The 144,179-nt window shown below is 37.7% G+C and overlaps 44 non-coding genes and 7 pseudogenes across 44 annotated transcripts; 45 read left to right on the forward strand and 6 right to left on the reverse strand.

Moving 5' to 3' along the window:
• Positions 1-950: 950 nt before the first annotated feature.
• LOC134912557 (5S ribosomal RNA) lies at positions 951-1,070 on the forward strand (annotated as a pseudogene).
• Positions 1,071-7,524: 6,454 nt separating this feature from the next.
• TRNAR-UCU (transfer RNA arginine (anticodon UCU)) lies at positions 7,525-7,610 on the forward strand. The gene is given in 2 exon segments: positions 7,525-7,561; positions 7,575-7,610. It is a non-coding gene; the product is annotated as a tRNA-Arg (tRNA).
• Positions 7,611-8,384: 774 nt separating this feature from the next.
• Positions 8,385-8,470, forward strand: TRNAR-UCU (transfer RNA arginine (anticodon UCU)). The gene is given in 2 exon segments: positions 8,385-8,421; positions 8,435-8,470. It is a non-coding gene; the product is annotated as a tRNA-Arg (tRNA).
• Positions 8,471-20,584: 12,114 nt separating this feature from the next.
• Positions 20,585-20,670, forward strand: TRNAR-UCU (transfer RNA arginine (anticodon UCU)). The gene is given in 2 exon segments: positions 20,585-20,621; positions 20,635-20,670. It is a non-coding gene; the product is annotated as a tRNA-Arg (tRNA).
• A 17,472-nt stretch (positions 20,671-38,142) lies between these two features.
• Positions 38,143-38,228, forward strand: TRNAR-UCU (transfer RNA arginine (anticodon UCU)). The gene is given in 2 exon segments: positions 38,143-38,179; positions 38,193-38,228. It is a non-coding gene; the product is annotated as a tRNA-Arg (tRNA).
• Positions 38,229-38,475: 247 nt separating this feature from the next.
• TRNAR-UCU (transfer RNA arginine (anticodon UCU)) lies at positions 38,476-38,561 on the forward strand. Its single transcript is given in 2 exon segments — positions 38,476-38,512; positions 38,526-38,561. It is a non-coding gene; the product is annotated as a tRNA-Arg (tRNA).
• A 795-nt stretch (positions 38,562-39,356) lies between these two features.
• Positions 39,357-39,442, forward strand: TRNAR-UCU (transfer RNA arginine (anticodon UCU)). Its single transcript is given in 2 exon segments — positions 39,357-39,393; positions 39,407-39,442. It is a non-coding gene; the product is annotated as a tRNA-Arg (tRNA).
• Positions 39,443-39,689: 247 nt separating this feature from the next.
• Positions 39,690-39,775, forward strand: TRNAR-UCU (transfer RNA arginine (anticodon UCU)). Its single transcript is given in 2 exon segments — positions 39,690-39,726; positions 39,740-39,775. It is a non-coding gene; the product is annotated as a tRNA-Arg (tRNA).
• A 1,629-nt stretch (positions 39,776-41,404) lies between these two features.
• TRNAR-UCU (transfer RNA arginine (anticodon UCU)) lies at positions 41,405-41,490 on the forward strand. Its single transcript is given in 2 exon segments — positions 41,405-41,441; positions 41,455-41,490. It is a non-coding gene; the product is annotated as a tRNA-Arg (tRNA).
• A 6,290-nt stretch (positions 41,491-47,780) lies between these two features.
• Positions 47,781-47,866, forward strand: TRNAR-UCU (transfer RNA arginine (anticodon UCU)). The gene is given in 2 exon segments: positions 47,781-47,817; positions 47,831-47,866. It is a non-coding gene; the product is annotated as a tRNA-Arg (tRNA).
• Positions 47,867-48,616: 750 nt separating this feature from the next.
• On the forward strand, positions 48,617-48,702 carry TRNAR-UCU (transfer RNA arginine (anticodon UCU)). The gene is given in 2 exon segments: positions 48,617-48,653; positions 48,667-48,702. It is a non-coding gene; the product is annotated as a tRNA-Arg (tRNA).
• Positions 48,703-49,474: 772 nt separating this feature from the next.
• Positions 49,475-49,560, forward strand: TRNAR-UCU (transfer RNA arginine (anticodon UCU)). Its single transcript is given in 2 exon segments — positions 49,475-49,511; positions 49,525-49,560. It is a non-coding gene; the product is annotated as a tRNA-Arg (tRNA).
• Positions 49,561-55,884: 6,324 nt separating this feature from the next.
• Positions 55,885-55,970, forward strand: TRNAR-UCU (transfer RNA arginine (anticodon UCU)). The gene is given in 2 exon segments: positions 55,885-55,921; positions 55,935-55,970. It is a non-coding gene; the product is annotated as a tRNA-Arg (tRNA).
• A 1,680-nt stretch (positions 55,971-57,650) lies between these two features.
• On the forward strand, positions 57,651-57,736 carry TRNAR-UCU (transfer RNA arginine (anticodon UCU)). Its single transcript is given in 2 exon segments — positions 57,651-57,687; positions 57,701-57,736. It is a non-coding gene; the product is annotated as a tRNA-Arg (tRNA).
• A 7,293-nt stretch (positions 57,737-65,029) lies between these two features.
• LOC134912094 (5S ribosomal RNA) lies at positions 65,030-65,149 on the reverse strand (annotated as a pseudogene).
• A 2,180-nt stretch (positions 65,150-67,329) lies between these two features.
• TRNAR-UCU (transfer RNA arginine (anticodon UCU)) lies at positions 67,330-67,415 on the forward strand. Its single transcript is given in 2 exon segments — positions 67,330-67,366; positions 67,380-67,415. It is a non-coding gene; the product is annotated as a tRNA-Arg (tRNA).
• A 795-nt stretch (positions 67,416-68,210) lies between these two features.
• TRNAR-UCU (transfer RNA arginine (anticodon UCU)) lies at positions 68,211-68,296 on the forward strand. Its single transcript is given in 2 exon segments — positions 68,211-68,247; positions 68,261-68,296. It is a non-coding gene; the product is annotated as a tRNA-Arg (tRNA).
• Positions 68,297-69,067: 771 nt separating this feature from the next.
• Positions 69,068-69,153, forward strand: TRNAR-UCU (transfer RNA arginine (anticodon UCU)). The gene is given in 2 exon segments: positions 69,068-69,104; positions 69,118-69,153. It is a non-coding gene; the product is annotated as a tRNA-Arg (tRNA).
• Positions 69,154-69,957: 804 nt separating this feature from the next.
• TRNAR-UCU (transfer RNA arginine (anticodon UCU)) lies at positions 69,958-70,043 on the forward strand. The gene is given in 2 exon segments: positions 69,958-69,994; positions 70,008-70,043. It is a non-coding gene; the product is annotated as a tRNA-Arg (tRNA).
• Positions 70,044-71,265: 1,222 nt separating this feature from the next.
• Positions 71,266-71,385, reverse strand: LOC134912095 (5S ribosomal RNA; annotated as a pseudogene).
• Positions 71,386-73,565: 2,180 nt separating this feature from the next.
• On the forward strand, positions 73,566-73,651 carry TRNAR-UCU (transfer RNA arginine (anticodon UCU)). The gene is given in 2 exon segments: positions 73,566-73,602; positions 73,616-73,651. It is a non-coding gene; the product is annotated as a tRNA-Arg (tRNA).
• Positions 73,652-74,446: 795 nt separating this feature from the next.
• TRNAR-UCU (transfer RNA arginine (anticodon UCU)) lies at positions 74,447-74,532 on the forward strand. Its single transcript is given in 2 exon segments — positions 74,447-74,483; positions 74,497-74,532. It is a non-coding gene; the product is annotated as a tRNA-Arg (tRNA).
• A 771-nt stretch (positions 74,533-75,303) lies between these two features.
• Positions 75,304-75,389, forward strand: TRNAR-UCU (transfer RNA arginine (anticodon UCU)). The gene is given in 2 exon segments: positions 75,304-75,340; positions 75,354-75,389. It is a non-coding gene; the product is annotated as a tRNA-Arg (tRNA).
• Positions 75,390-76,191: 802 nt separating this feature from the next.
• TRNAR-UCU (transfer RNA arginine (anticodon UCU)) lies at positions 76,192-76,277 on the forward strand. The gene is given in 2 exon segments: positions 76,192-76,228; positions 76,242-76,277. It is a non-coding gene; the product is annotated as a tRNA-Arg (tRNA).
• Positions 76,278-77,497: 1,220 nt separating this feature from the next.
• On the reverse strand, positions 77,498-77,617 carry LOC134912096 (5S ribosomal RNA; annotated as a pseudogene).
• Positions 77,618-79,791: 2,174 nt separating this feature from the next.
• Positions 79,792-79,877, forward strand: TRNAR-UCU (transfer RNA arginine (anticodon UCU)). The gene is given in 2 exon segments: positions 79,792-79,828; positions 79,842-79,877. It is a non-coding gene; the product is annotated as a tRNA-Arg (tRNA).
• Positions 79,878-80,672: 795 nt separating this feature from the next.
• On the forward strand, positions 80,673-80,758 carry TRNAR-UCU (transfer RNA arginine (anticodon UCU)). Its single transcript is given in 2 exon segments — positions 80,673-80,709; positions 80,723-80,758. It is a non-coding gene; the product is annotated as a tRNA-Arg (tRNA).
• A 771-nt stretch (positions 80,759-81,529) lies between these two features.
• Positions 81,530-81,615, forward strand: TRNAR-UCU (transfer RNA arginine (anticodon UCU)). Its single transcript is given in 2 exon segments — positions 81,530-81,566; positions 81,580-81,615. It is a non-coding gene; the product is annotated as a tRNA-Arg (tRNA).
• Positions 81,616-82,419: 804 nt separating this feature from the next.
• Positions 82,420-82,505, forward strand: TRNAR-UCU (transfer RNA arginine (anticodon UCU)). Its single transcript is given in 2 exon segments — positions 82,420-82,456; positions 82,470-82,505. It is a non-coding gene; the product is annotated as a tRNA-Arg (tRNA).
• Positions 82,506-83,727: 1,222 nt separating this feature from the next.
• Positions 83,728-83,847, reverse strand: LOC134912098 (5S ribosomal RNA; annotated as a pseudogene).
• A 2,180-nt stretch (positions 83,848-86,027) lies between these two features.
• On the forward strand, positions 86,028-86,113 carry TRNAR-UCU (transfer RNA arginine (anticodon UCU)). Its single transcript is given in 2 exon segments — positions 86,028-86,064; positions 86,078-86,113. It is a non-coding gene; the product is annotated as a tRNA-Arg (tRNA).
• Positions 86,114-86,908: 795 nt separating this feature from the next.
• Positions 86,909-86,994, forward strand: TRNAR-UCU (transfer RNA arginine (anticodon UCU)). Its single transcript is given in 2 exon segments — positions 86,909-86,945; positions 86,959-86,994. It is a non-coding gene; the product is annotated as a tRNA-Arg (tRNA).
• A 771-nt stretch (positions 86,995-87,765) lies between these two features.
• TRNAR-UCU (transfer RNA arginine (anticodon UCU)) lies at positions 87,766-87,851 on the forward strand. Its single transcript is given in 2 exon segments — positions 87,766-87,802; positions 87,816-87,851. It is a non-coding gene; the product is annotated as a tRNA-Arg (tRNA).
• Positions 87,852-88,655: 804 nt separating this feature from the next.
• On the forward strand, positions 88,656-88,741 carry TRNAR-UCU (transfer RNA arginine (anticodon UCU)). Its single transcript is given in 2 exon segments — positions 88,656-88,692; positions 88,706-88,741. It is a non-coding gene; the product is annotated as a tRNA-Arg (tRNA).
• A 1,220-nt stretch (positions 88,742-89,961) lies between these two features.
• LOC134912099 (5S ribosomal RNA) lies at positions 89,962-90,081 on the reverse strand (annotated as a pseudogene).
• A 2,180-nt stretch (positions 90,082-92,261) lies between these two features.
• On the forward strand, positions 92,262-92,347 carry TRNAR-UCU (transfer RNA arginine (anticodon UCU)). The gene is given in 2 exon segments: positions 92,262-92,298; positions 92,312-92,347. It is a non-coding gene; the product is annotated as a tRNA-Arg (tRNA).
• A 795-nt stretch (positions 92,348-93,142) lies between these two features.
• Positions 93,143-93,228, forward strand: TRNAR-UCU (transfer RNA arginine (anticodon UCU)). Its single transcript is given in 2 exon segments — positions 93,143-93,179; positions 93,193-93,228. It is a non-coding gene; the product is annotated as a tRNA-Arg (tRNA).
• A 771-nt stretch (positions 93,229-93,999) lies between these two features.
• On the forward strand, positions 94,000-94,085 carry TRNAR-UCU (transfer RNA arginine (anticodon UCU)). The gene is given in 2 exon segments: positions 94,000-94,036; positions 94,050-94,085. It is a non-coding gene; the product is annotated as a tRNA-Arg (tRNA).
• An 800-nt stretch (positions 94,086-94,885) lies between these two features.
• TRNAR-UCU (transfer RNA arginine (anticodon UCU)) lies at positions 94,886-94,971 on the forward strand. Its single transcript is given in 2 exon segments — positions 94,886-94,922; positions 94,936-94,971. It is a non-coding gene; the product is annotated as a tRNA-Arg (tRNA).
• Positions 94,972-96,210: 1,239 nt separating this feature from the next.
• Positions 96,211-96,330, reverse strand: LOC134912101 (5S ribosomal RNA; annotated as a pseudogene).
• A 5,663-nt stretch (positions 96,331-101,993) lies between these two features.
• On the forward strand, positions 101,994-102,079 carry TRNAR-UCU (transfer RNA arginine (anticodon UCU)). The gene is given in 2 exon segments: positions 101,994-102,030; positions 102,044-102,079. It is a non-coding gene; the product is annotated as a tRNA-Arg (tRNA).
• A 2,532-nt stretch (positions 102,080-104,611) lies between these two features.
• Positions 104,612-104,697, forward strand: TRNAR-UCU (transfer RNA arginine (anticodon UCU)). Its single transcript is given in 2 exon segments — positions 104,612-104,648; positions 104,662-104,697. It is a non-coding gene; the product is annotated as a tRNA-Arg (tRNA).
• A 2,512-nt stretch (positions 104,698-107,209) lies between these two features.
• Positions 107,210-107,295, forward strand: TRNAR-UCU (transfer RNA arginine (anticodon UCU)). The gene is given in 2 exon segments: positions 107,210-107,246; positions 107,260-107,295. It is a non-coding gene; the product is annotated as a tRNA-Arg (tRNA).
• Positions 107,296-112,434: 5,139 nt separating this feature from the next.
• On the forward strand, positions 112,435-112,520 carry TRNAR-UCU (transfer RNA arginine (anticodon UCU)). Its single transcript is given in 2 exon segments — positions 112,435-112,471; positions 112,485-112,520. It is a non-coding gene; the product is annotated as a tRNA-Arg (tRNA).
• Positions 112,521-115,032: 2,512 nt separating this feature from the next.
• Positions 115,033-115,118, forward strand: TRNAR-UCU (transfer RNA arginine (anticodon UCU)). The gene is given in 2 exon segments: positions 115,033-115,069; positions 115,083-115,118. It is a non-coding gene; the product is annotated as a tRNA-Arg (tRNA).
• A 5,133-nt stretch (positions 115,119-120,251) lies between these two features.
• Positions 120,252-120,337, forward strand: TRNAR-UCU (transfer RNA arginine (anticodon UCU)). Its single transcript is given in 2 exon segments — positions 120,252-120,288; positions 120,302-120,337. It is a non-coding gene; the product is annotated as a tRNA-Arg (tRNA).
• Positions 120,338-122,849: 2,512 nt separating this feature from the next.
• On the forward strand, positions 122,850-122,935 carry TRNAR-UCU (transfer RNA arginine (anticodon UCU)). Its single transcript is given in 2 exon segments — positions 122,850-122,886; positions 122,900-122,935. It is a non-coding gene; the product is annotated as a tRNA-Arg (tRNA).
• Positions 122,936-129,824: 6,889 nt separating this feature from the next.
• On the forward strand, positions 129,825-129,910 carry TRNAR-UCU (transfer RNA arginine (anticodon UCU)). The gene is given in 2 exon segments: positions 129,825-129,861; positions 129,875-129,910. It is a non-coding gene; the product is annotated as a tRNA-Arg (tRNA).
• A 6,874-nt stretch (positions 129,911-136,784) lies between these two features.
• TRNAR-UCU (transfer RNA arginine (anticodon UCU)) lies at positions 136,785-136,870 on the forward strand. Its single transcript is given in 2 exon segments — positions 136,785-136,821; positions 136,835-136,870. It is a non-coding gene; the product is annotated as a tRNA-Arg (tRNA).
• A 3,400-nt stretch (positions 136,871-140,270) lies between these two features.
• Positions 140,271-140,356, forward strand: TRNAR-UCU (transfer RNA arginine (anticodon UCU)). The gene is given in 2 exon segments: positions 140,271-140,307; positions 140,321-140,356. It is a non-coding gene; the product is annotated as a tRNA-Arg (tRNA).
• A 1,656-nt stretch (positions 140,357-142,012) lies between these two features.
• On the forward strand, positions 142,013-142,098 carry TRNAR-UCU (transfer RNA arginine (anticodon UCU)). The gene is given in 2 exon segments: positions 142,013-142,049; positions 142,063-142,098. It is a non-coding gene; the product is annotated as a tRNA-Arg (tRNA).
• Positions 142,099-144,179: the final 2,081 nt, after the last annotated feature.

Below are 144,179 nucleotides of genomic sequence, written 5' to 3' on the forward strand. Positions count from 1 at the left end.
TAAGCTGGAATCTTTAGACTTTGTAAATCCCAACATTAGTGAACTTGTACCTTTAAGGTATCTTAAAATTCTTTTAACTGCACTTCCGGAAGTGATCAAGCCCATGAGCGGGCGAAACCGGTCTTCTGTTCTGCTATCCTGCCTAAACTGCAGCTGGCTCCCAGACTCGCGGCCTCCTTATCTCCCACCGGACAGGTTCGGTACCAACAGTGCCAATAGACACTGGTCCCATTACCTTTCAGGTTCTTTTTGATCATGTACTATTTTGCACTTAGCATTTAATACCTTACAACCGGGGAGATACTGTGGGACCACCAGCAGCCCATTAAATGGAGCTATTGCATTTGTATCCAGTATTGAAACAATGTTTGGCTCGTGCAGTCTATTTATCATCTATGTTATCTAAAGACAGTTATGTGATTTTTTTAATACATATTTTCCACATATGAGAATAGGCATTTCTCCATATCCCTATATATGAGTGGTTTTTAGCCTTAGCCATTGTGCTGCTAGCAAATGTTGGTGCTAGCTATTTCTCATATAGGGACTTTATTAATAAAAACCGAATGTGTTTTATTTTCACAGAATAATACACTGCTTAACATTGCTACTTTCTTGAGGGCCTGAATTTCTGTATATATTTAACCTTCGATCATATGGGTCAGAAATCACTTTGTAATTATATTTGTCTTATACATTTTTGTATTTGCACATACATGTGTACAATTTACTCTACTCTATTGGTATCTAAACCAGCTCCTTTTTCTTCATTCATGGACTCTCACCAATGATACAGAATATTATTACGGGCGATCATAACACTCCAGTCTCATCTCCGCCTAACGTTGGCCGCAGATCCACCTTTATCCTATTTCTCACTTTATCTTGTACAATTAATTTCCTCATAGTGATCTCTCATCAGTGATCCAGGGAGTTGATGCATCCGCCCAACCTACTATCATACCACACTGAAAGACGCCCAATACCTTCCTATCTTGGCAGCTAAACAGTGTTGGGCTTGGTCAGTACTTGGATGGGGGACCACCAGGGAATACAGAGTTTAGTAGAATTCTTTATTTAGCCCCTTACTCCTTGCCTAATACCAACAGCAGAATCACTGCTCTTATCTTTCTTCAATCTACTTATTTTTCCACATTGTGATCTGTCTGGCACAAAAAGTTAATACTTGTGAATCATGGGAATGAGCTAACTGGCAAAATTCCAGTGCCTCTATTCTCGATACCAGTTTGCGGAATTGGCAGCTTTGGGTCTCATAATTCAATTTAGGAGTATATTTTGGTCATTATACCTCTGATCACAATCTGAGACCAAAGATTTTTATAATTCATGTTATTTGTGTTTGTCATTTTTGGATACCAGATTTTAATTATTTTCATTAAAAGTCATGTTTTAATATACTTATTATATGTTGATCATTGTTAATCAGCTTAAGAGTGCACCCGCAAAAGAGTCTTACTTCTACTCTACTCACTTTCTACAGTATTATTGTTGACTCAGGGTGCGCCACCATAGAGACTTTATCTGGGAATATCTTCCCCGATTGTCTTAATTTGGTTCTTCATAAAAATATTAACTGGTGCGGAATCATCCCTCTTAAATGTTTCATATCCTAGATGACCCAAACGTTTGTGCCACAGCTCCATTGATTGGTTTGCATCAGTAGCCATCATTGCAGAACACTCCTCGGTGTCCAGGACATATAGTTGGTTGTACCGGGTTGCTGAAGCAATTAAAGTCCTTCTTTTATTTTGCACCATACACTTGCCCTTCACATACTGGACTATGTAACCCTTTTTCTCTAGGATGCTGAAAGCAATGAGATTACTTCCCAAATCTGGCATGAATAATACATCTTGGATATCTGTTGCAACTGTTTCTCCTCCAATTCTTAAATGCACTGTGATTGTCCCAACTTGTGATGCAGTAAGGATTTTATTTCCAATCCCTTTTACTGTAGTGAGTTCACACGGTTTTAAAGACCTGAACCAATGCTGATTGCAACTGAAATGACTAGTAGCACCCTAGTCCATGTACCAGAAATCCTTCTTATGACTATCTGCTACATTCAGTGCAGACTCGTTTGGTTTGTCACGCTGTTTCTGTGCACCACTGAAATTTCTCATCCTACAATCTGAAGCCTTATGCCCCAACTTGTGACACACAAAACACTTGAACTTGAGCTTTTTGGACTTTGTCCCTTTTGTGAGTAAGGCAGAACCCTCAGTTATGGTCTCGACAGGAATACGTTCTTGGAACTGTAGTAGCTTGGCCCTTACAATTTCTGTTGTCAGCTTGGTATCATTAGACTCCAAAGCAACCACCAAAAAACAATCAAATTTTGGCGTCAGATTTTGTAACTTCGCCATTGCCACTTCCTCCTTGTCCACCTGTGCCACCACAGATGCCAACTGCTGAGCTATTGACAATATCTTGTCAATGTCCTTGCAGGCACACAATTTTGTCCCATATAGCATGCATATCAAACTTATCGTTCTTATCAGACCTCTGACCTCATACGCCTTTTGTAGGGCTGTCCACATGTCCTTAGCTGACACTTTCCCACTGATTATAGAATAAACATGCTGCTCCACAGCTAAACCTATCAGATGGCCCTGTCTACATAATCTGGGATAGGACCTGTTCCTGTGTCTATTGTGACCGTCCACAATTTTTCCCGCTTAAGCTGCATCTCCATGGCAAACATTTTGCAAAGTTCATGCTCTTCCCTGTGCTATGCATCTTCTCAGCATTTTAATAAAATGTTTCTTTAAATTAATCTGTTGTACTTTTGTTCTGTGTACTTCTGTTCTGGGATTTCACTCAAACATGGGGGGCTGGGCCCATAACATGCTGACAGAGTGTTGCGGTGTTTGATAGTGATGTTAATCCACACAATTGATAGTTAACCAGAATGCTGGTTTATTAATATACAAAGACAACACTTGTAAATGCGGAACTCACTCAGCAGCTTCTCACTCATATATATAACAGGCTGGTACAGTGAAAGCACAGTACTTATCGCTATATGTCATGCAGCTGTGGCAAGGTAGTGACTCTGACAGTATGGGATGGAAGGCTGCACATCCATGCAGACTGACTCCCGTTGGAAGGAACACCCCGCCAACTGCTCTCCGTCCTGCTCAGGCAGTGCGCACATGCTACAGGAGGAACCATCTCTCTCTCTCCACTGCAGGAGGAACTGTGTCATCAGTCTCCACCAGGGCCGTAACTAGGTGTGGGCGGATGGTGCTTTGCACACAGCGCACTTGTGCTGTGGGCGCACCATCCGCATACACCCCGATTGGCTGCCGGCCGCCAGCACCGTATCGCTTCCCCGGCTCCCTATCTGACAGACGCTTGCTGGCAGCAGTTTCAGTCTCCCCCATGTGCTCCGCCCAGAGCCCCTCTCCCCACCTGCACCTACACTCACCATTCAGACAGGAGGTGCTGTGGCAGAGCTGCGCTGGATGGGTTGTGGAGCTGGAGTGATCTGAGACGGCAGGTGAGCGGCTGCGGGCGGGAGGTGACCTGGCCCGTCTGGGGAGCACAGCTGAGCTGAGGTGCAGGCTCGGGGAGGGGGAGCGGTATCAGAGCGGCCGGCGTGCTAGCTCAGGTGAGGGAGGGTGACGGCGTCAGCTGTCTCGTAGGCCGTGAGCGGGCTGCATGGTGACCTGTCCTAGCCGGAATGTGGCCGGTCACAGCGCCCCCCTGCCTGTGTATTCAGAGTCCAGGCTGCGCGATGACTGACTTGTCCCAGCCTGAACATGCTAGTACATTGCCGGTCACAGTGCCCCCTGCCCGTGTAGCCACCTGATCCTTTCTTGTTCCCTCTCTTGCTCCAGCCCCCCACCCGCGGCAACCCCCAGCCCCCCTTCCCCGCACAGGCCCCCCTCTCATTTTCTCACTGTGCCAGCATCCCCCTCACCCCCATTTGCAGCACCCCCTGGCCCCCCTCCCCCGCACAGGCTCCTCTCTCGTTCCCTCACTGCTCCAGCATCCCCCTCACCCCCATTTGCGGCCCCCCCTCCCCCACACAGGCTCCTCTCTAGTTTCCTCACTGCTCCAGTCCAGAATACCCCTCACCCCCATTTGCGGCCCCCCTACCCTGCACAGGCTCCTCTCTCGTTCCCTCACCTCACCAGCATCCCCCTCACCCCCATTTGCGGCCCCCCTCCCCCACACAGGCTTCTCTCTCGTTTCCTCACTGCTCCAGAATACCCCTCACCCCCATTTGCGGCCCCCCTACCCCGCACAGGCTCCTCTCTCGTTTCCTCACTGCTGCAGCATCCCCCTCACCCCCATTTGCAACCCCCCCCTACCCCGCACAGGCTCCTCTCTCGTTCCCTTACTGCTCTAGCATCCCCCTCACCCCCATTCGCGGCCCCCTTTCCCCTGCACAGGCTCCTCTCTTGTTTCCTTACTGCTCCAGCATCCCCCTAACCCCACACCCCTATTCACGGCAACTCCGCCCCCCCCCCCTCCCCCGCACAGGCTCCTCTCACTTTTCCTCACTGCTCCAGCATCCCCCTCACCCCCATTCATGGCAACCCCTGACCTCCCTCCCCCACACAGACTCCTCTCTCATTTCCTCACTGCTCCAGCATCCACTCACCCCCATCCGTGGCCCTCCTCCCCTGCACAGGTTCCTCTCTTGTTCCCTCACTGCTCCAGCATCCACCTCACCCCCATCAGCAGCAATCCACAGCCCACCCTACCAGGCGCAGGCTCCTCTCTTGTACCCGTACTGCTCCAGCCACCCCCATGCATGCTCCCCCCCCCCTTCCCTGCATCAGCTACTCTCTCGCCTGTTATTCCCTCACTGCTCCAGCCCCCCCACCCCTGCAGTCCTCTCTGTGCCCTCACTGATATTACACCCCCCACCCCATCCGCGGGGGGGCACCAGACAGAATTTTGCCTAGGCCCCTAGGGCATCAAAATAGTCAGGGTCGGCTCTGGCTTTGCCCCACTCCACCTCTCTGCTCCTCCATTCGTGCAGCAGCCCAGTGTCATTCCAACATATGGGCTGGTCCGGGGATGTAAGGAGCTGTCCAGGGGATTCCGGGAGGACGAGTTTGAACAGGGACATCCCCCACCGCAGACACCGCCATGGCCGCCCACAGGAAAAGGAACCTCCGCCACTACCACGTGAGTGCACTTCCTGCTACCATTACATAGGTACCTGTGGCTTTCCCCGATGCGCTCAGGCTAGGCTCTGGGTACTGGAGCCTAGCTGTTGCTTCCTCCTGACGCTCATCTCTGTCCCTCTCCCACCTCTCTCCCCCTTCCACCCCTCTCTGTCTCCTTCCCACCACACTCTCTCTCGCTCTCTACCTGCCACCTTTCTTTCTCATTGTCTCCCTCCCTCTCTTTCTCGTTCTCCTCCTGCCATACTGTGTAAAAGGGAACTACGTGCCGAAATGTTTAAAAGGGGGCTCTACACTGTAATGTGTAAAATTGGGCTCTACCTGGAGTAATGTGTGATAGGGGCTCTACCTGGAGTAATATGTGACGGGCTCTACCTGGCGTAATATGTGACAGGGGCTCCACCTGGCATAATATGTGACAGGGGCTCTACCTAGCGTAATATGTGACAGGGGCTCCACCTGGCGTAATATGTGACAGGGGCTCCACCTGGCGTAATATGTGACAGGGCAGGGGCTCCACCTGGCGTAATATGTGACAGGGGCTCCACCTGGCGTAATATGTGACAGGGGCTCCACCTGGCGTAATATGTGACAGGGCAGGGGCTCCACCTGGCGTAATATGTGACAGGGGCTCTACCTGGCGTAATATGTGACAGGGGCTCTACCTGGTGTATTATGTGACAGGGGCTCTACCTGGCGTAATATGTGACAGGGGCTCTACGTGGCGTAATATGTGACAGGGGCTCTACCTGGTGTAATATGTGTGCGGTGTAATTTGAATAATAGAGATTACTGTGCAGTGTAATATGAATTGGTATTAATTTGTGGCCCCACCCCTTCCCCATGAAGCCACATCCGTATATTTTTGCTGCGCGCCTGCGGCGCGCACTGGCCCTCTTTACAATATTGGGGGGGGGGGGGGGGCGCTGATACTGTTTCTTGCACACAGCACTAAAATGTCTAGTTACGGCACTGGTCTCCACCTCCCTGATGCTCCAGCACTAGAGGGTAAACACTAAAGGATGCACACCCAGTGAAATGTATACCCAGGAGACAATGTACTGAGGGGGTGATTCCGACTTGATCATAGCTGTGCTAAATTGAGCACAGCTGTGATCAGGAACACAGACATGCGGGGGGGATGCCCAGCACAGGGCTAGCCCGCCCCGCATGTCAGTCCCTACCCCATTGCAGAAATGCAAAAGCATTGCACAGCGGCGATGCTTTCGCACTTCGGGAGTAGCTCTGGGCCAGCGCAGCTTTTGCGTGCTGGCCGGGAGCTACTCATCGCTGCCCGGGACGCAGCGGCTGTGTGTGATGTCACGCAGCCGCTGCAGCCCACCCCCTGCACGGTCCAGCCACGTCTGCATTGGCCGCACCACACCCACTAAACGGCGGCCAAATGCCACTGTGCCGCCCCCTCCCACCCAGCAACCGCATCTGCCTGTCAATCAGGCAGAGGCGTTCGCTAGGCAACGACAGACATCAGCTGTCAGCCATTGGTCAGCGCACTGTGAAGCTGGCACATGCACAGTTCTGACCTGATCGCTGCGCTGCAAAGAACTGCAGCGAGCGATCAGGTAAGAATGGCCCCGTGTGCACTATATTCCAATAGTATGTAAAAATGTCAGGCATATACAAGGCTAGTGATGACCGAAAGCCATTAGGTGCCACAGTAGGGCATGCATGCTTTAGTTTACAGATGTTGGCACCATTCCACAATCTAACTAACCTGCTCTGTGGAGGATTTCCACCCCTGTGTTTGTAGTTATATTTTACCAGCAACCAAATTCAATGTTGAGTCTGCTCAGCTAGCTATGCAGACCTTGAAGGGTATCTACACTCAAAAAACATGAAATCCTTTTTACCTGTAATCCTTACATGGTTATCACATATTAGCTAAATAATTACTTAAACCTGATATAGGACTTGCACTCGAAATCAGCAGCCGGAAAACTCAGACAGGGATGTTGCATTCAAGAGGAATGTTGGAAATATCTGACACAGGTTAGCAACATTATCATTATAGTATGAAATAATATGAATATCTACACTGTTAAGCACTCTAAACATTAAATACATTTTAGAAAATATTTTGGTCTTTAGTTTGTATTGCAATAAACAGTTACTATTTCACACAGGGTGCAATTGTCCCCACATTCTTTTGCACCTCACACAATGAGGATGCTATTTCTGAAATCAGTATAAAATTTTGACTCTCACTCTAAAATAATCTGTATATACATCCTGCTAAAAAAATTGAAATCATAAGAGATTTGTTTCATCACAGATTGTAGCTTTTAAAACATGAAAGTATTCTACAAGTTGTACTGTCGATACAAACACTTGCTACTTCAGTGGCTCTGTGGCGCAATGGATAGCGCATTGGACTTCTAGTAGGTTGTAGTTATTCAAAGGTTGTGGGTTCGAGTCCCACCAGAGTCATTCTTTAGTTTCATATGCAAACATTTAAAGTTTACTTAAAATGATACATAGCATAGACATTGTATATGGGAGACTCATATACTATATATACAAAGTAATGATAGGCTGTTGACATAAAAATCATTTAAATGTAAGACCAGTTACAAATCAATTTTAGATACTTTAAATCAATAACTGGTAATAAAAATGTGGATGGTTATTTTTTAACCAGCAATGAAAATATTATGTAGAGTCTGCTCACGTAGGAGTACAAAGCTTAAAGTGTATCTACAGTACACTCAAAAATCATAAAAAATCCTTAGATGGGTATTACAAATAACCTACACAATTGCTAAAACCTGATATAGGACTTGCACTTGAAAACAGCAAGAGGAAGACTCAGACATAGCTGTTGCATTTGGGAGAAATGTTATAAATATCTGACACTTGATAGCCATGTAAGTATTATAATATAAATTAATATAAATATCTATACTGGTAAACAATACAAAATCTATATAAATATTACCAAAATGTTTCTGTCTTCAGTTTCTTTGCAATAAACACTCAATCAGACATGGTGCAATTGTCCCCATATTGATTTGCACCTCACACAAAGTGGGAGCTATTTCTGAAATCATTACAAAAATTTGACTCTCACTCTACGATACTCTCTTTACAGCCTACTTAAAAAATAGAAAAATAAAAAGATTAGTTTCATCACAGATTGTGTCATTAAAAACATAAGAGTATCCAACACATTGTACTGTTGATACAAAATTGTGATGCGTTAGTGGCTCTGTGGCGCAATGGATAGCGCATTGGACTTCTAGTAGGTTGTAGTTATTCAAAGGTTGTGGGTTCGAGTCCCACCAGAGTCGTTCTTCAGTTTCAAATGCAAACATTTAAAGTTTACTTAAAATGATACATAGCATAGACATTGTATATGGGAGACTCATATACTATATATACAAAGTAATGATAGACTGCTGACATCAAAATCATTTAAATGTAAGACCAGTTACAAATCAATTTTAGATACTTTAAATCAATAACTGGTAATAAAAATGTGGATGGTTATTTTTAACCAGCAATTAAAATATTATGTTGAGTCTGCTCACGTAGGCACACAAAGCTTGAAGTGTATCTACAATACACTCAAAAATCATAAAAACAACTTTTTACCCATAATCCTTAGATGGGTATTACAAATAACCTACACAGTTGCTAAAACCTGATATAGGACTTGCACTTGAAAACAGCAAGAGGAAGACTCAGACATAGCTGTTGTATTTGGGAGAAATGTTATAAGGCGCCAATAATTTTATTGCGATTGACATAAACACTTACTTTAAGATAGCTTACCACTAAAATAATGACACAGACACAGATAGCTGTAGTTAAAGGTCAGACAGTACTAATTGATAGCTGACCTGTTTGTTAAACTATAATTGTAATTGAATGATTTTATGTTGGAGGATGTCAAAGGAAAAGTCGCTACCAGACTCCAGCTCCATTCACTTAGATTGAAACACAAAAACTGAGGAGGGGACTAAACAACAACACCGCCTCTTACCTGCATAACCCGCATTGTGCAGGACTCACCACTCTTATCTCTGGCAAATACTCTGTTCCCGCAGGGGAACGTCTAATTGCCCACCAGCAAGGTAAGGACACACTTGCAGTCTTTCTAAAGAGGGTGCACCACAATGACCACTTATGCCTATCTGACTGCTGGCTGGTAGCGACTTCCTGCCAATCTGGCTGTCAATAGCCAACCGAATAACGAACCAAAGAAAAAAAGGCAGGGAGGACGGGAGGGCATTCCAAAATGTCAAGAGGAAGTCTGAGGCACATGACTGGGATTATATACTGGCCTAAACCCACACCCCCTAAAACCTTGACTGACAGGCCACCAATCCTATAGAAAAATTTACCAGACCCTTACAAAACTACCTAGCAACTGCTTAGTCATGCTCAACCAATCACAAAAAATGGGTCTCTTCTATGGCCTCAGGCTTATGCAGCCTTCAGCTAATCTAAGGCGCCCATAATTTTATTGCGATAAACATAAACACTTGCTTTAAGCTAGTTTACCACTAAAATAACTACACAGACACCGACAGCTGTAGTTAAAGGTCAGACAGTATTTATTGATAGCTGACCTGTTTGTTAAACTATAATTTTAAATTGAATGATTTTATGTTGGAGGATGGCAAAGGAAAAGTTGCTACCAGACGCCAGCTCCAGTCACTTAGATTGAAACACAAAAACTGAGGAGGGGACTAAACAACAACACTGCCTCCTACCTGCATAACCCGCATTGTGCAGGACTCACCACTCTTATCTCTGGCAAATACTCTGTTACCGCAGGGGAACATCTAATTGTCCACCCGCAAGGAAAGGACACACTTGCCGTCTTTCTAAAGAGGGTGACCCACAATGACCACTTATGCCTATCTGACTGCTGACTGGTAGCGACTTCCCACCACAAAAGTTTTAACTAAACCGCCACCGCCATCCAAATCCAAAGAAACCAAAGGAAAACAAAAACCCCACTAATGAAAAGGACCAAAAACGCCATCCAAGAAAACCTGAACACCAGCCGGAGAAAGATGGACCCCATCATCCTTGTAGAACTGTCTATTATGCAACAACAGCAAAGGATGCTTCAGAACCTCGCCACCTAAAGCCGTAACAAACAACAAAACAGCCGAGTTAACCTTCTTGTGGGCGTTCTCAATGGCCGAGAAACGCACCACACCTCTCCAATGAAAACGTGGGACAATATCTGACCAAACAATCTGGACCCCCGGCCAATGACAACATAAAGCCACCAAATCTGCTTTAACAGACAAAATGAGGTTGATGCCTTTAATGCGACCCATATCGTTGCCGCCCAAATACTGAACAATACAGTCAGGGTGACCCCAACTGCGCTCACGGTGAAAAAGGAGCTGTAACAAATCGCCCCACCGTAAACCGCGGACACCCAACCAATGGACTACCTTGTTACCAAACACATCAGCCGACCTACATGCCATGGGATGCCTCGCTGGCCAAAAAATATAAGAATGGCCAACTAGCCAGACTTGTTCCACAAAATCATCGATGGCTGCAAAAGAAAATCCCTAACATCGGAACACTGAAATAGATACATAGTGGAAACAGAAAAAACAGAAATAACCCAAGTGAAGGAGAAAACTCAAAAAAACCTCCCGTGGACCTTTAAAGTACCAATTGTAATTAGGCCCCCTCGGAGGAAAATTTAAAAATTCACTTCACACCCTCAATTTCTGAATGCTACTCGTTCAAAAACCGACAGGTAAACAAAGTTTTTGGGTTAGCGCAACAGGCGCAACTAAACCTTATCCAAACATATGTAGGACTTATAAGAAGCAGACCTCCAATGGCCCAGCTCCTGAATAGCTGCCATGGAGGAGCCTGTGGCTGCCGCATGGGTAGCCGCCCCAATCCGAAAGGAATTGGTACCGAAATCTGCACACCGCAAGCCCAAAGAGGACTAGCGAGCGCATGCATCAGCAACTGGTCACCCCCCAGAGTCCGCAACTGTATATACTCTTGCGCCAGGCGCAATGGGCAGACACCCACATCCTCCTGGGCCTCCAAGGACACGCAGCGACCCCGACTTGCTTGATCTGTCTTGGATCGCACAATCCTGCAGAGCAAAAGAACATTCTGCAAACGCACGTTACAGAAAAGGAGGCCAGAATCCTGAGATGACTTGCTGCTCACCACCAACTTGCTGACTCTAAAAGCCCCAAAGAAAGCTAAAGCAAAGGCCAATCTAAAGAGGGCCACCTCAAACTCTGACTCGGTGACATGAGGCAGCACACCCAGCAATTCTGAAAATAACTGCAACGTAACAGGCCTATGGGAATCCGCAGGCGTGGGGCTCACCCTAGCCCAACCATTAAGCATTTTGGAATGAACAAAACACCCGGTGGGATCCGCCAGCACGCGTAGCCGAGAATGGAAGGAAATGCCCACAAGGGCAGAAGACATGGCTGCCTTGGACCTACTTCTCTGATAATGTTCCCACACAAAAGCCATCAAACAATCTATGGGGGACTTACCTGCTGCATCGTACCTACTGAAAAATGCCATCCAATCACGCCAGGCCGCATCATACGCCATAAGCGTGGAAGGAGCTAAAGCATACCTGGCCAAAGCAGCTAACCCGTCTTGACAATCTGGCAGACATAAAGCGGGCATGGTAAACCCTCGGTCGCTGCCCCCGGAACCAACTCACAGAACTTATCAAACTGAAAATGAGATATAGCATCCGCTATCCCATTGTTGATGCTGGAAACGTGATGGGCCCTGAATTTATATTGCGCCTCAAGCAGACTAGCACCAGATGTCTCAAAAGGTGTAAAGCTTGTGTGGATGAAGAACGATGATTGTTGATAGCGTGAACCACTCCCAGGTTGTCGCATCAGAACGAAATGTCCCGATCCGAAAACCGGCAGGCCCGCAATTCCAAGGCTACCATGATAGGAAACAATTCCAACAACAGGAGGTTCCTAGTGAAACCCCGGGAGACCCAAGAGGGCAGCCAAGGAGCAGCACACCAGCCACCGTCAAAAAAGGCACCAAAACCAAAACGGCCTGAGGCATCCGTGACTAGCTGGAGGCACCGGTTGCAATAACGAGGAGGAGTCCACAAAACCTCCCTGTTGAAAGAAACCAAGAATGAAGACCAAACACGCAAATCATCTCTGATCTCGTGGGAGAGGTAAACGGTGTGAAGCTGCCTGACCGTCCCCGCAGTGGCCCGTTCAAGTTTACGGCAAAACACCCTACCCATGGGGATGATCCTGCATGCAAAATTGAAGGAGCCAAGCAAAGACTGAACCTGTTTAAGCCGAACCTTGCGCTTGCTCTTGCATTCGTTAATCAAACCCAAAAGCTACTGTACCTTGTCAGCGGGGAGGCGACAGCAACCTGCCACAGTGTCTATGTCAATCCCCAGAAAACTAAGGCAACTGGTAGGGCCCTCACATTTTTCCGGTGCAACGGGAACTCCCAGGACCTCAAACAATGACTTGGCAGCAGACAAGATGTCGCCGCAAACCGAACTGTCCCCCGGTCCCATGAAGAGAAAATCCTCCAGGTAGTGAGCAACACCAGGATGCCTGGATGCGGACTGGATGCACCAATGCAAGAAAGTGCTGAAATTCTCAAAATAGGCACAGGAGACAGAACAGCCCTTAGGGAGGCACCTATCGACTTAAAAATCCGAACCCAATCTGAAACACAAAAACCGTAGGGAATCTGGGTGCAGGGGAAGAAGACGAAAAGCCAACTCAACGTCTAATTTGGCCAATATGGCACCCGGACCGCATTCAAGAACCAAACGCAGAGCCTCATCAAAAGACTGATAACGCACTCTGCACATGGCCTCAGGAATGGAATAATTAACAGAACCCCCATGAGGATGAGACAAATGCTGTATAAGGCGGAACTTGCCCATAGTCTTTTTGGGCACCACCCCAATGGGGGAGATGCACAAGGTGGGAAGAGGGGGAACAGCATAGCGCCCACACATGCGCCCCAAAGCCGATCTCCGCATACACCTTCCCGTCTGACCTCATGCGGGAAATCACGGGCCGATTTCAAATTCCGGCGTGCAACCACATGCATGGAATCCGAAATGGGCAGGTGGAAACCGTGACTGAAACCATCTAACAGGAACTGTGCGGACGACCTGTTGGGGTATACACTAAGCCACCGCCGCAGCTTGGGAACCCGAATCGGGGAATGGGCCTTACTTGCTACTTCCAGAGGCCTCAGCCGGAGCAGAGGGTTTCTCGCTCATGGCTGAGGTGCAGTCCTTGGACGGGTGACACCTTGCAGGAGTGGCGAAAATGGCAGTTAACACCCCTGGAGCACTTGCCCTCATTATACACGAAACACTTGCCTTTCACCAAGGAGCGCGGGCCAGAAGTGCCAGCTGCGAGCGGCTTCTTGTCCAGGGCCTCCCCGGGGGGTCTGACCTGCTGGGTGACCTCCAACCACACCTCCACATCTTTGAAACCCAAAGGTAAAATCACATTGCTATCTTGATTACGACGGAACTTCCCGTCATAATCCCTCCAAGCGTAACCCTTAGATTTCAAATACATTTCATGAACGAAAAACAAATATTTCACCATGTTGGGATATTCAGCAGGCCGCAACTCCATGTAACAGGCCATAAAGATCAAAAACCCCCGTAACCACTGATGGAAATTACGGAAAGCATTCTCCCCAATGCCTCCCATTTTCTTGGCTGCATCAAAACCCTGACGCATGTCATCTGTAAGGGTGAACATGTCCACGTACTTTCCCTTTCTAATCTTTTCCTTCATCCTTTTGTGAATGCCCCGGGTAACGGCGGTATTCGCGCAATGCACCATTTCTGTGAAAAGCGGGGGGTCAGAGGGAACCGAAGCCTCCGGCGCCTTATCCTTCCTAGATTCTTTCGCCATGCGATGCGCAATGAGCCTAGCCAACTTACGCGGGCGCCTAGGAGAACCGAAGAAACACTACTAGAAGAGTTAGAAGAAGTGCTGGTAGAACAAGGAGAAAGAACAGCATGCTCACTGGTGCCTGAAGGACCTGGAACACAATCAGTCGCCTCCACCACCACCGATCCCGGTGGTGCATCTTCTGCTGTCGCCGCAGTCGCAGCCCTCCTCGACCTCTGATTCCTCTGCGACAAAGCCACTGACTCTCCTGGACTCACCGACACCTAAGCAGATGAAACAGAGGGAACAACAAGTGCAGGCAGCACCTGCGCATCAACAACAGAAACAGGAGGCACCAGCGGGAGAGGGGGCAAAACAACCATGGGGGCAGTGGGCAGTGGCAGGGGAGGACACCCGAAAGGGAGGGAAGGCCCAGTGGCAGGAGGGGCAACCCTGACCAACGGGACGTCCCCAATAATGTAGGCCAGGAGCCATGAGGGGGTGAACATATCCCGCAGATCAGGGAAACATAGGAGGAACAGGGGGTACTGAGCGAGAGTGGGTGATGACTGCAAAAACTGGGCATGTAGGGCCATAGTCGTGGGAGAAGACCCGAGATATGAGCCCATAAAAGCCGGGGGGATGGCGACCCGAGGCCTGCCAACTGACCACGTGGACTGAACCCCAGGAGCCAAAACCGGGAAATAGGGTGAAAATTGCAGGGCAGAGGCAACAGAAAGACCTGGATAGAGCGCCATGGAGGATGCGGGAAATGACTGTGCTACTGGAAAAGGATGCGTTCCAGGGAAAAACGGCGGAAACTGCCCCCGGCAAACCCAGCCGGCGCCGAAAGCAAGGAAGGAGGGCCAGGTAGGGGAAATGATGCAGCCATGGACGACTGCACCGCCACCATCTACACCACCCCAGACTGTCCAGACAGAGGCACCTGCGAGCCGAGGAATGGAACAGCACCAAAGGAGCAGGGAGGTCATGCAGGAGAGACCCCACCGTGAGCACTGTGGCAGGGGACCCCAGTAGAGAAGCCACCCGCATAGCCCACCTGCGAATACCGGTCCCCAAACCCAGGGGTGTCCGGGCCACCACCCCCACTTATGGCCAGTGAGTACCCCAAGGTCGTCCCCCCGCAAGGGGGAGCTCAGAACTGGCACCCAGCGCAGAAATATCAGGGAACGCAGGGACCTGCTGCTGCCCCCGCGTCACTCTGGCCTCCACGACCCGCTGCCCGTCACCCCTCGCAGACCGCCCCGGGCCATCAGGCACCACGTGGGCGCTGGAGCTGCCAGCTGGGACCGCAAACGGGGAGGAGGAGGGGGACGCGCCAGGTTAAGCCGGGCTGGAGGAGAGGGCAGCCAGCAGCATCACAGCCACCGGGGATGACACCCGCATCCGCGGCCGAACACCAGCCACGACCACTGTGGCAGGGTTACTGTGCCAGCCACCTGACTGGGCAGCCAAAGGAGAGGCACGGTCCGCAGTGGTGCGACTCCATCGCAACCTACAGGCAGGTGCGGGGATGGAGGCAGGGGAGGCCACGCTCCAGGAACGGGAGTGCTGAAAAGCCGCGGCCTCTGTCAACCAACGGGGGAGGAGCGGACTTGCGGGGACACGCCATGGCAGCGGGGACATCAGAGGCCACTAATATAATAGTGAAGCAATGAGCAGGGGAAAACAGGGAAAATACAGTTCAATAAAACCAGGCCACAGGAATTACAGAAAACAGTATAAAATACAATGTATGTACTCAGCCTTCCAGAATTCCAAAATGGCAAGAGGAAGTCTGAGGCACATGGCTGGGATTATATAATGCTTTAGAAAACACTATCTGTGTCTGGTGCTATACGGACAACTTCAATATAAATATTGATTTATACACCTTAATAAGAACCCATATGTTCTAAAAATCCCATAAAGCAGCAAAGGTAAATTGGCTTGTGGATATAGCCAAAAGATTACACCTGGTGCAAACCAGATGTATAACTACAAAAAAATGTTGTATCCCCTCGTGCTAATAAAATCCAATTAAGGCAACAGGACATGAATGTACTCAATACAATAGTTACTTTATGATATTTTTAATATCTATAAAATGAATCATATAAAAAATAATAACATCAAAAATTCATATGCGCATATGAAATCCCCAATAATATAAAAATAAAAATAATAATAATTAAGCATAAGAGGTGGATCATATATCTATATTTCTATAATTGACCACAGTGGACTAATCTGATAATTGTAGAAATGTTAATGTCCTTATTTACAATCTAAGATGGCGCCGCAGATGGCTGCCTCGGAGCTACGCAGCTCAGCCAAAATACCTGTTTCCCCTTGTTTTCCCTTGCCCTTGTCTACCCCACCGGTGACCAAATACAGCAGGGAAGCCCTCCTTAGTTGGAGCGCTCCCGAGGTGCTTACCACACGTTCGGGCCCGTCGGCGGGCAGATCAGCGGCCCTTGCAGCCCTCGCTGCCCTTGCTGCCCTGTGTGGCAAGGATGCAGACGTTGTGGACACCGAAGTGGATGACCGAGCGGCCGCGCCCCCCCGCAGCCCAGGTGGTGACTGGCGGATGGATCACCGGCCCCGGAAAGAGAATGACGGAGGCCCTCATGTCGGCCCTAGTAGAAGGACCTGGACTCAGAGGAGAGGCTGTCGCGCAGGCGCCCTAGTGAGGTGGCGGCGGCGAGGGCACCGGTCTGCACTACCCGCGATCCTGCTTTCGAATGTGCGCTCACTGGCAAACAAGTTCGACTAATTGTCCCTCCTTCTGGGCAGCGCAGGGTCAGGCATTACAGGGTCATCTATCCTCTGCTTTACGGAGACGTGGCTGGACGACCATATTGCGGACAACCCGATGTCTCTGCCGGGCTTCAGTCTCTTCAGGGCCGATCGCTCCAAGGTTCTCTCAGGAAAAACGAAGGGTGGTGGCATCTGCTTCTACATCAACGACGGATGGTGCACCAATGTCACGATCATAGACAAATCATGCAGCCCCCACCTGGAGATGCTGAGTATCAACTGCAACCCCTTCTACTCCCCCCGGGAATTTGCCTCAATTGTCCTTGTGGGAGTGTACATCCCCCCCCCCCTCGCCTGCGCGAACGAAGCCCTGCACCACCTGGCCATATGTATATCCGACATAGAACAAAAACACCCAGACTCTCTGCTTATAGTACTGGGTGACTTCAACAGAACTAACCTGAGCAAGGAGCTACCTAAGTACAAACAACAAGTCACGTGTCCCACTAGGGAAGGGCGCACCCTTGATCACTGCTACACTACTCTCAAGTCTGCCTTCCGGTCTATCCCGCGTGCTGCACTCGGCCTATCTGACCACTGCCTCGTCCACCTACTCCCTACCTATACACAGAAGCTGAGAGCAGTTAAGCCTGTCGTTAAGACTGTCAAGAAATGGACCAATGAGGCCAAGATGAAGCTCCAGGCCTGCTTTGACTGCACGGAATGGGGGGTCTTTGAAGCCTCGGCAACCGACCTGAATGACTTGACAGACACTGTCACATCCTACATCAGCTACTGTGAGGACATGTGTGTACCTACCAAGACTTACCGCATTTACAACAACAACAAGCCCTGGTTCAATGCCCAGCTCAGGCAACTTCGTCGAGCCAAAGAGGAGGCCTATAGCAGCGGTGACAGAGCACTATACAACCGTACTAGGAACTCTCTGACTAAAGGAATTAGGCTAGCAAAAAAGCGGTTCTCGGACAAGCTGACAAACGATCTCTCCACCAATGACCCCGTATCTGTATGGAAAGGAATGCAATCCATAACCAACTATAGGAAAACATCAAAGTCCACCGCCATGCACCAAGACCTTGCAGATGAACTGAACCACTTTTATTGCAGGTTCGCAAAAGAAGTCCCCTGCAACCCAAACAATCACCTCTACGATGCCCGAACACCGACGGCCAACCCCAGGCACTGCAAGTCACCCAAGTAGAGGTGGAGGCATTGTTCAAAAGGACCAAAACCAGGAAAGCTCCGGGTCCTGACGGAGTGTCACCATCTGCCCTAAGAGCATGTGCGGGTCAGCTCGCCCCCATATTCACCAAGATCTTCAATAAATCGCTGGAGCTACAGAAAGTCCCTTCCTGCCTCAAAAGGTCTACTATAGTCCCGGTCCCCAAGAAACCCACTATCACGAACCTGAACGACTACAGGCCGATAGCACTGACGTCTGTGGTCATGAAAATGTTCGAGCGTCTGGTTTTGAATCACCTGAAAACTGTGACTGGCCCCCAACTGGACCCCCTGCAGTTCGCCTATCGCTCGAATCGGTGTGTCGAGGATGCAGTCAACCTGGGCCTGCACTACATTCTACAGCACCTAGACATTCCCGGTACCTACGCGAGGGTCCTGTTTGTCGATTTCAGCTCGGCCTTCAATACAATCGTCCCCAGCATCCTCCACCCCAAATTACTTCGCCTAGGGGTCCCAGAAGCTACCTGTTCCTGGATAATAGACTTTCTGACAGATAGGACACAGGTGGTGAAAGCGGGGGAATTCACCTCTCAAGCGCGGTCCATCAGTACAGGGGCCCCTCAGGGCTGTGTCCTCTCACCCCTGCTCTTCTCCCTGTACACAAATGACTGTACCTCAGAGGCGCAATCAGTAAGGATCATCAAATTCGCCGATGACACCACCGTCATCGGCCTCATCAAGGATGGGGACGAATCGGCCTATAGACAGGAAGTAGACCGGCTGGCCCAGTGGTGCATCCACAACAACCTTGACCTCAACCCCCTCAAAACTGTCGAGATGATAGTGGACTTCAGGAAGAAGTCATCTAGTGCACCTCCGCTAACGATTGCTGACAGTGTGGTATCGCTAGTGGACTCCTTCAAGTTTCTAGGGACCACAATCTCCAGGGACCTTAAATGGGGGTCCAACACTGACGCCACTGTTGGGAAAGCGCAGCAGAGGTTGTTCTTCCTCAGGCAACTAAGGAAGTTCAACATCCCACAGAAGCTCCTGCTCCTCTTCTACTCCGCGATTGTGGAGTCGGTACTGTGCTCCTCGATACTCGTATGGTACAGCTCCGCCAGCGCGAGGGACATATGCAGGCTCCAAAAGGTGGTCAGAACCGCAGAGAAGATCATCGGGTCCGACCTTCCCTCAGTCCAGGACCTGCACTTGTCCAGAGCTAAAAAGCGGGCAATGAAGATAGTAAAAGACCAGCTACACCCCGGCCACAGCATGTTTAACTTGCTTCCTTCAGGCAGGCGTTACAGGGCTGTCCCCGCCAGATCCACCAGAAGCCTCAAAAGTTTCTTTCCCCAAGCTGTCCGCCTGCTGAACTCCTGAACATTGACTGACTAGACGTACATGTAACTCACTTGTGTCCCTACGGTATACCTATCTGTGTAACTTTACTTGCCCCCCACACACACACACACACCTGCTTACCTGTTACCTACTTGGCTGTTGTATAGCAAACCGAAGACAAATTCCTAGTATACGTAAGTATACCTGGCCAATAAAGCTGATTCTGATTCTGATTCTGATTATTCCTAAAGAGGTCAGTCCCATATGGTATGCTATATGTTGTCCCCTGAATTGGATATCATACAATAAAGCATGGATGGAGATTTTTAACAATGCAGGGAATTATCCGTGTGCTCAAATTAGGTTAGGTTCTCACTAGGGGAGAATTGTCCTTCAAGTCCTGGAGGATGAAGTCGGGCACCCGGGGAATGGCGCACCGCAAGCGCCTAGTTGCTGATATGGCTCCTGTTTTCCAGCCACCGCAAGTGGCGTCCTCCGTCTCCCGCTTGTCAGCCTCACAGAAGCGGTGCACACACCTTCTGGCTTTGGAGGATAGAGTCCGGTACCCGGAGCTCGGCGTACCGCAGGCACCTGTTAGCTGATTGAGCTCCCGTCTTCCAGCCGCCTCATATAGTGTCCTCCCTTCTCCTACTTGTCAGCCTCAGACAGCAGCGATGCACACGTACTCACACCAATAGGGAACAGCAATTGATGTCAACTGGGTCACAAATAGGGCACTTTCACTGACGCGTTTTGCTCCCAATTGGAGCTTCCTGCTTAGTCATGAACAACCAATACAAAAAATGGGGCTCTTATATGGCCTCAGGCTTTTGCAGCCTTCAGCGAATCTAAATATCTGACACTCGATAGCCATGTAATTATTATAATATAAATTAATATAAATATCTATACTGGTAAACAATACAAAACCTATATAAATGTTACCAAAATATTTCTGTCTTCAGTTTCTTTGCAACAAACACTCAATCAGACATGGTGCAATTGTCCCCATATTGATTTGCACCTCACACAAAGTGGGAGCTATTTCTAATAATCATTATAAAAATTTGACTCTCACTCTACGATACTCTCTTTACAGCATACTTAAAAAATAGAAAATTAAAAAGATTAGTTTCATCACAGATTGTGTCATTTAAAACATAAGTGTATTCAACACATGGTACTGTTGATTAAAAAAAACTGAGATTCATCAGTGGCTCTGTGGCGCAATGGATAGCGCATTGGACTTCTAGTAAGTTGCAGTTATTCAAAGGTTGTGGGTTCGAGTCCCACCAGAGTCTCTCTTTAGTTTCAAATGCAAACATTTAAAGTAGGGATGGGGAACCTTTGGTCCTCCAGCTGTTGTTGAACTACGCATGCCTTGCTACTGTTTTGCTATTTGGCCATGCTAAAAGTGTTGCAGGGCATGCTGGGATGTGTAGTTCAACAACAGCTGGAGTGCCGAAGGTTCCCCATTCCTGATTTAAAGTTTACTTACAATAATACATAACGTCATTGTATATAGGAGACTTATTTTATATATATAAATATATATATATATATATATACACAAAGTAAAGATAGGCTGGTGACATAAAAATCTTCTCAATGTAAGATCACCAATTACAAATCAATTTTAGATACTTTAAATCAATAACTGCTGATCAAAAATGCTTATTGTTATATTTAACCAGCAACCAAATTCAATGTTGAGTCTGCTCAGCTAGCTATGCAGAGCTTGAGGGGTATCTACACTCAAAAAACATTAAATCCTTTTTACCTGTAATCCTTATATGTTTATCACATATTAGCTAAATAATTGCTTAAACCTGATATAGGACTTGCACTCGAAATCAACAGCCGGAAAACTCAGACATGGATAATGCATTCAAGAGGAATGTTGGAAAAATCTGACACAGGTTAGCAACATTATCATTATAGTATGAAATAAGATGAATATCTACACTGTTAAGCACTCTAAACATTAAATACATTTTAGAAAATATTTCGGTCTTTAGTTTGTATTACAATAAACAGTTACTCTTTCACACAGGGTGCAATTGTCCCCACATTCTTTTGCACCTCACACAATGAGCATGCTATTTCCGAAATCAGTATAAAATTTTGACTCTTACTCTATAATACTCTGTATATACATCCTACTAAAGAAATTGAAAGACATAAGAGATTTGTTTCATCACAGATTGTATCTTTTAAAACATGAAAGTATTCTACAAGTTGTACTGTCAATACAAACACTTGCTGTTAGTGGCTCTGTGTCGCAATGGATAGCACATTGGGCTTCTAGTAGGTTGTAGTTATTTAAAGGTTGTGGATTCGAGTCTAACTAGAGTCGTTATTTAGTTTCAAATGCAAACATTTAAAGTTTACTTAAAATGATACATAACATAGACATTGTATATGGGAGACTCATATACTATATATACAAATTAATGATAGGCTGTTGACATAAAAAATCATTTAAATGTAAGACTAGTTACAAATCAATTTTAGATACTTTAAATCAATAACTGGTAATAAAAATATGGATGGTTATTTTTAACCAGCAATCAAAATATTATGTTGAGTCTACTCACGTAGGCATACAAAGCTTGAAGTGTATCTACAGTACACTCAAAAATCATAAAAAAAACTTTTTACCTATAACCCTTAGCTGGGTATTACAAATAAAATAACCTACACAATTGCTAAAACCTGATATAGGACTTGCACTTGAAAACAGCAAGAGGAAGACTCAGACATAGCTGTTGCATTTGGGAGAAATATCTGACACTCGATAGCCATGTAATTATAAATTAATATAAAAATCTATACTGGTAAAAATACAAAACCTATATAAATATTACCAAAATGTTTCTGTCTTTGGTTTCTTTGCAACAAACACTCAATCAGACATGGTACAATTGTCCCCATATTGATTTGCACCTCACACAAAGTGAGAGCTATTTCTGAAATCATTACAAAAATTTGACTCTCACTCTACGATACTCTCTTTACTGCCTACTTAAAAAATAGAAAAATAAAAAGATTAGTTTCATCACAGATTGTGTCATTTAAAACATAAGAGTATTCAACACTTTGTACTCTTGATATAAAACTGCAATGCATCAGTACCTCTGTGGCGCAATGGATAGCGTATTGGACGTTTAGTAGGTTGTAGTTGTTCAAAGGTTGTGGGTTTGACTCCCACCAGAGTCGTTCTTTAGTTTCAAATGCAAACATTTATACTTTACTTACAATAATACATAACGTAGACATTGTATATAGGAGACTTTTTTTTACTATATATATATATATATATATATATATATATATATATATAATGAAGTAAATAAGAGCACCTAATAGTGTCAGTGTGGAAATCTATATATTAAAAGATAACTTAGCTCATAAAACTTTCAGCCTGATGATTCTCAGAAGTAGAACATGTAAAAGAGAGATTAAAGCAACATAGTGTGTACTGTTTTCAGACGTTTTTCAAAGATACAAGCATTAGGAACTTTGCCGGTTCCAATAATTTGATGACATAAAAACAGTAAAAACAGTAACAATTTATTAAACAACAATCCTGCCACAAATGCAGGTGGCAGGTATAGACAATCGATAATCTAAAAAACAGCTTGTCTGGTCATAAATGTAGGTAGCGCACGTACAGGATTAAAAATTATAAACAGCTTATCTGCATACGGAAAAACCATAGATTAAAAGAATATTCAGGCAGACTCTCTATCTGTAATAGCAGGTATCAAACGTACAGGATTGAAATTAAAAAACAGTTTATCTGTCCGCAAGTGGGAAGTCCAAGGGGTAAGCATCAAGTCCCTGTTCCAATGCGTTTCGTCCTAGCATGAGGACTTCATCAAGGGACAGGGACTTGATGCTTACCCCTTGGACTTCCCACTTGTGGACAGATAAGCTGTTTATAATTTTTAATCCTGTACGTGCGCTACCTACATTTATGACCAGACGAGCTGTTTTTTTAGATTATCGATTGTCTATACCTGCCACCTGCATTTGTGGCAGGATTGTTGTTTAATAAATTGTTACTGTTTTTACTGTTTTTATTTCTGCAAATTATTGGAACCGGCAAAGTTCCTAATGCTTGTATCTTTGAAAAACGTCTGAAAACAGTACACATTATGTTGCTTTTATCTCTCTTTTACATGTTCTACTTCTGAGAATCATCAGGCTGAAAGTTTTATGAGCTAAGTTATCTTTTAATATATAGATTTCCACACTGACACTATTAGGCGCTCTTATTTACTTCATTTTTTAATCTTTATTTTTATACTGTTTGAGAGCTGCCACTCACTCACATATGAGGTGTGTCGTGTCCTGCTAAAAAGGACAATTAGTAACTTAGATCATTTTACCTATTTAAGTGTCCTACTGGGTGTACTTAGGCGCTATCCTCTATTGTTCCACAAAATAAATATATATATATATATATATATATATATATACACAAAGTAATGATAGGCTGGTGACATAAAAATATTTTCAATGTAAGATCACTGTCAGGAATCAGCGTACAGCAGCATCTCACTTACCAGCGCGATGGTGCACAGGCCTCCAGAGGTCACGGCCCCAGTTGCGGCTGCATGAATGCACTGTCCACGAGCGTAGTGGCTAATGTCGCTGAGTACCTCTGAACCCCATCTCTTGGTTCCCGTGTCTGCTGGTCCATCTCCTGCAGCCCACAGCTCACTGTGCTCCACCTAACCAGTACTATCTTTTGGTAAACTATTGGTTTCAGCCAGCAGCCTGGAGTGCACAGTGCTTCTAGTTAACAGCATTAACTCCCAGTGCACTACTGTGCCCAGCCAGCAACTAGCAGTGCATTGCATTAACTGTCTACAGAATTTCTCTCCTGGTGAATCATTAGCTCCAGCTAATTCTCAGCTGATCTGGACACCCAATCCAGCAGGGTGTGTTCTCACAGAGTTCAAACATCCAATCATCACAGAGCAAGGGGTATAAACTCCAGTTCCTGGCTCAGTCTCATTGCCTCAGACAATGAGTCACATTTGATGTGTCAAGTTCTCCTGGTTCCTCGTGTTCCTGTCTCCAGTGGTTCCCCGTGTTCCTGTCTCCAGTGGTTCCCCGTGTTCCTGTCTCCAGTGGTTCTCCGTGGTTCCTCTCATCATTTCATTCATTATTCTGTATTTCTCCTGTTTGCTACAGACTCCAGCCACAGCCAGCCGCAGCTCATCAGCATTAAGAGACTCTCCTCAGGTGTTTGTTCTATTGCTTTACCTGTGCACCTCGTTAGCTTTATACCAACTTATACAAAGCTTGTTGTATTGGGACTATCTCCTGCTTGGGCCCTGTGTGGTAATAAGAACTGAACTATACAGAGACTGTGTGCTTTGCAAGTATCACGGGAGTTCTGTTTTCCAAACCATTTGCATTAATTTATCAAGTTATTCCATGTTACCGGAGTTCTGCTTTGTTTCAGTTATTATTTACAAATCCGTTTACATCCAGTTACCAAGTTATTTCCCATTTGTGTTACCAGTGACTTTATTTTGCTTAAAACCATTTGCATCCGGTTACCAAGTTGTTTCACGTTTTGTCAGACTTTATTTGCTTTAAACCTTCTGCATTCAGCCATCAACTTGTCACCAATATATATTTGCGTTACCAGAGACTTTTATTTATTATCTTGGATTCAGTTACCATTCATCATTTCATTTCTGCTACTACCAATGCTACGTACCATCTATTGTTATATTATTGTTCTGTGACCTTTTTTTTAAACATCAGCGCATATGCGCAGGACTTTTATCCAGCCTCCACGTTTCATACGTCATTCCAACACTGACCCACTAGTGCTCCCTCTGGGAACAGACAAAATCAGAACACTGACAGTTTGTCCGAGGCCCATGGACCTGGACGGTGGTCAGAGTATGTGGTCAGGGTCACTCCAGAGTTTGGTGTCACGACTCAATGGCTATGAGGCTGCACAACAGCAAGTGATCCTGTTTCTACAGGGAATGTCTACCCGCTTGGATACCTTGCAGCAATCCCTTCCAAGTTCTGTTTTTCCTCCGGTTCCTGTTCAAGTCACTCCTGCTCCAGTCATTCCAACTTCCCCTGCACAATCTGTTCCTGTGGATGGACCTTGCTCAAGTCAGTCCTATGGTACGCCTTTCACAACTAATTCTCCTGAGAGGGCAACTTCCTCCTTTGAAAGTTCCAGAACTCCTCTGTCTTCTGCTGTAAAACCTGAATCAATAAGCACTCTCTCACCTATTGGAACAACTTCAAAATCTTCTATTAAGACTCATTCCAATAATACCAGAAATCGTAGGTGGTGCTTTAAATGCAGAGAAGAGTACTGCTCAATGTATTGAGACTAGTGCGACCTCCGTGTCAAGCTTCCTTAAAACTAAAGTCTCTCCTCCTATGCAGAGAGAGGGTAGATTCCAGAGCTACCCGCGCTCCAAACTCACGGAAGCTGAATGCCAGTATTGCAAGCAGCTTCACCTCTGCTTTTACTGTGGGAGTTCTAGTCATCTCATTAAGGACTGTTCTTTCCGCAGCTCAAAAGTTGGTGACAGGTCCCAACATCACAGAGTTTTCACCTGCATACCTTCCAGCGTATCATCTACAGTTTCAATTTTCTCTACCCCAAACAGGAGTGTTCAAAGAGTTCACGATGGGGGCTTGTGACAAATAGACCCAATCCCAAGTTCAGGGTTCAAAAGAGACTGTCTATGTTACCTATAACTAAAGTAGTTTCTGTTTCTACAGCCCCAGGTGGGGCATCTGATGTTGTGACCCCAGAAGGAATATCTGATGTTCAGATTCCAGAAGTGGCATCCGGGCATGCAACTCAAAGAAGTGTGTCTGATCTATTAACCCCAGGAGGGGTCTTTAGAGTTTCAGCCTCAAGAGAGGTATCCAGGGCCAAGATCCCAGGAGGAATTCTTGAAGACACAGATACAGACACAAACTTTTGTTTGTCAACTTCAGAGAGTGCTACCAGCTCTGTACCACTCTAAGATGGATCGTCTGAACATCCGGATTCTGTCTATAAAGAGTCAAGTATCAATGTACCTAACCCGGTTCCAGCCATCGGTCCAAAGACTTCACTGGTTCCAGCCAGCCTGAGTAGCTCCATTTCCAACGATGAGCTACCTCCTTCAGTTCCAGCCAATTCCAGTATCTTCAGGTCTAATCCGGTCCTATCCATCAATATGAAGACTCCTCCGGTCCCAGCCGGTTCAATCTTTTCCAGACCCAATCCGGTCCCATCCGTCTGTCCGGATCAGCCTCCTTCGATTTCAGCGCCTTCGGACCAAATACGGTCCTATCCGTGAATCCGAAAACTCCTCCGATTCCAGCCAGCCTGAGTGGCTCAAATGATGGGCTACCTCCTTTGGTTCCAGCCAATTCCAGTAAAACTCCACTGGTTCCAGCCAGCCCGAGTGGCTCTATTTCCAATGATGAGCTACCTCCTTTGGTTCCAGACGATTCCAGTATCTTTGGGTCTAATCCGTTCCTAACCGTCAGTCTAAAGACTCCTCTGGTTCCAGCTGGTTCAAGCTTTTCCAGACCCAATCCGGTCTCACCCATCTGTCTGGATCAGCCTCCTTCAGTTCAAGTCAATTCAATTAGTCCTGGACAAAGAATTAATAGTCACCAGCGCTTGAATTATATTAATAATAAAAATAATAATTAATTAATAATAATAATAATATTCTAATTAAAAGTGTATGGATAAATGAATATAAATTCAGGACGGTAGGTTGAAGTTTAAAAATATATATAATAAATTTAATAAAAAAATAACAAATAACATAAAATCACAGGTGCTTAAAGAGCATGATTAAGAATTAAAATGATCATATTAAAGAACACATCCACATATTTCCTCAACAAAGTCTACTTCATACCCCGGCTAGGACTTCCTCTGGAATGATATCCATAAATTTGTTTGTTGGAGAATAATTATAGCAATGGAGTATAGAATAGTCCCTTTTTAAGCATACCAATGCAGGCGTTTCAGGCGGATAGGGAAACCTCCAATTTTCTCCACAGATGAGGATGTCCAGGGAAATGCAGTCCAATTTGTGCCATATGGGTGGTGATAATGATGAAGTCCAGTGATGTTTGAGGATAGTTTTCACTCCTGAAGAAGCTGGGTGTCAACACCAGCGAAACGCGTTGAGTTAGAGACCGTAGGACACGTAGGACACATCCTAAAACTATCCTCCAACAAACAAATTTATGGATATCATTCCAGAGGAAGTCCTAGCCGGGGTATGAAAGTTAGTGCATTCAAAGTCATCTGGGCATTCTGGCCAATTTGTCAACAATCTGCCTACTGCTAAATCCTCTCCAACATCTGTCTGTGCAAAATCAGGCTACATTAAACCAAGCTATCAAAGATTTTCAAGCTGCGAAGGAAGGAAACCTCGCAAAGTCAAAACAGGGATCTCAGACTTTGGATTTGAAAGTTGCATATACTTCCGTGTCTCCATTTTATGAAAGTATTGACTCCCCGGATTCAGCATCTGCTGTCTTCTGACCAGTCTTCCAGTTCTCAGTTTTTTGACCCAACTCTTTCCAAGCATAATCAGGTTTTGTTGAAACAATACACCAGAGATTTCAAGAACTACAAGAATTGGAGAGCTTCAAAACCAGTTCAAAGTCTACCAACTGTTGACGTAAGTGTTGGCTATGCTGCCGTTAACTCTAATCCTGGTGTCTCATATAGTTTCAAATTCACTGGACCGCAGGTTGACTCAGATATTTTTGTTCCTAAACAAAAGACTCCCATGACCACACTAGTCCTGGACTCCGACTCTGAAAGTGAGTTTGTTGATGACGACTCAAGTTACATTATGGGAGGTTCTATCCTTCCTAGCTATGTCTTCTCCCAGGAAGTAAATCCTGTCTCAAATGATCGTGAATGGTCTACTTGTTCTGATGAGAAAAGTCTTTCTTCTAAAGATGAAAGTTGGGAAGACTTTTGAGGACCTCTGCTTTTGTGTATTCCTCACTCCACGATTCATTGGTGCATTTCCAGTAGAGCGTGTCATCAATCCAGTGTCTTATAAATTTAAATTACCTTCCTGTTTGAAAGTTCCCAACTCATTTCATATTTCTCTCCGTAGACCATTGACTCTTACTCGTTTCCAGAAAATTCTTCCAGCGGCTCCAAAGGTCCAGACACATCGGGAGTGTGGAATATGAGGCAGAGAAGATCCTGGACTCTCGGTATCTTTATGATCGTCTATGATACCTGATTGACTGCTCTGGATATGGTCCTGAGGAGAGGAGCTGGATATACACCACTGATGTTCATGCTTCACGGTTAGTCCAAGCTTTCCATGGACTGTTTCTATTCAAGCCTCGGGGGTGTTCGGTGATCACCCATAAAGGAGGGGGTACTGTCAGGAATTAGCGTTCAGCAGAATCTCACTTACCAGCAGGCTGGTGCGCAGGCCTCTGGAGGTCACGGCCCCAGTTGCGGCTGCATGAATGCACTGTCCACGAGAATAGTGGCTAATGTCGCTGAGTACCTCTGAACCCTATCTCTTGGTTCCCGTTTCTGCTGGTCCATCTCCTGCAGCCCACAGCTCACTGTGCTTCTCCTAACCAGTACTATCTTTTGGTAAACTACTGGTTTCAGCCAGCAGCCTGGAGTGCACAGTGCTTCTAGTTCACAACATTAACTCCTGATGCACTACTGAGCCTAGCCATTAACCAGCAGTGCATTGCATTAACTGTCTACAGAATTTCTCTCCTGGTGAATCATTAGCTCCAGCTAACTCTCAGCTGATCTGGACACCCAATCCAGCAGGGTGTGTTCTCACAGAGTTCAAACATCCAATCATCACAGAGCAAGGGGTATAAACTCCAGTTCCTGGCTCAGTCTCATTGCCTTGGACAACGAGTCACATTTGGTGTGTCAAGTTCCCCGTGTTCCTGTCTCCAGTGGTTCCTCTCATAATTCTGCATTTCTCCTGTTTGCTACAGACTCCAGCCACAGCCAGCCGCAGCTCATCAGCAGTAAGAGACTCTCCTCAGGTGTTTGTTCCATTGCTTTACCTGTGCACCACATTAGCTTTATACCAACTTATACAAAGCTTGTTGTATTGGGACTATCTCCTGCTTGGGCCCTGTGTGGTAATAAGAACTGAACTATACAGAGACTGTGTGCTTTGCAAGTATCACCGGAGTTCTGTTTTCCAAACCATTTGCATTCATTTATCAAGTTATTCCACGTTACCGGAGTTCTGCTTTGTTTCAGTTATTATTTACAAATCCGTTTACATCCAGTTACCAAGTTATTTCACATTTGTGTTACCAGTGACTTTATTTTGCTTTAAACCATTTGCATCCAGTTACCAAGTTGTTTCACATTTTGTCAGAAACTTTATTTGCTTTAAACCTTCTGCATTCAGCCATCAACTTGTCACCAATATATATTAGTGGTACCAGAGACTTTTATTTATTACCTTGGATTCAGTTACATTTCATCATTTCATTTCTGCTACTACCAATGCTATGTACCATCAACTGTTATATCATGGTGGGTAATTCCAAGTTTATCGCAGCAGGAAATTTTTTAGCAGTTGGGCAAAACCATGTGCACTGCAGGGGAGGTAGATTTAACATGTGCAGAGAGAGTTAGATTTGGGTGTGGTGAGTTCAATCTGCAATCTATATTGCAGTATAAAAATAAAGCAACCAGTATTAACCCTGCACAGAAACAAAATAACCCACCCAAATCTAACTCTCTCTGCAAATGTTATATCTGCCCCCCCCCTGCAGTGCACATGGTTTTGCCCAATTGCTAAAAAATTTCCTGCTGCGATCAACTTGGAATTACCCCCATTGTTCTGTGACCTTTGTGTTTATTAAACATCAGCGCATAGGCACAGGACTTTTATTCAGCCTCCACGTTTCATACGTCATTCCAACACTGACCTACTAGTGCCACCTCTGGGAACAGACAAAATCAGAACCCTGACAATCACCAATTACAAATCAATTTTCGATACTTTAAATCAATAACTGCTGATCAAAAATGCTTATTGTTTTATTTAACCAGCAACCAAATTCAATGTTGAGTCTGCTCAGCTAGCTATGCAGACCTTGAAGGGTATCTACACTCAAAAAACATGAAATCCTTTTTACCTGTAATCCTTACATGGTTATCACATATTAGCTAAATAATTGCTTAAACCTGATATAGGACTTGCACTCAAAATCAGCAGCCGGAAAACTCAGACAGGGATGTTGCATTCAAGAGGAATGTTGGAAATATCTGACACAGGTTAGCAACATTATCATTATAGTATGAAATAAGATGAATATCTACACTGTTAAGCACTCTAAACATGAAATACATTTTAGAAAATATTTTGGTCTTCAGTTTGTATTGCAATAAACAGTTACTATTTCACACAGGGTGCAATTGTCCCCACATTCTTTTGCACCTCACACAATGAGGATGATATTTCTGAAATCAGTATAAAATTGTGGCTCTTACTCTACAATACTCTGTATATACATCCTACAAAAAAATTGAAAGACATAAGAGATTTGTTTCATCACATATTGTAGCTTTTAAAACATGAAAGTATTCTACAAGTTGTACTGTCGATACAAACGCTTGCTCCTTCAGTGGCTCTGTGGCGCAATGGATAGCGCATTGGACTTCAAGTAGGTTGTAGTTATTCAAAGGTTGTGAGCTCGAGTCCACCAGAGTCATTCTTTAGTTTCAAATGCAAACATTTAAAATTTACTTAAAATTATACATAACATAGACATTGTATATGGGAGACCTATATAATATATATACAAAGTAATTATAGGCTGTTGACATAAAAATCATTTAAATGTAAGACCAGTTACAAATCAATTTTAGATACTTTAAATCAATAACTGGTAATAAAAATGTGGATGGTTATTTTTAACCAGCAATCAAAATATTATGTTGAGTCTGCTCACGTAGGCATACAAAGCTTGAAGTGTATCTACAATACACTCAAAAATCATTAAAAAAAAACTTTTTACCCATAATCCTTAGATGGGTATTACAAATAACCTACACAATTGCTAAAACCTGATATAGGACTTGCACTTGAAAACAGCAAGAGGAAGACTCAGACATAGCTGTTGCATTTGGGAGAAATGTTATAAATATCTGACACTCGATAGACATGTAATTATTATAATATAAATTAATATAAATATCTATACTGGTAAAAATACAAAACCTATATAAATTAGAGATGTGCACCGGAAATTTTTCGGGTTTTGTGTTTTGGTTTTGGGTTCGGTTCCGTGGCCGTGTTTTGGGTTCGAACGCGTTTTGGCAAAACCTCACCGAATTTTTTTTGTCGGATTCGGGTGTGTTTTGGATTCGGGTGTTTTTTTTTTTTTAAAAACCCTAAAAAACAGCTTAAATCATAGAATTTGGGGGTCATTTTGATCCCAAAGTATTATTAACCTCAATAACCATAATTTCCACTCATTTTCAGTCTATTCTGAACACCTCACACCTCACAATATTATTTTTAGTCCTAAAATTTGCACCGAGGTCGCTGGATGACTAAGCTCAGCGACCCAAGTGGCCGACACAAACACCTGGCCCATCTAGGAGTGGCACTGCAGTGTCACGCAGGATGGCCCTTCCAAAAAACACTCCCCAAACAGCACATGACGCAAAGAAAAATGAAAGAAAAAAGAGGTGCAAGATGGAATTGTCCTTGGGCCCTCCCACCCACCCTTATGTTGTATAAACAGGACATGCACACTTTAACCAACCCATCATTTCAGTGACAGGGTCTGCCACACGACTGTGACTGAAATGACGGGTTGGTTTGGACCCCCACCAAAAAAGAAGCAATTAATCTCTCATTGCACAAACTGGCTCTGCAGAGGCAAGATGTCCACCTCATTATCATCCTCCAATTCATCACCGTGTACATCCCCCTCCTCACAGATTATTAATTCGTCCCCACTGGAATCCACCATCACAGCTCCCTGTGTACTTTGTGGAGGCAATTGCTGCTGGTGAATGTCTCCACGGAGGAATTGATTATAATTCATTTTAATGAACATCATCTACTCCACATTTTCTGGAAGTAACCTCGTACGCCGATTGCTGACAAGGTGAGCGGCGGCACTAAACACTCTTTCGGAGTACACACTTGTGGGAGGGCAACTTAGGTAGAATAAAGCCAGTTTGTGCAAGGGCCTCCAAATTGCCTCTTTTTCCTGCCAGTATACGTACGGACTGTCTGACGTGCCTGCTTGGATGCGGTCACTCTTATAATCCTCCACCATTCTTTCAATGGAGAGAGAATCATATGCAGTGCCAGTAGACGACATGTCCGTAATCATTGGCAGGTCCTTCAGTCCGGACCAGATGTCAGCATCAGCAGTCGCTCCAGACTGCCCTGCATCACCGCCAGCGGGTGGGCTCGGAATTCTGAGCCTTTTCCTCGCACCCCGAGTTGCGGGAGAATGTGAAGGAGGAGATGTTGACAGGTCGCATTCCGCTTGACTTGACAATTTTCTCACCAGCAGTTCTTTGAACCCCTGCAGACTTGTGTCTGCCGGAAAGAGAGATCCAAGGTAGGTTTTAAATCTAGGATCGAGCACGGTGGCCAAAATGTAGTGCTCTGATTTCAACAGATTGACCACCCGTGAATCCTTGTTAAGCGAATTAAGGGCTCCATCCACAAGTCCCACATGCCTAGCGGAATCACTCAGTGTTAGCTCCTCCTTCAATGTCTCCAGCTTCTTCTGCAAAAGCCTGATGAGGGGAATGACCTGACTCAGGCTGGCAGTGTCTGAACTGACTTCACGTGTGGCAAGTTCAAAAGGTTGCAGAACCTTGCACAACGTTGAAATCATTCTCCACTGCGCTTGAGATTGGTGCATTCCACCTCCTATATCGTGGTCAGTTGTATAGGCTTGAATGGCCTTTTGCTGCTCCTCCAACCTCTAAAGCATGTAGAGGGTTGAATTCCACCTCGTTACCACTTCTTACTTCAGATGATGGCAGGGCAGGTTCAGGCGTTTTTGGTGTTGCTCCAGTCTTCTGTACATGGTGCCTGTACGCCGAAAGTGTCCCGCAATTCTTCTGGCCACCGACAGCATCTCTTGCACGCCCCTGTCGTTTTTTAAATAATTCTGCACCACCAAATTCAAGGTATGTGCAAAACATGGGACGTGCTGGAATTTGCCCAGATTTAATGCACACACAATATTGCTGGCGTTGTCCGATGCCACAAATCCACAGGAGAGTCCAATTGGGGTAAGCCATTCTGCGATGATCTTCCTCAGTTGCCGTAAGAGGTTTTCAGCTGTGTGCGTATTCTGGAAAGTGGTGATACAAAGCGTAGCCTGCCTAGGAAAGAGTTGGCGTTTGCGAGATGCTGCTACTGGTGCCGCCGCTGCTGTTCTTGCGGCGGGAGTCAATACATCTACCCAGTGGGCTGTCACAGTCATATAGTCCTGAGTCTGCCCTGCTCCACTTGTCCACATGTCCGTGGTTAAGTGGACATTGGGTACAACTGCATTTTTTAGGACACTGGTGAGTCTTTTTCTGAGGTCTGTGTACATTTTTGGTATCGCCTGCCTAGAGAAATGGAACCTAGATGGTATTTGGTACCGGGGACACAGTACCTCAAACAAGTCTATAGTTGGCTCTGCAGTAATGATGGATACCGGAACCACGTTTCTCACCGCCCAGGATGCCAAGGCCTCAGTTATCCGCTTTGCAGCAGGATGACTGCTGTGATATTTCATCTTCCTCGCAAAGGACTGTTGGACAGTCAATTGCTTGGTGGAAGTAGTAAAAGTCATCTTACGACTTCCCCTCTGGGATGACCATCGACTCCCAGCAGCAACAACAGCAGCGCCAGCAGCAGTAGGTGTTACACGCAAGGATGCATCGGAGGAATCCCAGGCAGGAGAGGACTCGTCAGAATTGCCAGTGACATGGCCTGCAGGACTATTGGCATTCCTGGGGAAGGAGGAAATTGACACTGAGGGAGTTGGTGGGGTGGTTTGCGTGAGCTTGGTTACAAGAGGAAGGGATTTACTGGTCAGTGGACTGCCTCCGCTGTCGCCCAAAGTTTTTGAACTTGTCACTGACTTATGATGAATGCGCTGCAGGTGACGTATAAGGGAGGATGTTCCGAGGTGGTTAACGTCCTTACCCCTACTTATTACAGCTTGACAAAGGCAACACACGGCTTGACACCTGTTGTCCGCATTTCTGTTGAAATACTTCCACACCGAAGAGCTGATTTTTTTGGTATTTTCACCAGGCATGTCAATGGCAATATTCCTCCCACGGACAACAGGTGTCTCCCCGGGTGCCTGACTTAAACAAACCACCTCACCATCAGAATCCTCCTTGTCAATTTCCTCCCCAGCGCCAGCAACACCCATATCCTCCTCATCCTGGTGTACTTCAACACTGACATCTTCAATCTGACTATCAGGAACTGGACTGCGGGTGCTCCTTCCAGCACTTGCAGGGGGCGTGCAAATGGTGGAAGGCGCATGCTCTTCACGTCCAGTGTTGGGAAGGTCAGGCATCGCAACCGACACAATTGGACTCTCCTTGTGGATTTGTGATTTCGAAGAACGCACAGTTCTTTGCTGTGCTTTTGCCAGCTTAAGTCTTTTCATTTTTCTAGCGAGAGGCTGAGTGCTTCCATCCTCATGTGAAGCTGAACCACTAGCCATGAACATAGGCCAGGGCCTCAGCCGTTCCTTGCCACTCCGTGTGGTAAATGGCATATTGGCAAGTTTACGCTTCTCCTCCGACGATTTTATTTTAGATTTTTGAGTCCTTTTTTTACTGATATTTTGTGTTTTGGATTTTACATGCTCTGTACTATGACATTGGGCATCGGCCTTGGCAGACGACGTTGATGGAATTTCATCGTCTCGGCCATGACTAGTGGCAGCAGCTTCAGCACGAGGTGGAAGTGGATCTTGATCTTTCCCTATTTTTGGAACCTCAACATTTTTGTTCTCCATATTTTAATAGGCACAACTAAAAGGCACCTCAGGTAAACAATGGAGATGGATGGATACTAGTATACTTATGGATGACGAGTGACTGACGACACAGAGGTAGCTACAGCCGTGGACTACCGTACTGCATCTGCTAGTATAGAGATGATAATGATATAAAAAATATATATATATCACTACTGCAGGTATATATAATATAATGACGGACCTGCTGGACACTGTCAGCAGACTCCTAAACTACTAGTATGAAGAAGATAGAAAAATAAACCCCACCACAGGTAGGTATACAATTATGGACGAGCACTGACGACACAGAGGTAGCTACAGCCGTGGACTACCGTACTGCGTCTGCTAGTATAGAGATGATAATGATATAAAAAAAATATATATATCACTACTGCAGGTATATATAATATAATGACGGACCTGCTGGACACTGTCAGCAGACTCCTAAACTACTAGTATGAAGAAGATAGAAAAATAAACCCCACCACAGGTAGGTATACAATTATGGATGAGCACTGACGACACAGAGGTAGCTACAGCCGTGGACTACCGTACTGCGTCTGCTAGTATAGAGATGATAATGATATAAAAAATATATATATATCACTACTGCAGGTATATATAATATAATGACGGACCTGCTGGACACTGTCAGCAGACTCCTAAACTACTAGTATGAAGAAGATAGAAAAATAAACCCCACCACAGGTAGGTATACAATTATGGACGAGCACTGACGACACAGAGGTAGCTACAGCCGTGGACTACCGTACTGCGTCTGCTAGTATAGAGATGATAATGATATAAAAAATATATATATATCACTACTGCAGGTATATATAATATAATGACGGACCTGCTGGACACTGTCAGCAGACTCCTAAACTACTAGTATGAAGAAGATAGAAAAATAAACCCCACCACAGGTAGGTATACAATTATGGATGAGCACTGACGACACAGAGGTAGCTACAGCCGTGGACTACCGTACTGCGTCTGCTAGTATAGAGATGATAATGATATAAAAAATATATATATATCACTACTGCAGGTATATATAATATAATGACGGACCTGCTGGACACTGTCAGCAGACTCCTAAACTACTAGTATGAAGAAGATAGAAAAATAAACCCCACCACAGGTAGGTATACAATTATGGACGAGCACTGACGACACAGAGGTAGCTACAGCCGTGGACTACCGTACTGCGTCTGCTAGTATAGAGATGATAATGATATAAAAAATATATATATATCACTACTGCAGGTATATATAATATAATGACGGACCTGCTGGACACTGTCAGCAGACTCCTAAACTACTAGTATGAAGAAGATAGAAAAATAAACCCCACCACAGGTAGGTATACAATTATGGACGAGCACTGATGACACAGAGGTAGCTACAGCCGTGGACTACCGTACTGCGTCTGCTAGTATAGAGATGATAATGATATAAAAAATATATATATATCACTACTGCAGGTATATATAATATAATGACGGACCTGCTGGACACTGTCAGCAGACTCCTAAACTTCTAGTATGAAGAAGATAGAAAAATAAACCCCACCACAGGTAGGTATACAATTATGGACGAGCACTGACGACACAGAGGTAGCCACAGCCGTGGACTACCGTACTGCGTCTGCTAATATAGAGATGATAAAGATTATAGAGATAAACAAAAAAAATATAACACTACTGCAGGTAAATATTTATATAATATAATGAATGACGGACCTGCTGGACACTGTCAGCAGAATGCGTTTATAGAATAAAAAAAAAAAACACCACAGGAGTGTTTAACTTTTTCAGGCAGACAATATACTGGTGGTCACTGGTCAGTCACACTGGCAGCAAAAGTGTGCACTGTACTCCTGCTATAACTGCACCCCAGTCTCCCCCACAATTCAGCTGTGTGAGCAGTGAGCACTCAGCACAGTCAGATATACATAGATGATATTATCATGCAGCACACTGAGGCTGAGCACAGATATGGTATGTGACTGTGTATCATTTTTTTTCAGGCAGAGAACGGATTATATTAAATAATAAATAAAACTGGTGGTGGTCACTAGTAACTATCAGCAAAACTCTGCACTCTCTGAGTACTCCTAATGCTCCCCAAAATTACTAAGTAAGTAGTAAATCAACTCAAGTGTCTCTATCTATTCTAACGGAGAGGACGCCAGCCACGTCCTCTCCCTATCAATCTCAATGCACGTGTGAAAATGGCGGCGACGCGCGGCTCCTTATATAGAATCCGAGTCTCGCGATAGAATACGAGCCTCGCGAGAATCCGACAGCGGGATGATGACGTTCGGGCGCGCTCGGGTTAACCGAGCAAGGCGGGAAGATCTGAGTCTGCCTCGGACCCGTGTAAAAAGGCTGAAGTTCGGGGGGGTTCGGATTCCGAGGAACCGAACCCGCTCATCTCTAATATAAATGTTACCAAAATGTTTCTGTCTTCAGTTTCTTTGCAACAAACACTCAATCAGACATGGTGTAATTGCCCCCATATTGATTTGCACCTCACACAAAGTGGGAGCTATTTCTGAAATCATTACAAAAATTTGACTCTCACTCTACGATACTCTCTTTACAACCTACTTAAAAAATAGAAAAATAAAAAGATTAGTTTCATCACAGATTGTGTCATTTAAAACATAAGAGTATTCAACACATTGTACTGTTGATACAAAATTGCGATACATCAGTGGTTCTGTGGCGCAATGGATAGTGCATTGGATTTCTAGTAGGTTGTAGTTATTCAAAGGTTGTGGGTTCGAGTCCCACCAGAGTCATTCTTTAGTTTCAAATGCAAACATTTAAAATTTACTTAAAATTATACATACCATAGACATTGTATATGGGAGACCTATATACTATATATACAAAGTAATTATAGGCTGTTGACATAAATATCATTTAAATGTAAGACCAGTTACAAATCAATTTTAGATACTTTAAATCAAATACTGGTAATAAAAATGTGGATGGTTATTTTTAACCAGCAATCAAAATATTATGTTGAGTCTACTCAACATCAATGGTTCTGTGGCGCAATGGATAGCGCATTGGACTTCTAGTAGGTTATAGTTATACAAAGGTTGTGGGTTCGAGTCCCACCAGAGTCTTCTTTAGTTTCAAATGCAAACATTTAAACTTTACTTACAATAATACATAATGTAGACATTGTATATAGGAGACTTATTTACTATATATATATACAAAGTAATGATAGGCTGGTGACATAAAAATCTTTTCAATGTAAGATCACCAATTACAAATCAATTTTAGATACATTAAATCAATAACTGCTGATCAAAAATGCTTATTGTTATATTTAACCAGCAACCAAATTCAATGTTGAGTCTGCTCAGCTAGCTATGCAGACCTTGAAGGGTATCTACACTCAAAAAACATGAAATCCTTTTTACCTGTAATCCTTACATGGTTATCACATATTAGCTAAATAATTGCTTAAACCTGATATAGGACTTGCACTCGAAATCAGCAGCCGGAAAACTCAGACATGGATGTTGCATTCATGAGGAATGTTGGAAATATCTGACATAGGTTAGCAACATTATCATTATAGTATGAAATAAGATGAATATCTACACTGTTAAGCACTCTAAACATTAAATACATTTTAGAAAATATTTTGGTCTTCAGTTTGTATTGCAATAAACAGTTACTATTTCACACAGGGTGCAATTGTCCCCACATTCTTTTGCACCTCACACAATGAGAATGCTATTTCTGAAATCAGTATAAAATTGTGGCTCTTACTCTACAATACTCTGTATATACATCCTACTAAAAAAATTGAAAGACATAAGAGATTTGTTTCCTCACATATTGTAGCTTTTAAAACATGAAAGTATTCTACAAGTTGTACTGTCGATACAAACAGTTGCTGCTTCAGTGGCTCTGTGGCGCAATGGATAGCGCATTGGACTTCTAGTAGGTTGTAGTTATTCAAAGGTTGTGGGTTCGAGTCCCACCAGAGTCATTCTTTAGTTTCAAATGCAAACATTTAAAATTTACTTAAAATTATACATAACATAGACATTGTATATGGGAGACCTATATACTATATATACATAGTAATTATAGGCTGTTGACATAAAAATCATTTAAATGTAAGACCAGTTACAAATCAATTTTAGATTCTTGAAATCAAATACTGGTAATAAAAATGTGGATGGTTATTTTTAATCAGCAATCAAAATATTATGTCGAGTCCACTCAACATCAATGGTTCTGTGGCGCAATGGATAGCGCATTGGACTTCTAGTAGGTTGTAGTTATACAAAGGTTGTGGGTTTGAGTCCCACCAGAGTCATTCTTTAGTTTCAAATGCAAACATTTAAACTTTACTTACAATAATACATAATGTAGACATTGTATATAGGAGACTTATTTACTATATATATATACAAAGTAATTATAGGCTGTTGACATAAAAATCATTTAAATGTAAGACCAGTTACAAATCAATTTTAGATACTTTAAATCAATAACTGGTAATAACAATGTGGATGGTTATTTTTAACCAGCAATCAAAATATTATGTTGAGTCTGCTCACGTAGGCATACAAAGCTTGAAGTGTATCTACAGTACACTCAAAAATCATAAAAAAAAACTTTTTACCCATAATCCTTAGATGGGTATTACAAATAACCTACACAATTGCTAAAACCTGATATAGGACTTGCACTTGAAAACAGCAAGAGGAAGACTCAGACATAGCTGTTGCATTTTGGAGAAATGTTATAAATATCTGACACTCGATAGCCATGTAATTATTATAATGTAAATTAATATAAATATCTATACTGGTAAAAATACAAAACCTATATAAATGTTACCAAAATGTTTCTATCTTCAGTTTCTTTGCAACAAACACTCAATCAGACATGGTGCAATTGTCCCCATATTGATTTGCACCTCACACAAAGTGGGAGCTATTTCTGAAATCATTACAAAAGTTTGACTCTCACTCTACGATACTCTCTTTACAGCCTACTTAAAAAATAGAAAAATAAAAAGATTAGTTTCATCACAGATTGTGTCATTTAAAACATAAGAGTATTCAACACATTGTACTGTTGATACAAAAATGTGATACATCAGTGGTTCTGTGGTGCAATGGATAGTGCATTGAACTTCAAGTAGAATGTAGTTATTCAAAGGTTGTGGGTTCGAGTCCCACCACAGTCATTCTTTAGTTTCAAATGCAAACATTTAAACTTTACTTACAATAATACATAACGTAGACATTGTATATAGGAGACTTATTTACTATATATATATATATATATATACAAAGTAATGATAGGCTGGTGACATAAAAATCTTTTCAATGTAAGATCACCAATTACAAATCAATTTTCGATACTTTAAATCAATAACTGCTGATCAAAAATGCTTATTGTTATATTTAACCAGCAACCAAATTCAATGATGAGTCTGCTCAGCTAGCGATGCAGACCTTGAAGGGTATCTACACTCAAAAAAACATTAAATCCTTTTTACCTGTAATCCTTACATGGTTATCACATATTAGCTAAATAATTGCTTAAACCTGATATAGGACTTGCACTCGAAATCAGCAGCCGGAAAACTCAGACAGGGATGTTGCATTCAAGAGGAATGTTGGAAATATCTGACACAGGTTAGCAACATTATCATTATAGTATGAAATAAGATGAATATCTACACTGTTAAGCACTCTAAACATTAAATACATTTTAGAAAATATTTTGGTCTTTAGTTTGTATTGCAATAAACAGTTACTATTTCACACAGGGTGCAATTGTCCCCACATTTTTTTGCACCTCACACAATGAGGATGCTATTTCTGAAATCAGTATAAAATTTTGTCTCTTACTCTACAATACTCTGTATATACATCCTACTAAAAAAAGAAAGACATAATAGATTTGTTTCATCATAGATTGTAGCTTCACTGGCTCTGTGGCGCAATGGATAGCGCATTGGACTTCTAGTAGGTTGTAGTTATTCAAAGGTTGTGGGTTCGAGTCCCACCAGAGTTATTCTTTAGCTTCAAATGCAAACATTTAAAATTTACTTAAAATGACACATAACATAGACATTGTATATGGGAGATCTATATACTATATATACAAAGTAATTATAGGCTGTTGACATAAAAATCATTTAAATGTAAGACCAGTTACAAATCAATTTTAGATACTTTAAATCAATAACTGGTAATAAAAATGTGGATGGTTATTTTTAACCAGCAATGAAAATATTATGTTGAGTCTGCTCACGTAGGAATACAGAGCTTAAAGTGTATCTACAGTACACTCAAAAATCATAAAAAATCCTTAGATGGGTATTACAAATAACCTACACAATTGCTAAAACCTGATATAGGACTTGCACTTGAAAACAGCAAGAGGAAGACTCAGACATAGCTGTTGCATTTGGGAGAAATGTTATAAATATCTGACACTCGATAGCCATGTAATTATTATAATATAAATTAATATAAATATCTATACTGGTAAAAATACAAAACCTATATAAATGTTACCAAAATGTTTCTGTCTTCAGTTTCTTTGCAACAAACACTCAATCAGACATGGTGCAATTGTCCCCATATTGATTTGCACCTCACACAAAGTGGGAGCTATTTCTGAAATTATTACAAAAATTTTACTCTCACTCTACGATACTCTCTTTACAGCCTACTTAAAAAATAGAAAAATAAAAAGATTAGTTTCATCACAGATTGTGTCATTTAAAACATAAGAGTATTCAACACATTGTACTGTTGATACAAAAATATGATACATCAGTGGCTCTGTGGCGCAATGGATAGCGCATTGGACTTCTTTTAGGTTGTAGTTATTCAAAGGTTGTGGGTTTGAGTTCCACCAGAGTCGTTCTTTAGTTTCAAATGCAAAGATTTAAAGTTTACTTACAATAATACATAACTTAGACATTGTATACAGGAGACTTATTTACTATATATATATATATATATATATATATATACAAAGTAATGATAGGCTGGTGACATAGAAATCTTTTCAATATAAGATCACCAATTACAAATCAATTTTCGATACTTTAAGTCAATAACTGCTGATCAAAAATGCTTATTGTTATATTTAACCAGCAACCAAATTCAATGTTGAGTCTGCTTAGCTAGCTATGCAGACCTCGAAGGGTATCTACACTCAAAAAACATTAAATCCTTTTTACCTGTAATCCTTACATGGTTATCACATATTAGCTAAATAATTGCTTAAACCTGATATAGGACTTGCACTCGAAATCAGCAGCCGGAAAACTCAGACAGGGATGTTGCATTCAAGAGGAATGTTGGAAATATCTGACACAGGTTAGCAACATTATCATGATAGTATGAAATAAGATGAATATCTACACTGTTAAGCACTCTAAACATTAAATACATTTTAGAAAATATTTTGGTCTTTAGTTTGTATTGCAATAGAAGCAAATTATACTTACCGATAATTTCATTTCTTCGAGATACTTCATGGCAGCCATAACTACTGGGATTGTATCCCTATTCCTAACTTTAGACAGGGAGTTTTCCTAAACCACTAGGGCCCACCCACTATGGGTATATAACCGCACTCCACCCCTTCCTCCCTAGTCTTTTGAGTGTCTCCTACGACAAGTCTCTCTGAGAAACCCAATAAGGGAGGGATTTTGTAGGCTGCCATGAAGTATCTCGAAGAAATAAAATTACCGGTAAGTATAATTTGCTTCTTTCTTCTACGCTACTTCATGACAGCCATAACTACTGGGATATACCAACGCTCGTTATAGGGAGGGCAATGTAATACACAGGAAGCCTTGTTTTGATGCTGAAAATAATACTTATTTATTGCAAAGCCCCTTGAAGGACCTGCTTCCCAAAGTGGGTGTCAACAATATCTAATGCATAATGAGTAGAGAATGTATGCATTGAAGACCAGGTGGCTGCCGCGCAAATGTCTTTCGCCGACACGTGACCCTTCTTAGCCCAAGAAGTTGCCATGGCCCTAGTAGAGTGTGCCTTTAAACCTTCTGGAACTCTGCGACCACTTCTTTCATATACAAATGTCAAAAGCTCTGTAATCCACCTGGAAATTGTCTGCTTTGTAGGCCTTTCACCTTTCTTCACACCAGAGTGTAGCACGAACAGATGTTTTGTGTTACGGAACTGTTTAACTCTTTCCATATAGATTGAAACTGCCCTTATCAGATCTAAATTATGCATTGCTTCTTCCTCCTCATTCTGCGGATCCGGATAGAAAGATGGTAACACGATGTTCTGACTGAGGTGAAACTCCGACACAACTTTTGGCAGAAAATCTGGATTAGTTCTCAGAACAATTTTATCTGGGAAAAAGTTAAGATAAGGTTCTTCCTACCACAGAGCCTGTAATTCGCTAACTCTTCTGGCCGTTGTGATGGCTACCAGAAACACTACTTTCCAAGTTAAGAACTTCAACGAAATATCCTGCAGAGGCTTAAACGGAGGCAGCATCAAAGAATTGAGAACTAAATTTAAGTCCCAAGGAGCAAGAGTTGACCTAACTCGAGTTCTTATTCTTTTAATTGCCTGACAAAACTTTTTGACCAAGTCCTCCTCAGACAATCTCCGTTCCAACAGAATACTCAGAGCCGATATCTGAACCTTGATAGTGGACACTGCCAATCCTTTCTCAAAGCCTTCAAACAGGAATTGTAAAACTTGAGATGTTTCTGCTTTTAATGGATTAAATCTTGATCCAGACAATGAGATGAACTTTTTCCAGACCCTATAGTAAACACTAGAGGATACTTTTTTCCTTGCCTGTATAAGCAAATCGAGGACCTGCTCGGACAGACCTCTATTTCTTAATAACTGCCGCTCAATTTCCACGCCGTCAAATGAAGCTGTTGTAGATTCGGATGCAACAATGGCCCCTGATGCAGCAAATCCTTCTTCAATGGCAACCGCCAAGGACCCTGCACTGCCATCCTGAGCACTGAAGGAAACCAAACCCTCTTCGGCCAGTAGGGAAGAATTATGATTACTTGTGCCTTGTCCTCCCAGATCTTCCTGAGAGTCCTTGGAATCATAGGAAACGGGGACGCATCCCCTGACGAATCGCCACACTGTTGCATCCCTTTATGAGGGTAGCCAGATCTTGAAGCTTTAGACACCTCTCCTCTGAAAGACTTATCATACAATCGAGGGTATCTACCTGTACCCCCAGAAACTGTATTATTTGCTTTGGCGTTAGTCTGCTTTTTTCCCAGTTTATGAGCCAGCCATGTTCTTGCAGAATTTGTAGCGCCACACTTAATGCTTTGTCCACTTTCTCTATTGACTCTCCGCACACCAGCAAGTCGTCCAGGTATGACCATATTGCTACTTTTTGACCTCTGATCACAGCAATGAGCGATGTCAGAACTTTGGTGAACACCCTTGGAGATGACTTTAGGCCGAACGGAAGGCAAGTGAACTAAAAGTGTTTGCCGAGGACACAAAGCCTTAGATATTTCCTGTGCTGCTTGCAAATTGGAACGTGGAAGTAAGCATCCTTTAGATCTACAGAAGCCAAAAAGTCTCTCTCTCTCACCCCTAACAGGATAGACTTTAGGGTCTCCATACGGAACTTTATTGTTTCTATATACTCGTTGAGCTGTCTGAGATCTAAGATGGTTCTGAACTCGCCGGAAGGTTTTCTCACCAGAAACAGTCTTGAATAGAAACCTCTGTTTCTTTCCAAAAACGGGACAGTCTCTACAGCTTTTGCTTCGATCAGTTTCCTTAAACTGTCCTCCATAGCTTTTAACTCTAGATTTGTAGTTGGTGTCTCTGAAATTAGAAATTTGTCCCACACGGGAAGTTTTGAGAATTCTATCCGGTATCCCTGGGATACGACATCTATTACCCACGTATCCTGAATAGACTCTACCCAACGGCCGGCAAACGTCTGAAGTCTGCCACCCACTGGGAAAGATACCAGAACCCTGTGACAGTCATGCCCTTCGACCACCTCTCCTGTAGGCCTGCCGAAAGGACTGCCTATTGGTACCTGAGGAGTACCTTCCTGAATAAAAGCGACCTGGTCGATATCCTCTTGCCTCCTTAAACTGCTGTTTAGAGGACGGTATTGGAAATCTATTCCTCCTGTCCTGAGGAAGTTTTGCCGATTTCCCTCCTGACATTTTCTGTATAATGGGCTCTAATTTATTTCCAAACAACAGAGACCCTTCATATGGCAGGGACACCAACCTATTCTTGGAGTGCATATCTGCCGACCAAGAACGCAGCCACAAAGCTCTCCTTGCCATCACACCTGCTGCCATAGACTTTGCAGCAAAAACCAGAGCATCTAAAGAGGCCTCACAGAGATACTCGATCCCTTTGGACATTATGGTCAGACTTCTTTGCAGATACTGCCTCGAAATACCTTCTTCTATATCAGACGACAATACTGACCCCCACACTCTCAACGCTCTAGAAACAGATGCTACCGCCACACCGGATTTTAGTGATATTGCTGAAGACATATGCAATTTCTTTAACGCACTCTCCATGCGTTTATCCATCCCATCTTTTAAGACTGCTCCATCTTCTAACAAAATGGTGGTTTTTGATACCATCTCTGCGACTGCAGCATCAACTTTAGGGATTGCACACCAATAAGTAAACTGCTCATCTTCCACTGGGAACATATGATCAAGCCTTTTAGTATTACCCAGCCTTTTATCAATGCTTTTCCACTCCTTACTCACAACATCTTTTAATGCCTTATGGACTGGAAAAACCCTGTTCTTTTTGGTTTTATCACAGAACAGAATATCCTCATCATTACATTCCTCTTCAGGCACTTTATAATTCATAGTCTTAAAGATATCTTTCAGAAGACTATCCACCAGCTCCAAGTTAAACTTTCTCTCCTCTTCTTGCCCGTCTACCGACTCAGCACTAGAAGCAGCCTGATAATCATCATAAGCAAAATCCTGAGAACCTGACTCATCCACTGAATCAATTCTATCCAGAGACCTAGCCCTTTTATTCCCTTGGAATTCCGAGAGCTGCTCTTTGGTAACAAAAGACTCCTTCATCCATCTCATTAAATCTCTTATTTGTTTGGACTGCACAGACTCCTGAGAATCACTCTGCATACACTCCTCACAGAATTTAACATTTTCAGCAGCTGAAAAGATTTTGTCACAAGCTGCACACTGCATGTCCTTATGCCTTTTCTTACACAACCTCTTCTTAGGTGGAGACACACTAAAACAGCAAAATAAAACACCTTACAACCTAAACTACCACACAGCAACAAAATAAACAACAAATAAACAATAAATAAAAAGTAAATAAACAACCTGCCCTCTATGAGGACTTACCTCTTTAGGGCACTGACCGGCTTTTGGGGAGAAGGCTTTCTTTCCATTCTGCTGGTAAGCTTAGAAAACCAGCCCAGCAATCATAGGAGCTTCCTAACTCCTTTTAGTATTACCCAGCCATTTATCAATGCTTTTCCACTCCTTACTCACAACATCTTTTATGAGCCAGCCATGTTCTTGCAGAATTTGTAGCGCCACACTTAAAATGTACTAAAAATGATACATAACATAGACATTGTATATGGGAGACCTATATACTATATACACTAAGTAATTATAGGCTGTTGACATAAAAATCATTTAAATGTAAGACCAGTTACAAATCAATTTTAGATACTTTAAATCAATAACTGGTAATAAAAATGTGGATGGTTATTTTTAACCAGCAATCAAAATATTATGTTGAGTCTGCTCACGTAGGAATACAAAGCTTGAAGTGTATCTACAGTACACTCAAAGATCATAAAAAAATCCTTAGATGGGTATTACAAATAACCTACACAATTGCTAAAACCTGATATAGGACTTGCACTTGAAAACAGCAAGAGGAAGACTCAGACATAGCTGTTGCATTTGGGAGAAATGTTATAAATATCTGACACTCAATAGCCATGTAATTATTATAATATAAATTAATATAAATATCTATACTGGTAAAAATACAAAACCTATATAAATGTTACCAAAATGTTTCTGTCTTCAGTTTCTTTGCAACAAACACTCAATCAGACATGGTGCAATTGTCCCCATATTGATTTGCACCTCACACAAAGTGGGAGCTATTTCTGAAATCATTACAAAAATTTTACTCTCACTCTACGATACTTTCTAAACAACATACTTAAAAAATAGAAAAATAAAAAGATTAGTTTCATCACAGATTGTGTCATTTAAAACATAAGAGTATTTAACACATTGTACTGTTGATACAAAAATATGATACATCAGTGGCTCTGTGGCGCAATGGATAGTGCATTGGACTTCTAGTAGGTTGTAGTTATTCAAAGGTTGTGGGTTTGAGTCCCACCAGAGTCGTTCTTTAGTTTCAAATGCAAAGATTTAAAGTTTACTTACAATAATACATAACATAGACATTGTATACAGGAGACTTATTTACTATATATATAGTAAGATCACCAATTACAAATCAATTTTCGATACTTTAAATCAATAACTGCTGATCAAAAATGCTTATTGTTATATTTAACCAGCAACCAAATTCAATGTTGAGTCTGCTCAGCTAGCTATGCAGACCTTGAAGGGTATCTCCACTCAAAAAACATTAAATCCTTTTTACCTGTAATCCTTACATGGTTATCACATAATAGCTAAATAATTGCTTAAACCTGATATAGGACTTGCACTCGAAATCAGCAGCCGGAAAACTCAGACAGGGATGTTGCATTCAAGAGGAATGTTGGAAATATCTGACACAGGTTAGCAACATTATCATTATAGTATGAAATAAGATGAATATCTACACTGTTAAGCACTCTAAACATTAAATACATTTTAGAAAATATTTTGGTCTTTAGTTTGTTTTGCAATTAACATTACTATTTCACACAGGGTGCAATTGTCCCCACATTTTTTGCACCTCACACAATGAGGATGCTATTTCTGAAATCAGTATAAAATTTTGGCTCTTACTCTACAATACTCTGTATATATATCCTACTAAAAAAAGAAAGACATAATAGATTTGTTTCTTCACAGATTGTAGCTTTTAAAACATGAAATTATTCTACAAGTTGTACTGTCGATACAAACGCTTGCTGCTTCAATGGCTCTGTGGCGCAATGGATAGCGCATTGGACTTCTAGTAGGTTGTAGTTATTCAAAGGTTGTGGGTTCGAGTCCCACCAGAGTCATTCTTTAGCTTCAAATGCAAACATTTAAAATTTACGTAAAATGATACGTAACATAGACATTGTATATGGGTGACCTATATACTATATATACAAAGTAATTATAGGCTGTTGACATAAAAATCATTTAAATGTAAGACCAGTTACAAATCAATTTTAGATACTTTAAATCAATAACTGGTAATAAAAATGTGGATGGTTATTTTTAACCAGCAATGAAAATATAATGTTGAGTCTGCTCACGTAGGAATACAAAGCTTAACGTGTATCTACAGTACACTCAAAAATCATAAAAAATCCTTAGATGGGTATTACAAATAACCTACACAATTGCTAAAACCTGATATAGGACTTGCACTTGAAAACAGCAAGAGGAAGACTCAGACATAGCTGTTGCATTTGGGAGAAATGTTATAAATATCTGACACTCGATAGCCATGTAATTATTATAATATAAATTAATATAAATATCTATACTGGTAAAAATACAAAACCTATATAAATGTTACCAAAATGTTTCTGTCTTCAGTTTCTTTACAACAAACACTCAATCAGACATGGTGCAATTGTCCCCATATTGATTTGCACCTCACACAAAGTGGGAGCTATTTCTGAAATCATTACAAAAATTTTACTCTCACTCTACAATACTCTCTTTACAGCATACTTAAAAAATAGAAAAATAAAAAGATTAGTTTCATCACAGATTGTGTCATTTAAAACATAAGAGTATTCAACACATTGTACTGTTGATACAAAAATATGATACATCAGTGGCTCTGTGGCGCAATGGATAGCGCATTGGACTTCTAGTAGGTTGTAGTTATTCAAAGGTTGTGGGTTTGAGTTCCACCAGAGTCGTTCTTTAGTTTCAAATGCAAAGATTTAAAGTTTACTTACAATAATACATAACTTAGACATTGTATACAGGAGACTTATTTACTATATATATATATATACAAAGTAATGATAGGCTGGTGACATAGAAATCTTTTCAATGTAAGATCACCAATTACAAATCAATTTTCGATACTTTAAGTCAATAACTGCTGATCAAAAATGCTTATTGTTATATTTAACCAGCAACCAAATTCAATGTTGAGTCTGCTCAGCTAGCTATGCAGACCTCGAAGGGTATCTACACTCAAAAAACATTAAATCCTTTTTACCTGTAATCCTTACATGGTTATCACATATTAGCTAAATAATTGCTTAAACCTGATATAGGACTTGCACTCGAAATCAGCAGCCGGAAAACTCAGACAGGGATGTTGCATTCAAGAGGAATGTTGGAAATATCTGACACAGGTTAGCAACATTATCATGATAGTATGAAATAAGATGAATATCTACACTGTTAAGCACTCTAAACATTAAATACATTTTAGAAAATATTTTGGTCTTTAGTTTGTATTGCAATAGAAGCAAATTATACTTACCGATAATTTCATTTCTTCGAGATACTTTATGGCAGCCATAACTACTGGGATTGTATCCCTATTCCTAACTTTAGACAGGGAGTTTTCCTAAACCACTAGGGCCCACCCACTATGGGTATATAACCGCACTCCACCCCTTCCTCCCTAGTCTTTTGAGTGTCTCCTACGACAAGTCTCTCTGAGAAACCCAATAAGGGAGGGATTTTGTAGGCTGCCATGAAGTATCTCGAAGAAATAAAATTACCGGTAAGTATAATTTGCTTCTTTCTTCTACGCTACTTCATGACAGCCATAACTACTGGGATATACCAACGCTCGTTATAGGGAGGGCAATGTAATACACAGGAAGCCTTGTTTTGATGCTGAAAATAATACTTATTTGTTGCAAAGCCCCTTGAAGGACCTGCTTCCCAAAGTGGGTGTCAACAATATCTAATGCATAATGAGTAGAGAATGTATGCATTGAAGACCAGGTGGCTGCCGCGCAAATGTCTTTCGCCGACACGTGACCCTTCTTAGCCCAAGAAGTTGCCATGGCCCTAGTAGAGTGTGCCTTTAAACCTTCTGGAACTCTGCGACCACTTCTTTCATATACAAATGTCAAAAGCTCTGTAATCCACCTGGAAATTGTCTGCTTTGTAGGCCTTTCACCTTTCTTCACACCAGAGTGTAGCACGAACAGATGTTTTGTGTTACGGAACTGTTTAACTCTTTCCATATAGATTGAAACTGCCCTTATCAGATCTAAATTATGCATTGCTTCTTCCTCCTCATTCTGCGGATCCGGATAGAAAGATGGTAACACGATGTTCTGACTGAGGTGAAACTCCGACACAACTTTTGGCAGAAAATCTGGATTAGTTCTCAGAACAATTTTATCTGGGAAAAAGTTAAGATAAGGTTCTTCCGACCACAGAGCCTGTAATTCGCTAACTCTTCTGGCCGTTGTGATGGCTACCAGAAACACTACTTTCCAAGTTAAGAACTTCAACGAAATATCCTGCAGAGGCTTAAACGGAGGCAGCATCAAAGAATTGAGAACTAAATTTAAGTCCCAAGGAGCAAGAGTTGACCTAACTCGAGTTCTTATTCTTTTAATTGCCTGACAAAACTGTTTGACCAAGTCCTCCTCAGACAATCTCCGTTCCAACAGAATACTCAGAGCCGATATCTGAACCTTGATAGTGGACACTGCCAATCCTTTCTCAAAGCCTTCAAACAGGAATTGTAAAACTTGAGATGTTTCTGCTTTTAATGGATTAAATCTTGATCCAGACAATGAGATGAACTTTTTCCAGACCCTATAGTAAACACTAGAGGATACTTTTTTCCTTGCCTGTATATGCAAATCGAGGACCTGCTCGGACAGACCTCTATTTCTTAATAACTGCCGCTCAATTTCCACGCCGTCAAATGAAGCTGTTGTAGATTCGGATGCAACAATGGCCCCTGATGCAGCAAATCCTTCTTCAATGGCAACCGCCAAGGACCCTGCACTGCCATCCTGAGCACTGAAGGAAACCAAACCCTCTTCGGCCAGTAGGGAAGAATTATGATTACTTGTGCCTTGTCCTCCCAGATCTTCCTGAGAGTCCTTGGAATCATAGGAAACGGGGGAAACACATACGCCAGTCTGAACGTCCAAGGAAGGGAGAAAGCATCCACTCCCCCTGTTCCTGGGAGATGACATCGGGAGAAAAAGAGTGGAACTTTTGCATTGACGTGTGTGGCCATCAAATCTACCTGAGGCCTTCCGAACTGTTGTATGATCTGCTGAAAAACTACGTCATCTAGCTCCCACTCTCCTGGTAATACCTCCTGTCGACTGAGGAAGTCTGCCACCACATTGTTCACTCCTGGAACATGTAGAGCTGCTAGAGTTTTGAGATGGCATTCCGCCCATTTCAATATCTTTGACACTTCCTCCATCAGCACTCGACTCCTGGTGCCTCCTTGGCGATTGAGATACGCCACTACGGAAACATTGTCTGAAAAAACCTTGAGATGCTTTCCTTGAAGTTGTTTTTGAAACTGCTGTATGGCATTCCACACCGCTCTCATCTCCCTGTGATTCGAAGACAAACGTGCTTCCTCTTCGCTCCATGTGCCCTGACAATTTCTGTGCAACAGATGAGCACCCCAACCTGTTGTACTCGCATCCGTTGTCAGAACCAGAGCATGATGGTCACAGAGACGTCCTTCTGCTGACCAGCCGTTCGTCCGTCCACCAGGTCAAAGATTCTTTCGCTTTCCGGCCTAGTTTTATACGATAATTCAGAGAATATCCTTTCCGAATATAATTCAGGATGTCCAACTGAAGATCTCTCATCCTCCACCTCGCCCAAGGGACTACATCTATGGAGGACGCCATCATCCCCAAGAGACGCATCCCCTGACGAATCGTCACACTGTTGCATCCCTTTATGAGGGTAGCCAGATCTTGAAGCTTTAGACACCTCTCCTCTGAAAGACTTATCATACAATCGAGGGTATCTACCTGTACCCCCAGAAACTGTATTATTTGCTTTGGCGTTAGTCTGCTTTTTTCCCAGTTTATGAGCCAGCCATGTTCTTGCAGAATTTGTAGCGCCACACTTAATGCTTTGTCCACTTTCTCTATTGACTCTCCGCACACCAGCAAGTCGTCCAGGTATGACCATATTGCTACTTTTTGACCTCTGATCACAGCAATGAGCGATGTCAGAACTTTGGTGAACACCCTTGGAGATGACTTTAGGCCGAACGGAAGGCAAGTGAACTGAAAGTGTTTGCCGAGGACACAAAGCCTTAGATATTTCCTGTGCTGCTTGCAAATTGGAACGTGGAAGTAAGCATCCTTTAGATCTACAGAAGCCAAAAAGTCTCTCTCTCTCACCCCTAACAGGATATACTTTAGGGTCTCCATACGGAACTTTATTGTTTCTATATACTCGTTGAGCTGTCTGAGATCTAAGATGGTTCTGAACTCGCCGGAAGGTTTTCTCACCAGAAACAGTCTTGAATAGAAACCTCTGTTTCTTTCCAAAAACGGGACAGTCTCTACAGCTTTTGCTTCGATCAGTTTCCTTAAACTGTCCTCCATAGCTTTTAACTCTAGATTTGTAGTTGGTGTCTCTGAAATTAGAAATTTGTCCCACACGGGAAGTTTTGAGAATTCTATCCGGTATCCCTGGGATACGACATCTATTACCCACGTATCCTGAATAGACTCTACCCAACGGCCGGCAAACGTCTGAAGTCTGCCACCCACTGGGAAAGATACCAGAACCCTGTGACAGTCATGCCCTTCGACCACCTCTCCTGTAGGCCTGCCGAAAGGACTGCCTATTGGTACCTGAGGAGTACCTTCCTGAATAAAAGCGACCTGGTCGATATCCTCTTGCCTCCTTAAACTGCTGTTTAGAGGACGGTATTGGAAATCTATTCCTCCTGTCCTGAGGAAGTTTTGCCGATTTCCCTCCTGACATTTTCTGTATAATGGGCTCTAATTTATTTCCAAACAACAGAGACCCTTCATATGGCAGGGACACCAACCTATTCTTGGAGTGCATATCTGCCGACCAAGAACGCAGCCACAAAGCTCTCCTTGCCATCACACCTGCTGCCATAGACTTTGCAGCAAAAACCAGAGCATCTAAAGAGGCCTCACAGAGATACTCGATCCCTTTGGACATTATGGTCAGACTTCTTTGCAGATACTGCCTCGAAATACCTTCTTCTATATCAGACGACAATACTGACCCCCACACTCTCAACGCTCTAGAAACAGATGCTACCGCCACACCGGATTTTAGTGATATTGCTGAAGACATATGCAATTTCTTTAACGCACTCTCCATGCGTTTATCCATCCCATCTTTTAAGACTGCTCCATCTTCTAACAAAATGGTGGTTTTTGATACCATCTCTGCGACTGCAGCATCAACTTTAGGGATTGCACACCAATAAGTAAACTGCTCATCTTCCACTGGGAACATATGATCAAGCCTTTTAGTATTACCCAGCCTTTTATCAATGCTTTTCCACTCCTTACTCACAACATCTTTTAATGCCTTATGGACTGGAAAAACCCTGTTCTTTTTGGTTTTATCACAGAACAGAATATCCTCATCATTACATTCCTCTTCAGGCACTTTATAATTCATAGTCTTAAAGATATCTTTCAGAAGACTATCCACCAGCTCCAAGTTAAACTTTCTCTCCTCTTCTTGCCCGTCTACCGACTCAGCACTAGAAGCAGCCTGATAATCATCATAAGCAAAATCCTGAGAACCTGACTCATCCACTGAATCAATTCTATCCAGAGACCTAGCCCTTTTATTCCCTTGGAATTCCGAGAGCTGCTCTTTGGTAACAAAAGACTCCTTCATCCATCTCATTAAATCTCTTATTTGTTTGGACTGCACAGACTCCTGAGAATCACTCTGCATACACTCCTCACAGAATTTAACATTTTCAGCAGCTGAAAAGATTTTGTCACAAGCTGCACACTGCATGTCCTTATGCCTTTTCTTACACAACCTCTTCTTAGGTGGAGACACACTAAAACAGCAAAATAAAACACCTTACAACCTAAACTACCACACAGCAACAAAATAAACAACAAATAAACAATAAATAAAAAGTAAATAAACAACCTGCCCTCTATGAGGACTTACCTCTTTAGGGCACTGACCGGCTTTGGGGAGAAGGCTTTCTTTCCATTCTGCTGGTAAGCTTAGAAAACCAGCCCAGCAATCATAGGAGCTTCCTAACTCCTTGTGTGCAGCGCCATTAATTCAAAATTTTCATGCCTTATAAAAGGCTGCGGCGTCAGTGCAGCCCGCCCCCCACAATCAGCTGGGACGGGTGCTAAACAGCACTTCCGCCAGCCAGCCTCCACTGCGTCCCCCCAGCACTTCCGCCCACCGCCGCACTTCCCCTTCAGTGCCAGGACCTTCCGGCGGAAGTCGCGTACGTCCCCTTCCTAAAGAGGACGGCCGCACATATCCACTTCAACAGATGGACCTCCGGCCGGAAACCGCACACATGCCCTTCTGAAGAGGGACTTCCTCTGTAGCAGCACATATTCTCCTCACTGAAAGGCCCCATAGCACACAGCAGAGCGGCGGCCACGGCAGCGGGAAACGGCAAAAGGGGGACCCGCAGCAAAGGGCTGACAGGAGGACACCTTAAGCTGAACATATGGGGACTTACTTGACTGCCCCTAGCACACTTAGCCAAACACCCAGGGAGCCACCCTCTTCTAGCACGGCTGCCAGGAGACGTATCAGCTAGGAACAACATGAGGTAAGCCCTGAAAAAATAATTTAAACAAAAAAATAAATGATACAGGAACTCCTACTGCCAAGCTAGGAGACAGGAAAAAGACTAGGGAGGAAGGGGTGGAGTGCGGTTATATACCCATAGTGGGTGGGCCCTAGTGGTTTAGGAAAACTCCCTGTCTAAAGTTAGGAATAGGGATACAATCCCAGTAGTTATGGCTGCCATGAAGTAGCGTAGAAGAAAAACAGTTACTATTTCACACAGGGTGCAATTGTCCCCACATTTTTTTGCACGTCACACAATGAGGATGCTATTTCTGAAATCAGTATAAAATTTTGGCTCTTACTCTACAATACTCTGTATATACATCCTACTAAAAAAAGAAAGACATAATAGATTTGTTTCATCACAGATTGTAGCTTTTAAAACATGAAAGTATTCTACAAGTTGTACTGTCGATACAAACGCTTGTTGCTTCAGTGGCTCTGTGGCGTAATGGATAGCGCATTGGACTTCTAGTAGGTTGTAGTTATTCAAAGGTTGTGGGTTCGAGTCCCACCAGAGTCATTCTTTAGCTTCAAATGCAAACATTTAAAATTTTCTTAAAATGGTACATAACATAGACATTGTATATGGGAGACCTATATACTATATATACAAAGTAATTATAGGCTGTTGACATAAAAATCATTTAAATGTAAGACCAGTTACAAATCAATTTTAGATACTTTAAATCAATAACTGGTAATAAAAATGTGGATGGTTATTTTTAACCAGCAATGAAAATATTATGTTGAGTCTGCTCACGTAGGAATACAAAGCTTAAAGTGTATCTACAGTACACTCAAAAATCATAAAAAATCCTTAGATGTGTATTACAGATAACCTACACAATTGCTAAAACCTGATATAGGACTTGCACTTGAAAACAGCAAGAGGAAGACTCAGACATAGCTGTTGCATTTGGGAGAAATGTTATAAATATCTGACACTCGATAGCCATGTAATTATTATAATATAAATTAATATAAATATATATACTGGTAAAAATACAAAACCTATATAAATGTTACCAAAATGTTTCTGTCTTCAGTTTCTTTGGAACAAACACTCAATCAGACATGGTGCAATTGTCCCCATATTGATTTGCACCTCACACAAAGTGGGAGCTATTTCTGAAATCATTACAAAAATTTTACTCTCACTCTACGATACTCTCTTTACAGCATACTTAAAAAATAGAAAAATAAAAAGATTAGTTTCATCACAGATTGTGTCATTTAAAACATAAGAGTATTCAACACATTGTACTGTTGATACAAAAATGTGGTACATCAGTGGCTCTGTGGTGCAATGGACAGCGCATTGGACTCCTAGTAGGTTGTAGTTATTCAAAGGTCTTGTGTTCGAGTCCCACCAGAGACGTTCTTTAGTTTCAAATGCAAACATTTAAACTTTACTTACAATAATACATAACGTAGACATTGTATATAGGAGACTTATTTACTATATATATATATATATATATATATATATATATATATACAAAGTAATGATAGGCTGGTGACATAAAAATATTTTCAATGTAAGAGCACCAATTACAAATCAATTTTCGATACTTTAAATCAATAACTGCTGATCAAAAATGCTTATTGTTATATTTAACCAGCAACCAAATTCAATGTTGAGTCTGCTCAGCTAGCTATGCAGACCTTGAAGGGTATCTACACTCAAAAAAAACATTCAATCCTTTTTACCTGTAATCCTTACATGGTTATCACATATTAGCTAAATAATTGCTTAAACCTGATATAGGACTTGCACTCGAAATCAGCAGCCGGAAAACTCAGACAGGGATGTTGCATTCAAGAGGAATGTTGGAAATATCTGACACAGGTTAGCAACATTATCATTATAGTATGAAATAAGATGAATATCTACACTGTTAAGCACTCTAAACATTAAATACATTTTAGAAAATATTTTGGTCTTTAGTTTGTATTGCAATAAACAGTTACTATTTCACACAGGGTGCAATTGTCCCCACATTTTTTTGCACCTCACACAATGAGGATGCTATTTCTGAAATCAGTATAAAATTTTGGCTCTTACTCTACAATACTCTGTATATACATCCTACTAAAAAAAGAAAGACATAATAGATTTGTTTCATCACAGATTGTAGCTTTTAAAACATGAAAGTATTCTACAAGTTGTACTGTCGATACAAACTCTTGCTGCTTCAGTGGCTCTGTGGCGCAATGGATAGCGCATTGGACTTCTAATAGGTCGTAGTTATTCAAAGGTTGTGGGTTCGAGTCCCTCCAGAGTCATTCTTTAGTTTCAAATGCAAAGATTTAAAGTTTACTTACAATAATACATAACGTAGACATTGTATACAGGAGACTTATTTACTATATATATATATATATATAAAAAGGGGGGAGGGGGGAATATAGCGACCAACGGTGTCTTTTAAAAACTCACAATGAAGGTAAAAAATATAAATACAATTTATTCACATAAAATAAAGTTTTCACATAAGGTTTTACACATAAAAATATCTTAATAACAGGTCTCTTTAAAAAATGGGATAAAAACAATTTATACAATTCTAAGTATATTACCCGTTAAAAATAGATAAGAAGATTATAACTTAACTGGGTATAAGGTCACTGCCAGGTTGCCCAACGCGTTTCGTCATACAGACTTCATCAAGGGGGTTAGCAGAGTGGGACCAAGCTTCTATTTATACCAGTAGTGATCTAGTGGTAATTATGACATCACTTCCTGTGGTTTGCACATGGTGTTGCCAAACAGACTGTAATCTACTAGTTTGTGATCTTATATAATATGATCGGATGCTATATAACAGTACAGTGTATAATATATACTTTAAAAATAACTTTGGAGCAAGAGAGGTCTAGAAAAAGTCATTTTAAGAAGCGCTGGCGGCTTTTCCGCCACACTTCCGGTATTCTGACGTCGCGTCACTTCCGCCCCACTTCCGGAGACGCGACCGCGCATGCGCCCGTAGTTTTAGCAGATTCAGTTCTTCCTAGAGGCCAGGAGTATTCACATAAAGAGCTCCATCGGCGGCCATCTTTGTGTGGTTTTTCATATAGGTATTTCATGCTGCGGCCATGTTAATGGAGGTCAAAATCAGGGATATTATCATATTGATCCTCCGTGAACCATGTAAACAGAAAAAAAAAAGAAGTTTAATTAATAGGTGATTAGAAGCAATTTAGTCACCATAATAACAGTTCCTAGATAGGTTTATCATATATATAAATAAGATGCTTCATCAAATAAAGTGCGCTGACGTGCAGATATATAAAATATATATAAATATAGATAATATTATTAAAACAGATAATAATAATAGAACTAAATGTAAATAGGGTTACTTGTAGTGCTTAATGTAATTAGTGATAAGGTGCAGACAGTATGATCAAGTTTAGAAGTGCAGAAATAAAAAAGGGCTAGTGATAGGTTCATATATTGTTAGGGTCTCCTGCCCTGTGCTGCCACGTCGTCATGGCAACCGGGAGACAAGTGCTAGTGGAGTAACCTGAGCGCAGCTGATACTCCGGTTCGGGTCTTTTGCTGTGCAGTGGTTATAGGCTCTGTGCACGGCAGGGGATCCGGTGCTGGTTTTTGTGCTCACAGTCTGTGAGGTCTGAGTGGGGCGTGGACAGCACCTGCTTTATAAGGCCTCTTTTCAGGGTAAGCAGATGCTGCTGAATCTTTGTTGGTTAGTCAGTTCATGTAAGTTAGCCAGTACTGTGTAGCTTTGTATTTGTTTGTTGCTTACTGCAAATAGGCCTGGGGATTTGGTATTACACTCTGCCAATCCAGACCTAGCAGTAAGACTGGAGTCAGTCGTTTAGCTTGCTGGGGTTCTGTTACCACTCTGTGAACTTAGCAAGTTTGCGGCTGTATTCTAAGACTTGCCTGTCTAATCCTGTCTCACTGTGCTAGGTGTCAGGGGTCAGTTTAGTGGCAGTAAGCTAAAACCTGTGCACTGCAAGTGAGAAATAGGATTGTGGAGACTCTCCTTGTGTCTATCATTCCATCTCTGACCAAGGAGTTTACTGCCACACCCGTTGGTAACCCTTTAGGGTTTTGCTGTTGCCCTTAGCAACAGCATTTCGGTTTCTCTATGTATTAAAACACAACATCTTGCTTTTTCCATCTGTGCAGTTCTAATACAAAGGAGATACCCAGTTCCTTAGCCTCTGGGCTTCTCTGTTCACTTTGTGTGTATTTTGTTACCCTATTACCTTCTGTGCACGTTATGTCATATTCCCCAGTTTGTCTGTGAGTCCATTTGTTTTGCATAACAGTTCAAACACCAGTACATTCCTGCAGACACTGGAGTGCATAACAGTTCTGACACCAGTACTTTCCTGCAGGCACTGGTGTGCATAACATATTCAGCAGCCTAATACTCCTGTTGAAATTTTGTGGGAATATGGAGCATACCCCTCAAAATACGTTGCAACAGGTGGTCGATCAGGTGCAGGTCCTGACTCGACAATTTAATGATTTGTCCATTAAAATGCACACCTCCCAGGCTGCTGGTGGAGCTCCCGCAGCAGCAGCACCTGCAGGGGTTAAGGAGCCGAAAGTAAATCTCCCGGATCGTTTTTCTGGAGATCGCTCGCAGTTCTTTTGTTTCAAGGAGAGCTGCAAGCTATACTTCCGGCTTAGGCCTCAGTCTTCTGGGTCAGAGATTCAGCGGGTGGGCATAGTGATTTCCTTGCTACAAGGAGACCCACAGGTCTGGGCATATCGGTTGCAGCCTGACTGTCCGTCGCTTAAAAGTGTTGATGCTTTTTTTACGGCACTGGGCATGTTGTATGATGACCCTGACAAGACGGCCTCAGCCGAGGCTCAGATTTCGATCCTTAAGCAAGGGCGAAGGCCAGTTGAGGTTTACTGTACGGAGTTTCGGAGGTTGGCCCATGATACCCAGTGGAATGACCCAGCCCTGAGACACCAGTACCGAAGAGGTCTTTCTAACCAGATAAAGGACCAACTGGTACAATATCCCTTGCCTGATAGCTTGGATCAGCTCATGCAGTTATCCATCCGGGTGGATAGACGGCTGAGAGAGCGTAGGCTTGAAAGGGAGACTGAGATTTCCTTCCTTCCCAAGGGAACCTCAGACTCTGAGGAATTTTCTGAGGAGCCTATGCAGATTGGGGCTACCCGCCTCTCCTCGCGTGAGAAGACGCGGAGGAGACAGCAGGGGTTGTGTTTGTACTGTGGGAATAAAGGTCATGTGGTAGTATCATGCCCAGAAAAGCCGGAAAACTTCAGGGCCTGAGGGTGATGGGAAATATCCTGTCAGGCCAGAAGTCAGAATTTCCCAAGAAGACTTTTATCATTCCGGTGACCTTGAAGATCCTCGGTCAAACTGTCAAGACTGAGGCCTTTGTGGACAGTGGGGCCGACGGGGTTTTTATGGACCGCCAATTCGCCCTGAAACACTCTGTTCCCTTAGTACCCTTGGCATCGGAAATTGAGATTTGTGGGTTAAACGGGGAACCATTATCCCAAGGTAAAATTACCTCTTGCACTAGCCAGATTTCTTTGTTTATTGGAGCCACACACTCTGAAAAATTGTCCTTTTATGTGACTGTCTGTACTTTTGCCCCATTGGTGTTGGGGTTACCCTGGTTAAGGGCCCACAATCCTCAATTTGACTGGGTCTCTAGGGAGATTCTTAGTTGGGGTACTGATTGTTTCAGGAGATGCTTGAGCCTTCCAGTCAGGCTCTCGCAGCTAAGTTTGCCAGGATTGCCAGGGTGTTATGCAGATTTTGCGGACGTGTTCTCCAAAAAAGTTGCAGAGGTACTACCTCCCCATCGCCCCTATGACTGTGCCATTGATTTGTTGCCAAATGCTAAGCTTCCCAAGAGCAGGTTGTACTCCCTGTCACGTCCTGAGACTCAGGCTATGGCAGAGTACATTCAGGAGAACTTGGCTAAGGGATTTATCAGACCTTCACAGTCTCCAGTTGGGTCGGGGTTCTTCTTCGTGGGTAAAAAGGACGGTTCGTTGCGACCCTGCATCGACTTCAGGGAATTGAACCGTATCACGATTAAAAACTCATACCCACTGCCTCTCATTTCGGTCTTGTTTGACCAGCTTCGTACTGCCACCATTTTTTCTAAGATTGACCTACGCGGTGCGTACAATCTAATCCGAATAAGAGAGGGGGATGAATGGAAGACTGCCTTTAATACCCACTCAGGGCATTATGAATATTTGGTGATGCCTTTTGGGCTCTGTAATGCCCCGGCAGTCTTCCAGGATTTCATGAATGATGTGCTCAGGGAATATTTGGATAGATTCTTAGTTGTATACTTAGATGACATCCTAATCTTCTCCCATTCCCTGGAGGAACATCGGAAGCATGTACGCTTAGTCCTCCAGAAACTCAGAGACCACCGGCTTGGGGCGAAGCTGGAGAAGTGCGAATTTGAAGTTCAGCAAATCGCATTTCTAGGATATATTATCTCCCCAGAAGGTTTCCAAATGGAGGGTTCCAAGGTACAGGCAGTCCTGGATTGGGTGCAGCCCACTAGTTTGAAGGCGCTTCAGCGTTTCCTGGGCTTTGCGAATTTTTATAGACGATTTATCGCTGGATTTTCGTCTATAGTGGCGCCCTTGGTGGCACTCACTAAGAAAGGGGCGGATGTTGCTCACTGGTCTTGTGAGGCTAAAGCGGCTTTTGCCCGTCTCAAAAGGGCATTTGTTTCGGCCAAGGTGCTGCGACACCCAGATCCAGAGCGTCCTTTTGTGGTGGAGGTGGATGCCTCTGAGATGGGTATTGGGGCAGTGCTTTCTCAGATGGGAGTGTCTGATAATCGCCTTCATCCCTGTGCTTACTTTTCCCGTAAATTTTCGCCTGCCGAGATGAATTATGACGTGGGTAACCGGGAATTGTTGGCTATTAAGGATGCACTCGAGGAGTGGAGACACTGGCTTGAGGGGGCTAAGTTTGTGGTCTCAATTCTCACTGACCATAAGAATCTGGCATATTTAGAGTCAGCGAAGCGTCTCAATGCCAGGCAGGCACGATGGGCTTTGTTTTTTGCTCGCTTTAATTTTTTGATAACATATCGCCCTGGGTCAAAAAACATCAAGGCTGATGCGCTCTCGCGGAGTTTTGCTCCAATCCAGGAGACCACCGAGGAGCCGTTGCCCATTGTTTCCCCATCATGTATTAAAGTGGGCATTACCCAGGACCTCTTATCATTAGTCCTTAGAGCACAGGAGCAGGCTCCTCCAGACCTTCCGGTAGGTCTTTTGTTTGTGCCTCCTAGGTTAAGACAGCGAGTGTTCCTGGAATTCCATGCCAAGAAGTCGGCAGGTCACCCGGGTATTGCCAGAACTCGGGAGTTGCTATCTAGGGCGGTGTGGTGGCCCTCGGTGGCTAAGGATGTGGATCAGTGGGTTCGGGCATGTGACATCTGTGCCCGAAATAAGACTCCTAGAGGGGTTCCTGTTGGCCCATTACATCCACTCTCTATCCCATCTAAGCCATGGACCCACATTTCAATGGATTTTGTGGTGGACTTGCCCAAATCCTCGGGGATGACAGCCATCTGGGTTGTCGTTGACAGGTTTTCGAAGATGGCGCACTTCGTTCCACTGGTTGGGCTGCCATCAGCCAGACGCCTGTCTGAATTATTTATGCTGTATGTTGTGCGTCTCCACGGGTTGCCACTTGATGTGGTCTCTGACCGCGGATCCCAGTTTGTGGCCAAATTCTGGAGGGCATTTTGTTCCGATCTCCAGATTTCTGTCAGCTTGTCGTCAGGCTACCATCCGCAGTCTAATGGGCAGACTGAAAGGGTGAACCAGTCCTTGGAGCAGTTCCTTAGGTGTTATGTCTCCAAGTGTCAGACTGACTGGGTTGCTCATCTGTCCATGGTGGAGTTTGCCTATAACAACGCGGCTCACTCTGCTACAGGGATCTCTCCCTTCCTTTGTGTGTATGGGCATCATCCTAAGGCCAATTCTTTTGACCCCCTGGACTCCACGCCTGGTGGTTCCTCTGTGGTTTCGGTCCTTAGAGGTATTTGGCGGAAAGTGAAGAAAGCCCTTGTGTCTGTGTCATTAGTGACCAAAAGGGTTTTTGATAAGCGGAAAAGACCCTGCAGCTTCAAATTAGGAGACTTCGTCTGGTTGTCTACCAAGAATTTGAAGTTGAGACAGCCATCTCATAAGTTAGGGCCCCGGTTCATCGGCCCTTATAAGATCACCAGGGTTATCAATCCGGTGGCATTTCAGTTAGATCTGCCCCGTTCTTTGGGTATCAATAAAACATTTCATTGTTCCCTTTTAAAACGGGCGATTAGTAATCCTTCTTCCAGTGGAAGACCTTCCCCTCTTCTGATACGTGGCCAGAGGGAGTTTGTTGTTGAAAGGATTCTTGACTCCAAGGTGGTTCGGGGTCGGCTGTCATTTTTGGTGCACTGGAAGGGGTATGGCCCGGAGGAGCGGTCGTGGGTGCGCAGTTGTGATCTTCATGCCCCCAGACTGATACGCTCTTTCTTCTCGCAGTTCCCCGATAAACCCGGTGGTAGGGGTTCTTTGACCCCTCGTCAGAGGGGGGGTACTGTTAGGGTCTCCTGCCCTGTGCTGCCACGTCGTCATGGCAACCGGGAGACAAGTGCTAGTGGAGTAACCTGAGCGCAGCTGATACTCCGGTTCGGGTCTTTTGCTGTGCAGTGGTTATAGGCTCTGTGCACGGCAGGGGATCCGGTGCTGGTTTTTGTGCTCACAGTCTGTGAGGTCTGAGTGGGGCGTGGACAGCACCTGCTTTATAAGGCCTCTTTTCAGGGTAAGCAGATGCTGCTGAATCTTTGTTGGTTAGTCAGTTCATGTAAGTTAGCCAGTACTGTGTAGCTTTGTATTTGTTTGTTGCTTACTGCAAATAGGCCTGGGGATTTGGTATTACACTCTGCCAATCCAGACCTAGCAGTAAGACTGGAGTCAGTCGTTTAGCTTGCTGGGGTTCTGTTACCACTCTGTGAACTTAGCAAGTTTGCGGCTGTATTCTAAGACTTGCCTGTCTAATCCTGTCTCACTGTGCTAGGTGTCAGGGGTCAGTTTAGTGGCAGTAAGCTAAAACCTGTGCACTGCAAGTGAGAAATAGGATTGTGGAGACTCTCCTTGTGTCTATCATTCCATCTCTGACCAAGGAGTTTACTGCCACACCCGTTGGTAACCCTTTAGGGTTTTGCTGTTGCCCTTAGCAACAGCATTTCGGGTTCTCTATGTATTAAAACACAACATCTTGCTTTTTCCATCTGTGCAGTTCTAATACAAAGGAGATACCCAGTTCCTTAGCCTCTGGGCTTCTCTGTTCACTTTGTGTGTATTTTGTTACCCTATTACCTTCTGTGTACGTTATGTCATATTCCCCAGTTTGTCTGTGAGTCCATTTGTTTTGCATAACAGTTCAAACACCAGTACATTCCTGCAGACACTGGAGTGCATAACAGTTCTGACACCAGTACTTTCCTGCAGGCACTGGTGTGCATAACATATATGTGTAATTGTAACAATGACTAGCTCATGTAGGCTTTTATTATATAGTTTTTTATTTACAGTACCTGATATTCCCAGATGGTCTCCCTAGTCTGGTACTGATCAGGCCCGACACTGCTTCGCTTCCAAGATCGGGCGAGATTGGGCATTTCCAGTGTGGTTTGACTGTAATAATTACTTACCATACATGTGTCATATTACAAATAGAATCATAATATTAGTATAATCATATATCAGAGGTGGGGTGGGGGTGGGGTGGGGGTGGGGTTGAGTGGGAGGAGGGGGGGTGGGGAAGGGAGGCAGTGGCAATGGGATTGGAAGTGGGGGAGGAGGAGGATATAAGTTTAGGAGGTGATATTGGATACGGATATCTATGTCATGGTTATATTAAGGGGTGGATGAAGAACAGGGGGTTGGATTCCAACCGTAATGATTGCACCAGAAAATTCACAGGAACGGAGCGATTTCATAATAGTCATTGAACCCCTTCGGATGGAGTGTCTGCAATTGGAAAATCCAATACATTTCTCTGCGTGAAAGTTTATTTGCCAGGTCGCCGCCTCTTTCTCCCAATTTCACTAGTTCAATTGCCTTGAAGGTCAAGGCCTCCGGATTGTAGTTGTGTGCCATCTTGAAATGTTTGGATACAGCGTGATTCTCCATTTGATTTTTTTTATTGCGGATGTGTTCTTGAATCCTTATTTTTAACGGTCTCTTTGTCTTTCCCACATATTGTTTTCCACACTCGCATTCCAATAGATAAATAACTGATTGGGTATTGCAGTTTATAAAGTCTTTGATTTTGTACACTTCCTTTTTCTCCATGTCTGTGAATGTTTTCCTCACTGGATGTAGGTACCTGCAGATGTTACATCGGCCACATTTAAAGGATCCAGTGCATTTCGGTAATCGTGTACTTTCTTCAGGTTCCTTTCGTAGCATGCTTGGTGCTAGAACATCTTTAAGATTCTTAGATTTTCTGAAGATGATCTCGGGGCGAGGAGGCAAGAATTCTTTAAGGACCGGGTCCATTAATAGGATACCCCAATGTTTACTAAGTGAGTCTCTGATGGATTTCTCATGGCGATTGTATGTTGTAATGAACGAAACGGAATCTTTTTTCATTTCTTTAGGCTTGTATTCTAGTAATGTTGATCTCTCCAGTGCCTTTGCTTTAGTGGCTGCTTCTTCCAAGATATTGATTGGATATTCTTTATCCTCAAATCTGCTTTTGTACTTCTCAATTTGGGCTTCGCATTCTCCCTGGTTGCTGCAATTTCTCTTTATTCTGTTAAATTGGGAGAAGGGGATGTTGTTTTTCCATTTCTTTAAATGATTACTTTTGTAGTGAAGGTAACTATTTGTGTCAACTGGCTTGATGAAGTTCTTGGTTTCAATTCTTCCATCCCTCCCCTCTAGAATCAGATCGAGGAATTCAAAGGATTCTTTATTGATCTTTGATGTAAAAACAAGATTTAGCTCGTTTTTACTCAGGAATTCAACAAATTTGTAAAACCTTTCTTCTGAGCCATCCCAGATAATTAAAATGTCATCTATGTAGCGACGGTAAAAAATCAGATGGTTCTTAAAATCATGGTTACCATAGATAAAATTCTTCTCCCAACTGCCCATAAAAAGATTTGCGAAGCTCGGTGCAAAAATCGTCCCCATAGCGGTCCCGCATCGCTGTAGATAAAAGTGGTCTAAAAATTTAAAATAGTTGTGCTGAAGAATAAAAAACATAACATCACAGATAAAATCTTTGTGAGTAGCTGTTAATGAGGTATCAGTTTCCATGAATTCTCTGCATGCAGTTACTCCTTTTTCGTGGTTTATGCAGGTGTATAATGACTGGACATCTATTGTCGCCCACCTAAACGTGTTTTTCCATTCAAGGTCTTTTAAGGAGTTCAACACAGCGGTAGTGTCCTTCAGGTATGATGGTAGCTCTTTCACATAAGGTTTGAGGAAAACATCTACATATTCCGATAAATTTGATGTAAGTGAATCAATACCCGCCACAATAGGTCTTCCGGGCGGGTTTTCCAAGTTTTTGTGGATTTTGGGCAAGAAATAAAAAATAGGGGTAATGGGGTCAGATTTCATCAGAAATTGCAACAAACACTCAATCAGACATGGTGCAATTGTCCCCAAATTGATTTGCACCTCACACAAAGTGGGAGCTATTTCTGATATCATTACAAAAATTTTACTCTCACTCTACGATACTCTCTTTACAGCATACTTAAAAAATAGAAAAATAAAAAGATTAGTTTCATCACAGATTGTGTCATTTAAAACATAAGAGTATTCAACACATTGTACTGTTGATACAAAAACATGATACATCAGTGGCTCTGTGGCACAATGGATAGCGCATTGGACTTCTAGTAGGTTGTAGTTATTCAAAGGTTGTGGGTTCGAGTCCCACCAGAGTCGTTCTTCAGTTTCAAATGCAAAGATTTAAAGTTTACTTACAATAATACATATCGTAGACATTGTTTACAGGAGACTTATTTACTATATATATATATACAAAGTAATGATAGGCTGGTGACATAAAAATCTTTTCAATGTAAGATCACCAATTACAAATCAATTTTCGATACTTTAAATCAATAACTGCTGATCAAAAATGCTTATTGTTATATTTAACCAGCAACCAAATTCAATGTTGAGTCTGCTCAGCTAGCTATGCAGACCTTGAAGGGTATCTACACTCAAAAAACATGAAATCCTTTTTACCTGTAATCCTTACATGGTTATCACATATTAGCTAAATAATTGCTTAAACCTGATATAGGACTTGCACTCGAAATCAGCAGCCGGAAAACTCAGACAGGGATGTTGCATTCAAGAGGAATGTTGGAAATATCTGACACAGGTTAGCAACATTATATTATAGTATGAAATAAGATGAATATCTACACTGTTAAGCACTCTAAACATTAAAAACATTTTAGAAAATATTTTGGTCTTTAGTTTGTATTGCAATAAACAGTTACTATTTCACACAGGGTGCAATTGTCCTCACATTTTTTTGCACCTCACACAATGAGGATGCTTTTTCTGAAATCAGTATAAAATTTTGGCTCTTACTCTACAATACTCGGTATATACATCCTACTAAAAAAAGAAAGACATAATAGATTTGTTTCATCACAGATTGTAGCTTTTAAAACATGAAAGTATTCTACAAGTTGTACTGTCGATACAAACGCTTGCTGCTTTAGTGGCTCTGTGGCGCAATGGATAGCGCATTGGACTTCTAGCAGGTTGTAGTTATTCAAAGGTTGTGGGTTCGAGTCCCACCAGAGTCATTTTTTAGCTTCAAATGCAAACATTTAAAATTTACTTAAAATGATACATAACATAGACATTGTATATGGGAGACCTATATACTATATATACAAAGTAATTATAGGCTGTTGACATAAAAATGATTTAAATGTAAGACCAGTTACAAATCAATTTTAGATACTTTAAATTAATAACTGCTGATCAAAAATGTGGATGGTTATTTTTAACCAGCAATCAAAATATTATGTTGAGTCTGCTCACGTAGGAATACAAAGCTTGAAGTGTATCTACAGTACACTCAAAAATCATAAAAAATCCTTAGATGGGTATTACAAATAACCTACACAATTGCTAAAACCTGATATAGGACTTGCACTTGAAAACAGTAAGAGGAAGACTCAGACATAGCTGTTGCATTTGGGAGCAATGTTATAAATATCTGACACTCGATAGCCATGTAATTATTATAATATAAATTAATATAAATATCTATACTGGTAAAAATACAAAACCTATATAAATGTTACCAAAATGTTTCTGTCTCCAGTTTCTTTGCAACAAACACTCAATCAGACATGGTGCAATTGTCCCCATATTGATTTGCACCTCACACAAAGTGGGAGCTATTTCTGAAATCATTACAAAAATTTTACTCTCACTCTACGATACTCTCTTTATAGCATACTTAAAAAATAGAAAAATAAAAAGGTTAGTTTCATCACAGATTGTCATTTAAAACATAAGAGTATTCAACACATTGTACTGTTGATACAAAAATATGATACATCAGTGGCTCTGTGGCGCAATGGATAGCGCATTGGACTTCTAGTAGGTTGTAGTTATTCAAAGGTTGTGGGTTCGAGTCCCACCAGAGTCGTTCTTTAGTTTCAAATGCAAACATTTAAACTTTACTTACAATTATACATAACGTAGACATTGTATACAGGAGACTTATTTACTATATATATATATATATATATACAAAGTAATGATAGGCTGGTGACATAAAAATCTTTTCAATGTAAGATCACCAATTACAAATCAATTTTCGATACTTTAAATCAATAACTGCTGATCAAAAATGCTTATTGTTTTATTTAACCAGCAACCAAATTCAATGTTGAGTCTGCTCAGCTAGCTATGCAGACCTTGAAGGGTATCTACACTCAAAAAACATGAAATCCTTTTTACCTGTAATCCTTACATGGTTATCACATATTAGCTAAATAATTGCTTAAACCTGATATAGGACTTGCACTCAAAATCAGCAGCCGGAAAACTCAGACAGGGATGTTGCATTCAAGAGGAATGTTGGAAATATCTGACACAGGTTAGCAACATTATCATTATAGTATGAAATAAGATGAATATCTACACTGTTAAGCACTCTAAACATTAAATACATTTTAGAAAATATTTTGGTCTTTAGTTTGTATTGCAATAAACAGTTACTATTTCACACAGGGTGCAATTGTCCCCACATTTTTTTGCACCTCACACAATGAGGATGCTATTTCTGAAATCAGTATAAAATTTTGGCTCTTACTCTACAATACTCTGTATATACATCCTACTAAAAAAAGAAAGACATAATAGATTTGTTTCATCACAGATTGTAGCTTTTCAAACATGAAAGTATTCTACAAGTTGTACTGTCGATACAAACGCTTGCTGCTTCAGTGGCTCTGTGGCGCAATGGATAGCGCATTGGACTTCTCATAGGTTGTAGTTATTCAAAGGTTGTGGGTTCGAGTCCCTCCAGAGTCATTCTTTAGTTTCAAATGCAAAGATTTAAAGTTTACTTACAATAATACATAACGTAGACATTGTATACAGGAGACTTATTTACTATATATATATATATATAAAAAGGGGGGAGGGGGGAATATAGCGACCAACGGTGTCTTTTAAAAACTCACAATGAAGGTAAAAAATATAAATACAATTTATTCACATAAAATAAAGTTTTCACATAAGGTTTTACACATAAAAATATCTTAATAACAGGTCTCTTTAAAAAATGGGATAAAAACAATTTACACAATTCTAAGTATATTACCCATTAAAAATAGATAAGAAGATTATAACTTAACTGGGTATAAGGTCACTGCCAGGTTGCCCAACGCGTTTCGTCATACAGACTTCATCAAGGGGTGTTAGCAGAGTGGGACCAAGCTTCTATTTATACCAGTAGTGATCTAGTGGTAATTATGACATCACTTCCTGTGGTTTGCACATGGTGTTGCCAAACAGACTGTAATCTACTAGTTTGTGATCTTATATAATATGATCGGATGCTATATAACAGTACAGTGTATAATATATACTTTAAAAATAACTTTGGAGCAAGAGAGGTCTAGAAAAAGCCATTTTAAGAAGCGCTGGCGGCTTTTCCGCCACACTTCCGGTATTCTGACGTCGCGTCACTTCCGCCCCACTTCCGGAGACGCGACCGCGCATGCGCCCGTAGTTTTAGCAGATTCAGTTCTTCCTAGAGGCCAGGAGTATTCACATAAAGAGCTCCATCGGCGGCCATCTTTGTGTGGTTTTTCATATAGGTATTTCATGCTGCGGCCATGTTAATGGAGGTCAAAATCAGGGATATTATCATATTGATCCTCTGTGAACCATGTAAACAGAAAAAAAAAAGAAGTTTAATTAATAGGTGATTAGAAGCAATTTAGTCACCATAATAACAGTTCCTAGATAGGTTTATCATATATATAAATAAGATGCTTCATCAAATAAAGTGCGCTGACGTGCAGATATATAAAATATATATAAATATAGATAATATTATTAAAACAGATAATAATAATAGAACTAAATGTAAATAGGGTTACTTGTAGTGCTTAATGTAATTAGTGATAAGGTGCAGACAGTATGATCAAGTTTAGAAGTGCAGAAATAAAAAAGGGCTAGTGATAGGTTCATATATGTGTAATTGTAACAATGACTAGCTCATGTAGGCTTTTATTATATAGTTTTTTATTTACAGTACCTGATATTCCCAGATGGTCTCCCTAGTCTGGTACTGATCAGGCCCGACACTGCTTCGCTTCCAAGATCGGGCGAGATTGGGCATTTCCAGTGTGGTTTGACTGTAATAATTACTTACCATACATGTGTCATATTACAAATAGAATCATAATATTAGTATAATCATATATCAGAGGTGGGGTGGGGGTGGGGTGGGGGTGGGGTTGAGTGGGAGGAGGGGGGGTGGGGAAGGGAGGCAGTGGCAATGGGATTGGAAGTGGGGGAGGAGGAGGATATAAGTTTAGGAGGTGATATTGGATACGGATATCTATGTCATGGTTATATTAAGGGGTGGATGAAGAACAGGGGGTTGGATTCCAACCGTAATGATTGCACCAGAAAATTCACAGGAACGGAGCGATTTCATAATAGTCATTGAACCCCTTCGGATGGAGTGTCTGCAATTGGAAAATCCAATACATTTCTCTGCGTGAAAGTTTATTTGCCAGGTCGCCGCCTCTTTCTCCCAATTTCACTAGTTCAATTGCCTTGAAGGTCAAGGCCTCCGGATTGTAGTTGTGTGCCATCTTGAAATGTTTGGATACAGCGTGATTCTCCATTTGATTTTTTTTATTGCGGATGTGTTCTTGAATCCTTATTTTTAACGGTCTCTTTGTCTTTCCCACATATTGTTTTCCACACTCGCATTCCAATAGATAAATAACTGATTGGGTATTGCAGTTTATAAAGTCTTTGATTTTGTACACTTCCTTTTTCTCCATGTCTGTGAATGTTTTCCTCACTGGATGTAGGTACCTGCAGATGTTACATCGGCCACATTTAAAGGATCCAGTGCATTTCGGCAATCGTGTACTTTCTTCAGGTTCCTTTCGTAGCATGATTGGTGCTAGAACATCTTTAAGATTCTTAGATTTTCTGAAGATGATCTCGGGGCGAGGAGGCAAGAATTCTTTAAGGACCGGGTCCATTAATAGTATACCCCAATGTTTACTAAGTGAGTCTCTGATGGATTTCTCATGGCGATTGTATGTTGTAATGAACGAAACGGAATCTTTTTTCATTTCTTTAGGCTTGTATTCTAGTAATGTTGATCTCTCCAGTGCCTTTGCTTTAGTGGCTGCTTCTTCCAAGATATTGATTGGATATTCTTTATCCTCAAATCTGCTTTTGTACTTCTCAATTTGGGCTTCGCATTCTCCCTGGTTGCTGCAATTTCTCTTTATTCTGTTAAATTGGGAGAAGGGGATGTTGTTTTTCCATTTCTTTAAATGATTACTTTTGTAGTGAAGGTAACTATTTGTGTCAACTGGCTTGATGAAGTTCTTGGTTTCAATTCTTCCATCCCTCCCCTCTAGAATCAGATCGAGGAATTCAAAGGATTCTTTATTGATCTTTGATGTAAAAACAAGATTTAGCTCGTTTTTACTCAGGAATTCAACAAATTTGTAAAACCTTTCTTCTGAGCCATCCCAGATAATTAAAATGTCATCTATGTAGCGACGGTAAAAAATCAGATGGTTCTTAAAATCATGGTTACCATAGATAAAATTCTTCTCCCAACTGCCCATAAAAAGATTTGCGAAGCTCGGTGCAAAAATCGTCCCCATAGCGGTCCCGCATCGCTGTAGATAAAAGTGGTCTAAAAATTTAAAATAGTTGTGCTGAAGAATAAAAAACATAACATCACAGATAAAATCTTTGTGAGTAGCTGTTAATGAGGTATCAGTTTCCATGAATTCTCTGCATGCAGTTACTCCTTTTTCGTGGTTTATGCAGGTGTATAATGACTGGACATCTATTGTCGCCCACCTAAACGTGTTTTTCCATTCAAGGTCTTTTAAGGAGTTCAACACAGCGGTAGTGTCCTTCAGGTATGATGGTAGCTCTTTCACATAAGGTTTGAGGAAAACATCTACATATTCCGATAAATTTGATGTAAGTGAATCAATACCCGCCACAATAGGTCTTCCGGGCGGGTTTTCCAAGTTTTTGTGGATTTTGGGCAAGAAATAAAAAATAGGGGTAATGGGGTCAGATTTCATCAGAAATTGCAACAAACACTCAATCAGACATGGTGCAATTGTCCCCAAATTGATTTGCACCTCACACAAAGTGGGAGCTATTTCTGATATCATTACAAAAATTTTACTCTCACTCTACGATACTCTCTTTACAGCATACTTAAAAAATAGAAAAATAAAAAGATTAGTTTCATCACAGATTGTGTCATTTAAAACATAAGAGTATTCAACACATTGTACTGTTGATACAAAAACATGATACATCAGTGGCTCTGTGGCACAATGGATAGCGCATTGGACTTCTAGTAGGTTGTAGTTATTCAAAGGTTGTGGGTTCGAGTCCCACCAGAGTCGTTCTTCAGTTTCAAATGCAAAGATTTAAAGTTTACTTACAATAATACATATCGTAGACATTGTTTACAGGAGACTTATTTACTATATATATATATACAAAGTAATGATAGGCTGGTGACATAAAAATCTTTTCAATGTAAGATCACCAATTACAAATCAATTTTCGATACTTTAAATCAATAACTGCTGATCAAAAATGCTTATTGTTATATTTAACCAGCAACCAAATTCAATGTTGAGTCTGCTCAGCTAGCTATGCAGACCTTGAAGGGTATCTACACTCAAAAAACATGAAATCCTTTTTACCTGTAATCCTTACATGGTTATCACATATTAGCTAAATAATTGCTTAAACCTGATATAGGACTTGCACTCGAAATCAGCAGCCGGAAAACTCAGACAGGGATGTTGCATTCAAGAGGAATGTTGGAAATATCTGACACAGGTTAGCAACATTATATTATAGTATGAAATAAGATGAATATCTACACTGTTAAGCACTCTAAACATTAAAAACATTTTAGAAAATATTTTGGTCTTTAGTTTGTATTGCAATAAACAGTTACTATTTCACACAGGGTGCAATTGTCCTCACATTTTTTTGCACCTCACACAATGAGGATGCTTTTTCTGAAATCAGTATAAAATTTTGGCTCTTACTCTACAATACTCGGTATATACATCCTACTAAAAAAAGAAAGACATAATAGATTTGTTTCATCACAGATTGTAGCTTTTAAAACATGAAAGTATTCTACAAGTTGTACTGTCGATACAAACGCTTGCTGCTTTAGTGGCTCTGTGGCGCAATGGATAGCGCATTGGACTTCTAGCAGGTTGTAGTTATTCAAAGGTTGTGGGTTCGAGTCCCACCAGAGTCATTTTTTAGCTTCAAATGCAAACATTTAAAATTTACTTAAAATGATACATAACATAGACATTGTATATGGGAGACCTATATACTATATATACAAAGTAATTATAGGCTGTTGACATAAAAATGATTTAAATGTAAGACCAGTTACAAATCAATTTTAGATACTTTAAATTAATAACTGCTGATCAAAAATGTGGATGGTTATTTTTAACCAGCAATCAAAATATTATGTTGAGTCTGCTCACGTAGGAATACAAAGCTTGAAGTGTATCTACAGTACACTCAAAAATCATAAAAAATCCTTAGATGGGTATTACAAATAACCTACACAATTGCTAAAACCTGATATAGGACTTGCACTTGAAAACAGTAAGAGGAAGACTCAGACATAGCTGTTGCATTTGGGAGCAATGTTATAAATATCTGACACTCGATAGCCATGTAATTATTATAATATAAATTAATATAAATATCTATACTGGTAAAAATACAAAACCTATATAAATGTTACCAAAATGTTTCTGTCTCCAGTTTCTTTGCAACAAACACTCAATCAGACATGGTGCAATTGTCCCCATATTGATTTGCACCTCACACAAAGTGGGAGCTATTTCTGAAATCATTACAAAAATTTTACTCTCACTCTACGATACTCTCTTTATAGCATACTTAAAAAATAGAAAAATAAAAAGGTTAGTTTCATCACAGATTGTCATTTAAAACATAAGAGTATTCAACACATTGTACTGTTGATACAAAAATATGATACATCAGTGGCTCTGTGGCGCAATGGATAGCGCATTGGACTTCTAGTAGGTTGTAGTTATTCAAAGGTTGTGGGTTCGAGTCCCACCAGAGTTGTTCTTTAGTTTCAAATGCAAACATTTAAACTTTACTTACAATTATACATAACGTAGACATTGTATACAGGAGACTTATTTACTATATATATATATATATATACAAAGTAATGATAGGCTGGTGACATAAAAATCTTTTCAATGTAAGATCACCAATTACAAATCAATTTTCGATACTTTAAATCAATAACTGCTGATCAAAAATGCTTATTGTTTTATTTAACCAGCAACCAAATTCAATGTTGAGTCTGCTCAGCTAGCTATGCAGACCTTGAAGGGTATCTACACTCAAAAAACATGAAATCCTTTTTACCTGTAATCCTTACATGGTTATCACATATTAGCTAAATAATTGCTTAAACCTGATATAGGACTTGCACTCAAAATCAGCAGCCGGAAAACTCAGACAGGGATGTTGCATTCAAGAGGAATGTTGGAAATATCTGACACAGGTTAGCAACATTATCATTATAGTATGAAATAAGATGAATATCTACACTGTTAAGCACTCTAAACATTAAATACATTTTAGAAAATATTTTGGTCTTTAGTTTGTATTGCAATAAACAGTTACTATTTCACACAGGGTGCAATTGTCCCCACATTTTTTTGCACCTCACACAATGAGGATGCTATTTCTGAAATCAGTATAAAATTTTGGCTCTTACTCTACAATACTCTGTATATACATCCTACTAAAAAAAGAAAGACATAATAGATTTGTTTCATCACAGATTGTAGCTTTTCAAACATGAAAGTATTCTACAAGTTGTACTGTCGATACAAACGCTTGCTGCTTCAGTGGCTCTGTGGCGCAATGGATAGCGCATTGGACTTCTAATAGGTTGTAGTTATTCAAAGGTTGTGGGTTCGAGTCCCTCCAGAGTCATTCTTTAGTTTCAAATGCAAAGATTTAAAGTTTACTTACAATAATACATAACGTAGACATTGTATACAGGAGACTTATTTACTATATATATATATATAAAAAGGGGGGAGGGGGGAATATAGCGACCAACGGTGTCTTTTAAAAACTCACAATGAAGGTAAAAAATATAAATACAATTTATTCACATAAAATAAAGTTTTCACATAAGGTTTTACACATAAAAATATCTTAATAACAGGTCTCTTTAAAAAATGGGATAAAAACAATTTACACAATTCTAAGTATATTACCCATTAAAAATAGATAAGAAGATTATAACTTAACTGGGTATAAGGTCACTGCCAGGTTGCCCAACGCGTTTCGTCATACAGACTTCATCAAGGGGTGTTAGCAGAGTGGGACCAAGCTTCTATTTATACCAGTAGTGATCTAGTGGTAATTATGACATCACTTCCTGTGGTTTGCACATGGTGTTGCCAAACAGACTGTAATCTACTAGTTTGTGATCTTATATAATATGATCGGATGCTATATAACAGTACAGTGTATAATATATACTTTAAAAATAACTTTGGAGCAAGAGAGGTCTAGAAAAAGCCATTTTAAGAAGCGCTGGCGGCTTTTCCGCCACACTTCCGGTATTCTGACGTCGCGTCACTTCCGCCCCACTTCCGGAGACGCGACCGCGCATGCGCCCGTAGTTTTAGCAGATTCAGTTCTTCCTAGAGGCCAGGAGTATTCACATAAAGAGCTCCATCGGCGGCCATCTTTGTGTGGTTTTTCATATAGGTATTTCATGCTGCGGCCATGTTAATGGAGGTCAAAATCAGGGATATTATCATATTGATCCTCTGTGAACCATGTAAACAGAAAAAAAAAAGAAGTTTAATTAATAGGTGATTAGAAGCAATTTAGTCACCATAATAACAGTTCCTAGATAGGTTTATCATATATATAAATAAGATGCTTCATCAAATAAAGTGCGCTGACGTGCAGATATATAAAATATATATAAATATAGATAATATTATTAAAACAGATAATAATAATAGAACTAAATGTAAATAGGGTTACTTGTAGTGCTTAATGTAATTAGTGATAAGGTGCAGACAGTATGATCAAGTTTAGAAGTGCAGAAATAAAAAAGGGCTAGTGATAGGTTCATATATGTGTAATTGTAACAATGACTAGCTCATGTAGGCTTTTATTATATAGTTTTTTATTTACAGTACCTGATATTCCCAGATGGTCTCCCTAGTCTGGTACTGATCAGGCCCGACACTGCTTCGCTTCCAAGATCGGGCGAGATTGGGCATTTCCAGTGTGGTTTGACTGTAATAATTACTTACCATACATGTGTCATATTACAAATAGAATCATAATATTAGTATAATCATATATCAGAGGTGGGGTGGGGGTGGGGTGGGGTTGAGTGGGAGGAGGGGGGGTGGGGAAGGGAGGCAGTGGCAATGGGATTGGAAGTGGGGGAGGAGGAGGATATAAGTTTAGGAGGTGATATTGGATACGGATATCTATGTCATGGTTATATTAAGGGGTGGATGAAGAACAGGGGGTTGGATTCCAACCGTAATGATTGCACCAGAAAATTCACAGGAACGGAGCGATTTCATAATAGTCATTGAACCCCTTCGGATGGAGTGTCTGCAATTGGAAAATCCAATACATTTCTCTGCGTGAAAGTTTATTTGCCAGGTCGCCGCCTCTTTCTCCCAATTTCACTAGTTCAATTGCCTTGAAGGTCAAGGCCTCCGGATTGTAGTTGTGTGCCATCTTGAAATGTTTGGATACAGCGTGATTCTCCATTTGATTTTTTTTATTGCGGATGTGTTCTTGAATCCTTATTTTTAACGGTCTCTTTGTCTTTCCCACATATTGTTTTCCACACTCGCATTCCAATAGATAAATAACTGATTGGGTATTGCAGTTTATAAAGTCTTTGATTTTGTACACTTCCTTTTTCTCCATGTCTGTGAATGTTTTCCTCACTGGATGTAGGTACCTGCAGATGTTACATCGGCCACATTTAAAGGATCCAGTGCATTTCGGCAATCGTGTACTTTCTTCAGGTTCCTTTCGTAGCATGCTTGGTGCTAGAACATCTTTAAGATTCTTAGATTTTCTGAAGATGATCTCGGGGCGAGGAGGCAAGAATTCTTTAAGGACCGGGTCCATTAATAGTATACCCCAATGTTTACTAAGTGAGTCTCTGATGGATTTCTCATGGCGATTGTATGTTGTAATGAACGAAACGGAATCTTTTTTCATTTCTTTAGGCTTGTATTCTAGTAATGTTGATCTCTCCAGTGCCTTTGCTTTAGTGGCTGCTTCTTCCAAGATATTGATTGGATATTCTTTATCCTCAAATCTGCTTTTGTACTTCTCAATTTGGGCTTCGCATTCTCCCTGGTTGCTGCAATTTCTCTTTATTCTGTTAAATTGGGAGAAGGGGATGTTGTTTTTCCATTTCTTTAAATGATTACTTTTGTAGTGAAGGTAACTATTTGTGTCAACTGGCTTGATGAAGTTCTTGGTTTCAATTCTTCCATCCCTCCCCTCTAGAATCAGATCGAGGAATTCAAAGGATTCTTTATTGATCTTTGATGTAAAAACAAGATTTAGCTCGTTTTTACTCAGGAATTCAACAAATTTGTAAAACCTTTCTTCTGAGCCATCCCAGATAATTAAAATGTCATCTATGTAGCGACGGTAAAAAATCAGATGGTTCTTAAAATCATGGTTACCATAGATAAAATTCTTCTCCCAACTGCCCATAAAAAGATTTGCGAAGCTCGGTGCAAAAATCGTCCCCATAGCGGTCCCGCATCGCTGTAGATAAAAGTGGTCTAAAAATTTAAAATAGTTGTGCTGAAGAATAAAAAACATAACATCACAGATAAAATCTTTGTGAGTAGCTGTTAATGAGGTATCAGTTTCCATGAATTCTCTGCATGCAGTTACTCCTTTTTCGTGGTTTATGCAGGTGTATAATGACTGGACATCTATTGTCGCCCACCTAAACGTGTTTTTCCATTCAAGGTCTTTTAAGGAGTTCAACACAGCGGTAGTGTCCTTCAGGTATGATGGTAGCTCTTTCACATAAGGTTTGAGGAAAACATCTACATATTCCGATAAATTTGATGTAAGTGAATCAATACCCGCCACAATAGGTCTTCCGGGCGGGTTTTCCAAGTTTTTGTGGATTTTGGGCAAGAAATAAAAAATAGGGGTAATGGGGTCAGATTTCATCAGAAATTGCAACAAACACTCAATCAGACATGGTGCAATTGTCCCCAAATTGATTTGCACCTCACACAAAGTGGGAGCTATTTCTGATATCATTACAAAAATTTTACTCTCACTCTACGATACTCTCTTTACAGCATACTTAAAAAATAGAAAAATAAAAAGATTAGTTTCATCACAGATTGTGTCATTTAAAACATAAGAGTATTCAACACATTGTACTGTTGATACAAAAACATGATACATCAGTGGCTCTGTGGCACAATGGATAGCGCATTGGACTTCTAGTAGGTTGTAGTTATTCAAAGGTTGTGGGTTCGAGTCCCACCAGAGTCGTTCTTCAGTTTCAAATGCAAAGATTTAAAGTTTACTTACAATAATACATATCGTAGACATTGTTTACAGGAGACTTATTTACTATATATATATATACAAAGTAATGATAGGCTGGTGACATAAAAATCTTTTCAATGTAAGATCACCAATTACAAATCAATTTTCGATACTTTAAATCAATAACTGCTGATCAAAAATGCTTATTGTTATATTTAACCAGCAACCAAATTCAATGTTGAGTCTGCTCAGCTAGCTATGCAGACCTTGAAGGGTATCTACACTCAAAAAACATGAAATCCTTTTTACCTGTAATCCTTACATGGTTATCACATATTAGCTAAATAATTGCTTAAACCTGATATAGGACTTGCACTCGAAATCAGCAGCCGGAAAACTCAGACAGGGATGTTGCATTCAAGAGGAATGTTGGAAATATCTGACACAGGTTAGCAACATTATATTATAGTATGAAATAAGATGAATATCTACACTGTTAAGCACTCTAAACATTAAAAACATTTTAGAAAATATTTTGGTCTTTAGTTTGTATTGCAATAAACAGTTACTATTTCACACAGGGTGCAATTGTCCTCACATTTTTTTGCACCTCACACAATGAGGATGCTTTTTCTGAAATCAGTATAAAATTTTGGCTCTTACTCTACAATACTCGGTATATACATCCTACTAAAAAAAGAAAGACATAATAGATTTGTTTCATCACAGATTGTAGCTTTTAAAACATGAAAGTATTCTACAAGTTGTACTGTCGATACAAACGCTTGCTGTTTTAGTGGCTCTGTGGCGCAATGGATAGCGCATTGGACTTCTAGCAGGTTGTAGTTATTCAAAGGTTGTGGGTTCGAGTCCCACCAGAGTCATTTTTTAGCTTCAAATGCAAACATTTAAAATTTACTTAAAATGATACATAACATAGACATTGTATATGGGAGACCTATATACTATATATACAAAGTAATTATAGGCTGTTGACATAAAAATGATTTAAATGTAAGACCAGTTACAAATCAATTTTAGATACTTTAAATTAATAACTGCTGATCAAAAATGTGGATGGTTATTTTTAACCAGCAATCAAAATATTATGTTGAGTCTGCTCACGTAGGAATACAAAGCTTGAAGTGTATCTACAGTACACTCAAAAATCATAAAAAATCCTTAGATGGGTATTACAAATAACCTACACAATTGCTAAAACCTGATATAGGACTTGCACTTGAAAACAGTAAGAGGAAGACTCAGACATAGCTGTTGCATTTGGGAGCAATGTTATAAATATCTGACACTCGATAGCCATGTAATTATTATAATATAAATTAATATAAATATCTATACTGGTAAAAATACAAAACCTATATAAATGTTACCAAAATGTTTCTGTCTCCAGTTTCTTTGCAACAAACACTCAATCAGACATGGTGCAATTGTCCCCATATTGATTTGCACCTCACACAAAGTGGGAGCTATTTCTGAAATCATTACAAAAATTTTACTCTCACTCTACGATACTCTCTTTATAGCATACTTAAAAAATAGAAAAATAAAAAGGTTAGTTTCATCACAGATTGTCATTTAAAACATAAGAGTATTCAACACATTGTACTGTTGATACAAAAATATGATACATCAGTGGCTCTGTGGCGCAATGGATAGCGCATTGGACTTCTAGTAGGTTGTAGTTATTCAAAGGTTGTGGGTTCGAGTCCCACCAGAGTCGTTCTTTAGTTTCAAATGCAAACATTTAAACTTTACTTACAATTATACATAACGTAGACATTGTATACAGGAGACTTATTTACTATATATATATATATATATATACAAAGTAATGATAGGCTGGTGACATAAAAATCTTTTCAATGTAAGATCACCAATTACAAATCAATTTTCGATACTTTAAATCAATAACTGCTGATCAAAAATGCTTATTGTTTTATTTAACCAGCAACCAAATTCAATGTTGAGTCTGCTCAGCTAGCTATGCAGACCTTGAAGGGTATCTACACTCAAAAAACATGAAATCCTTTTTACCTGTAATCCTTACATGGTTATCACATATTAGCTAAATAATTGCTTAAACCTGATATAGGACTTGCACTCAAAATCAGCAGCCGGAAAACTCAGACAGGGATGTTGCATTCAAGAGGAATGTTGGAAATATCTGACACAGGTTAGCAACATTATCATTATAGTATGAAATAAGATGAATATCTACACTGTTAAGCACTCTAAACATTAAATACATTTTAGAAAATATTTTGGTCTTTAGTTTGTATTGCAATAAACAGTTACTATTTCACACAGGGTGCAATTGTCCCCACATTTTTTTGCACCTCACACAATGAGGATGCTATTTCTGAAATCAGTATAAAATTTTGGCTCTTACTCTACAATACTCTGTATATACATCCTACTAAAAAAAGAAAGACATAATAGATTTGTTTCATCACAGATTGTAGCTTTTCAAACATGAAAGTATTCTACAAGTTGTACTGTCGATACAAACGCTTGCTGCTTCAGTGGCTCTGTGGCGCAATGGATAGCGCATTGGACTTCTCATAGGTTGTAGTTATTCAAAGGTTGTGGGTTCGAGTCCCTCCAGAGTCATTCTTTAGTTTCAAATGCAAAGATTTAAAGTTTACTTACAATAATACATAACGTAGACATTGTATACAGGAGACTTATTTACTATATATATATATATATAAAAAGGGGGGAGGGGGGAATATAGCGACCAACGGTGTCTTTTAAAAACTCACAATGAAGGTAAAAAATATAAATACAATTTATTCACATAAAATAAAGTTTTCACATAAGGTTTTACACATAAAAATATCTTAATAACAGGTCTCTTTAAAAAATGGGATAAAAACAATTTACACAATTCTAAGTATATTACCCATTAAAAATAGATAAGAAGATTATAACTTAACTGGGTATAAGGTCACTGCCAGGTTGCCCAACGCGTTTCGTCATACAGACTTCATCAAGGGGTGTTAGCAGAGTGGGACCAAGCTTCTATTTATACCAGTAGTGATCTAGTGGTAATTATGACATCACTTCCTGTGGTTTGCACATGGTGTTGCCAAACAGACTGTAATCTACTAGTTTGTGATCTTATATAATATGATCGGATGCTATATAACAGTACAGTGTATAATATATACTTTAAAAATAACTTTGGAGCAAGAGAGGTCTAGAAAAAGCCATTTTAAGAAGCGCTGGCGGCTTTTCCGCCACACTTCCGGTATTCTGACGTCGCGTCACTTCCGCCCCACTTCCGGAGACGCGACCGCGCATGCGCCCGTAGTTTTAGCAGATTCAGTTCTTCCTAGAGGCCAGGAGTATTCACATAAAGAGCTCCATCGGCGGCCATCTTTGTGTGGTTTTTCATATAGGTATTTCATGCTGCGGCCATGTTAATGGAGGTCAAAATCAGGGATATTATCATATTGATCCTCTGTGAACCATGTAAACAGAAAAAAAAAAGAAGTTTAATTAATAGGTGATTAGAAGCAATTTAGTCACCATAATAACAGTTCCTAGATAGGTTTATCATATATATAAATAAGATGCTTCATCAAATAAAGTGCGCTGACGTGCAGATATATAAAATATATATAAATATAGATAATATTATTAAAACAGATAATAATAATAGAACTAAATGTAAATAGGGTTACTTGTAGTGCTTAATGTAATTAGTGATAAGGTGCAGACAGTATGATCAAGTTTAGAAGTGCAGAAATAAAAAAGGGCTAGTGATAGGTTCATATATGTGTAATTGTAACAATGACTAGCTCATGTAGGCTTTTATTATATAGTTTTTTATTTACAGTACCTGATATTCCCAGATGGTCTCCCTAGTCTGGTACTGATCAGGCCCGACACTGCTTCGCTTCCAAGATCGGGCGAGATTGGGCATTTCCAGTGTGGTTTGACTGTAATAATTACTTACCATACATGTGTCATATTACAAATAGAATCATAATATTAGTATAATCATATATCAGAGGTGGGGTGGGGGTGGGGTGGGGGTGGGGTTGAGTGGGAGGAGGGGGGGTGGGGAAGGGAGGCAGTGGCAATGGGATTGGAAGTGGGGGAGGAGGAGGATATAAGTTTAGGAGGTGATATTGGATACGGATATCTATGTCATGGTTATATTAAGGGGTGGATGAAGAACAGGGGGTTGGATTCCAACCGTAATGATTGCACCAGAAAATTCACAGGAACGGAGCGATTTCATAATAGTCATTGAACCCCTTCGGATGGAGTGTCTGCAATTGGAAAATCCAATACATTTCTCTGCGTGAAAGTTTATTTGCCAGGTCGCCGCCTCTTTCTCCCAATTTCACTAGTTCAATTGCCTTGAAGGTCAAGGCCTCCGGATTGTAGTTGTGTGCCATCTTGAAATGTTTGGATACAGCGTGATTCTCCATTTGATTTTTTTTATTGCGGATGTGTTCTTGAATCCTTATTTTTAACGGTCTCTTTGTCTTTCCCACATATTGTTTTCCACACTCGCATTCCAATAGATAAATAACTGATTGGGTATTGCAGTTTATAAAGTCTTTGATTTTGTACACTTCCTTTTTCTCCATGTCTGTGAATGTTTTCCTCACTGGATGTAGGTACCTGCAGATGTTACATCGGCCACATTTAAAGGATCCAGTGCATTTCGGCAATCGTGTACTTTCTTCAGGTTCCTTTCGTAGCATGCTTGGTGCTAGAACATCTTTAAGATTCTTAGATTTTCTGAAGATGATCTCGGGGCGAGGAGGCAAGAATTCTTTAAGGACCGGGTCCATTAATAGTATACCCCAATGTTTACTAAGTGAGTCTCTGATGGATTTCTCATGGCGATTGTATGTTGTAATGAACGAAACGGAATCTTTTTTCATTTCTTTAGGCTTGTATTCTAGTAATGTTGATCTCTCCAGTGCCTTTGCTTTAGTGGCTGCTTCTTCCAAGATATTGATTGGATATTCTTTATCCTCAAATCTGCTTTTGTACTTCTCAATTTGGGCTTCGCATTCTCCCTGGTTGCTGCAATTTCTCTTTATTCTGTTAAATTGGGAGAAGGGGATGTTGTTTTTCCATTTCTTTAAATGATTACTTTTGTAGTGAAGGTAACTATTTGTGTCAACTGGCTTGATGAAGTTCTTGGTTTCAATTCTTCCATCCCTCCCCTCTAGAATCAGATCGAGGAATTCAAAGGATTCTTTATTGATCTTTGATGTAAAAACAAGATTTAGCTCGTTTTTACTCAGGAATTCAACAAATTTGTAAAACCTTTCTTCTGAGCCATCCCAGATAATTAAAATGTCATCTATGTAGCGACGGTAAAAAATCAGATGGTTCTTAAAATCATGGTTACCATAGATAAAATTCTTCTCCCAACTGCCCATAAAAAGATTTGCGAAGCTCGGTGCAAAAATCGTCCCCATAGCGGTCCCGCATCGCTGTAGATAAAAGTGGTCTAAAAATTTAAAATAGTTGTGCTGAAGAATAAAAAACATAACATCACAGATAAAATCTTTGTGAGTAGCTGTTAATGAGGTATCAGTTTCCATGAATTCTCTGCATGCAGTTACTCCTTTTTCGTGGTTTATGCAGGTGTATAATGACTGGACATCTATTGTCGCCCACCTAAACGTGTTTTTCCATTCAAGGTCTTTTAAGGAGTTCAACACAGCGGTAGTGTCCTTCAGGTATGATGGTAGCTCTTTCACATAAGGTTTGAGGAAAACATCTACATATTCCGATAAATTTGATGTAAGTGAATCAATACCCGCCACAATAGGTCTTCCGGGCGGGTTTTCCAAGTTTTTGTGGATTTTGGGCAAGAAATAAAAAATAGGGGTAATGGGGTCAGATTTCATCAGAAATTGCAACAAACACTCAATCAGACATGGTGCAATTGTCCCCAAATTGATTTGCACCTCACACAAAGTGGGAGCTATTTCTGATATCATTACAAAAATTTTACTCTCACTCTACGATACTCTCTTTACAGCATACTTAAAAAATAGAAAAATAAAAAGATTAGTTTCATCACAGATTGTGTCATTTAAAACATAAGAGTATTCAACACATTGTACTGTTGATACAAAAACATGATACATCAGTGGCTCTGTGGCACAATGGATAGCGCATTGGACTTCTAGTAGGTTGTAGTTATTCAAAGGTTGTGGGTTCGAGTCCCACCAGAGTCGTTCTTCAGTTTCAAATGCAAAGATTTAAAGTTTACTTACAATAATACATATCGTAGACATTGTTTACAGGAGACTTATTTACTATATATATATATACAAAGTAATGATAGGCTGGTGACATAAAAATCTTTTCAATGTAAGATCACCAATTACAAATCAATTTTCGATACTTTAAATCAATAACTGCTGATCAAAAATGCTTATTGTTATATTTAACCAGCAACCAAATTCAATGTTGAGTCTGCTCAGCTAGCTATGCAGACCTTGAAGGGTATCTACACTCAAAAAACATGAAATCCTTTTTACCTGTAATCCTTACATGGTTATCACATATTAGCTAAATAATTGCTTAAACCTGATATAGGACTTGCACTCGAAATCAGCAGCCGGAAAACTCAGACAGGGATGTTGCATTCAAGAGGAATGTTGGAAATATCTGACACAGGTTAGCAACATTATATTATAGTATGAAATAAGATGAATATCTACACTGTTAAGCACTCTAAACATTAAAAACATTTTAGAAAATATTTTGGTCTTTAGTTTGTATTGCAATAAACAGTTACTATTTCACACAGGGTGCAATTGTCCTCACATTTTTTTGCACCTCACACAATGAGGATGCTTTTTCTGAAATCAGTATAAAATTTTGGCTCTTACTCTACAATACTCGGTATATACATCCTACTAAAAAAAGAAAGACATAATAGATTTGTTTCATCACAGATTGTAGCTTTTAAAACATGAAAGTATTCTACAAGTTGTACTGTCGATACAAACGCTTGCTGCTTTAGTGGCTCTGTGGCGCAATGGATAGCGCATTGGACTTCTAGCAGGTTGTAGTTATTCAAAGGTTGTGGGTTCGAGTCCCACCAGAGTCATTTTTTAGCTTCAAATGCAAACATTTAAAATTTACTTAAAATGATACATAACATAGACATTGTATATGGGAGACCTATATACTATATATACAAAGTAATTATAGGCTGTTGACATAAAAATGATTTAAATGTAAGACCAGTTACAAATCAATTTTAGATACTTTAAATTAATAACTGCTGATCAAAAATGTGGATGGTTATTTTTAACCAGCAATCAAAATATTATGTTGAGTCTGCTCACGTAGGAATACAAAGCTTGAAGTGTATCTACAGTACACTCAAAAATCATAAAAAATCCTTAGATGGGTATTACAAATAACCTACACAATTGCTAAAACCTGATATAGGACTTGCACTTGAAAACAGTAAGAGGAAGACTCAGACATAGCTGTTGCATTTGGGAGCAATGTTATAAATATCTGACACTCGATAGCCATGTAATTATTATAATATAAATTAATATAAATATCTATACTGGTAAAAATACAAAACCTATATAAATGTTACCAAAATGTTTCTGTCTCCAGTTTCTTTGCAACAAACACTCAATCAGACATGGTGCAATTGTCCCCATATTGATTTGCACCTCACACAAAGTGGGAGCTATTTCTGAAATCATTACAAAAATTTTACTCTCACTCTACGATACTCTCTTTATAGCATACTTAAAAAATAGAAAAATAAAAAGGTTAGTTTCATCACAGATTGTCATTTAAAACATAAGAGTATTCAACACATTGTACTGTTGATACAAAAATATGATACATCAGTGGCTCTGTGGCGCAATGGATAGCGCATTGGACTTCTAGTAGGTTGTAGTTATTCAAAGGTTGTGGGTTCGAGTCCCACCAGAGTTGTTCTTTAGTTTCAAATGCAAACATTTAAACTTTACTTACAATTATACATAACGTAGACATTGTATACAGGAGACTTATTTACTATATATATATATATATATATACAAAGTAATGATAGGCTGGTGACATAAAAATCTTTTCAATGTAAGATCACCAATTACAAATCAATTTTCGATACTTTAAATCAATAACTGCTGATCAAAAATGCTTATTGTTTTATTTAACCAGCAACCAAATTCAATGTTGAGTCTGCTCAGCTAGCTATGCAGACCTTGAAGGGTATCTACACTCAAAAAACATGAAATCCTTTTTACCTGTAATCCTTACATGGTTATCACATATTAGCTAAATAATTGCTTAAACCTGATATAGGACTTGCACTCAAAATCAGCAGCCGGAAAACTCAGACAGGGATGTTGCATTCAAGAGGAATGTTGGAAATATCTGACACAGGTTAGCAACATTATCATTATAGTATGAAATAAGATGAATATCTACACTGTTAAGCACTCTAAACATTAAATACATTTTAGAAAATATTTTGGTCTTTAGTTTGTATTGCAATAAACAGTTACTATTTCACACAGGGTGCAATTGTCCCCACATTTTTTTGCACCTCACACAATGAGGATGCTATTTCTGAAATCAGTATAAAATTTTGGCTCTTACTCTACAATACTCTGTATATACATCCTACTAAAAAAAGAAAGACATAATAGATTTGTTTCATCACAGATTGTAGCTTTTCAAACATGAAAGTATTCTACAAGTTGTACTGTCGATACAAACGCTTGCTGCTTCAGTGGCTCTGTGGCGCAATGGATAGCGCATTGGACTTCTAATAGGTTGTAGTTATTCAAAGGTTGTGGGTTCGAGTCCCTCCAGAGTCATTCTTTAGTTTCAAATGCAAAGATTTAAAGTTTACTTACAATAATACATAACGTAGACATTGTATACAGGAGACTTATTTACTATATATATATATATAAAAAGGGGGGAGGGGGGAATATAGCGACCAACGGTGTCTTTTAAAAACTCACAATGAAGGTAAAAAATATAAATACAATTTATTCACATAAAATAAAGTTTTCACATAAGGTTTTACACATAAAAATATCTTAATAACAGGTCTCTTTAAAAAATGGGATAAAAACAATTTACACAATTCTAAGTATATTACCCATTAAAAATAGATAAGAAGATTATAACTTAACTGGGTATAAGGTCACTGCCAGGTTGCCCAACGCGTTTCGTCATACAGACTTCATCAAGGGGTGTTAGCAGAGTGGGACCAAGCTTCTATTTATACCAGTAGTGATCTAGTGGTAATTATGACATCACTTCCTGTGGTTTGCACATGGTGTTGCCAAACAGACTGTAATCTACTAGTTTGTGATCTTATATAATATGATCGGATGCTATATAACAGTACAGTGTATAATATATACTTTAAAAATAACTTTGGAGCAAGAGAGGTCTAGAAAAAGCCATTTTAAGAAGCGCTGGCGGCTTTTCCGCCACACTTCCGGTATTCTGACGTCGCGTCACTTCCGCCCCACTTCCGGAGACGCGACCGCGCATGCGCCCGTAGTTTTAGCAGATTCAGTTCTTCCTAGAGGCCAGGAGTATTCACATAAAGAGCTCCATCGGCGGCCATCTTTGTGTGGTTTTTCATATAGGTATTTCATGCTGCGGCCATGTTAATGGAGGTCAAAATCAGGGATATTATCATATTGATCCTCTGTGAACCATGTAAACAGAAAAAAAAAAGAAGTTTAATTAATAGGTGATTAGAAGCAATTTAGTCACCATAATAACAGTTCCTAGATAGGTTTATCATATATATAAATAAGATGCTTCATCAAATAAAGTGCGCTGACGTGCAGATATATAAAATATATATAAATATAGATAATATTATTAAAACAGATAATAATAATAGAACTAAATGTAAATAGGGTTACTTGTAGTGCTTAATGTAATTAGTGATAAGGTGCAGACAGTATGATCAAGTTTAGAAGTGCAGAAATAAAAAAGGGCTAGTGATAGGTTCATATATGTGTAATTGTAACAATGACTAGCTCATGTAGGCTTTTATTATATAGTTTTTTATTTACAGTACCTGATATTCCCAGATGGTCTCCCTAGTCTGGTACTGATCAGGCCCGACACTGCTTCGCTTCCAAGATCGGGCGAGATTGGGCATTTCCAGTGTGGTTTGACTGTAATAATTACTTACCATACATGTGTCATATTACAAATAGAATCATAATATTAGTATAATCATATATCAGAGGTGGGGTGGGGGTGGGGTGGGGGTGGGGTTGAGTGGGAGGAGGGGGGGTGGGGAAGGGAGGCAGTGGCAATGGGATTGGAAGTGGGGGAGGAGGAGGATATAAGTTTAGGAGGTGATATTGGATACGGATATCTATGTCATGGTTATATTAAGGGGTGGATGAAGAACAGGGGGTTGGATTCCAACCGTAATGATTGCACCAGAAAATTCACAGGAACGGAGCGATTTCATAATAGTCATTGAACCCCTTCGGATGGAGTGTCTGCAATTGGAAAATCCAATACATTTCTCTGCGTGAAAGTTTATTTGCCAGGTCGCCGCCTCTTTCTCCCAATTTCACTAGTTCAATTGCCTTGAAGGTCAAGGCCTCCGGATTGTAGTTGTGTGCCATCTTGAAATGTTTGGATACAGCGTGATTCTCCATTTGATTTTTTTTATTGCGGATGTGTTCTTGAATCCTTATTTTTAACGGTCTCTTTGTCTTTCCCACATATTGTTTTCCACACTCGCATTCCAATAGATAAATAACTGATTGGGTATTGCAGTTTATAAAGTCTTTGATTTTGTACACTTCCTTTTTCTCCATGTCTGTGAATGTTTTCCTCACTGGATGTAGGTACCTGCAGATGTTACATCGGCCACATTTAAAGGATCCAGTGCATTTCGGCAATCGTGTACTTTCTTCAGGTTCCTTTCGTAGCATGCTTGGTGCTAGAACATCTTTAAGATTCTTAGATTTTCTGAAGATGATCTCGGGGCGAGGAGGCAAGAATTCTTTAAGGACCGGGTCCATTAATAGTATACCCCAATGTTTACTAAGTGAGTCTCTGATGGATTTCTCATGGCGATTGTATGTTGTAATGAACGAAACGGAATCTTTTTTCATTTCTTTAGGCTTGTATTCTAGTAATGTTGATCTCTCCAGTGCCTTTGCTTTAGTGGCTGCTTCTTCCAAGATATTGATTGGATATTCTTTATCCTCAAATCTGCTTTTGTACTTCTCAATTTGGGCTTCGCATTCTCCCTGGTTGCTGCAATTTCTCTTTATTCTGTTAAATTGGGAGAAGGGGATGTTGTTTTTCCATTTCTTTAAATGATTACTTTTGTAGTGAAGGTAACTATTTGTGTCAACTGGCTTGATGAAGTTCTTGGTTTCAATTCTTCCATCCCTCCCCTCTAGAATCAGATCGAGGAATTCAAAGGATTCTTTATTGATCTTTGATGTAAAAACAAGATTTAGCTCGTTTTTACTCAGGAATTCAACAAATTTGTAAAACCTTTCTTCTGAGCCATCCCAGATAATTAAAATGTCATCTATGTAGCGACGGTAAAAAATCAGATGGTTCTTAAAATCATGGTTACCATAGATAAAATTCTTCTCCCAACTGCCCATAAAAAGATTTGCGAAGCTCGGTGCAAAAATCGTCCCCATAGCGGTCCCGCATCGCTGTAGATAAAAGTGGTCTAAAAATTTAAAATAGTTGTGCTGAAGAATAAAAAACATAACATCACAGATAAAATCTTTGTGAGTAGCTGTTAATGAGGTATCAGTTTCCATGAATTCTCTGCATGCAGTTACTCCTTTTTCGTGGTTTATGCAGGTGTATAATGACTGGACATCTATTGTCGCCCACCTAAACGTGTTTTTCCATTCAAGGTCTTTTAAGGAGTTCAACACAGCGGTAGTGTCCTTCAGGTATGATGGTAGCTCTTTCACATAAGGTTTGAGGAAAACATCTACATATTCCGATAAATTTGATGTAAGTGAATCAATACCCGCCACAATAGGTCTTCCGGGCGGGTTTTCCAAGTTTTTGTGGATTTTGGGCAAGAAATAAAAAATAGGGGTAATGGGGTCAGATTTCATCAGAAATTGCAACAAACACTCAATCAGACATGGTGCAATTGTCCCCAAATTGATTTGCACCTCACACAAAGTGGGAGCTATTTCTGATATCATTACAAAAATTTTACTCTCACTCTACGATACTCTCTTTACAGCATACTTAAAAAATAGAAAAATAAAAAGATTAGTTTCATCACAGATTGTGTCATTTAAAACATAAGAGTATTCAACACATTGTACTGTTGATACAAAAAAATGATACATCAGTGGCTCTGTGGCACAATGGATAGCGCATTGGACTTCTAGTAGGTTGTAGTTATTCAAAGGTTGTGGGTTCGAGTCCCACCAGAGTCGTTCTTCAGTTTCAAATGCAAAGATTTAAAGTTTACTTACAATAATACATATCGTAGACATTGTTTACAGGAGACTTATTTACTATATATATATATACAAAGGAATGATAGGCTGGTGACATAAAAATCTTTTCAATGTAAGATCACCAATTACAAATCAATTTTCGATACTTTAAATCAATAACTGCTGATCAAAAATGCTTATTGTTATATTTAACCAGCAACCAAATTCAATGTTGAGTCTGCTCAGCTAGCTATGCAGACCTTGAAGGGTATCTACACTCAAAAAACATGAAATCCTTTTTACCTGTAATCCTTACATGGTTATCACATATTAGCTAAATAATTGCTTAAACCTGATATAGGACTTGCACTCGAAATCAGCAGCCGGAAAACTCAGACAGGGATGTTGCATTCAAGAGGAATGTTGGAAATATCTCACACAGGTTAGCAACATTATATTATAGTATGAAATAAGATGAATATCTACACTGTTAAGCACTCTAAACATTAAAAACATTTTAGAAAATATTTTGGTCTTTAGTTTGTATTGCAATAAACAGTTACTATTTCACACAGGGTGCAATTGTCCTCACATTTTTTTGCACCTCACACAATGAGGATGCTTTTTCTGAAATCAGTATAAAATTTTGGCTCTTACTCTACAATACTCGGTATATACATCCTACTAAAAAAAGAAAGACATAATAGATTTGTTTCATCACAGATTGTAGCTTTTAAAACATGAAAGTATTCTACAAGTTGTACTGTCGATACAAACGCTTGCTGCTTTAGTGGCTCTGTGGCGCAATGGATAGCGCATTGGACTTCTAGCAGGTTGTAGTTATTCAAAGGTTGTGGGTTCGAGTCCCAACAGAGTCATTTTTTAGCTTCAAATGCAAACATTTAAAATTTACTTAAAATGATACATAACATAGACATTGTATATGGGAGACCTATATACTATATATACAAAGTAATTATAGGCTGTTGACATAAAAATGATTTAAATGTAAGACCAGTTACAAATCAATTTTAGATACTTTAAATTAATAACTGCTGATCAAAAATGTGGATGGTTATTTTTAACCAGCAATCAAAATATTATGTTGAGTCTGCTCACGTAGGAATACAAAGCTTGAAGTGTATCTACAGTACACTCAAAAATCATAAAAAATCCTTAGATGGGTATTACAAATAACCTACACAATTGCTAAAACCTGATATAGGACTTGCACTTGAAAACAGTAAGAGGAAGACTCAGACATAGCTGTTGCATTTGGGAGCAATGTTATAAATATCTGACACTCGATAGCCATGTAATTATTATAATATAAATTAATATAAATATCTATACTGGTAAAAATACAAAACCTATATAAATGTTACCAAAATGTTTCTGTCTCCAGTTTCTTTGCAACAAACACTCAATCAGACATGGTGCAATTGTCCCCATATTGATTTGCACCTCACACAAAGTGGGAGCTATTTCTGAAATCATTACAAAAATTTTACTCTCACTCTACGATACTCTCTTTATAGCATACTTAAAAAATAGAAAAATTAAAAGGTTAGTTTCATCACAGATTGTCATTTAAAACATAAGAGTATTCAACACATTGTACTGTTGATACAAAAATATGATACATCAGTGGCTCTGTGGCGCAATGGATAGCGCATTGGACTTCTAGTAGGTTGTAGTTATTCAAAGGTTGTGGGTTCGAGTCCCACCAGAGTCATTCTTTAGTTTCAAATGCAAACATTTAAACTTTACTTACAATTATACATAACGTAGACATTGTATACAGGAGACTTATTTACTATATATATATATATATACAAAGTAATGATAGGCTGGTGACATAAAAATCTTTTCAATGTAAGATCACCAATTACAAATCAATTTTCGATACTTTAAATCAATAACTGCTGATCAAAAATGCTTATTGTTTTATTTAACCAGCAACCAAATTCAATGTTGAGTCTGCTCAGCTAGCTATGCAGACCTTGAAGGGTATCTACACTCAAAAAACATGAAATCCTTTTTACCTGTAATCCTTACATGGTTATCACATATTAGCTAAATAATTGCTTAAACCTGATATAGGACTTGCACTCAAAATCAGCAGCCGGAAAACTCAGACAGGGATGTTGCATTCAAGAGGAATGTTGGAAATATCTGACACAGGTTAGCAACATTATCATTATAGTATGAAATAAGATGAATATCTACACTGTTAAGCACTCTAAACATTAAATACATGTTAGAAAATATTTTGGTCTTTAGTTTGTATTGCAATAAACAGTTACTATTTCACACAGGGTGCAATTGTCCCCACATTTTTTTGCACCTCACACAATGAGGATGCTATTTCTGAAATCAGTATAAAATTTTGGCTCTTACTCTACAATACTCTGTATATACATCCTACTAAAAAAAGAAAGACATAATAGATTTGTTTCATCACAGATTGTAGCTTTTCAAACATGAAAGTATTCTACAAGTTGTACTGTCGATACAAACGCTTGCTGCTTCAGTGGCTCTGTGGCGCAATGGATAGCGCATTGGACTTCTAATAGGTTGTAGTTATTCAAAGGTTGTGGGTTCGAGTCCCTCCAGAGTCATTCTTTAGTTTCAAATGCAAAGATTTAAAGTTTACTTACAATAATACATAACGTAGACATTGTATACAGGAGACTTATTTACTATATATATATATATATATATATATATATATATAAAAAGGGGGGAGGGGGGAATATAGCGACCAACGGTGTCTTTTAAAAACTCACAATGAAGGTAAAAAATATAAATACAATTTATTCACATAAAATAAAGTTTTCACATAAGGTTTTACACATAAAAATATCTTAATAACAGGTCTCTTTAAAAAATGGGATAAAAACAATTTACACAATTCTAAGTATATTACCCGTTAAAAATAGATAAGAAGATTATAACTTAACTAGGTATAAGGTCACTGCCAGGTTGCCCAACGCGTTTCGTCATACAGACTTCATCAAGGGGTGTTAGCAGAGTGGGACCAAGCTTCTATTTATACCAGTAGTGATCTAGTGGTAATTATGACATCACTTCCTGTGGTTTGCACATGGTGTTGCCAAACAGACTGTAATCTACTAGTTTGTGATCTTATATAATATGATCGGATGCTATATAACAGTACAGTGTATAATATATACTTTAAAAATAACTTTGGAGCAAGAGAGGTCTAGAAAAAGTCATTTTAAGAAGCGCTGGCGGCTTTTCCCGCCACACTTCCGGTATTCTGACGTCGCGTCACTTCCGCCCCACTTCCGGAGACGCGACCGCGCATGCGCCCGTAGTTTTAGCAGATTCAGTTCTTCCTAGAGGCCAGGAGTATTCACATAAAGAGCTCCATCGGCGGCCATCTTTGTGTGGTTTTTCATATAGGTATTTCATGCTGCGGCCATGTTAATGGAGGTCAAAATCAGGGATATTATCATATTGATCCTCCGTGAACCATGTAAACAGAAAAAAAAAAGAAGTTTAATTAATAGGTGATTAGAAGCAATTTAGTCACCATAATAACAGTTCCTAGATAGGTTTATCATATATATAAATAAGATGCTTCATCAAATAAAGTGCGCTGACGTGCAGATATATAAAATATATATAAATATAGATAATATTATTAAAACAGATAATAATAATAGAACTAAATGTAAATAGGGTTACTTGTAGTGCTTAATGTAATTAGTGATAAGGTGCAGACAGTATGATCAAGTTTAGAAGTGCAGAAATAAAAAAGGGCTAGTGATAGGTTCATATATGTGTAATTGTAACAATGACTAGCTCATGTAGGCTTTTATTATATAGTTTTTTATTTACAGTACCTGATATTCCCAGATGGTCTCCCTAGTCTGGTACTGATCAGGCCCGACACTGCTTCGCTTCCAAGATCGGGCGAGATTGGGCATTTCCAGTGTGGTTTGACTGTAATAATTACTTACCATACATGTGTCATATTACAAATAGAATCATAATATTAGTATAATCATATATCAGAGGTGGGGTGGGGGTGGGGTGGGGGTGGGGTTGAGTGGGAGGAGGGGGGGTGGGGAAGGGAGGCAGTGGCAATGGGATTGGAAGTGGGGGAGGAGGAGGATATAAGTTTAGGAGGTGATATTGGATACGGATATCTATGTCATGGTTATATTAAGGGGTGGATGAAGAACAGGGGGTTGGATTCCAACCGTAATGATTGCACCAGAAAATTCACAGGAACGGAGCGATTTCATAATAGTCATTGAACCCCTTCGGATGGAGTGTCTGCAATTGGAAAATCCAATACATTTCTCTGCGTGAAAGTTTATTTGCCAGGTCGCCGCCTCTTTCTCACAATTTCACTAGTTCAATTGCCTTGAAGGTCAAGGCCTCCGGATTGTAGTTGTGTGCCATCTTGAAATGTTTGGATACAGCGTGATTCTCCATTTGATTTTTTTTATTGCGGATGTGTTCTTGAATCCTTATTTTTAACGGTCTCTTTGTCTTTCCCACATATTGTTTTCCACACTCGCATTCCAATAGATAAATAACTGATTGGGTATTGCAGTTTATAAAGTCTTTGATTTTGTACACTTCCTTTTTCTCCATGTCTGTGAATGTTTTCCTCACTGGATGTAGGTACCTGCAGATGTTACATCGGCCACATTTAAAGGATCCAGTGCATTTCGGCAATCGTGTACTTTCTTCAGGTTCCTTTCGTAGCATGCTTGGTGCTAGAACATCTTTAAGATTCTTAGATTTTCTGAAGATGATCTCGGGGCGAGGAGGCAAGAATTCTTTAAGGACCGGGTCCATTAATAGGATACCCCAATGTTTACTAAGTGAGTCTCTGATGGATTTCTCATGGCGATTGTATGTTGTAATGAACGAAACGGAATCTTTTTTCATTTCTTTAGGCTTGTATTCTAGTAATGTTGATCTCTCCAGTGCCTTTGCTTTAGTGGCTGCTTCTTCCAAGATATTGATTGGATATTCTTTATCCTCAAATCTGCTTTTGTACTTCTCAATTTGGGCTTCGCATTCTCCCTGGTTGCTGCAATTTCTCTTTATTCTGTTAAATTGGGAGAAGGGGATGTTGTTTTTCCATTTCTTTAAATGATTACTTTTGTAGTGAAGGTAACTATTTGTGTCAACTGGCTTGATGAAGTTCTTGGTTTCAATTCTTCCATCCCTCCCCTCTAGAATCAGATCGAGGAATTCAATGGATTCTTTATTGATCTTTGATGTAAAAACAAGATTTAGCTCGTTTTTACTCAGGAATTCAACAAATTTGTAAAACCTTTCTTCTGAGCCATCCCAGATAATTAAAATGTCATCTATGTAGCGACGGTAAAAAATCAGATGGTTCTTAAAATCATGGTTACCATAGATAAAATTCTTCTCCCAACTGCCCATAAAAAGATTTGCGAAGCTCGGTGCAAAAATCGTCCCCATAGCGGTCCCGCATCGCTGTAGATAAAAGTGGTCTAAAAATGTAAAATAGTTGTGCTGAAGAATAAAAAACATAACATCACAGATAAAATCTTTGTGAGTAGCTGTTAATGAGGTATCAGTTTCCATGAATTCTCTGCATGCAGTTACTCCTTTTTCGTGGTTTATGCAGGTGTATAATGACTGGACATCTATTGTCGCCCACCTAAACGTGTTTTTCCATTCAAGGTCTTTTAAGGAGTTCAACACAGCGGTAGTGTCCTTCAGGTATGATGGTAGCTCTTTCACATAAGGTTTGAGGAAAACATCTACATATTCCGATAAATTTGATGTAAGTGAATCAATACCCGCCACAATAGGTCTTCCGGGCGGGTTTTCCAAGTTTTTGTGGATTTTGGGCAAGAAATAAAAAATAGGGGTAATGGGGTCAGATTTCATCAGAAATTGCAACAAACACTCAATCAGACATGGTGCAATTGTCCCCAAATTGATTTGCACCTCACACAAAGTGGGAGCTATTTCTGATATCATTACAAAAATTTTACTCTCACTCTACGATACTCTCTTTACAGCATACTTAAAAAATAGAAAAATAAAAAGATTAGTTTCATCACAGATTGTGTCATTTAAAACATAAGAGTATTCAACACATTGTACTGTTGATACAAAAACATGATGGCTCTGTGGCACAATGGATAGCGCATTGGACTTATAGTAGGTTGTAGTTATTCAAAGGTTGTGGGTTCGAGTCCCACCAGAGTTGTTCTTCAATTTCAAATGCAAAGATTTAAAGTTTACTTACAATAATACATATCGTAGACATTGTATACAGGAGACTTATTTACTATATATATATATATATATATATATATATACAAAGTAATGATAGGCTGGTGACATAAAAATCTTTTCAATGTAAGATAACCAATTACAAATCAATTTTCGATACTTTAAATCAATAACTGCTGATCAAAAATGCTTATTGTTATATTTAACCAGCAACCAAATTCAATGTTGAGTCTGCTCAGCTAGCTATGCAGACCTTGAAGGGTATCTACACTCAAAAAACATGAAATCCTTTTTACCTGTAATCCTTACATGGTTATCACATATTAGCTAAATAATTGCTTAAACCTGATATAGGACTTGCACTCGAAATCAGCAGCCGGAAAACTCAGACAGGGATGTTGCATTCAAGAGGAATGTTGGAAATATCTGACACAGGTTAGCAACATTATATTATAGTATGAAATAAGATGAATATCTACACTGTTAAGCACTCTAAACATTAAAAACATTTTAGAAAATATTTTGGTCTTTAGTTTGTATTGCAATAAACAGTTACTATTTCACACAGGGTGCAATTGTCCTCACATTTTTTTGCACCTCACACAATGAGGATGCTTTTTCTGAAATCAGTATAAAATTTTGGCTCTTACTCTACAATACTCGGTATATACATCCTACTAAAAAAAGAAAGACATAATAGATTTGTTTCATCACAGATTGTAGCTTTTAAAACATGAAAGTATTCTACAAGTTGTACTGTCGATACAAACGCTTGCTGCTTTAGTGGCTCTGTGAAGCAATGGATAGCGCATTGGACTTCTAGCAGGTTGTAGTTATTCAAAGGTTGTGGGTTCGAGTCCCACCAGAGTCATTTTTTAGCTTCAAATGCAAACATTTAAAATTTACTTAAAATGATACATAACATAGACATTGTATATGGGAGACCTATATACTATATATACAAAGTAATTATAGGCTGTTGACATAAAAATGATTTAAATGTAAGAACAGTTACAAATCAATTTTAGATACTTTAAATTAATAACTGCTGATCAAAAATGTGGATGGTTATTTTTAACCAGCAATCAAAATATTATGTTGAGTCTGCTCACGTAGGAATACAAAGCTTGAAGTGTATCTACAGTACACTCAAAAATCATAAAAAATCCTTAGATGGGTATTACAAATAACCTACACAATTGCTAAAACCTGATATAGGACTTGCACTTGAAAACAGTAAGAGGAAGACTCAGACATAGCTGTTGCATTTGGGAGCAATGTTATAAATATCTGACACTCGATAGCCATGTAATTATTATAATATAAATTAATATAAATATCTATACTGGTAAAAATACAAAACCTATATAAATGTTACCAAAATGTTTCTGTCTTCAGTTTCTTTGCAACAAACACTCAATCAGACATGGTGCAATTGTCCCCATATTGATTTGCACCTCACACAAAGTGGGAGCTATTTCTGAAATCATTACAAAAATTTGACTCTCACTCTACGATACTCTCTTTACAGCCTACTTAAAAAATAGAAAAATAAAAAGATTAGTTTCATCACAGATTGTCATTTAAAACATAAGAGTATTCAGCACATTGTAATGTTGATACAAAAACGTGGTACATCAGTGGCTCTGTGGTGCAATGGACAGCACATTGGACTTCTAGTAGGTTGTAGTTATTCAAAGGTCTTGTGTTCGAGTCCCTCCAGAGTCTTTCTTTATTTCAAATGCAAACATTTAAACTTTACTTACAATAATACATAACGTAGACATTGTATATAGGAGACTTATTTACTATATATATATACAAAGTAATGATAGGCTGGTGACATAAAAATCTTTTAAATGTAAGATCACCAATTACAAATCAATTTTCGAAACTTTAAATCAATAACTGCTGATCAAAAATGCTTATTGTTATATTTGACCAGCAACCAAATTCAATGTTGAGTCTGCTCAGCTAGCTATGCAGACCTTGAAGGGTATCTACACTCAAAAAACATGAAATCCTTTTTACCTGTAATCCTTACATGGTTATCACATATTAGCTAAATAATTGCTTAAACCTGATATAGGACTTGCATTCGAAATCAGCAGCCGGAAAACTCAGACAGGGATGTTGCATTCAAGAGGAATGTTGGAAATATCTGACACAGGTTAGCAACATTGTCATTATAGTATGAAATAATAGGAATATCTACACTGTTAAGCACTCTAAACATTAAATACATTTTAGAAAATATTTTGGTCTTTAGTTTGTATTGCAATAAACAGTTACTATTTCACACAGGGTGCAATTGTCCCCACATTTTTTTGCACCTCACACAATGAGGATGCTATTTCTGAAATCAGTATAAAATTTTGGCTCTTACTCTACAATACTCTGTATATACATCCTACTAAAAAAATAAAGATATAATAGATTTGTTTCATCACAGATTGTAGCTTTTAAAACATGAAAGTATTCTACAAGTTGTACTGTCGATACAAACACTTGCTGCCTCAGTGGCTCTGTGGCACAATGGATAGCGCATTTGACTTCTAGTAGGTTGTAGTTATTCAGATGTTGTGGGTTCGAGTCCCACCAAAGTCATTCTTTAGCTTCAAATGCAAACATTTAAAATTTACTTAAAATGATACATAACATAGACATTGTATATGGGAGACCTATACACTATATATACAAAGTAATTATAGGCTGTTGACATAAAAATCATTTAAATGTAAGACCAGTTACAAATCAATTTTAGATACTTTAAATCAATAACTGGTAATAAAAATGTGGATGGTTATTTTTAACCAGCAATGAAAATATTATGTTGAGTCTGCTCACGTTGGAATACAAAGCTTAAAGTGTATCTACAGTACACTCAAAAATCATAAAAAATCATTAGATGGGTATTACAAATAACCTACACAATTGCTAAAACCTGATATAGGACTTGCACTTTAAAACAGCAAGAGGAAGACTCAGACATAGCTGTTGCATTTGGGAGAAATTTTATAAATATCTGACACTCGATAGCCATGTAATTATTATAATATAAATTAATATAAATATCTATACTGGTAAAAATATAAAACCTATATAATTGTTACCAAAATGTTTCTGTCTTCAGTTTCTTTGCAACAAACACTCAATCAGACATGGTGCAATTGTCCCCATATTGATTTGCACCTCACACAAAGTGGGAGCTATTTCTGAAATCATTACAAAAATTTTACTCTCACTCTACGATACTCTCTTTACAGCATACTTAAAAAATAGAAAAATAAAAAGATTAGTTTCATCACAGATTGTGTCATTTAAAACATAAGAGTATTCAACACATTGTACTGTTGATGCAAAAATATGATACATCAGTGGCTCTGTGGCGCAATGGATAGCGCATTGGACTTCTAGTAGGTTGTAGTTATTCAAAGGTTGTGGGTTCGAGTCCCACCAGAGTCGTTCTTTAGTTTCAAATGCAAAGTTTTAAAGTTTACTTACAATAATACATAACGTAGACATTGTATACAGGAGACTTATTTACTATATATATATATATATATATATATATATATACAAAGTAATGATAGGCTAGTGACATTAAAATCATTTAAATGTAAGACCAGTTACAAATCAATTTTAGATACTTTAAATCAATAACTGTTAATAAAAATGTGGATGGTTATTTTTAACCAGCAATCAAAATATTATGTTGAGTCTGCTCATGTAGGAATACAAAGCTTGAAGTGTATCTACAGTACACTCAAAAATCATAAAAAATCCTTAGATGGGTATTACAAATAACCTACACAATTGCTAAAACCTGATATAGGACTTGCACTTGAAAACAGCAAGAGGAAGACTCAGACATACCTGTTGCATTTGGGAGCAATGTTATAAATATCTGACACTCGATAGCCATGTAATTATTATAATATAAATTAATATAAATATCTATACTGGTAAAAATACAAAACCTATATAAATGTTACCAAAATGTTTCTGTCTTCAGTTTCTTTGCAACAAACACTCAATCAGACATGGTGCAATTGTCCCCATATTGATTTGCACCTCACACAAAGTGGGAGCTATTTCTGAAATCATTACAAAAATTTGACTCTCACTCTACGATACTCTCTTTACAGCCTACTTAAAAAATAGAAAAATAAAAAGATTAGTTTCATCACAGATTGTCATTTAAAACATAAGAGTATTCAACACATTGTAATGTTGATACAAAAACGTGGTACATCAGTGGCTCTGTGGTGCAATGGACAGCGCATTGGACTTCTAGTAAGTTGTAGTTATTCAAAGGTCTTGTGTTCGAGTCCCTCCAGAGTCTTTCTTTAGTTTCAAATGCAAACATTTAAACTTTACTTACAATAATACATAACGTAGACATTGTATATAGGAGACTTATTTACTATATATATATACAAAGTAATGATAGGCTGGTGACATAAAAATCTTTTAAATGTAAGATCACCAATTACAAATCAATTTTCGAAACTTTAAATCAATAACTGCTGATCAAAAATGCTTATTGTTATATTTGACCAGCAACCAAATTCAATGTTGAGTCTGCTCAGCTAGCTATGCAGACCTTGAAGGGTATCTACACTCAAAAAACATGAAATCCTTTTTACCTGTAATCCTTACATGGTTATCACATATTAGCTAAATAATTGCTTAAACCTGATATAGGACTTGCACTCGAAATCAGCAGCCGGAAAACTCAGACAGGGATGTTGCATTCAAGAGGAATGTTGGAAATATCTGACACAGGTTAGCAACATTATCATTATAGTATGAAATAAGATGAATATCTACACTGTTAAGCACTCTAAACATTAAATACATTTTAGAAAATATTTTGGTCTTTAGTTTGTATTGCAATAAACAGTTACTATTTCACACAGGGTGCAATTGTCCCCACATTTTTTTGCACCTCACACAATGAGGATGCTATTTCTGAAATCAGTATAAAATTTTGGCTCTTACTCTACAATACTCTGTATATACATCCTACTAAAAAAATAAAGATATAATAGATTTGTTTCATCACAGATTGTAGCTTTTAAAACATGAAAGTATTCTACAAGTTGTACTGTCGATACAAACGCTTGCTGCCTCAGTGGCTCTGTGGCACAATGGATAGCTCATTTGACTTCTAGTAGGTTGTAGTTATTCAGATGTTGTGGGTTCGAGTCCCACCAGAGTCATTCCTCAGCTTCAAATGCAAACATTTAAAATTTACTTAAAATGATACATAACATAGACATTGTATATGGGAGACCTGTATACTATATATATAAAGTAATTATAGGCTGTTGACATAAAAATCATTTAAATGTAAGACCAGTTACAAATCAATTTTAGATACTTTAAATCAATAACTGGTAATAAAAATGTGGATGGTTATTTTTAACCAGCAATGAAAATATTATGTTGAGTCTGCTCACGTAGGAATACAAAGCTTAAAGTGTATCTACAGTACACTTAAAAATCATAAAAAATCATTAGATGGGTATTACAAATAACCTACACAATTGCTAAAACCTGATATAGGACTTGCACTTTAAAACAGCAAGAGGAAGACTCAGAAATAGCTGTTGCATTTGGGAGAAATTTTATAAATATCTGACACTCGATAGCCATGTAATTATTATAATATAAATTAATATAAATATCTATACTGGTAAAAATATAAAACCTATATAATTGTTACCAAAATGTTTCTGTCTTCAGTTTCTTTGCAACAAACACTCAATCAGACATGGTGCAATTGTCCCCATATTGATTTGCACCTCACACAAAGTGGGAGCTATTTCTGAAATCATTACAAAAATTTTACTCTCACTCTACGATACTCTCTTTACAGCATACTTAAAAAATAGAAAAATAAAAAGATTAGTTTCATCACAGATTGTGTCATTTAAAACATAAGAGTATTCAACACATTGTACTGTTGATGCAAAAATATGATACATCAGTGGCTCTGTGGCGCAATGGATAGCGCATTCGACTTCTAGTAGGTTGTAGTTATTCAAAGGTTGTGGGTTCGAGTCCCACCAGAGTCGTTCTTCAGTTTCAAATGCAAATATTTAAAGTTTACTTACAATAATACATAACGTAGACATTGTATACAGGAGACTTATTTACTATATATATATACAAAGTAATGATAGGCTAGTGACATTAAAATCATTTAAATGTAAGACCAGTTACAAATCAATTTTAGATACTTTAAATCAATAACTGTTAATAAAAATGTGGATGGTTATTTTTAACCAGCAATCAAAATATTATGTTGAGTCTGCTCATGTAGGAATACAAAGCTTGAAGTGTATCTACAGTACACTCAAAAATCATAAAAAATCCTAAGATGGGTATTACAAATAACCTACACAATTGCTAAAACCTGATATAGGACTTGCACTTGAAAACAGCAAGAGGAAGACTCAGACATAGCTGTTGCATTTGGGAGCAATGTTATAAATATCTGACACTCGATAGCCATGTAATTATTATAATATAAATTAATATAAATATCTATACTGGTAAAAATACAAAACCTATATAAATGTTACCAAAATGTTTCTGTCTTCAGTTTCTTTGCAACAAACACTCAATCAGACATGGTGCAATTGTCCCCATATTGATTTGCACCTCACACAAAGTGGGAGCTATTTCTGAAATCATTACAAAAATTTGACTCTCACTCTACGATACTCTCTTTACAGCCTACTTAAAAAATAGAAAAATAAAAAGATTAGTTTCATCACAGATTGTCATTTAAAACATAAGAGCATTCAACACATTGTAATGTTGATACAAAAACGTGGTACATCAGTGGCTCTGTGGTGCAATGGACAGCGCATTGGACTTCTAGTAGGTTGTAGTTATTCAAAGTTCTTGTGTTCGATTCCCTCCAGAGTCTTTCTTTAGTTTCAAATGCAAACATTTAAACTTTACTTACAATAATACATAACGTAGACATTGTATATAGGAGACTTATTTACTATATATATATACAAAGTAATGATAGGCTGGTGACATAAAAATCTTTTAAATGTAAGATCACCAATTACAAATCAATTTTCGAAACTTTAAATCAATAACTGCTGATCAAAAATGCTTATTGTTATATTTGACCAGCAACCAAATTCAATGTTGAGTCTGCTCAGCTAGCTATGCAGACCTTGAAGGGTATCTACACTCAAAAAACATGAAATCCTTTTTACCTGTAATCCTTACATGGTTATCACATATTAGCTAAATAATTGCTTAAACCTGATATAGGACTTGCATTCGAAATCAGCAGCCGGAAAACTCAGACAGGGATGTTGCATTCAAGAGGAATGTTGGAAATATCTGACACAGGTTAGCAACATTGTCATTATAGTATGAAATAATAGGAATATCTACACTGTTAAGCACTCTAAACATTAAATACATTTTAGAAAATATTTTGGTCTTTAGTTTGTATTGCAATAAACAGTTACTATTTCACACAGGGTGCAATTGTCCCCACATTTTTTTGCACCTCACACAATGAGGATGCTATTTCTGAAATCAGTATAAAATTTTGGCTCTTACTCTACAATACTCTGTATATACATCCTACTAAAAAAATAAAGATATAATAGATTTGTTTCATCACAGATTGTAGCTTTTAAAACATGAAAGTATTCTACAAGTTGTACTGTCGATACAAACACTTGCTGCCTCAGTGGCTCTGTGGCACAATGGATAGCGCATTTGACTTCTAGTAGGTTGTAGTTATTCAGATGTTGTGGGTTCGAGTCCCACCAAAGTCATTCTTTAGCTTCAAATGCAAACATTTAAAATTTACTTAAAATGATACATAACATAGACATTGTATATGGGAGACCTATACACTATATATACAAAGTAATTATAGGCTGTTGACATAAAAATCATTTAAATGTAAGACCAGTTACAAATCAATTTTAGATACTTTAAATCAATAACTGGTAATAAAAATGTGGATGGTTATTTTTAACCAGCAATGAAAATATTATGTTGAGTCTGCTCACGTTGGAATACAAAGCTTAAAGTGTATCTACAGTACACTCAAAAATCATAAAAAATCATTAGATGGGTATTACAAATAACCTACACAATTGCTAAAACCTGATATAGGACTTGCACTTTAAAACAGCAAGAGGAAGACTCAGACATAGCTGTTGCATTTGGGAGAAATTTTATAAATATCTGACACTCGATAGCCATGTAATTATTATAATATAAATTAATATAAATATCTATACTGGTAAAAATATAAAACCTATATAATTGTTACCAAAATGTTTCTGTCTTCAGTTTCTTTGCAACAAACACTCAATCAGACATGGTGCAATTGTCCCCATATTGATTTGCACCTCACACAAAGTGGGAGCTATTTCTGAAATCATTACAAAAATTTTACTCTCACTCTACGATACTCTCTTTACAGCATACTTAAAAAATAGAAAAATAAAAAGATTAGTTTCATCACAGATTGTGTCATTTAAAACATAAGAGTATTCAACACATTGTACTGTTGATGCAAAAATATGATACATCAGTGGCTCTGTGGCGCAATGGATAGCGCATTGGACTTCTAGTAGGTTGTAGTTATTCAAAGGTTGTGGGTTCGAGTCCCACCAGAGTCGTTCTTTAGTTTCAAATGCAAAGTTTTAAAGTTTACTTACAATAATACATAACGTAGACATTGTATACAGGAGACTTATTTACTATATATATATATATATATATATATATATACAAAGTAATTATAGGCTAGTGACATTAAAATCATTTAAATGTAAGACCAGTTACAAATCAATTTTAGATACTTTAAATCAATAACTGTTAATAAAAATGTGGATGGTTATTTTTAACCAGCAATCAAAATATTATGTTGAGTCTGCTCATGTAGGAATACAAAGCTTGAAGTGTATCTACAGTACACTCAAAAATCATAAAAAATCCTTAGATGGGTATTACAAATAACCTACACAATTGCTAAAACCTGATATAGGACTTGCACTTGAAAACAGCAAGAGGAAGACTCAGACATAGCTGTTGCATTTGGGAGCAATGTTATAAATATCTGACACTCGATAGCCATGTAATTATTATAATATAAATTAATATAAATATCTATACTGGTAAAAATACAAAACCTATATAAATGTTACCAAAATGTTTCTGTCTTCAGTTTCTTTGCAACAAACACTCAATCAGACATGGTGCAATTGTCCCCATATTGATTTGCACCTCACACAAAGTGGGAGCTATTTCTGAAATCATTACAAAAATTTGACTCTCACTCTACGATACTCTCTTTACAGCCTACTTAAAAAATAGAAAAATAAAAAGATTAGTTTCATCACAGATTGTCATTTAAAACATAAGAGTATTCAGCACATTGTAATGTTGATACAAAAACGTGGTACATCAGTGGCTCTGTGGTGCAATGGACAGCGCATTGGACTTCTATTAAGTTGTAGTTATTCAAAGGTCTTGTGTTCGAGTCCCTCCAGAGTCTTTCTTTATTTCAAATCCAAACATTTAAACTTTACTTACAATAATACATAACGTAGACATTGTATATAGGAGACTTATTTACTATATATATATACAAAGTAATGATAGGCTGGTGACATAAAAATCTTTTAAATGTAAGATCACCAATTACAAATCAATTTTCAAAACTTTAAATCAATAACTGCTGATCAAAAATGCTTATTGTTATATTTGACCAGCAACCAAATTCAATGTTGAGTCTGCTCAGCTAGCTATGCAGACCTTGAAGGGTATCTACACTCAAAAAACATGAAATCCTTTTTACCTGTAATCCTTACATGGTTATCACATATTAGCTAAATAATTGCTTAAACCTGATATAGGACTTGCACTCGAAATCAGCAGCCGGAAAACTCAGACAGGGATGTTGCATTCAAGAGGAATGTTGGAAATATCTGACACAGGTTAGCAACATTATCATTATAGTATGAAATAATATGAATATCTACACTGTTAAACACTCTAAACATTAAATACATTTTAGAAAATATTTTGGTCTTTAGTTTGTATTGCAATAAACAGTTACTATTTCACACAGGGTGCAATTGTCCCCACATTTTTTTGCACCTCACACAATGAGGATGCTATATCTGAAATCAGTATAAAATTTTGGCTCTTACTCTACAATACTCTGTATATACATCCTACTAAAAAAATAAAGATATAATAGATTTGTTTCATCACAGATTGTAGCTTTTAAAACATGAAAGTATTCTACAAGTTGTACTGTCGATAGAAACGCTTGCTGCCTCAGTGGCTCTGTGGCACAATGGATCGCGCATTTGACTTCTAGTAGGTTGTAGTTATTCAGATGTTGTGGGTTCGAGTCCCACCAGAGTCATTCTTTAGCTTCAAATGCAAACATTTAAAATTTACTTAAAATGATACATAACATAGACATTGTATATGGGAGACCTGTATACTATATATACAAAGTAATTATAGGCTGTTGACATAAAAATCATTTAAATGTAAGACCAGTTACAAATCAATTTTAGATACTTTAAATCAATAACTGGTAATAAAAATGTGGATGGTTATTTTTAACCAGCAATGAAAATATTATGTTGAGTCTGCTCACGTAGGAATACAAAGCTTAAAGTGTATCTACAGTACACTCAAAAATCATAAAAAATCATTAGATGGGTATTACAAATAACCTACACAATTGCTAAAACCTGATATAGGACTTGCACTTGAAAACAGCAAGAGGAAGACTCAGACATAGCTGTTGCATTTGGGAGAAATTTTATAAATATCTGACACTCGATAGCCATGTAATTATTATAATATAAATTAATATAAATATCTATACTGGTAAAAATATAAAACCTATATAATTGTTACCAAAATGTTTCTGTCTTCAGTTTCTTTGCAACAAACACTCAATCAGACATGGTGCAATTGTCCCCATATTGATTTGCACCTCACACAAAGTGGGAGCTATTTCTGAAATCATTACAAAAATTTTACTCTCACTCTACGATACTCTCTTTACAGCATACTTAAAAAATAGAAAAATAAAAAGATTAGTTTCATCACAGATTGTGTCATTTAAAACATAAGAGTATTCAACACATTGTACTGTTGATGCAAAAATATGATACATCAGTGGCTCTGTGACGCAATGGATAGCGCATTCAACTTCTAGTAGGTTGTAGTTATTCAAAGGTTGTGGGTTCGAGTACCACCAGAGTCGTTCTTTAGTTTCAAATGCAAAGATTTAAAGTTTACTTACAATGATACATAACGTAGACATTGTATACAGGAGACTTATTTACTATATATATATATATATATATATACAAAGTAATGATAGGCTAGTGACATTAAAATCATTTAAATGTAAGACCAGTTACAAATCAATTTTAGATACTTTAAATCAATAACTGTTAATAAAAATGTGGATGGTTATTTTTAACCAGCAATCAAAATATTATGTTGAGTCTGCTCATGTAGGAATACAAAGCTTGAAGTGTATCTACAGTACACTCAAAAATCATAAAAAATCCTTAGATGGGTATTACAAATAACCTACACAATTGCTAAAACCTGATATAGGACTTGCACTTGAAAACAGCAAGAGGAAGACTCAGACATACCTGTTGCATTTGGGAGCAATGTTATAAATATCTGACACTCGATAGCCATGTAATTATTATAATATAAATTAATATAAATATCTATACTGGTAAAAATACAAAACCTATATAAATGTTACCAAAATGTTTCTGTCTTCAGTTTCTTTGCAACAAACACTCAATCAGACATGGTGCAATTGTCCCCATATTGATTTGCACCTCACACAAAGTGGGAGCTATTTCTGAAATCATTACAAAAATTTGACTCTCACTCTACGATACTCTCTTTACAGCCTACTTAAAAAATAGAAAAATAAAAAGATTAGTTTCATCACAGATTGTCATTTAAAACATAAGAGTATTCAACACATTGTAATGTTGATACAAAAACGTGGTACATCAGTGGCTCTGTGGTGCAATGGACAGCGCATTGGACTTCTAGTAGGTTGTAGTTATTCAAAGGTCTTGTGTTCGAGTCCCTCCAGAGTCTTTCTTTAGTTTCAAATGCAAACATTTAAACTTTACTTACAATAATACATAACGTAGACATTGTATATAGGAGACTTATTTACTATATATATATACAAAGTAATGATAGGCTGGTGACATAAAAATCTTTTAAATGTAAGATCACCAATTACAAATCAATTTTCGAAACTTTAAATCAATAACTGCTGATCAAAAATGCTTATTGTTATATTTGACCAGCAACCAAATTCAATGTTGAGTCTGCTCAGCTAGCTATGCAGACCTTGAAGGGTATCTACACTCAAAAAACATGAAATCCTTTTTACCTGTAATCCTTACATGGTTATCACATATTAGCTAAATAATTGCTTAAACCTGATATAGGACTTGCACTCGAAATCAGCAGCCGGAAAACTCAGACAGGGATGTTGCATTCAAGAGGAATGTTGGAAATATCTGACACAGGTTAGCAACATTATCATTATAGTATGAAATAAGATGAATATCTACACTGTTAAGCACTCTAAACATTAAATACATTTTAGAAAATATTTTGGTCTTTAGTTTGTATTGCAATAAACAGTTACTATTTCACACAGGGTGCAATTGTCCCCACATTTTTTTGCACCTCACACAATGAGGATGCTATTTCTGAAATCAGTATAAAATTTTGGCTCTTACTCTACAATACTCTGTATATACATCCTACTAAAAAAATAAAGATATAATAGATTTGTTTCATCACAGATTGTAGCTTTTAAAACATGAAAGTATTCTACAAGTTGTACTGTCGATACAAACGCTTGCTGCCTCAGTGGCTCTGTGGCACAATGGATAGCTCATTTGACTTCTAGTAGGTTGTAGTTATTCAGATGTTGTGGGTTCGAGTCCCACCAGAGTCATTCCTCAGCTTCAAATGCAAACATTTAAAATTTACTTAAAATGATACATAACATAGACATTGTATATGGGAGACCTGTATACTATATATACAAAGTAATTATAGGCTGTTGACATAAAAATCATTTAAATGTAAGACCTGTTACAAATCAATTTTAGATACTTTAAATCAATAACTGGTAATAAAAATGTGGATGGTTATTTTTAACCAGCAATGAAAATATTATGTTGAGTCTGCTCACGTAGGAATACAAAGCTTAAAGTGTATCTACAGTACACTCAAAAATCATAAAAAATCATTAGATGGGTATTACAAATAACCTACACAATTGCTAAAACCTGATAAAGGACTTGCACTTTAAAACAGCAAGAGGAAGACTCAGAAATAGCTGTTGCATTTGGGAGAAATTTTATAAATATCTGACACTCGATAGCCATGTAATTATTATAATATAAATTAATATAAATATCTATACTGGTAAAAATATAAAACCTATATAATTGTTACCAAAATGTTTCTGTCTTCAGTTTCTTTGCAACAAACACTCAATCAGACATGGTGCAATTGTCCCCATATTGATTTGCACCTCACACAAAGTGGGAGCTATTTCTGAAATCATTACAAAAATTTTACTCTCACTCTACGATACTCTCTTTACAGCATACTTAAAAAATAGAAAAATAAAAAGATTAGTTTCATCACAGATTGTGTCATTTAAAACATAAGAGTATTCAACACATTGTACTGTTGATGCAAAAATATGATACATCAGTGGCTCTGTGGCGCAATGGATAGCGCATTCGACTTCTAGTAGGTTGTAGTTATTCAAAGGTTGTGGGTTCGAGTCCCACCAGAGTCGTTCTTTAGTTTCAAATGCAAATATTTAAAGTTTACTTACAATAATACATAACGTAGACATTGTATACAGGAGACTTATTTACTATATATATATACAAAGTAATGATAGGCTAGTGACATTAAAATCATTTAAATGTAAGACCAGTTACAAATCAATTTTAGATACTTTAAATCAATAACTGTTAATAAAAATGTGGATGGTTATTTTTAACCAGCAATCAAAATATTATGTTGAGTCTGCTCATGTAGGAATACAAAGCTTGAAGTGTATCTACAGTACACTCAAAAATCATAAAAAATCCTAAGATGGGTATTACAAATAACCTACACAATTGCTAAAACCTGATATAGGACATGCACTTGAAAACAGCAAGAGGAAGACTCAGACATAGCTGTTGCATTTGGGAGCAATGTTATAAATATCTGACACTCGATAGCCATGTAATTATTATAATATAAATTAATATAAATATCTATACTGGTAAAAATACAAAACCTATATAAATGTTACCAAAATGTTTCTGTCTTCAGTTTCTTTGCAACAAACACTCAATCAGACATGGTGCAATTGTCCCCATATTGATTTGCACCTCACACAAAGTGGGAGCTATTTCTGAAATCATTACAAAAATTTGACTCTCACTCTACGATACTCTCTTTACAGCCTACTTAAAAAATAGAAAAATAAAAAGATTAGTTTCATCACAGATTGTCATTTAAAACATAAGAGCATTCAACACATTGTAATGTTGATACAAAAACGTGGTACATCAGTGGCTCTGTGGTGCAATGGACAGTGCATTGGACTTCTAGTAGGTTGTAGTTATTCAAAGTTCTTGTGTTCGATTCCCTCCAGAGTCTTTGTTTAGTTTCAAATGCAAACATTTAAACTTTACTTACAATAATACATAACGTAGACATTGTATATAGGAGACTTATTTACTATATATATATACAAAGTAATGATAGGCTGGTGACATAAAAATCTTTTAAATGTAAGATCACCAATTACAAATCAATTTTCGAAACTTTAAATCAATAACTGCTGATCAAAAATGCTTATTGTTATATTTGACCAGCAACCAAATTCAATGTTGAGTCTGCTCAGCTAGCTATGCAGACCTTGAAGGGTATCTACACTCAAAAAACATGAAATCCTTTTTACCTGTAATCCTTACATGGTTATCACATATTAGCTAAATAATTGCTTAAACCTGATATAGGACTTGCATTCGAAATCAGCAGCCGGAAAACTCAGACAGGGATGTTGCATTCAAGAGGAATGTTGGAAATATCTGACACAGGTTAGCAACATTGTCATTATAGTATGAAATAATAGGAATATCTACACTGTTAAGCACTCTAAACATTAAATACATTTTAGAAAATATTTTGGTCTTTAGTTTGTATTGCAATAAACAGTTACTATTTCACACAGGGTGCAATTGTCCCCACATTTTTTTGCACCTCACACAATGAGGATGCTATTTCTGAAATCAGTATAAAATTTTGGCTCTTACTCTACAATACTCTGTATATACATCCTACTAAAAAAATAAAGATATAATAGATTTGTTTCATCACAGATTGTAGCTTTTAAAACATGAAAGTATTCTACAAGTTGTACTGTCGATACAAACACTTGCTGCCTCAGTGGCTCTGTGGCACAATGGATAGCGCATTTGACTTCTAGTAGGTTGTAGTTATTCAGATGTTGTGGGTTCGAGTCCCACCAAAGTCATTCTTTAGCTTCAAATGCAAACATTTAAAATTTACTTAAAATGATACATAACATAGACATTGTATATGGGAGACCTATACACTATATATACAAAGTAATTATAGGCTGTTGACATAAAAATCATTTAAATGTAAGACCAGTTACAAATCAATTTTAGATACTTTAAATCAATAACTGGTAATAAAAATGTGGATGGTTATTTTTAACCAGCAATGAAAATATTATGTTGAGTCTGCTCACGTTGGAATACAAAGCTTAAAGTGTATCTACAGTACACTCAAAAATCATAAAAAATCATTAGATGGGTATTACAAATAACCTACACAATTGCTAAAACCTGATATAGGACTTGCACTTTAAAACAGCAAGAGGAAGACTCAGACATAGCTGTTGCATTTGGGAGAAATTTTATAAATATCTGACACTCGATAGCCATGTAATTATTATAATATAAATTAATATAAATATCTATACTGGTAAAAATATAAAACCTATATAATTGTTACCAAAATGTTTCTGTCTTCAGTTTCTTTGCAACAAACACTCAATCAGACATGGTGCAATTGTCCCCATATTGATTTGCACCTCACACAAAGTGGGAGCTATTTCTGAAATCATTACAAAAATTTTACTCTCACTCTACGATACTCTCTTTACAGCATACTTAAAAAATAGAAAAATAAAAAGATTAGTTTCATCACAGATTGTGTCATTTAAAACATAAGAGTATTCAATACATTGTACTGTTGATGCAAAAATATGATACATCAGTGGCTCTGTGGCGCAATGGATAGCGCATTGGACTTCTAGTAGGTTGTAGTTATTCAAAGGTTGTGGGTTCGAGTCCCACCAGAGTCGTTCTTTAGTTTCAAATGCAAAGTTTTAAAGTTTACTTACAATAATACATAACGTAGACATTGTATACAGGAGACTTATTTACTATATATATATATATATATATATATACAAAGTAATTATAGGCTAGTGACATTAAAATCATTTAAATGTAAGACCAGTTACAAATCAATTTTAGATACTTTAAATCAATAACTGTTAATAAAAATGTGGATGGTTATTTTTAACCAGCAATCAAAATATTATGTTGAGTCTGCTCATGTAGGAATACAAAGCTTGAAGTGTATCTACAGTACACTCAAAAATCATAAAAAATCCTTAGATGGGTATTACAAATAACCTACACAATTGCTAAAACCTGATATAGGACTTGCACTTGAAAACAGCAAGAGGAAGTCTCAGACATAGCTGTTGCATTTGGGAGCAATGTTATAAATATCTGACACTTGATAGCCATGTAATTATTATAATATAAATTAATATAAATATCTATACTGGTAAAAATACAAAACCTATATAAATGTTACCAAAATGTTTCTGTCTTCAGTTTCTTTGCAACAAACACTCAATCAGACATGGTGCAATTGTCCCCATATTGATTTGCACCTCACACAAAGTGGGAGCTATTTCTGAAATCATTACAAAAATTTGACTCTCACTCTACGATACTCTCTTTACAGCCTACTTAAAAAATAGAAAAATAAAAAGATTAGTTTCATCACAGATTGTCATTTAAAACATAAGAGTATTCAGCACATTGTAATGTTGATACAAAAACGTGGTACATCAGTGGCTCTGTGGTGCAATGGACAGCGCATTGGACTTCTATTAAGTTGTAGTTATTCAAAGGTCTTGTGTTCGAGTCCCTCCAGAGTCTTTCTTTATTTCAAATGCAAACATTTAAACTTTACTTACAATAATACATAACGTAGACATTGTATATAGGAGACTTATTTACTATATATATATACAAAGTAATGATAGGCTGGTGACATAAAAATCTTTTAAATGTAAGATCACCAATTACAAATCAATTTTCAAAACTTTAAATCAATAACTGCTGATCAAAAATGCTTATTGTTATATTTGACCAGCAACCAAATTCAATGTTGAGTCTGCTCAGCTAGCTATGCAGACCTTGAAGGGTATCTACACTCAAAAAACATGAAATCCTTTTTACCTGTAATCCTTACATGGTTATCACATATTAGCTAAATAATTGCTTAAACCTGATATAGGACTTGCACTCGAAATCAGCAGCCGGAAAACTCAGACAGGGATGTTGCATTCAAGAGGAATGTTGGAAATATCTGACACAGGTTAGCAACATTATCATTATAGTATGAAATAATATGAATATCTACACTGTTAAACACTCTAAACATTAAATACATTTTAGAAAATATTTTGGTCTTTAGTTTGTATTGCAATAAACAGTTACTATTTCACACAGGGTGCAATTGTCCCCACATTTTTTTGCACCTCACACAATGAGGATGCTATATCTGAAATCAGTATAAAATTTTGGCTCTTACTCTACAATACTCTGTATATACATCCTACTAAAAAAATAAAGATATAATAGATTTGTTTCATCACAGATTGTAGCTTTTAAAACATGAAAGTATTCTACAAGTTGTACTGTCGATAGAAACGCTTGCTGCCTCAGTGGCTCTGTGGCACAATGGATCGCGCATTTGACTTCTAGTAGGTTGTAGTTATTCAGATGTTGTGGGTTCGAGTCCCACCAGAGTCATTCTTTAGCTTCAAATGCAAACATTTAAAATTTACTTAAAATGATACATAACATAGACATTGTATATGGGAGACCTGTATACTATATATACAAAGTAATTATAGGCTGTTGACATAAAAATCATTTAAATGTAAGACCAGTTACAAATCAATTTTAGATACTTTAAATCAATAACTGGTAATAAAAATGTGGATGGTTATTTTTAACCAGCAATGAAAATATTATGTTGAGTCTGCTCACGTAGGAATACAAAGCTTAAAGTGTATCTACAGTACACTCAAAAATCATAAAAAATCATTAGATGGGTATTACAAATAACCTACACAATTGCTAAAACCTGATATAGGACTTGCACTTGAAAACAGCAAGAGGAAGACTCAGACATAGCTGTTGCATTTGGGAGAAATTTTATAAATATCTGACACTCGATAGCCATGTAATTATTATAATATAAATTAATATAAATATCTATACTGGTAAAAATATAAAACCTATATAATTGTTACCAAAATGTTTCTGTCTTCAGTTTCTTTGCAACAAACACTCAATCAGACATGGTGCAATTGTCCCCATATTGATTTGCACCTCACACAAAGTGGGAGCTATTTCTGAAATCATTACAAAAATTTTACTCTCACTCTACGATACTCTCTTTACAGCATACTTAAAAAATAGAAAAATAAAAAGATTAGTTTCATCACAGATTGTGTCATTTAAAACATAAGAGTATTCAACACATTGTACTGTTGATGCAAAAATATGATACATCAGTGGCTCTGTGACGCAATGGATAGCGCATTCAACTTCTAGTAGGTTGTAGTTATTCAAAGGTTGTGGGTTCGAGTACCACCAGAGTCGTTCTTTAGTTTCAAATGCAAAGATTTAAAGTTTACTTACAATGATACATAACGTAGACATTGTATACAGGAGACTTATTTACTATATATATATATATATATATACAAAGTAATGATAGGCTAGTGACATTAAAATCATTTAAATGTAAGACCAGTTACAAATCAATTTTAGATACTTTAAATCAATAACTGTTAATAAAAATGTGGATGGTTATTTTTAACCAGCAATCAAAATATTATGTTGAGTCTGCTCATGTAGGAATACAAAGCTTGAAGTGTATCTACAGTACACTCAAAAATCATAAAAAATCCTTAGATGGGTATTACAAATAACCTACACAATTGCTAAAACCTGATATAGGACTTGCACTTGAAAACAGCAAGAGGAAGACTCAGACATACCTGTTGCATTTGGGAGCAATGTTATAAATATCTGACACTCGATAGCCATGTAATTATTATAATATAAATTAATATAAATATCTATACTGGTAAAAATACAAAACCTATATAAATGTTACCAAAATGTTTCTGTCTTCAGTTTCTTTGCAACAAACACTCAATCAGACATGGTGCAATTGTCCCCATATTGATTTGCACCTCACACAAAGTGGGAGCTATTTCTGAAATCATTACAAAAATTTGACTCTCACTCTACGATACTCTCTTTACAGCCTACTTAAAAAATAGAAAAATAAAAAGATTAGTTTCATCACAGATTGTCATTTAAAACATAAGAGTATTCAACACATTGTAATGTTGATACAAAAACGTGGTACATCAGTGGCTCTGTGGTGCAATGGACAGCGCATTGGACTTCTAGTAGGTTGTAGTTATTCAAAGGTCTTGTGTTCGAGTCCCTCCAGAGTCTTTCTTTAGTTTCAAATGCAAACATTTAAACTTTACTTACAATAATACATAACGTAGACATTGTATATAGGAGACTTATTTACTATATATATATACAAAGTAATGATAGGCTGGTGACATAAAAATCTTTTAAATGTAAGATCACCAATTACAAATCAATTTTCGAAACTTTAAATCAATAACTGCTGATCAAAAATGCTTATTGTTATATTTGACCAGCAACCAAATTCAATGTTGAGTCTGCTCAGCTAGCTATGCAGACCTTGAAGGGTATCTACACTCAAAAAACATGAAATCCTTTTTACCTGTAATCCTTACATGGTTATCACATATTAGCTAAATAATTGCTTAAACCTGATATAGGACTTGCACTCGAAATCAGCAGCCGGAAAACTCAGACAGGGATGTTGCATTCAAGAGGAATGTTGGAAATATCTGACACAGGTTAGCAACATTATCATTATAGTATGAAATAAGATGAATATCTACACTGTTAAGCACTCTAAACATTAAATACATTTTAGAAAATATTTTGGTCTTTAGTTTGTATTGCAATAAACAGTTACTATTTCACACAGGGTGCAATTGTCCCCACATTTTTTTGCACCTCACACAATGAGGATGCTATTTCTGAAATCAGTATAAAATTTTGGCTCTTACTCTACAATACTCTGTATATACATCCTACTAAAAAAATAAAGATATAATAGATTTGTTTCATCACAGATTGTAGCTTTTAAAACATGAAAGTATTCTACAAGTTGTACTGTCGATACAAACGCTTGCTGCCTCAGTGGCTCTGTGGCACAATGGATAGCTCATTTGACTTCTAGTAGGTTGTAGTTATTCAGATGTTGTGGGTTCGAGTCCCACCAGAGTCATTCCTCAGCTTCAAATGCAAACATTTAAAATTTACTTAAAATGATACATAACATAGACATTGTATATGGGAGACCTGTATACTATATATACAAAGTAATTATAGGCTGTTGACATAAAAATCATTTAAATGTAAGACCTGTTACAAATCAATTTTAGATACTTTAAATCAATAACTGGTAATAAAAATGTGGATGGTTATTTTTAACCAGCAATGAAAATATTATGTTGAGTCTGCTCACGTAGGAATACAAAGCTTAAAGTGTATCTACAGTACACTCAAAAATCATAAAAAATCATTAGATGGGTATTACAAATAACCTACACAATTGCTAAAACCTGATAAAGGACTTGCACTTTAAAACAGCAAGAGGAAGACTCAGAAATAGCTGTTGCATTTGGGAGAAATTTTATAAATATCTGACACTCGATAGCCATGTAATTATTATAATATAAATTAATATAAATATCTATACTGGTAAAAATATAAAACCTATATAATTGTTACCAAAATGTTTCTGTCTTCAGTTTCTTTGCAACAAACACTCAATCAGACATGGTGCAATTGTCCCCATATTGATTTGCACCTCACACAAAGTGGGAGCTATTTCTGAAATCATTACAAAAATTTTACTCTCACTCTACGATACTCTCTTTACAGCATACTTAAAAAATAGAAAAATAAAAAGATTAGTTTCATCACAGATTGTGTCATTTAAAACATAAGAGTATTCAACACATTGTACTGTTGATGCAAAAATATGATACATCAGTGGCTCTGTGGCGCAATGGATAGCGCATTCGACTTCTAGTAGGTTGTAGTTATTCAAAGGTTGTGGGTTCGAGTCCCACCAGAGTCGTTCTTTAGTTTCAAATGCAAATATTTAAAGTTTACTTACAATAATACATAACGTAGACATTGTATACAGGAGACTTATTTACTATATATATATACAAAGTAATGATAGGCTAGTGACATTAAAATCATTTAAATGTAAGACCAGTTACAAATCAATTTTAGATACTTTAAATCAATAACTGTTAATAAAAATGTGGATGGTTATTTTTAACCAGCAATCAAAATATTATGTTGAGTCTGCTCATGTAGGAATACAAAGCTTGAAGTGTATCTACAGTACACTCAAAAATCATAAAAAATCCTAAGATGGGTATTACAAATAACCTACACAATTGCTAAAACCTGATATAGGACATGCACTTGAAAACAGCAAGAGGAAGACTCAGACATAGCTGTTGCATTTGGGAGCAATGTTATAAATATCTGACACTCGATAGCCATGTAATTATTATAATATAAATTAATATAAATATCTATACTGGTAAAAATACAAAACCTATATAAATGTTACCAAAATGTTTCTGTCTTCAGTTTCTTTGCAACAAACACTCAATCAGACATGGTGCAATTGTCCCCATATTGATTTGCACCTCACACAAAGTGGGAGCTATTTCTGAAATCATTACAAAAATTTGACTCTCACTCTACGATACTCTCTTTACAGCCTACTTAAAAAATAGAAAAATAAAAAGATTAGTTTCATCACAGATTGTCATTTAAAACATAAGAGCATTCAACACATTGTAATGTTGATACAAAAACGTGGTACATCAGTGGCTCTGTGGTGCAATGGACAGTGCATTGGACTTCTAGTAGGTTGTAGTTATTCAAAGTTCTTGTGTTCGATTCCCTCCAGAGTCTTTGTTTAGTTTCAAATGCAAACATTTAAACTTTACTTACAATAATACATAACGTAGACATTGTATATAGGAGACTTATTTACTATATATATATACAAAGTAATGATAGGCTGGTGACATAAAAATCTTTTAAATGTAAGATCACCAATTACAAATCAATTTTCGAAACTTTAAATCAATAACTGCTGATCAAAAATGCTTATTGTTATATTTGACCAGCAACCAAATTCAATGTTGAGTCTGCTCAGCTAGCTATGCAGACCTTGAAGGGTATCTACACTCAAAAAACATGAAATCCTTTTTACCTGTAATCCTTACATGGTTATCACATATTAGCTAAATAATTGCTTAAACCTGATATAGGACTTGCATTCGAAATCAGCAGCCGGAAAACTCAGACAGGGATGTTGCATTCAAGAGGAATGTTGGAAATATCTGACACAGGTTAGCAACATTGTCATTATAGTATGAAATAATAGGAATATCTACACTGTTAAGCACTCTAAACATTAAATACATTTTAGAAAATATTTTGGTCTTTAGTTTGTATTGCAATAAACAGTTACTATTTCACACAGGGTGCAATTGTCCCCACATTTTTTTGCACCTCACACAATGAGGATGCTATTTCTGAAATCAGTATAAAATTTTGGCTCTTACTCTACAATACTCTGTATATACATCCTACTAAAAAAATAAAGATATAATAGATTTGTTTCATCACAGATTGTAGCTTTTAAAACATGAAAGTATTCTACAAGTTGTACTGTCGATACAAACACTTGCTGCCTCAGTGGCTCTGTGGCACAATGGATAGCGCATTTGACTTCTAGTAGGTTGTAGTTATTCAGATGTTGTGGGTTCGAGTCCCACCAAAGTCATTCTTTAGCTTCAAATGCAAACATTTAAAATTTACTTAAAATGATACATAACATAGACATTGTATATGGGAGACCTATACACTATATATACAAAGTAATTATAGGCTGTTGACATAAAAATCATTTAAATGTAAGACCAGTTACAAATCAATTTTAGATACTTTAAATCAATAACTGGTAATAAAAATGTGGATGGTTATTTTTAACCAGCAATGAAAATATTATGTTGAGTCTGCTCACGTTGGAATACAAAGCTTAAAGTGTATCTACAGTACACTCAAAAATCATAAAAAATCATTAGATGGGTATTACAAATAACCTACACAATTGCTAAAACCTGATATAGGACTTGCACTTTAAAACAGCAAGAGGAAGACTCAGACATAGCTGTTGCATTTGGGAGAAATTTTATAAATATCTGACACTCGATAGCCATGTAATTATTATAATATAAATTAATATAAATATCTATACTGGTAAAAATATAAAACCTATATAATTGTTACCAAAATGTTTCTGTCTTCAGTTTCTTTGCAACAAACACTCAATCAGACATGGTGCAATTGTCCCCATATTGATTTGCACCTCACACAAAGTGGGAGCTATTTCTGAAATCATTACAAAAATTTTACTCTCACTCTACGATACTCTCTTTACAGCATACTTAAAAAATAGAAAAATAAAAAGATTAGTTTCATCACAGATTGTGTCATTTAAAACATAAGAGTATTCAATACATTGTACTGTTGATGCAAAAATATGATACATCAGTGGCTCTGTGGCGCAATGGATAGCGCATTGGACTTCTAGTAGGTTGTAGTTATTCAAAGGTTGTGGGTTCGAGTCCCACCAGAGTCGTTCTTTAGTTTCAAATGCAAAGTTTTAAAGTTTACTTACAATAATACATAACGTAGACATTGTATACAGGAGACTTATTTACTATATATATATATATATATATATATACAAAGTAATTATAGGCTAGTGACATTAAAATCATTTAAATGTAAGACCAGTTACAAATCAATTTTAGATACTTTAAATCAATAACTGTTAATAAAAATGTGGATGGTTATTTTTAACCAGCAATCAAAATATTATGTTGAGTCTGCTCATGTAGGAATACAAAGCTTGAAGTGTATCTACAGTACACTCAAAAATCATAAAAAATCCTTATATGGGTATTACAAATAACCTACACAATTGCTAAAACCTGATATAGGACTTGCACTTGAAAACAGCAAGAGGAAGTCTCAGACATAGCTGTTGCATTTGGGAGCAATGTTATAAATATCTGACACTCGATAGCCATGTAATTATTATAATATAAATTAATATAAATATCTATACTGGTAAAAATACAAAACCTATATAAATGTTACCAAAATGTTTCTGTCTTCAGTTTCTTTGCAACAAACACTCAATCAGACATGGTGCAATTGTCCCCATATTGATTTGCACCTCACACAAAGTGGGAGCTATTTCTGAAATCATTACAAAAATTTGACTCTCACTCTACGATACTCTCTTTACAGCCTACTTAAAAAATAGAAAAATAAAAAGATTAGTTTCATCACAGATTGTCATTTAAAACATAAGAGTATTCAGCACATTGTAATGTTGATACAAAAACGTGGTACATCAGTGGCTCTGTGGTGCAATGGACAGCGCATTGGACTTCTATTAAGTTGTAGTTATTCAAAGGTCTTGTGTTCGAGTCCCTCCAGAGTCTTTCTTTATTTCAAATGCAAACATTTAAACTTTACTTACAATAATACATAACGTAGACATTGTATATAGGAGACTTATTTACTATATATATATACAAAGTAATGATAGGCTGGTGACATAAAAATCTTTTAAATGTAAGATCACCAATTACAAATCAATTTTCAAAACTTTAAATCAATAACTGCTGATCAAAAATGCTTATTGTTATATTTGACCAGCAACCAAATTCAATGTTGAGTCTGCTCAGCTAGCTATGCAGACCTTGAAGGGTATCTACACTCAAAAAACATGAAATCCTTTTTACCTGTAATCCTTACATGGTTATCACATATTAGCTAAATAATTGCTTAAACCTGATATAGGACTTGCACTCGAAATCAGCAGCCGGAAAACTCAGACAGGGATGTTGCATTCAAGAGGAATGTTGGAAATATCTGACACAGGTTAGCAACATTATCATTATAGTATGAAATAATATGAATATCTACACTGTTAAGCACTCTAAACATTAAATACATTTTAGAAAATATTTTGGTCTTTAGTTTGTATTGCAATAAACAGTTACTATTTCACACAGGGTGCAATTGTCCCCACATTTTTTTGCACCTCACACAATGAGGATGCTATTTCTGAAATCAGTATAAAATTTTGGCTCTTACTCTACAATACTCTGTATATACATCCTACTAAAAAAATAAAGATATAATAGATTTGTTTCATCACAGATTGTAGCTTTTAAAACATGAAAGTATTCTACAAGTTGTACTGTCGATAGAAACGCTTGCTGCCTCAGTGGCTCTGTGGCACAATGGATCGCGCATTTGACTTCTAGTAGGTTGTAGTTATTCAGATGTTGTGGGTTCGAGTCCCACCAGAGTCATTCTTTAGCTTCAAATGCAAACATTTAAAATTTACTTAAAATGATACATAACATAGACATTGTATATGGGAGACCTGTATACTATATATACAAAGTAATTATAGGCTGTTGACATAAAAATCATTTAAATGTAAGACCAGTTACAAATCAATTTTAGATACTTTAAATCAATAACTGGTAATAAAAATGTGGATGGTTATTTTTAACCAGCAATGAAAATATTATGTTGAGTCTGCTCACGTAGGAATACAAAGCTTAAAGTGTATCTACAGTACACTCAAAAATCATAAAAAATCATTAGATGGGTATTACAAATAACCTACACAATTGCTAAAACCTGATATAGGACTTGCACTTGAAAACAGCAAGAGGAAGACTCAGACATAGCTGTTGCATTTGGGAGAAATTTTATAAATATCTGACACTCGATAGCCATGTAATTATTATAATATAAATTAATATAAATATCTATACTGGTAAAAATATAAAACCTATATAATTGTTACCAAAATGTTTCTGTCTTCAGTTTCTTTGCAACAAACACTCAATCAGACATGGTGCAATTGTCCCCATATTGATTTGCACCTCACACAAAGTGGGAGCTATTTCTGAAATCATTACAAAAATTTTACTCTCACTCTACGATACTCTCTTTACAGCATACTTAAAAAATAGAAAAATAAAAAGATTAGTTTCATCACAGATTGTGTCATTTAAAACATAAGAGTATTCAACACATTGTACTGTTGATGCAAAAATATGATACATCAGTGGCTCTGTGACGCAATGGATAGCGCATTCAACTTCTAGTAGGTTGTAGTTATTCAAAGGTTGTGGGTTCGAGTACCACCAGAGTCGTTCTTTAGTTTCAAATGCAAAGATTTAAAGTTTACTTACAATGATACATAACGTAGACATTGTATACAGGAGACTTATTTACTATATATATATATATATATATATATATATACAAAGTAATGATAGGCTAGTGACATTAAAATCATTTAAATGTAAGACCAGTTACAAATCAATTTTAGATACTTTAAATCAATAACTGTTAATAAAAATGTGGATGGTTATTTTTAACCAGCAATCAAAATATTATGTTGAGTCTGCTCATGTAGGAATACAAAGCTTGAAGTGTATCTACAGTACACTCAAAAATCATAAAAAATCCTTAGATGGGTATTACAAATAACCTACACAATTGCTAAAACCTGATATAGGACTTGCACTTGAAAACAGCAAGAGGAAGACTCAGACATACCTGTTGCATTTGGGAGCAATGTTATAAATATCTGACACTCGATAGCCATGTAATTATTATAATATAAATTAATATAAATATCTATACTGGTAAAAATACAAAACCTATATAAATGTTACCAAAATGTTTCTGTCTTCAGTTTCTTTGCAACAAACACTCAATCAGACATGGTGCAATTGTCCCCATATTGATTTGCACCTCACACAAAGTGGGAGCTATTTCTGAAATCATTACAAAAATTTGACTCTCACTCTACGATACTCTCTTTACAGCCTACTTAAAAAATAGAAAAATAAAAAGATTAGTTTCATCACAGATTGTCATTTAAAACATAAGAGTATTCAACACATTGTAATGTTGATACAAAAACGTGGTACATCAGTGGCTCTGTGGTGCAATGGACAGCACATTGGACTTCTAGTAGGTTGTAGTTATTCAAAGGTCTTGTGTTCGAGTCCCTCCAGAGTCTTTCTTTAGTTTCAAATGCAAACATTTAAAATTTACTTAAAATGATACATAACATAGACATTGTATATGGGAGACCTGTATACTATATATACAAAGTAATTATAGGCTGTTGACATAAAAATCATTTAAATGTAAGACCAGTTACAAATCAATTTTAGATACTTTAAATCAATAACTGGTAATAAAAATGTGGATGGTTATTTTTAACCAGCAATGAAAATATTATGTTGAGTCTGCTCACGTAGGAATACAAAGCTTAAAGTGTATCTACAGTACACTCAAAAATCATAAAAAATCATTAGATGGGTATTACAAATAACCTACACAATTGCTAAAACCTGATATAGGACTTGCACTTGAAAACAGCAAGAGGAAGACTCAGACATAGCTGTTGCATTTGGGAGAAATTTTATAAATATCTGACACTCGATAGCCATGTAATTATTATAATATAAATTAATATAAATATCTATACTGGTAAAAATATAAAACCTATATAATTGTTACCAAAATGTTTCTGTCTTCAGTTTCTTTGCAACAAACACTCAATCAGACATGGTGCAATTGTCCCCATATTGATTTGCACCTCACACAAAGTGGGAGCTATTTCTGAAATCATTACAAAAATTTTACTCTCACTCTACGATACTCTCTTTACAGCATACTTAAAAAATAGAAAAATAAAAAGATTAGTTTCATCACAGATTGTGTCATTTAAAACATAAGAGTATTCAACACATTGTACTGTTGATGCAAAAATATGATACATCAGTGGCTCTGTGACGCAATGGATAGCGCATTCAACTTCTAGTAGGTTGTAGTTATTCAAAGGTTGTGGGTTCGAGTACCACCAGAGTCGTTCTTTAGTTTCAAATGCAAAGATTTAAAGTTTACTTACAATGATACATAACGTAGACATTGTATACAGGAGACTTATTTACTATATATATATATATATATATATATATATATATATATATATACAAAGTAATGATAGGCTAGTGACATTAAAATCATTTAAATGTAAGACCAGTTACAAATCAATTTTAGATACTTTAAATCAATAACTGTTAATAAAAATGTGGATGGTTATTTTTAACCAGCAATCAAAATATTATGTTGAGTCTGCTCATGTAGGAATACAAAGCTTGAAGTGTATCTACAGTACACTCAAAAATCATAAAAAATCCTTAGATGGGTATTACAAATAACCTACACAATTGCTAAAACCTGATATAGGACTTGCACTTGAAAACAGCAAGAGGAAGACTCAGACATACCTGTTGCATTTGGGAGCAATGTTATAAATATCTGACACTCGATAGCCATGTAATTATTATAATATAAATTAATATAAATATCTATACTGGTAAAAATACAAAACCTATATAAATGTTACCAAAATGTTTCTGTCTTCAGTTTCTTTGCAACAAACACTCAATCAGACATGGTGCAATTGTCCCCATATTGATTTGCACCTCACACAAAGTGGGAGCTATTTCTGAAATCATTACAAAAATTTGACTCTCACTCTACGATACTCTCTTTACAGCCTACTTAAAAAATAGAAAAATAAAAAGATTAGTTTCATCACAGATTGTCATTTAAAACATAAGAGTATTCAACACATTGTAATGTTGATACAAAAACGTGGTACATCAGTGGCTCTGTGGTGCAATGGACAGCACATTGGACTTCTAGTAGGTTGTAGTTATTCAAAGGTCTTGTGTTCGAGTCCCTCCAGAGTCTTTCTTTAGTTTCAAATGCAAACATTTAAACTTTACTTACAATAATACATAACGTAGACATTGTATATAGGAGACTTATTTACTATATATATATACAAAGTAATGATAGGCTGGTGACATAAAAATCTTTTAAATGTAAGATCACCAATTACAAATCAATTTTCGAAACTTTAAATCAATAACTGCTGATCAAAAATGCTTATTGTTATATTTGACCAGCAACCAAATTCAATGTTGAGTCTGCTCAGCTAGCTATGCAGACCTTGAAGGGTATCTACACTCAAAAAACATGAAATCCTTTTTACCTGTAATCCTTACATGGTTATCACATATTAGCTAAATAATTGCTTAAACCTGATATAGGACTTGCACTCGAAATCAGCAGCCGGAAAACTCAGACAGGGATGTTGCATTCAAGAGGAATGTTGGAAATATCTGACACAGGTTAGCAACATTATCATTATAGTATGAAATAAGATGAATATCTACACTGTTAAGCACTCTAAACATTAAATACATTTTAGAAAATATTTTGGTCTTTAGTTTGTATTGCAATAAACAGTTACTATTTCACACAGGGTGCAATTGTCCCCACATTTTTTTGCACCTCACACAATGAGGATGCTATTTCTGAAATCAGTATAAAATTTTGGCTCTTACTCTACAATACTCTGTATATACATCCTACTAAAAAAATAAAGATATAATAGATTTGTTTCATCACAGATTGTAGCTTTTAAAACATGAAAGTATTCTACAAGTTGTACTGTCGATACAAACGCTTGCTGCCTCAGTGGCTCTGTGGCACAATGGATAGCTCATTTGACTTCTAGTAGGTTGTAGTTATTCAGATGTTGTGGGTTCGAGTCCCACCAGAGTCATTCCTCAGCTTCAAATGCAAACATTTAAAATTTACTTAAAATGATACATAACATAGACATTGTATATGGGAGACCTGTATACTATATATACAAAGTAATTATAGGCTGTTGACATAAAAATCATTTAAATGTAAGACCTGTTACAAATCAATTTTAGATACTTTAAATCAATAACTGGTAATAAAAATGTGGATGGTTATTTTTAACCAGCAATGAAAATATTATGTTGAGTCTGCTCACGTAGGAATACAAAGCTTAAAGTGTATCTACAGTACACTCAAAAATCATAAAAAATCATTAGATGGGTATTACAAATAACCTACACAATTGCTAAAACCTGATATAGGACTTGCACTTTAAAACAGCAAGAGGAAGACTCAGAAATAGCTGTTGCATTTGGGAGAAATTTTATAAATATCTGACACTCGATAGCCATGTAATTATTATAATATAAATTAATATAAATATCTATACTGGTAAAAATATAAAACCTATATAATTGTTACCAAAATGTTTCTGTCTTCAGTTTCTTTGCAACAAACACTCAATCAGACATGGTGCAATTGTCCCCATATTGATTTGCACCTCACACAAAGTGGGAGCTATTTCTGAAATCATTACAAAAATTTTACTCTCACTCTACGATACTCTCTTTACAGCATACTTAAAAAATAGAAAAATAAAAAGATTAGTTTCATCACAGATTGTGTCATTTAAAACATAAGAGTATTCAACACATTGTACTGTTGATGCAAAAATATGATACATCAGTGGCTCTGTGGCGCAATGGATAGCGCATTCGACTTCTAGTAGGTTGTAGTTATTCAAAGGTTGTGGGTTCGAGTCCCACCAGAGTCGTTCTTTAGTTTCAAATGCAAATATTTAAAGTTTACTTACAATAATACATAACGTAGACATTGTATACAGGAGACTTATTTACTATATATATATACAAAGTAATGATAGGCTAGTGACATTAAAATCATTTAAATGTAAGACCAGTTACAAATCAATTTTAGATACTTTATATCAATAACTGTTAATAAAAATGTGGATGGTTATTTTTAACCAGCAATCAAAATATTATGTTGAGTCTGCTCATGTAGGAATACAAAGCTTGAAGTGTATCTACAGTACACTCAAAAATCATAAAAAATCCTAAGATGGGTATTACAAATAACCTACACAATTGCTAAAACCTGATATAGGACTTGCACTTGAAAACAGCAAGAGGAAGACTCAGACATAGCTGTTGCATTTGGGAGCAATGTTATAAATATCTGACACTCGATAGCCATGTAATTATTATAATATAAATTAATATAAATATCTATACTGGTAAAAATACAAAACCTATATAAATGTTACCAAAATGTTTCTGTCTTCAGTTTCTTTGCAACAAACACTCAATCAGACATGGTGCAATTGTCCCCATATTGATTTGCACCTCACACAAAGTGGGAGCTATTTCTGAAATCATTACAAAAATTTGACTCTCACTCTACGATACTCTCTTTACAGCCTACTTAAAAAATAGAAAAATAAAAAGATTAGTTTCATCACAGATTGTCATTTAAAACATAAGAGCATTCAACACATTGTAATGTTGATACAAAAACGTGGTACATCAGTGGCTCTGTGGTGCAATGGACAGCGCATTGGACTTCTAGTAGGTTGTAGTTATTCAAAGTTCTTGTGTTCGATTCCCTCCAGAGTCTTTCTTTAGTTTCAAATGCAAACATTTAAACTTTACTTACAATAATACATAACGTAGACATTGTATATAGGAGACTTATTTACTATATATATATATACAAAGTAATGATAGGCTGGTGACATAAAAATCTTTTAAATGTAAGATCACCAATTACAAATCAATTTTCGAAACTTTAAATCAATAACTGCTGATCAAAAATGCTTATTGTTATATTTGACCAGCAACCAAATTCAATGTTGAGTCTGCTCAGCTAGCTATGCAGACCTTGAAGGGTATCTACACTCAAAAAACATGAAATCCTTTTTACCTGTAATCCTTACATGGTTATCACATATTAGCTAAATAATTGCTTAAACCTGATATAGGACTTGCACTCGAAATCAGCAGCCGGAAAACTCAGACAGGGATGTTGCATTCAAGAGGAATGTTGGAAATATCTGACACAGGTTAGCAACATTATCATTATAGTATGAAATAATATGAATATCTACACTGTTAAGCACTCTAAACATTAAATACATTTTAGAAAATATTTTGGTCTTTAGTTTGTATTGCAATAAACAGTTACTATTTCACACAGGGTGCAATTGTCCCCACATTTTTTTGCACCTCACACAATGAGGATGCTATTTCTGAAATCAGTATAAAATTTTGGCTCTTACTCTACAATACTCTGTATATACATCCTACTAAAAAAATAAAGATATAATAGATTTGTTTCATCACAGATTGTAGCTTTTAAAACATGAAAGTATTCTACAAGTTGTACTGTCGATAGAAACGCTTGCTGCCTCAGTGGCTCTGTGGCACAATGGATCGCGCATTTGACTTCTAGTAGGTTGTAGTTATTCAGATGTTGTGGGTTCGAGTCCCACCAGAGTCATTCTTTAGCTTCAAATGCAAACATTTAAAATTTACTTAAAATGATACATAACATAGACATTGTATATGGGAGACCTGTATACTATATATACAAAGTAATTATAGGCTGTTGACATAAAAATCATTTAAATGTAAGACCAGTTACAAATCAATTTTAGATACTTTAAATCAATAACTGGTAATAAAAATGTGGATGGTTATTTTTAACCAGCAATGAAAATATTATGTTGAGTCTGCTCACGTAGGAATACAAAGCTTAAAGTGTATCTACAGTACACTCAAAAATCATAAAAAATCATTAGATGGGTATTACAAATAACCTACACAATTGCTAAAACCTGATATAGGACTTGCACTTGAAAACAGCAAGAGGAAGACTCAGACATAGCTGTTGCATTTGGGAGAAATTTTATAAATATCTGACACTCGATAGCCATGTAATTATTATAATATAAATTAATATAAATATCTATACTGGTAAAAATATAAAACCTATATAATTGTTACCAAAATGTTTCTGTCTTCAGTTTCTTTGCAACAAACACTCAATCAGACATGGTGCAATTGTCCCCATATTGATTTGCACCTCACACAAAGTGGGAGCTATTTCTGAAATCATTACAAAAATTTTACTCTCACTCTACGATACTCTCTTTACAGCATACTTAAAAAATAGAAAAATAAAAAGATTAGTTTCATCACAGATTGTGTCATTTAAAACATAAGAGTATTCAACACATTGTACTGTTGATGCAAAAATATGATACATCAGTGGCTCTGTGACGCAATGGATAGCGCATTCAACTTCTAGTAGGTTGTAGTTATTCAAAGGTTGTGGGTTCGAGTACCACCAGAGTCGTTCTTTAGTTTCAAATGCAAAGATTTAAAGTTTACTTACAATGATACATAACGTAGACATTGTATACAGGAGACTTATTTACTATATATATATATATATATATATATATACAAAGTAATGATAGGCTAGTGACATTAAAATCATTTAAATGTAAGACCAGTTACAAATCAATTTTAGATACTTTAAATCAATAACTGTTAATAAAAATGTGGATGGTTATTTTTAACCAGCAATCAAAATATTATGTTGAGTCTGCTCATGTAGGAATACAAAGCTTGAAGTGTATCTACAGTACACTCAAAAATCATAAAAAATCCTTAGATGGGTATTACAAATAACCTACACAATTGCTAAAACCTGATATAGGACTTGCACTTGAAAACAGCAAGAGGAAGACTCAGACATACCTGTTGCATTTGGGAGCAATGTTATAAATATCTGACACTCGATAGCCATGTAATTATTATAATATAAATTAATATAAATATCTATACTGGTAAAAATACAAAACCTATATAAATGTTACCAAAATGTTTCTGTCTTCAGTTTCTTTGCAACAAACACTCAATCAGACATGGTGCAATTGTCCCCATATTGATTTGCACCTCACACAAAGTGGGAGCTATTTCTGAAATCATTACAAAAATTTGACTCTCACTCTACGATACTCTCTTTACAGCCTACTTAAAAAATAGAAAAATAAAAAGATTAGTTTCATCACAGATTGTCATTTAAAACATAAGAGTATTCAACACATTGTAATGTTGATACAAAAACGTGGTACATCAGTGGCTCTGTGGTGCAATGGACAGCACATTGGACTTCTAGTAGGTTGTAGTTATTCAAAGGTCTTGTGTTCGAGTCCCTCCAGAGTCTTTCTTTAGTTTCAAATGCAAACATTTAAAATTTACTTAAAATGATACATAACATAGACATTGTATATGGGAGACCTGTATACTATATATACAAAGTAATTATAGGCTGTTGACATAAAAATCATTTAAATGTAAGACCAGTTACAAATCAATTTTAGATACTTTAAATCAATAACTGGTAATAAAAATGTGGATGGTTATTTTTAACCAGCAATGAAAATATTATGTTGAGTCTGCTCACGTAGGAATACAAAGCTTAAAGTGTATCTACAGTACACTCAAAAATCATAAAAAATCATTAGATGGGTATTACAAATAACCTACACAATTGCTAAAACCTGATATAGGACTTGCACTTGAAAACAGCAAGAGGAAGACTCAGACATAGCTGTTGCATTTGGGAGAAATTTTATAAATATCTGACACTCGATAGCCATGTAATTATTATAATATAAATTAATATAAATATCTATACTGGTAAAAATATAAAACCTATATAATTGTTACCAAAATGTTTCTGTCTTCAGTTTCTTTGCAACAAACACTCAATCAGACATGGTGCAATTGTCCCCATATTGATTTGCACCTCACACAAAGTGGGAGCTATTTCTGAAATCATTACAAAAATTTTACTCTCACTCTACGATACTCTCTTTACAGCATACTTAAAAAATAGAAAAATAAAAAGATTAGTTTCATCACAGATTGTGTCATTTAAAACATAAGAGTATTCAACACATTGTACTGTTGATGCAAAAATATGATACATCAGTGGCTCTGTGACGCAATGGATAGCGCATTCAACTTCTAGTAGGTTGTAGTTATTCAAAGGTTGTGGGTTCGAGTACCACCAGAGTCGTTCTTTAGTTTCAAATGCAAAGATTTAAAGTTTACTTACAATGATACATAACGTAGACATTGTATACAGGAGACTTATTTACTATATATATATATATATATATATATATATATATATATATACAAAGTAATGATAGGCTAGTGACATTAAAATCATTTAAATGTAAGACCAGTTACAAATCAATTTTAGATACTTTAAATCAATAACTGTTAATAAAAATGTGGATGGTTATTTTTAACCAGCAATCAAAATATTATGTTGAGTCTGCTCATGTAGGAATACAAAGCTTGAAGTGTATCTACAGTACACTCAAAAATCATAAAAAATCCTTAGATGGGTATTACAAATAACCTACACAATTGCTAAAACCTGATATAGGACTTGCACTTGAAAACAGCAAGAGGAAGACTCAGACATACCTGTTGCATTTGGGAGCAATGTTATAAATATCTGACACTCGATAGCCATGTAATTATTATAATATAAATTAATATAAATATCTATACTGGTAAAAATACAAAACCTATATAAATGTTACCAAAATGTTTCTGTCTTCAGTTTCTTTGCAACAAACACTCAATCAGACATGGTGCAATTGTCCCCATATTGATTTGCACCTCACACAAAGTGGGAGCTATTTCTGAAATCATTACAAAAATTTGACTCTCACTCTACGATACTCTCTTTACAGCCTACTTAAAAAATAGAAAAATAAAAAGATTAGTTTCATCACAGATTGTCATTTAAAACATAAGAGTATTCAACACATTGTAATGTTGATACAAAAACGTGGTACATCAGTGGCTCTGTGGTGCAATGGACAGCACATTGGACTTCTAGTAGGTTGTAGTTATTCAAAGGTCTTGTGTTCGAGTCCCTCCAGAGTCTTTCTTTAGTTTCAAATGCAAACATTTAAACTTTACTTACAATAATACATAACGTAGACATTGTATATAGGAGACTTATTTACTATATATATATACAAAGTAATGATAGGCTGGTGACATAAAAATCTTTTAAATGTAAGATCACCAATTACAAATCAATTTTCGAAACTTTAAATCAATAACTGCTGATCAAAAATGCTTATTGTTATATTTGACCAGCAACCAAATTCAATGTTGAGTCTGCTCAGCTAGCTATGCAGACCTTGAAGGGTATCTACACTCAAAAAACATGAAATCCTTTTTACCTGTAATCCTTACATGGTTATCACATATTAGCTAAATAATTGCTTAAACCTGATATAGGACTTGCACTCGAAATCAGCAGCCGGAAAACTCAGACAGGGATGTTGCATTCAAGAGGAATGTTGGAAATATCTGACACAGGTTAGCAACATTATCATTATAGTATGAAATAAGATGAATATCTACACTGTTAAGCACTCTAAACATTAAATACATTTTAGAAAATATTTTGGTCTTTAGTTTGTATTGCAATAAACAGTTACTATTTCACACAGGGTGCAATTGTCCCCACATTTTTTTGCACCTCACACAATGAGGATGCTATTTCTGAAATCAGTATAAAATTTTGGCTCTTACTCTACAATACTCTGTATATACATCCTACTAAAAAAATAAAGATATAATAGATTTGTTTCATCACAGATTGTAGCTTTTAAAACATGAAAGTATTCTACAAGTTGTACTGTCGATACAAACGCTTGCTGCCTCAGTGGCTCTGTGGCACAATGGATAGCTCATTTGACTTCTAGTAGGTTGTAGTTATTCAGATGTTGTGGGTTCGAGTCCCACCAGAGTCATTCCTCAGCTTCAAATGCAAACATTTAAAATTTACTTAAAATGATACATAACATAGACATTGTATATGGGAGACCTGTATACTATATATACAAAGTAATTATAGGCTGTTGACATAAAAATCATTTAAATGTAAGACCTGTTACAAATCAATTTTAGATACTTTAAATCAATAACTGGTAATAAAAATGTGGATGGTTATTTTTAACCAGCAATGAAAATATTATGTTGAGTCTGCTCACGTAGGAATACAAAGCTTAAAGTGTATCTACAGTACACTCAAAAATCATAAAAAATCATTAGATGGGTATTACAAATAACCTACACAATTGCTAAAACCTGATATAGGACTTGCACTTTAAAACAGCAAGAGGAAGACTCAGAAATAGCTGTTGCATTTGGGAGAAATTTTATAAATATCTGACACTCGATAGCCATGTAATTATTATAATATAAATTAATATAAATATCTATACTGGTAAAAATATAAAACCTATATAATTGTTACCAAAATGTTTCTGTCTTCAGTTTCTTTGCAACAAACACTCAATCAGACATGGTGCAATTGTCCCCATATTGATTTGCACCTCACACAAAGTGGGAGCTATTTCTGAAATCATTACAAAAATTTTACTCTCACTCTACGATACTCTCTTTACAGCATACTTAAAAAATAGAAAAATAAAAAGATTAGTTTCATCACAGATTGTGTCATTTAAAACATAAGAGTATTCAACACATTGTACTGTTGATGCAAAAATATGATACATCAGTGGCTCTGTGGCGCAATGGATAGCGCATTCGACTTCTAGTAGGTTGTAGTTATTCAAAGGTTGTGGGTTCGAGTCCCACCAGAGTCGTTCTTTAGTTTCAAATGCAAATATTTAAAGTTTACTTACAATAATACATAACGTAGACATTGTATACAGGAGACTTATTTACTATATATATATACAAAGTAATGATAGGCTAGTGACATTAAAATCATTTAAATGTAAGACCAGTTACAAATCAATTTTAGATACTTTATATCAATAACTGTTAATAAAAATGTGGATGGTTATTTTTAACCAGCAATCAAAATATTATGTTGAGTCTGCTCATGTAGGAATACAAAGCTTGAAGTGTATCTACAGTACACTCAAAAATCATAAAAAATCCTAAGATGGGTATTACAAATAACCTACACAATTGCTAAAACCTGATATAGGACTTGCACTTGAAAACAGCAAGAGGAAGACTCAGACATAGCTGTTGCATTTGGGAGCAATGTTATAAATATCTGACACTCGATAGCCATGTAATTATTATAATATAAATTTATATAAATATCTATACTGGTAAAAATACAAAACCTATATAAATGTTACCAAAATGTTTCTGTCTTCAGTTTCTTTGCAACAAACACTCAATCAGACATGGTGCAATTGTCCCCATATTGATTTGCACCTCACACAAAGTGGGAGCTATTTCTGAAATCATTACAAAAATTTGACTCTCACTCTACGATACTCTCTTTACAGCATACTTAAAAAATAGAAAAATAAAAAGATTAGTTTCATCACAGATTGTGTCATTTAAAACATAAGAGTATTCAACACATTGTACTGTTGATGCAAAAATATGATACATCAGTGGCTCTGTGACGCAATGGATAGCGCATTCAACTTCTAGTAGGTTGTAGTTATTCAAAGGTTGTGGGTTCGAGTACCACCAGAGTCGTTCTTTAGTTTCAAATGCAAAGATTTAAAGTTTACTTACAATGATACATAACGTAGACATTGTATACAGGAGACTTATTTACTATATATATATATATATATATATATATATATATATATACAAAGTAATGATAGGCTAGTGACATTAAAATCATTTAAATGTAAGACCAGTTACAAATCAATTTTAGATACTTTAAATCAATAACTGTTAATAAAAATGTGGATGGTTATTTTTAACCAGCAATCAAAATATTATGTTGAGTCTGCTCATGTAGGAATACAAAGCTTGAAGTGTATCTACAGTACACTCAAAAATCATAAAAAATCCTTAGATGGGTATTACAAATAACCTACACAATTGCTAAAACCTGATATAGGACTTGCACTTGAAAACAGCAAGAGGAAGACTCAGACATACCTGTTGCATTTGGGAGCAATGTTATAAATATCTGACACTCGATAGCCATGTAATTATTATAATATAAATTAATATAAATATCTATACTGGTAAAAATACAAAACCTATATAAATGTTACCAAAATGTTTCTGTCTTCAGTTTCTTTGCAACAAACACTCAATCAGACATGGTGCAATTGTCCCCATATTGATTTGCACCTCACACAAAGTGGGAGCTATTTCTGAAATCATTACAAAAATTTGACTCTCACTCTACGATACTCTCTTTACAGCCTACTTAAAAAATAGAAAAATAAAAAGATTAGTTTCATCACAGATTGTCATTTAAAACATAAGAGTATTCAACACATTGTAATGTTGATACAAAAACGTGGTACATCAGTGGCTCTGTGGTGCAATGGACAGCACATTGGACTTCTAGTAGGTTGTAGTTATTCAAAGGTCTTGTGTTCGAGTCCCTCCAGAGTCTTTCTTTAGTTTCAAATGCAAACATTTAAACTTTACTTACAATAATACATAACGTAGACATTGTATATAGGAGACTTATTTACTATATATATATACAAAGTAATGATAGGCTGGTGACATAAAAATCTTTTAAATGTAAGATCACCAATTACAAATCAATTTTCGAAACTTTAAATCAATAACTGCTGATCAAAAATGCTTATTGTTATATTTGACCAGCAACCAAATTCAATGTTGAGTCTGCTCAGCTAGCTATGCAGACCTTGAAGGGTATCTACACTCAAAAAACATGAAATCCTTTTTACCTGTAATCCTTACATGGTTATCACATATTAGCTAAATAATTGCTTAAACCTGATATAGGACTTGCACTCGAAATCAGCAGCCGGAAAACTCAGACAGGGATGTTGCATTCAAGAGGAATGTTGGAAATATCTGACACAGGTTAGCAACATTATCATTATAGTATGAAATAAGATGAATATCTACACTGTTAAGCACTCTAAACATTAAATACATTTTAGAAAATATTTTGGTCTTTAGTTTGTATTGCAATAAACAGTTACTATTTCACACAGGGTGCAATTGTCCCCACATTTTTTTGCACCTCACACAATGAGGATGCTATTTCTGAAATCAGTATAAAATTTTGGCTCTTACTCTACAATACTCTGTATATACATCCTACTAAAAAAATAAAGATATAATAGATTTGTTTCATCACAGATTGTAGCTTTTAAAACATGAAAGTATTCTACAAGTTGTACTGTCGATACAAACGCTTGCTGCCTCAGTGGCTCTGTGGCACAATGGATAGCTCATTTGACTTCTAGTAGGTTGTAGTTATTCAGATGTTGTGGGTTCGAGTCCCACCAGAGTCATTCCTCAGCTTCAAATGCAAACATTTAAAATTTACTTAAAATGATACATAACATAGACATTGTATATGGGAGACCTGTATACTATATATACAAAGTAATTATAGGCTGTTGACATAAAAATCATTTAAATGTAAGACCTGTTACAAATCAATTTTAGATACTTTAAATCAATAACTGGTAATAAAAATGTGGATGGTTATTTTTAACCAGCAATGAAAATATTATGTTGAGTCTGCTCACGTAGGAATACAAAGCTTAAAGTGTATCTACAGTACACTCAAAAATCATAAAAAATCATTAGATGGGTATTACAAATAACCTACACAATTGCTAAAACCTGATATAGGACTTGCACTTTAAAACAGCAAGAGGAAGACTCAGAAATAGCTGTTGCATTTGGGAGAAATTTTATAAATATCTGACACTCGATAGCCATGTAATTATTATAATATAAATTAATATAAATATCTATACTGGTAAAAATATAAAACCTATATAATTGTTACCAAAATGTTTCTGTCTTCAGTTTCTTTGCAACAAACACTCAATCAGACATGGTGCAATTGTCCCCATATTGATTTGCACCTCACACAAAGTGGGAGCTATTTCTGAAATCATTACAAAAATTTTACTCTCACTCTACGATACTCTCTTTACAGCATACTTAAAAAATAGAAAAATAAAAAGATTAGTTTCATCACAGATTGTGTCATTTAAAACATAAGAGTATTCAACACATTGTACTGTTGATGCAAAAATATGATACATCAGTGGCTCTGTGGCGCAATGGATAGCGCATTCGACTTCTAGTAGGTTGTAGTTATTCAAAGGTTGTGGGTTCGAGTCCCACCAGAGTCGTTCTTTAGTTTCAAATGCAAATATTTAAAGTTTACTTACAATAATACATAACGTAGACATTGTATACAGGAGACTTATTTACTATATATATATACAAAGTAATGATAGGCTAGTGACATTAAAATCATTTAAATGTAAGACCAGTTACAAATCAATTTTAGATACTTTATATCAATAACTGTTAATAAAAATGTGGATGGTTATTTTTAACCAGCAATCAAAATATTATGTTGAGTCTGCTCATGTAGGAATACAAAGCTTGAAGTGTATCTACAGTACACTCAAAAATCATAAAAAATCCTAAGATGGGTATTACAAATAACCTACACAATTGCTAAAACCTGATATAGGACTTGCACTTGAAAACAGCAAGAGGAAGACTCAGACATAGCTGTTGCATTTGGGAGCAATGTTATAAATATCTGACACTCGATAGCCATGTAATTATTATAATATAAATTAATATAAATATCTATACTGGTAAAAATACAAAACCTATATAAATGTTACCAAAATGTTTCTGTCTTCAGTTTCTTTGCAACAAACACTCAATCAGACATGGTGCAATTGTCCCCATATTGATTTGCACCTCACACAAAGTGGGAGCTATTTCTGAAATCATTACAAAAATTTGACTCTCACTCTACGATACTCTCTTTACAGCCTACTTAAAAAATAGAAAAATAAAAAGATTAGTTTCATCACAGATTGTCATTTAAAACATAAGAGCATTCAACACATTGTAATGTTGATACAAAAACGTGGTACATCAGTGGCTCTGTGGTGCAATGGACAGCGCATTGGACTTCTAGTAGGTTGTAGTTATTCAAAGTTCTTGTGTTCGATTCCCTCCAGAGTCTTTCTTTAGTTTCAAATGCAAACATTTAAACTTTACTTACAATAATACATAACGTAGACATTGTATATAGGAGACTTATTTACTATATATATATATACAAAGTAATGATAGGCTGGTGACATAAAAATCTTTTAAATGTAAGATCACCAATTACAAATCAATTTTCGAAACTTTAAATCAATAACTGCTGATCAAAAATGCTTATTGTTATATTTGACCAGCAACCAAATTCAATGTTGAGTCTGCTCAGCTAGCTATGCAGACCTTGAAGGGTATCTACACTCAAAAAACATGAAATCCTTTTTACCTGTAATCCTTACATGGTTATCACATATTAGCTAAATAATTGCTTAAACCTGATATAGGACTTGCACTCGAAATCAGCAGCCGGAAAACTCAGACAGGGATGTTGCATTCAAGAGGAATGTTGGAAATATCTGACACAGGTTAGCAACATTATCATTATAGTATGAAATAATATGAATATCTACACTGTTAAGCACTCTAAACATTAAATACATTTTAGAAAATATTTTGGTCTTTAGTTTGTATTGCAATAAACAGTTACTATTTCACACAGGGTGCAATTGTCCCCACATTTTTTTGCACCTCACACAATGAGGATGCTATTTCTGAAATCAGTATAACATTTTGGCTCTTACTCTACAATACTCTGTATATACATCCTACTAAAAAAATAAAGATATAATAGATTTGTTTCATCACAGATTGTAGCTTTTAAAACATGAAAGTATTCTACAAGTTGTACTGTCGATACAAACGCTTGCTGCCTCAGTGGCTATGTGGCGCAATGGATAGCGCATTGGACTTCTAGTAGGTTGTAGTTATTCAGATGTTGTGGGTTCGAGTCCCACCAGAGTCATTCTTTAGCTTCAAATGCAAACATTTAAAATTTACTTAAAATGATACATAACATAGACATTGTATATGGGAGACCTATATACTATGTATACAAAGTAATTATAGGCTGTTGACATAAAAATCATTTAAATGTAAGACCAGTTACAAATCAATTTTAGATACTTTAAATCAATAACTGGTAATAAAAATGTGGATGGTTATTTTTAACCAGCAATGAAAATATTATGTTGAGTCTGCTCACGTATGAATACAAAGCTTAAAGTGTATCTACAGTACACTCAAAAATCATAAAAAATCCTTAGATGGGTATTACAAATAACCTACACAATTGCTAAAACCTGATATAGGACTTGCACTTGAAAACAGCAAGAGGAAGACTCAGACATAGCTGTTGCATTTGGGAGAAATGTTATAAATATCTGACACTCGATAGCCATGTAATTATTATAATATAAATTAATATAAATATCTATACTGGTAAAAATACCAAACCTATATAAATGTTATCAAAATGTTTCTGTCTTCAGTTTCTTTGCAACAAACACTCAATCAGACATGGTGCAATTGTCCCCATATTGATTTGCACCTCACACAAAGTGGGAGCTATTTCTGAAATCATTACAAAAATTTGACTCTCACTCTACGATACTCTCTTTACAGCCTACTTAAAAAATAGAAAAATAAAAAGATTAGTTTCATCACAGATTGTCATTTAAAACATAAGAGTATTCAACACATTGTAATGTTGATACAAAAACGTGGTACATCAGTGGCTCTGTGGTGCAATGGACAGCACATTGGACTTCTAGTAGGTTGTAGTTATTCAAAGGTCTTGTGTTCGAGTCCCTCCAGAGTCTTTCTTTAGTTTCAAATGCAAACATTTAAACTTTACTTACAATAATACATAACGTAGACATTGTATATAGGAGACTTATTTACTATATATATATACAAAGTAATGATAGGCTGGTGACATAAAAATCTTTTAAATGTAAGATCACCAATTACAAATCAATTTTCGAAACTTTAAATCAATAACTGCTGATCAAAAATGCTTATTGTTATATTTGACCAGCAACCAAATTCAATGTTGAGTCTGCTCAGCTAGCTATGCAGACCTTGAAGGGTATCTACACTCAAAAAACATGAAATCCTTTTTACCTGTAATCCTTACATGGTTATCACATATTAGCTAAATAATTGCTTAAACCTGATATAGGACTTGCACTCGAAATCAGCAGCCGGAAAACTCAGACAGGGATGTTGCATTCAAGAGGAATGTTGGAAATATCTGACACAGGTTAGCAACATTATCATTATAGTATGAAATAAGATGAATATCTACACTGTTAAGCACTCTAAACATTAAATACATTTTAGAAAATATTTTGGTCTTTAGTTTGTATTGCAATAAACAGTTACTATTTCACACAGGGTGCAATTGTCCCCACATTTTTTTGCACCTCACACAATGAGGATGCTATTTCTGAAATCAGTATAAAATTTTGGCTCTTACTCTACAATACTCTGTATATACATCCTACTAAAAAAATAAAGATATAATAGATTTGTTTCATCACAGATTGTAGCTTTTAAAACATGAAAGTATTCTACAAGTTGTACTGTCGATACAAACGCTTGCTGCCTCAGTGGCTCTGTGGCACAATGGATAGCTCATTTGACTTCTAGTAGGTTGTAGTTATTCAGATGTTGTGGGTTCGAGTCCCACCAGAGTCATTCCTCAGCTTCAAATGCAAACATTTAAAATTTACTTAAAATGATACATAACATAGACATTGTATATGGGAGACCTGTATACTATATATACAAAGTAATTATAGGCTGTTGACATAAAAATCATTTAAATGTAAGACCTGTTACAAATCAATTTTAGATACTTTAAATCAATAACTGGTAATAAAAATGTGGATGGTTATTTTTAACCAGCAATGAAAATATTATGTTGAGTCTGCTCACGTAGGAATACAAAGCTTAAAGTGTATCTACAGTACACTCAAAAATCATAAAAAATCATTAGATGGGTATTACAAATAACCTACACAATTGCTAAAACCTGATATA

Source organism: Pseudophryne corroboree, chromosome 4 (genome assembly GCF_028390025.1).
Source record: "Pseudophryne corroboree isolate aPseCor3 chromosome 4, aPseCor3.hap2, whole genome shotgun sequence".
Classification (NCBI taxonomy): Eukaryota; Metazoa; Chordata; class Amphibia; order Anura; family Myobatrachidae; genus Pseudophryne; species Pseudophryne corroboree.